The sequence below is a fragment of the Sturnus vulgaris genome, chromosome 6 (assembly GCF_052056855.1).
Source record: "Sturnus vulgaris isolate bStuVul1 chromosome 6, bStuVul1.hap1, whole genome shotgun sequence".
Lineage (NCBI taxonomy): Eukaryota > Metazoa > Chordata > Aves > Passeriformes > Sturnidae > Sturnus > Sturnus vulgaris.
In genome coordinates, this window is record NC_142248.1 from 45,193,781 (window position 1) to 45,313,200 (window position 119,420).

At 49.3% G+C, this 119,420-nt stretch overlaps 2 protein-coding genes across 6 annotated transcripts in view; one reads left to right on the top strand and one right to left on the bottom strand.

The window, feature by feature from the left end:
* Window positions 1–6,098, top strand: part of GCH1 (GTP cyclohydrolase 1) — a 20,309-nt gene extending 14,211 nt beyond the window's left edge. For both annotated transcript variants that reach the window (XM_014871443.2, XM_088166410.1), the window contains exons 4-6: window positions 1,977–2,008; window positions 2,927–3,011; window positions 3,828–6,098. In XM_014871443.2, coding sequence (XP_014726929.1) covers window positions 1,977–2,008; window positions 2,927–3,011; window positions 3,828–3,954 — 244 coding nt within the window. In that variant the 3' untranslated portion in view covers window positions 3,955–6,098. The remainder of the gene's footprint in view (window positions 1–1,976; window positions 2,009–2,926; window positions 3,012–3,827) is intronic.
* Window positions 6,099–11,857: 5,759 nt separating this feature from the next.
* Window positions 11,858–110,397, bottom strand: SAMD4A (sterile alpha motif domain containing 4A). 4 transcript variants are annotated; one of them, XR_015804290.1, is made up of 13 exons: window positions 110,251–110,397; window positions 109,370–109,968; window positions 49,169–49,693; window positions 32,280–32,543; window positions 27,586–27,695; window positions 26,858–26,944; window positions 24,274–24,571; window positions 22,722–22,807; window positions 21,167–21,285; window positions 19,609–19,810; window positions 18,894–19,020; window positions 16,293–17,390; window positions 11,858–15,271 (listed from the first exon to the last, which is right to left on the bottom strand). XR_015804290.1 is itself a non-coding variant. In XM_088166401.1 (13 exons), exons 2-13 carry the CDS (start codon window positions 109,563–109,565, stop codon window positions 15,243–15,245), a joined length of 2,127 nt encoding a protein of 708 aa, XP_088022527.1. In that variant the 5' UTR covers window positions 109,566–109,968; window positions 110,251–110,397; the 3' UTR covers window positions 11,858–15,242. The 4 variants fall into 4 exon arrangements, 3 of the variants coding, with proteins under 3 accessions (XP_088022527.1, XP_088022528.1, XP_088022526.1); XM_088166401.1 differs by having other exon boundaries at window positions 17,307–17,390; XM_088166402.1 differs by lacking the exon at window positions 32,280–32,543 and having other exon boundaries at window positions 17,307–17,390.
* Window positions 110,398–119,420: the final 9,023 nt, after the last annotated feature.

The following is a 119,420-nucleotide window of genomic DNA, read 5'->3' on the forward strand; positions in this document are numbered from 1 at the left end:
TGGAGGTCACATCTCTGCTGTGTGACCTCATACTGCAGGGAGGCATCTCCCTGTCCCCAGCAGTGCTTTTAGGAGTGGGCTTTGCTCTGATTAAAAGGCTGGAAAGAGATTGTTCAATGTGGAAATTTTCTCCTGCATGTGTTTTTTTTCCAGAGCTGCTGGAATTGCAGGCTGGGGTTCTGAGCTGTCAGAACTGATGGATTAAATACTTCACCTCCTGTTAGCTGCTCATCCTTGGGGGTGTGTGTGGCTTGTGCTGAGTTTTGGGTGGGTCTTTAAGTGGTGCAGGACAGGGCTGGGGGGTTTTTTTGTTGTTGTTGCGTTTTTGGAGTTGGATTTCTGAAGAGAACCCATCCTTCCCAAAGAGATTGTCCTTAATGTGGTTTAACTTCTGCAGGGCTTCAATGCAGGATTAAGGATCACATTTGAAATGTGCATCCACTGGTTTTTGCTTGCTCTGGTCTCTGTTTATCTCTTGATTGCAGTTGTAAAAAGGAGCTCAAAATGTTTTTTAGTGATTTTTTTTTTCAAATGCCAGTGGCAACATGGTGTTAGACATGTACAATTTTCCTATTATTTTTTCTCAGAATGGAAACCTGCACATCAATACGTGCAAGACTTCCTGCACTGTGCTCAAAGGTTAAATCTTGCCTCTTTTTAGAGTAAGAGTAAAACTCCCATATGCTGCAATAATGAAAAGATTAGATTCTTGTATAACAAAATGTTCTCACTTCTGAGTGCTTGCCATGAAGAGGTTGGGAGGGGGGCAAATCGTGCCTCCCTTTCGTGCCCTATATAATGCAACCAGTGTTCAAGCAGAGATTTGTGAAGCTCTTGGTGCTCTAGGCCTAATCTTTCATAATAGGATTAGTCTAATGTGGTGAGTTTCTGTAGTTGTGGATGACCTGTATTCAGTAAATAAACATCTTTCTCTGGGTTTTAAGCTCAGGCTTGAAAATAATGTTTCAAATAACTGTTTTTCTATAAACACCTTGTTAGGACTTCTATGCAATATCTGAGCATGTTTCCTATCCATATAGTCAATATAAATATTGTGTTGCTCTGTTTTATGCTGTAACACAACCATTTCACTGCTGGAGGGGAGTTTGTGCATTTAATTCTCTCTCCAAAACAGCAGGAGAGTCTCATTGTCAGGGATGATTCTTGTAAGTGATGCTTCAGGCTGCCAGCCAGTGTCTGGCTTTTGTCTGGTGTGACCAGACAGGTACCAAAGCCTGCTATAACAACTCCTTTGTTGTGGCCACTTGAAGTGTAATTAAGCATTTGAGGTTGGCATGAACAACCCCTGGAGTTACAGAGCAATTATATGGATTTTCTTAAATGTGTGGATTCTATAATTGTCATTAAGTGTCACTTCCATTGCCCACCAATGGCTAAAATTTGAAGTCATGTTGGAGGGGACCATTAAGGCTATCCCTGCACTGAAATGTGAAGGATGGGGTGAAATATGGGTGGAGAGATCCTGTTTTAAATAAGACCAATTCTGTCTCATTGTTCTCAGCTAAATTTGTGGCTAAATGCAAGAATCCAAAACATTTCTTGCCCAATCTCAGCATTCTGGGAATTCATCATCTGAACTTACCTTAAGGCAGCATTTGGTCTAGTGTGAAGCACAGGGAAATGTTCAGGAATTAGGGTTCAGGGAGTCTTTGGACATGAATTCCCCCACAACCATGAGGTGCAGGTGGGTGGGGATACAAGGAATTCCAAACCAACAGAAGGAGACCAGAAGTGCCTGGTTTATCCTAAAATATTCCCTGGTGCTGCAGGTGGGGGGAACTCAACACAATGATGTGCCAAGGAAGGAATACCTGGGCAGCAGCATGGCCATGGATTTCCAGGAAGGACACAGATCAGTACAGGTGTCCCTTTGGATAGCATCAAATTAACTGTGAAGATCAGTCCGTGGCTAGCTGGAAATAACTCTAATATCTTCTTTTTTGTTTCTCTTTTAGGATCGTGGAAATATACAGTAGAAGATTACAAGGTAAACATGAAATGTGGTGTTTGTTTTGTGCATTCCTCTCCTAATCAGTGCAGGGGGCTGGTAATTGGGGGAGAACTGTAGAAGTGGAGTTTAAGAGGGGAGAAAAACCCTTCTTGAAGAGGTTATGTTATTGTACTTAGCCCCTGCATTCCCAGTGAAGGGTAACTTCTGCCTGGGAAAGTAAATGGAGGCTGGAACTGATTCCCAGGATAAATGTGCTACCAGGTAGAGCTGCCAGGAACAACTAAACCAGTTGGATGCTGCTGGGGATGAACTCTCCTGCAGAGATTTGGAGAGATGCCTTCAGGAATTTTTGTCTGAGGCAATGAAGGAGGAGCTGCCTCTTACCCCTGAGAAGGAGAGGAAGCTGCAGGGTCCAAAGCCTTGGGCTGAGCTGAACCTGCTGCCTTTGTCCTGTGGCTAAATTTGGCCAAGTCTTGGCAAGAGAAGTCTCAGTGACCACCAGGCTGGTGAATGGACGGTGCTGCAGCTGGAGGAAGTAAAGCTTTGCAGGACAAAGCTCATTTTTTATCTCCGTTTCCTGTCCTTAAGAAGAGAAATTTGGGCATGTGGAATAAATGGTGCAGCAGTAATGTTGGGAACAAACACACTAAAAACTGAAAAGAAAACCAGAGAGGCAAGAAAATCTTACTGCAAAATAGGAAATGGAGGAGCTATTAGAACAATTTGTGGTTCGAGAGGTTGGAATGCAAAATGGTTCCAAATATAAACAAGAAAATAAAAGGTCTGTTGCAGGATACAAATGGAAAATAGGATGGATGGGGCTTGCAGCAACCTGGTCTAGTGGAAGGTGTCCTTGCCCATGGTGGGGGTTTGGAATAAGATGAGCTTTAATGTCCCTTCCAAGCCGAACCATTCTGGGATTCTGGGAGTCTGAATTGGCTGTTGTTCCCTCAGTCCAGGAACGCCTTACCAAACAGATTGCAATCGCCATCACAGAAGCCTTACAGCCCGCGGGGGTCGGCGTCGTCGTGGAAGCTACGTGAGTGATCCAGGGCTGGGATCCAGGTGTTCCAGGGGTGTGATCCAGGTGTTCCAGGGCTGGGATCCAGGTGTTCCAGGGATGGGATCCCATCTCTCTGTGATCCCAGGTGTTCCAGAGCTGGGATCCTAGCTCTGTTTGATCCCAGGTGTTCCATAGGTGTGATCCCAGGTGTTCCAGGGCTGGGATCCCAGGTTTTCCAGGGGTGTGGTCCCAGGTGTTCCAGGGATGGATTCCAGCTCTGTGCTGCAGGGCTGGTCCCTGTTGCCCCTTTGGCTGAGGTAGCTGCGTGCTATGCTTGGTTATCAGGCAGAGAGATTAGTAATAATAAATAAATAAATAAATAAACAATAAGCATTATAATAACAACAACCCTATTAATAATAAAATATTACTAGTAGTAATAAAAAAATTAATAATCCTGACGTGCTGGAGCCGTTTAAAGGGGGTGCTGGCTGATCCTGTGTGGAGATGTGGCAGTGAGGAGCTGTCCCAGCTGCTCCAGATCCATGCCCTGGGCTCCTTCTGCCTCCTCGAGCAGCGCAGAGCTTGGGACTAGCAGCAGGCATGTCCCTGTGATCAGAATGCACCTCGGGAAGGGGGATTTTCCTGGGATCAGAGGAGAGGAGGCAGCACCCAGTGGCTGAGAATGTGACCCTCCCACAGCTGAGGGGCTGCAGATTTGGTTTCTGGTTGTGGAGGTTTTGTTTCCTTCCCAGAGTTGAATGTGACCGTGTAAGAAACATCTGTCCCTGTGGGATTTCTGCTTCCCCAGGAGTGTTGCTGATGCACTGACTGCCCTCTCCTTTCTCCTAGGCACATGTGCATGGTAATGCGTGGGGTTCAGAAAATGAACAGTAAAACAGTAACCAGCACAATGCTGGGGGTGTTCCGGGAAGATCCAAAGACCCGTGAGGAATTCCTGACCCTCATCAGGAGCTGAAACCCTCTGGATGCACTCTGGATTGTTCTGTCCCGTGTCACTGTCTGTCCTTGTTCCCACATCCCAATCCTAACCTAAATTGTCGTGAATTGTTGTCATAGTCTTTGTGCAGTGAAAGGCTTCTGGTGGCAAATGGAAAAGGTAGGGATGAGGGAGGCTCCTCCTGGATTTCCATTCATGCTGATGTCACGGAGTTACAAGCCACAAATAGGAGTTTGGAAATGTTTTTCCATCCATAATGCAGAATATCCAACTATCAGGAGAGAAGTGGGGCTTGGGAGTGAAATGGATATTTATGAAATAGTTGTGTTTATTAGAATAAATGTGGAGCAGCGCAGGGAGCAGCTGGAAGCATGTGGATCTTTGTAGGATTGGGATTATCCCAAATGATTGGACTGTGTTTTATTGGAAGTCCTGCAGTGGCTGTTTCAGTACCTGGATATGTGTGTTTTACCTCTGAGTTGTTACCTCTGGTGTGTTTTATATTCTTGCTACTATTACCCTTCCTTTTTTGTGGTTTTTGTTTGTTTGTTTGAGAAATGTGTAAACTCCATTTTTCCTATCCTCTTAACAGACAGGGAATTAACTTCTGAATTATTTGGGGCACAGCCCTGTCTCAGTACAAAGGGGTTTTTGCACCTTTTTCTCTGTGCCTCAGAATGTCTGACCACTTGGACTGTCAGTTTCTTATTGTTTTTAAGGAAACTTTAACAGAGGAGAGGAAAAAGCCCTGCAGAGTCTGTCTGCAGAGTACTGAGGTATCCAAAGATATTTTTAATTATATTTATACCTTGAGCTTTTCTTCTTGAATTTCCACGGGTTCGACTGAGAAGCTAAAATCAGTCTGATAATGTGAAAATGAAGATTTGCAAGCATTCCAAGGTTCCCATTTCCAATGTTGGACCAAAGGTGAGCATGAAATCCTGAGCACAGCAACTCCCTGCCGACAGGTTGGGTTATTTCAGGGCAGAGCAACCTGGAATGACAACAGCTCATTTCATAACAGCAGCTGAGAAAAGCATTTCCAGGGCCACCAGAATGAATCAAACCACTTTTTTTTTTTTTTTTTTCCTGTGTATGTGGCAACCTCTGTAAGTGGCAGAATTGGTACAAAAAGTTTCAGTCCAGCTGGACTTGGCTGAATTTCTGCTTTGTTACCATTTTAATGGGTGTTTTGTAACTCTTAATTGGGAAAAGATGAGGCTCAAATGGAAACCATCCTCCTCACCCCGAGCTTGCAAAACAAATCTCAGCCGGGGGGGCTGGATGGCCACAGGTTCCCAGGGCTCCCTGTGCTTTGCTGGATATCAATCCAAGATGTCCTGGACACGAACCTCAAGGGCAGCTCCTTCTCACCAACATTCCTCCCTCTTGCTCCAGCCCCTGCTGGAAATAAAATTAAAATCGTGTCTGGTCAGACTGGGCCTAAAGAACTTTTTTCAAGGAGAACAAGCTCATGTGTTTGATTACACTAATTTAACTTTGAGGACCTTCACAGCATTAGTGGAAAAATCTTTTATAACATCCTGTGTCCTGGATTCTGTAGGATTAGGTGCTGTACCAGTGTTTGTCACTGGTGTAAACAAGCTGTGCTGCACATTGCTGAACCACACCACCTCCATGGCATTTGCTTTCCTGAAATTGCCAGTTTTCAGCAGTATTTTACAAATATCCAGATGAAAAGCCTTAAATCTTTCTTGCCTGGCACTAAACCTCTCTTTTTAGCTCAACTGGAAGGAGATTTTGAGGACCAAAGGGGCACACACCAGTACACTTATTTCTCTTTCCTTGCTTTATTTTGGAAATTAAGTCTCTGTAAAACACTGCCTTGCTCCTGAGGCAACAAAAAGTTGCGTTTTAACCACTTATCTCTATTCAGGATAAAGTTCACGTTGCACCACCACTGTTTTCTATTTCCATGTGACCTGTAGTCCTTAAAACATACCTCTCTCTACTCGTGGCCTTGGATTTTGTTCCCATTTTTGCTGTTGTAAGTCTCAGTGCGTTTTTTGGAGAGTTGGCATTGTTCAAATCCACGAGCTTTAACCACACCCCGTGTGTAAATATGTAAAGGATGTACAGCCCCTGTTGTACTGCTCAGTGCATTGTCTCTGGAACATTAAAGCACAGTGTTATCCTTTGGAGTGGGAGCATCCTTGGGGGGACCTGGAGGTGATGGAACTGCCCAGGGAAAGGGCAGGAGCTCCCTGCCCTCAGCTGGAGATGGTTCCTGCACTCAGGGGTGACTTGGGTTGCTCCTCTGGGATGGGTGGTGCTGTTATCCACAGATGAGTCCCCAGCTGGTGACTGGGGAGCCAAAGTCCACCAGGATTTGTTGGATTTGTTGTCACCTTCTTACTGCTCCTTGGAGCCAGAGGAATGAAGAGTACATTGGGGCAGGGGTGGTGGGTGGCATTGGGCCTGGGGGAGGTCTATCTCTTCTTGTGCCTTTCTTGAGCTGTCCTGGAGGCCTCACACTGGCCTGAGGAAATACCTGGTCCATGGCCAGATGCTCAAGTTACCCAAACAAATAAATCCCATCAGCAGTTGCAACAGGAGAACTGGAAGGTGAAGCCAGGGTTGGGTTGGGTTGGGTTTCCCCACTGGGTGCAGGGTGGGTAGACTGGTTTAAAGACATTCCTACTGTCCTCCAGCCTCCCAGGAAACAGAAATTGCTGGGATTCAGGGAAAAAAAAAATAAAAATGCATGAAACTCTGACTCCTGAGGAGCAGGGCAGCCCAGGAGCAGAGGGAAGGGGAACCACAGGGTCTGTGTCCACTGTGGTGGGCAGGAAAGGAGAAGGGATGGATGAAACCTCCTCCAGCCCTTGGTGTCTCTTTTATCCAAATGGTCTGAACTATTTGGAAATAATACTCCTGGGAAGCCCCAGGAGCATTGGCAAGACCAGTCCTTGTGGTGAGGCTGAGTTCTGTCTTTCTCACAGCTGTGCATTAAAGCTGGTGCTTGTGGTGGGAAATGGTCTGTTTGGGAAAACTGGCTCTTCTGCAAGAAATTATCTATTCCTCCTCTCTTTTTTCTTTTTTTTTCTTTTTTTTTCTTTTTTTTTTCTTTTTTTTTTAAGGTATGGGATTGGGAAGGAGCCTCATTAGTTTTGCAATCATGAGAAAATCTGTTTCACTGGGGTGAAAAAATATTCAGCTTCAAAGTGTTTATAGCTCAAAAAACCCCCAAAAAACCTGAAACAAAAAGCTGAAACAGGAAGACCAAAACTAATTAAATAAGGGGACATTCTCCCAGCTCTGAACTGCCCCATTTCCCAGGATTCCACCTGATTTATCATGTGCTCCATTCCTTTCCTGATGCTCTCCAGTGCTGTGTGTTGCTTGTCAATTTTATTTTCTCAGGGGTCCCACATCTGAGCAGCTTCTTTGAGTTTTTTCCTATCACTGTGATTATTTTGGGTGTCTCCCAAAATAGGGAGGTCTCCTGCCCCTGTGCTGTGGAGTGACCAGTCCATAAATCCCTGTGCTGTGGAGTGACCAGTCCATAAATCCCTGTGCCATATCCCTCAGGTCCTGGGCTCTTTGGTCCTCACCACCTGTGTTCCACCTCTAGGTGCAGGTTTTTACCATGGAATCATTAAATTTGGGAAAGCCCTCCCTGAGCCAAACAGCACTGCCAAACCCAGTTCAGGCTCTGGACCTCAAATTAGGCTCTTTCTAGACAAAAAAAAAAAAAAAAAAATCTGCCTTCCAGTGGCTGAGTGTGTGCAGGCAAGGGCTGGGATGATCCCAGAGCTTCGTGCAGCCTTCACAGCCTTCCACACTTGGAGAGTTTCTTAATGAGCTCCAGCAGCTCCTGTGCTGCCCCTGGTGCTGTTCTCTGGAGCTGTGTTGGGAAAGAGCCCAGCTGTGCCCTTGGAGCCTTGGCTGAGCCCTTCTGTCCAGCTCCTGGAAATAACTTCGAGGAAAAGCTTTGCCTCCCAATTGTTTTTAAAGTTGCACTCGTGATTTAGGAGTTGAGGGGACATGAAATATTAAAGCTGTTGTTAATAAGCCTTGGCCTGGGAGGGACAGAAAATAAATCACAGTATTCAAAGGAATATTGCTAAAATGCACAAAGAATATTCACAAGGAATTTGTTTGTTGTTTTTAACAACTTCATGTTGTGTTTTTGGTGTTGGGGTGGTTTTGGCAGGTGAACTGTACCACGTTCCCTCTGTTTGCTCTTCTCCACACCAGGATTGCAACAGTGAAGCAAAGGTGAAAAACCCACTGTAAGAGGGATCACTGCAAAAGGCCTGAAAATGATTTTAAAAAGTGCCAAGGCAAAACACAGTGGTGCTGTTTTGGATGTGTGGATGCCATGGAGGGAATAATTCCTGGCACCCCCTGCCCAGGTGCTGTGGAGAGGTGTCTGTGCTTCAGCTCCTTCTGTCCTGGCTGTGGGTGCCTGTGCACCCTCTCAGCATCCTCTGCTTCCACCAGGGAAGGTGTAGCTCATCCTACATCTGGCATTTCTTTAGCTCCCTTGTCCTGGAACAAGGCATGGAGCTGCTGGAGAGCTGCAGGAGTGCCTGGAGGAGGTGACAGTCACTGCTCCAGCCAGGACACGCTGTGGTGCATCCATGTGTAGGAAAAAGGCAAAATTTCAGGATCCGGTCACTGGAACAGGGAAGTGGTCACTGCACCAATCCTGCCAGAACTGCAGAAACATTTGGACAATTCTCTCAGGCACAGGGTGGGATTGTTGGGATGTCTGTGAAGGGACAGGAATTGGACTGGGTGACCTTTGTGGGTCCTTTCCAGTTCATTCTGCGATCTCTGTTGGTTTTTGATGCCAGCCCTTGGCTATGGGGACCCAAACTGGCACAGCCCCAGGTGCTGGACTCTGGGGGGCTGCACCCCAGCTCTGTGCTCACCTTCTCCAGCCTCTTTTCCATTGCTCCACTGCAGATCAGCTGGGAGGGAAATGGTCTTGGTGCTGGAGGGAGGAAGAGAAGGACAGGAAAGGATTTGTAGGGAAGCAGCAATGGGAAGGAGGGAGGGAGTGAGAGCTGGCAGGGGGGTTTGCAAAGGCCCTGCCCCAGCTGGGTGATGCCCGAGGTCAGGGATGCCCAGAGGCTCGGCTGGTCCCGGCTGTGCCACGCAGTCTGTGGCTCCCTCTGCTGAGCCCAGACCCGAGCTCTGCTCACCGCGGGAGGAGCAGGGGCTCCCACCGGGCTGGAAATGCATTTTTGGGAGGCCCAGGGATCACCCCGGTATCAGACTGGGGGGTGTGGGGGTGGGAGAGGGGCACCCAGCCCTCCCCTGCATCCCACTGCCGGGTGATGCTGCAAACACCCACCTGTGCTGCCTCTTGACAGGGGTGGGAATGGAGCTGGTTTGTCCAAAAGCTACATGCCAGGATGAGGTATTAAAAAAATTATTATTATTATTAAAATTAGCCCAAAAATCTATTTTCTTTGGAAAAGTGGGGATTTTGATTGAGCTGCACCACATCTCCTCAGGTTCTGTCGGTGGGATGTTTTTGTAGAGAAAAGAAGGAAAATCATAGAAACACAGAATGGCTGTGGTTGCAAAAAAGAAATTATCTTCTGTTCAGTCCCCTGCTGTGGGCAGGGACACTAACCACTACCCCAGGTTGTTCCAAGCCCTGTTTAACCTGTCTTCGAACACTTCCAGGGATGGGGCAGTCTCAGAATCTCGGGACAAGCTGTGCCATGGCCCCAGCACCTTCTGAGTAACGAATTTCTTCCTAATATCCCATTTAAATCTCTCCTCTTTTAGCTTAAAACTCCCCCTGCAGTTCTGCTCCTCCAGCCACAATCTCTGCCTGTGCTGGGCTTTGGGAGAAGCCATGGGGAGCTCTGTGGGTATCAGGTACCCAAACTGATCCCATCCAGCACCCTTTATCTGCAGGGACCGCCCATCCCTGCCCCAAGGTGCCCATTCCAGGTGTGCATTCCCGAGCCCTTTGCTGATCCCAGCTAAAGCAGCTCCCTGGTGGTGGCAGAGGCCACTCTGGGTGAAGTGGCCACGCTGCTGGCCTGGGCTGCCAGGAGCTGCTGGTTATTTGTACATCCTGGGAGCATTCCTGGCTGGCAGCCAGGCCAGCAGCATCTCTGGAGCAGCTGCAGCCAGTAAACGTGGGGAATTAATTATTCCTTGATCCCGAGGAGCTCTGCTGGAAAAGCCCTCTCCATCTTGCATAAAAACTTCCCTGGAGTGGGAACTCCCTGCCTGCTGCCACTGATAGGTTGTTCCCTGGGATATTCCCCTTGCTGTTAAATATGAGGAATTTGTCCCCACACTGAGAACCAAGGGTCAGGTAGAGGGACAGGAGCATCCCCTTGGAAGGGGCCTGGCTCCAGGGCTGGGGCTGCTTCTTCATCACCTTTTGGAATAGGTAGACATGGAATAAAATATCATGTTAACAAATGTGGGGTTATCCAGATCCTGCTGGGCTGATGACAGCCCAGAAGCTGCTGAAAGAGCAGCCACCAGCCCCTGGCTTTGCTCCCAGCTGGACACGGGCTGCAGCCTCTGCTGGGCAGAATGGGACTCGATTTCCCCAGGCTGGACAGGGCTCAGGTGTGGTGGAATCTGGGTGCACCAACAGGAATGTCCAGAATGGATTCATCCAACAGCTTCTGGAATCATGAAAATGATTTTTTTTCCTCCTGTTTTTCCCTTTTTAAGCCTCTTTCCTTTTGCCAGGCAGTTGGACCAACAGACTCTCCCTAAAACGTGGCTGCCATGGATTTTCCTTGGAGCCTTTTCAGCCATTCCAAATCCATTTTCCATCCCAGGTTTTTCTGCTTTTTCCTTTTTCTTTCCATTCGCTGCGCTGTGAGACCCCAACAGCAACACAGGGACCTGGAAAGGCAAACTGCTCATGGAAGGAAATGGCTTTTTTTGGGATTTAGGTTTGAGCTGTGTTGGGAGGCCAATTCCCCACAAGTGCAGGGAGCCACGGTCAGCTGTGCATGTGGATGCCCTCATGGACAGGGAAATTCAGGTGGGACTGAACTATGGTCAATATTTCCCTTCTGGGGTGGCCTGGCCCAAGACGCTTGGGAGCATCCTAAATAGAAGGAACTTGAGGACATGGTTTTGGGATTTGGGCACCATCAGCATTTGGAGAATTCACCAGGAGCCTCATCCGAGGAGAAGCAGCAGATAAAGTGTTCAAACCACCTGAATAAACTCCGTGTTTGCAAGTTCTGCTCCTCATGGGGGACCTGAGCCACCCCAGTGCCTGTGGAGGGACAGTGAGCAGGGTCCAGGACACCCAGGATATCTCTGGAGGGGATCCCTGGACCTGAGTGCAGGAATGGCCAGGCTGATGAGGCAGAGAACAGCCTGCAGAGCTGGCCTTGATCAGCCTGGACATGTGGAGGCTCAGCTTGAGAAAATAAGGAAAAAGCAGGGGCACAAGGTCCTGCCCTTGGCACTTTCCCCAGCAGAGTATCCAGAGCCCCAGCTCTGAGTGCCCTTCCCTGCCTGACCCAGCCCCAGGAGCGTCTGAAATGTCCAAGTTTTAAGCCCAGAAAGAGTCCAGCCTTAAAATCCCACCTCAAAAATCTCCACACACAGGCTGAGGCTCTGGGCCAAGCCTCTGCAGCCTCTGAGCTGCTCCAGCCCCAAACCCTGCAGATTTCAAAGGAAAATCCGGTACCTAAACAGCTCCAGGGGCATGGGCATCCCAAAGGGACAGCGAGGCAGCTGCGTGGGGAATGCCAGGGATTTGGAAGCTCTGCCACAGGCTTTAAATAAAGATCCCCAACCCCCTGGGGAACTGTGGAGGGCTCCTCCCCTCTCGCCCACGGGACGAATATCTATTGAATTCCGATTTTTCTTTTAGTGTGTGTGTGTGTGTGTTAAGGACTCCGAAGCCACCTGCCAAAAAGGGGATAAATAAGGAGGCGCCACACCCCAGTGTTACAAAACCTTGTATTAATCATCTCCCTTCACTTTCAATATAGCAGATATGAAATATAGCCATGGTTCCTAGTTACACGGGAGGAAATGAGTAATAAATACATCGGAGCAAGTGGAAATCACGAGGGTGTTTCACTGGGAACAACATTGGAAAACTGTACACTTGCAAAGACTGGCATCTCCAAACATTAGTATTTCTTTATATCGGGAAGCTTTTACATGTAACAAACATGCTATTGCCATATATGACCGAAAAAAAAAAAAAAAGGAAATTAAAATTTAAAAAATAGGCATTGCTCGGCAACATTAACTAGGCAAAAATAGTTCTTTTGTGCACTAACTTTGTACAGAAAAACCAGGACAAAAGGCATGCATGGACAAGGAGAGGCTGCCCGGGAACGGCATGCAACAGAAGAGAGGTCAAAGCTCTTTAAAGTCAGCTTACAATAGGCATAAATACATCAGGGTTATATATATTAATAAGGGAGGAAGTATTCTGTTTAACATTATTAACATTCCTGTTTTTTTAATGTATTTTTCTTTTTTTTTTTTTTTCTTCCTATTCCTCCCAGAGGAATACACATTCACCTTTAAGTAAAGATAAAGGAATACAAAAAATAAAACTCACTTTTGCAAACTCTGATGACTCGTATAAAATCAACTTTAGTGTTATCGTCGCTGTGTGCAAATTATAGACGTCTGCGGGACCCACTTTTCCATCAGGCACATTCCGAAAGCCAAACCCGAACAATGGAGAAAAGGTGACAACAGAAATCGCTTCCCTAAGTGCTGACCCAACTCGCGGGCTTTAATCACAGCTCGGGATTTTCCTGCTGGACGCTGCCCGACCCGCTCCTAAACCCCTCCGAGGGTTTTGCTGAGCCCAGCCCAGCCCAGCCGAGCTCGGGGCTTGTCCCTGGGGTGGGGGTGACACTGAAGGGACAAGGGCGGTGTCCCCGTGGGTGTCGCATCGCCCAAGGCCACTTTGTGTGTGCTGGGCTGGCCGGGCTCCCCGGGGCTCGGGGACAACAGCACCAGGAAAAAAATCCCCGACAGCGCTGGGGGAGCCCGGGGCTGGAGCTGGGCGAGCAGCGGGAGGGGGGGACTTGCCCACCCCACAGCCAGGACCCCGCGGCGGCGACATCTCCGACAGGACAGCGAGGGGACAAAATCTCCGACAGGACAGTGTCAGCGGGGCGAGCGGGGGATACAAAAAAGAAAGGCACTGCCGCTTTATTACTGAATATTTGACTTCACAGCCTCACTCATGCAACTGTTGGTTTTTGTTGGTTTTTTTTTTTTTTTTCATTTTTTCTTTTTTCTTTCTATAAATAACTTTTATTTCTTTTAGGATTCAAGCTTTTTTTTTTTTTTTTTCTTTCCCTTTTAAGTTTCTTTCCCTGGAGCTCTGCCGCCCGCACTTAGCACCGGCAGCCAGAGCCAGGCAGCACTTCCCGAACTGAAGCCACTTTTTTTGTTGTTTTTACTCAAAAGAACGAAACAAGAAACAGCAAACACAACTAAGTCGTTATTAACCTCTACACTGTCAATGGAAAATAAGCTTTTTGTTCCTTTTTCAAACATCAAAAGGATAAAACAATTGAATTATTTGGTGGTTGTTAATAACAGACATTATCATGGTTCCCAGCCATAGCAAGTTAATAGGTAAAATATCCAAAATAATCTCTCTGAACAATCAGAAAACCTCCGTGTCCATAGTCAGCGAAGGAATAAATAGAATTTCAGCTCTGTAAATACACTGGAGTCTCCCTGAGGGAGGCTCCTGCTACGGTGGTTCCACTCACACCTCACAAGCTGGGGGTGCTCGGGGGTGACCCAGGTCCCCAGCGCCGACCCCGCTTCACCTTCACCTCCTCACACCTCTTCCCAACCTCCCTGGCCTTCAGGTTTTCCCTTCTCCACCCTCCCCATCACCCCCCCCCACCCTCCTGTCTGCCGGGAAGCAGGACACCAAGGAACAGCAAACATAAAACAATGCATTTGGCACTTGGGTTTTGGTGTGTATATATATATATATGTATATATATATATATAATAATATATATAAGGTTTTTTTTTAGAAAAACAACTTAAAAACACTGCATGACAAAAGGATTCACACATCTCCCAGCCCTGCCCGTGCTCGGGCTCCCCCTGAGCCCTGCTCCCTCTGATCCTGGCACACAACGCTGCCCATGTCCTCACAGCCCAGTTTGGAAATATTGCTGCAACCCACCAGCTCAATTAACTCATTTCAGATTTGTTATTAGACCATCAAAGGACTCGGAGCAGCTTCAGGAACAGCGGGAGCATCACTGCAGGTCTGAGCAGTGCCGGGTCAGATTTACCAATTTAACACCAAATTCAGCTCCTGTTATAAAAAGCAGTGGCAGGTGAGGGGAGCCCCAGCCACAGCCACCCCCATCTCCTGCCTGGCACGTGCTTAATGCCAAGAAAACAAGGCCGTGAAGCTGCATCTTGGTGCCCTTTGTAGCTCGGGTTTTATTTGGGGGCTCCTTCATCCCTCGTTGGCCATGCTGTTAAAGGCCCTTACAGCTGGATTTTGGGCAGGCTGGGCCAGATGTGTGGAGCCAGGATGCAGCAGCTTCCCAGTACCTGCACAGACACTGCAACTCTCCCAGTGTCCCTGAATTTGCAGGCTCCCCCCGGGACCCTCCTCTGGGTGAGATGTCCCTGCTCCATCCTGCATCCTGGTCCTAGCAGGGCACAAGGGATGGCACTGACCCTCCACTGCCCTGAGCACAACGCTGCCTCCACACCACAGATCTCTTGGCTAAACTGAAAGGGAATTTTGGGGTTTATTATTTCTGTTTCAATCTGGGCTCGCCGGGTCAGTCCATACCCGAACGAGGTGAAACTCGAGAGATGGGACTGCCCCGGAGCCCTGGCAGGGCAGGCAAACCCTCCCCAAAGGGATTTTGGTCACACACCCCACGTGGTGTTCCGTGCTCCTTGGTATCCTCCTCCAGGAACAAGGTTTGCCCACGGTGCTCTGGTGAACCCTCCGTTGTCAGCACTCTCCTCCTCCTCCTCCATGTCCCCCCCAACCTCCCCATGCTGCTTCATCATCGTCGCTGAGATTTCTTCTTTTTGTTTTTTTTTTTTGCCATCTTTCCCACCCCCCCCCCCCCTTAGCATGGATGTAATAAATGACAACACAAATTCCAAGTCTAATGATATGTTCACAAGGACAATCTACACATTCACAAAATTAAAACAGGAGAGAGAGAGAGAGAGAGAGGAGAGGAGAGGAGAGAGGAGAAAGGATGCAAGCTATGCTGAGGCTCCCTCAAGCCCCGACCTCGCCGCTGGACCCGCAGCAGTTGTTGTTGTCCCGGCCAGCGTCCCCCTGGCGACGCCTTCTAGATCGTGGAGGTTCTGTCGACACCATCTGCAAGCAGGAGAGGAGGATTAGGAGCAGCCCCAGTGAGCACTGGTAGCCCCCAAGCTGGGGGTTTGGAGGATGGATCCCCCAGAGCAGCCCCAAGCCTCAGTCCCTACAGACGAGGGCCACCCTCGTCACCTCCCATCTCCCCAAGGGGTGCAGAGGGGTTTTGGGGTGTCAGTGCTCTGCTGGTCCCTCTGTGCCACCAACTGTCCCCACCCCACAGCAGCTTCCCCAAGTTGCTGTCCCAACAGTGGTCCAGGCCTTCTGCCACAACCCCACAACTGCTTTCCCAGGAGCACAGGGGGGTTCTGGGCAGCCTGGGCTCGTCACAAGGTAGGTGACAGTCTGGGACTCTCCTACAGTGGGACAAGTCCACGTGCCCCTGACCAGGAGTCAAGGGACAGGGACAGAGCTGGTCCCAGGGGCTGCCTTGCCCACAGTTCACCCAGCCCTGCAATGCCTGCATCGCAGAGAATGCAAGATTTCCCTCCATCTGAGGATCATGGAAGGACAAAAAGCCCCCAGGAGTCCTTTCTGTCTCCCCAGAGCCCCTGTTCCCAGCACCCTGTGACAGCAGGGCTGCATCCAGCCCCAGCCCAATCCCACGACTGAGGGGTTCATGACCCACCCCAAAGCCTCACAACTGACCCCGGTACCAGCAGCCCCCTGTCCCCACCCCCAGGGGCAGAAATCAGCACCCAGCAGCACTTCCAACCCTCCAGCCCTGATCCCACCCCTTGTCCCCCATCCCAAACCCCATCCCCGGGATGGAGAGTGGCAGGAGGCAGCTCCCAGAATGCTGTGGAACAGAGAATTCCCTGTTACCACTTGGGGCACCACAGCCACCTCCCTCCTTGACACTAAAAACAAACAGGTTTGTTACGCCTTTTTTTTTTTTTTTTTTTTTTTTTTTTTTTTTTTTCTCCCCCGAAAGGTTTATTTTGTTAAGAGCTATTTATAGCACGACCGGTTTGGAGAGGCTCGGGGAATGCGACCTGGAAAAAATAACTTGGAGGAACAGTACCCTGCAGAGGAACAAGACAGCTAAGCCTCGGCTGGGCACACGCTGGAGAAACGCTTCGGGTGACAGAAGTGTCCTTGTTTTCCCAGCCAGGGATGCTGCCAGGGCCCTGCTGCTTCCCACAGTCCTTGTTCTCCTGCTCCTCTCCCCGGGAAGGGCTGTTGCATCTGCAGGGAGCCTGGTGGCACTCGTCCTCCCCGAGGGCTCCTGGTGGCACTTGTCCTCTCCGAGGGCTCCCGTCCTCACCCATCCGTCACAGTCCAGGATTTCCGCAGCGAGAAATTCGGGAATCCGGGCGATGCTGGCGGCCGTGCTCATCCCATTGCTGGGGTCATCCCTCGTGCTTGGGGGTCCAGAGCGTCGGCAAGGGACACTGCGAGCTTCTGGTGCCGGTGCTTTGTGCTGCACCAGCCTCTCCATCACTCTGCTGCTGCCTTTTTTCCATCTTCCCTGCTTGTTTTCGCCACGGTCCTCCTCCCTCCCCGTGCCCCTTTATCCGCTGGCTGTGCTTGGACTGCCAGCCCCAGGGCACGGCGCCCAGCACAGCCCCTGGCACAGTGCCTGGCAGGGATTTAGCCCCCAGCCGTGGGGCACCCCCAGCCAAACGAGGGATCCAGTGGCAGAAGGGCACAACACTCCAAAGCCAGTGACCCATCCGAGCGCGCCGGCGGCAGGGGCTTTATCGAGAGCTAACGAGAGTAGCGAGCTAACACTAATTATCATTAGCAAGCTGACGAGTGGCTAATTAGCACAGACTCCACTAGTGCTGGTGCGATCCCTGCGTTCAGCTTTACCCCCTGCCCCCGGCCACCTCGCCGAGAGAAGCCAATATTCCCACCTGGACACGCCCGGGAGCATCCCCGGGAGCATCCCTGCATCCGGCCCCGCCGCCGTCCCGCGCTCACAGCCACAGCCTGTCCCAGCTTTTGGGGGGCACGGGGCAGGGGCAGGTGCTGGGGGGCTCAGCAGAGGCAGTGTGGACGTGCTGGAAGAGCCCCAGGAGGAGGGAATGCTCACCGCTGAGTGCGTGCTCCGTCATGCTCAGGCACAGGGACTCCAGCCTGTTGTTGATGTCAGGTTCAGTCACCGGCACCTGGAACTCTGCAGGGACAAAGGGAACAGGACATCCTGGTCAGGGAACCTGCAGGGACCCTGCCTGCCTGCTCTGTGTGGGAAAACCATCTGAAAAATGCCCCAGGACGGTCTGACAGGACTCCCAGTAAAATCATCTTCAGCAAGACACACTCACAAAAGCAGTCGTCACCCCCTGTTACCCATAAGGGACGAATCTGAGGGTGTTCAGGTGCCAATAAGAGCTGTAAGGGGCAGCTGGAGCAAGAGCAGAACCCCACCCAGGGAGGGGGCAGCCCTGGTCATCTTCTGGAGATGGATGCTGTCCATGCAGGCATGGGATGGCAGCACAGACCAGCAGAGACACTGTCTGGCTTCTCTAGGACCAGCTTGGCTCCCACATCATCACTGCCACATCCCTGGGGGGGGGTGAACACAAAAAAGGGGACACACACATGAAGTTTGGAGTGTTCCAACACCCTCGTCCTAATCTAAACAGCAGCAAACTTTCTCCACCCTGCAGCAAAACCTGCAAACACAGCTTGTGCTACTGTGCTGGACGGCATCTCCCTCTTTCCACTGGCTCACAGGAACATGGGATGAGATCCAGGAGGGTTGAGGTCCCCCCCACAGCTTGGCAAACAGTGGTTTGTGAGGCCAGAATCACATCATTGCTTATTTTCCTTGTGACTTAACCCACGTCTTTGGCTCCCCAATCCTCCTGCGCCCTCATCCACCACAGGCTGATGCGAGAAGAGAAACCCATTTATTCTCCTCCAAGGCCTGAGAAATGTGCCCTTGTCCCGGTGTTTAATCAATACCCAGGAACAGCTGCTGCTCCTGCTGCACGGAACATTTGCTGCCCAAATGCTGCAGTTTAACACCAGCAGTGTGTGAGGCCAGCCCAAACCTGCAGGAGTGTAGGGATGAGGGTGAGTTTTCTGGGGAATGGGTTCCCTGTCCCGAGGTGTAAATGGCTGTGGTGTGTTGGTGGGAAAAGGCAGGCTCAAAGGCTAAGGAAGGGATACACAAACAGGCTTCCTCAGGGCCAGGATGCTCCAGGTCCAGGGTCCAAGGTCAGCGGGATCCTCCCTGAATCAGAGGATGCTCCTCTACACAGGAGCACTTTGGCAGTGCTGGGGAAGGAAGCACTGACACGGCACCACTTCCCTTCACACGCACTGTGGAAAGAATTTCCCTTGAGTGCATGAAGGCAGTCCTTCCGCACCGGGGCTCCGTGTCCATCCGTGAGGAAAAAGTGATGGATGAGCTACCTTCCCTCCTGCCATGAGCCCCTCAGAAGTGAGCTAGGCAAGGCACCAGCACTGTAACAGAGTCAAGACGGCACAACACAGGGTCAAAAATCCCTCCAGTGATGTCTGTGGTTAACCCAGGAATTCAGAGATACCCCAGCAGTGGGAGCACGCTGTGCCAGCACGAGCCATGTGCCTGTGGGGAGGCTCACGCAGCTCCTCTCACCTCCCCTCACCTCACCTGGCTGTGGGTAAATGGAAAAGCACCTCTGCTGCCTACCTGGCTGCTGAAACATCAGCATGGTCTGCGGGGACGTGTGGACGGGCAGCGAGCGCGTCCTCTGCACCGAGCTGTGGCTCCGGCTGGGCATGCTGTTACTGCCCCCAGGGTTGGCAAACCACAGGTTCTGCGGGGAGCAAACACAGAGGGTGGGATGCAAAGCAAAGCCCTCTGTGCCATGGGTTTATAACCACTTCGGGCTTGTAGAATCACAGGATGGTTTGGGTTGGAAGGGACCTTAGAGGTAATCTTGTAACAACACCCTGCGATGGGCAGGGACACCTTCCACTGTCCCAGGCTGCTCCAAGCCTTGTCCAGCCTGGCTTTGGACACTTCCAGGGATCCAGGAACAGCCAGAGCTTCTGTGGGCACCCTGTGCCAGGGCCTCCCCACCCTCAGAAGAATTCCTTCCCAGTATCTCATCTAAGTCTCCCTTCTGCCAATTTTAAACCCTCCCCTTTCTCCTATCACTATCCGTTCTTGTCAAAATCCCCTCTCCCTATTTTATAAGCCACTTTAAGGACTGAGTTTTTCCCCCTCTGCTGCTTGGTTTATCCCCCTCCCACTTCTCCCATTTCCACATCCCACTGCACAGAGGGGAGAGCAACCCAAACTGCTCGAAGAGTGGGAAAAAACTGGGGATCTGGACAAGTTAGAGAAGGAAAATCGTGGGGAATGGATGGAAAAACTAGAAATGCTGCGAATGTCAACCAACCTGTCTGCCTTGCTTGAGGATGGCAGGGCTGGCAGCAGGGCTGCGCTGGGGGGTGCCCAGCAGCCCCGTGGGGCCCAGCAGCCCCAGCCTGGCCGTGGGGAGGTTTCGGGAGGGGATCTGGAACTGGCGGGGGTTCCTCCGGGCCAGCCCTGCCCCTGCGGATCCGGCTGTCGGGAGGGAGTTGGACTGGCCAAAACCTCGGCTGTGCAGAGAGAGAGCACCAGGGTGACACACCGACCCCTGGGAGGGGGTCCTGAGCCTCCCATCCCACCCAGGGTGACACACCGACCCCTGGGAGGGGGTCCTGAGCCTCCCATCCCACCCAGGGTGACACACTGACCCCTGGCAGGGATCCTGAGCCTCCCATCCCACCCAGGGTGACACACCGACCCCTGGGAGGGATCCTGAGCCTCCCATCCCACCCAGGGTGACACACCGACCCCTGGGAGGGGGTCCTGAGCCTCCCATCCCACCCAGGGTGACACACCGACCCCTGGGAGGGGGATCCTGAGCCTTCCATCCCACCCCTCCATCCTGCACAGGCAGTGGGAAGGAGGCAGTCTGTGTGTGCAGCATCCTCTCTTCTTCCCATCTGCCAGTGGCCTTCCTGCCCTTCTGCAGTTCTCACATCCACACTGGTTTTCATTAAAGCTTATTTTACTCCTGCAAAATGGGTCTGTTCTTAAATACAATCTAAAAGAATCCAGGTAATGCCCCAGGAACTTGATTTGTTTGAAATTTTTCAGGAGTGGATTCTCCAGTGTCTAATTTAAGTTCAGCTTATGCTGTTGGGTTTTCCTTCTCCCCTTCCAGGAGGTTCATTTTTACAAATATTATCACCTCTGAGACTTCTCAAGTTCTGTAAAATTTGGTTAGAATGACCTAAGAAATCCAAGTGTTATTAGGGAGAGTTGAGCTAAAGGTGCTTTCCTAAAATCTCATCCTTAAAGTTCCTATATTCCCAGTTATCTCCAAAATGCTGCCTTTTTTGGGAATAAAGAACTTGCAACAAACTGGGAATGAATGCAGAATTAAACAAAAGGTGATGTTGTTAAAAGAGATTTAAAAATCTCTTTTCTTGGCATAGCCCTTATGCTTTCTGGGATCACCTGAAATCCAGCATCACCTTGGAAGTGAGCAAATGTGGTGTTCCCAACACAGCCCTGCCTGGCTCTCTGGCTGCACCTCTGGCTCTGCACCCTCTGAAAGCTTCCAGCCTTTTTTTCTGCCACTTGACAGCTTTTTGAGGAAACTCCAGTGTTGATGCCACCGTCAAAAGGCAGCAGGGAAAGAGCCCAGTACTGGGGATAGGCTGCACAGCTGGGAAATGCTGGGTTTGGAGCCATGGAGACAGGGTGGGATCAGAGGGAAAGGCAGTGACCACACACACAAGGACACTGCCAGTGCCTGGGATTTCACTGCTGGAGCTTTTCCAACCCTCTCCCTTCCCTAAACACAGCTCTGAACCAGCAGAACCCATCCCTCCCTCTGGGAGGCATTGTTCCCACTTGTGCTCTGGCCACTGCATCCATCCCTCCCCTCCCAAAATCCCACACACCTCCTCTGCTGCCGGTATCCTGACAGCTCCAGGAGGGATTTCCGAGGGAAAGACCGAAAGAGTTTCTGCACCTGCTGTTTCCATGACAGCAGCCGCTTCTTCTGGATCTCTGTAAACGCCTGCCCAAAGAGAAAAAAAAAAAAAAAAAAAAAGAGAGAGAGAAAAATAGGAAATGTATGAATATTCTTCTGGACAAAGCGAGCAGGGATGTGCATGTGGGCGTGTGGGTAAAGAAAAGCAGCTGGAGCAGGTGATGGGGTGAGTTGAGCCCCATCAGAAAGTCCAGGGGGAAACACCAGTCTTCCTTCAGGATTTACTCATCTCAGGTGGAGAAAATGCTCTGGCAGCATTCCCTGTGTCCCAGAGTGACAGCCCAGCTCTGCCTCAAGGCTGCCAACTCCTTTTGGCAGAGCAGGGGTTTGATGGTGAGTCCTGACGGGTGGTGACACTTGTCACCTGGATGTGGCTCTAGAAATGCTGCCAGGGTGGGCAAAGCTGGGATTTGGAAAGCTGAGCTGCCCTGTGGCATCCTGCATCCTATTCCCCTTCCTGGGGCTGGGCAGAGCTTGGCTGTGATGGTGGCACCGACAGACTCTGCAGGAGGTCACCCAGGGTGGGCCTGTCACCCACCCAGGCTGCCTGCAAAGGTCACCCTGGCAGGGACAGACCTGCTCCCAGAGCCCCAGGCAGGAGGTGTGGGTGACAGGGACACCCACGTGCCACCACTGCTAACTTTAGACACCCGAGTTTCTGTTGGAGAGGAGCAGAAGTCTCCAGAGGACAATCTGGAGGCTAATTAGTGCCTGACTTGATTGCTCTGAACCACTCTGGAGGAGATGCTCTCTCCTGGCACTGATTGTGCTGGAGCCACTGCAGAGGGTGGTCCTGGGACATGGGCTGGCTCTGGTGGGAAATGTTCCATGTCCTCTTGGCTTTGCTCTCTGGATACAGGCTGTAGCTTCCACCACTTCTGCTCCCTGACCCCTGCCCCATGGGCAGGCGATGGAAGCAGCTTGTTCTTCCAGGTGCTGTCAGTGTAGGTAGGAGACACTGCAGGACACCAGGGACACTGGCCATCCCTCCCTGCCACCAGGCAGGAGCGTGCCAGAGCCCTGTGGCACAGCCTGGGCCATCCCAAGCCATCACTCTGCCAAGGCAGATCGGCTGGGAGCAGGAACAGATGTGAAATCCCTGCTGCAAAATCCCAAGACCACGTGGTGCAGAACAGGAGGAGGCAACACCAAGGGATGGCCGGGTCTGTCTGATGGAATCCCAGGATTCTTTCTCTCATCCAGCTGCTGATGGGGCTGTCACGAGCCAGATGAATTTCCCAGCTCCAGGCCTTGGCAATTAAACCAGCGTGGGGGGAAGCAACATTTCCATGCACCACGTTGGAGCTACTGCCTGCTCCAAGCCTGTTCTGTCAGAATTACTATTAATACCCCCCAAAAATATTTGTGTTAGAAACTGAAAGGTTTATATAAATAAACAGACACTTTGGAAACAGTTTCCAAGTGATGAGAACAACAGTTTTAGATGATCTGACACGACTCACCTCGTGGATTAGACATTTGTCTATGAGCTGTAAATAGGAACTTATATTCTCTTCATCAGGTCGGGAAACTAAAAGTTGTGTGCAGACTGGAAAAAAAAAAGAAGAGAAGGGAAATGGGGATGGGGACACCAAGATGGGGCCCAGGAGGGGTCCCACAAACACCTTGGACATCCTGTTTCCCTTGTAACCACGAGTAGGTTTTTCATCAGTGAGAAAAAATGCCCTTCCCTAATTCCCACCGTGCTGTCCTATATTTAGGATCAGACTTTGTTCTCTGTTATGATGGTGCAAATCCACAGTAACACCACTGGAGTCCCCAAAATTAGACCTAAGTAACTCAGGGGCACAGGACTAATCCCTATTCATAGGCAAGAGGGCTCCTCTCCCGTGGCCAAAAATCTGCCCCCACTGCAGAGTGGTAGATTCCCATGTTCCCTGATGAATTTTAACCTCTTTTGGAATGAGTGTCATTGAAGGAAGCAGGAATGAGCTCACAGAGGAATGAGTTTCTCCTATTCTAAACCCTTGGGCAGGGATGCCTGGGGGTCCAGGAGGACACCACGTCTTGGCAGGGCTTGTGCCACACTTTGGCATTTGTCACAGGAATAAAATGGGGCTGGAGCCCCACATGTGGCTGTTTCTGCAGGGATCAGCTGGGGACAAATTCTGCACCAGGTTTCTGTATCTCAGCTATTTTTTTGCAAAAAAAGATTGGAAATAGGGACAAGGCTGATATTTCTTTGTGGCATCCCAATGAGATTCTTTCTGTTCCCAGTCTCCTGTAGATGAGACTCCCCTTTACTCTTCCCCAGGGAGATCTCCCTCCATGCAGCCAGCACTGACACCTCAGGTGCCACCAGCAAGGGTGAGGGCACATCCAAACTCACACAGATCTGCTCCAAGAGCCCTGAATATTGCACAGGAGGTCAGGCCTCACCTCAGCTTGCTCCTGTAACCTCCCAGTGTGTTATCCCTAATGCAAAGCCATACATCCTGCACTGGACACGGAATGGCACCAGAGCCTTCTGGATGTCCTGCATCCAAACTGGGGCATAAAAAGGGGCTTGGACCCACTGATTTGCACTCAAAATGGCTCATGTCCAGCCCACACACCACTCTACCCTGCTCCAAGCAGAGTAAGTCCAAGGGATGCTGCTCAAAACACCTCTGGATCAGTTGGATGACCCCAGGGCTCTGGATGGGAACAGAGAGGAGACCTTCCACTCCTGACCTTGGGAAAAATTGTGATTTCTGCCTCCAACCTGGGGCAGGGAGAGGATGCCTTCCACCTTGGACCTGAGGCTTGGAATGAATGCTATCCACCTGGGACCTTGGACAGGCAGCTTGGGCCACTGACATTGACCCCACCTGCCTGGGTTCTCACCTCTAACCCCAGCACGACAGGACCTCCAAAACCCATCCCCCCTCCGACTGGGAGCTGCAGGAGCTCAGGGAAAGGCGGCGCTGCCACCACACCCCAACCCCAGCCCCAAAGCAACCCCTCCCTAGCGACGACTCCCCAGGACACCGAGGACAAGCGACAGCTGCTCACCTTTGCCCATGACTCGGGTGAACTGTCCGGGCAGGTCACCCTCGGGCAGAGGAGCTCCCCCGGACTCGCCCTCGCATCCCGGCAGGTGGTGCTGCTGCATCCCGGCTGCCGCGGAGTCCTTGCAGTCCGAGCCTTGGCTGTCCGAGCCCAGCAGCGACGAGGGGTGCTGAGAGTCCACGTCCCTCGGGCTCTGCTCCTCCGTGCTCGAGTTCTGGCAAGAGTAGGCTTTGATGGGGGTGAGGATCATTTGGTGTAGCTCCTGCAGCGGGACACGCAAGTTGCCACCTTCCAGGATGTCCTGAGGATCCAAGGGGAGAGAAGAGGGTTTGTCTTTGCAGGGAAATCAGCTGTAAACAGAGCCCTCCTGTGACCCTCCCCCCCGAGAATTCCCTGCTTTGCTCCTGCTTCCACAGTCAACAGCCACGTTCCATTCATCAGGTCTTTTCCTTCTATCAGGCAAGAGCTGCAGGGACTGTGATTATCCACGGATATGTTCAGACCTGGATCCCCAGAGATAAACGTGTCCCTGTCAACCACTGGGACCCAAACCCAACAACAATCCAGCTTCAATGTTTCCACACTGGGAAATGGCAAGTCCATGAAAGTGACTGAGCCTGGGCATTTTCAATGCCCAGAACAGCAAATACCTTGTTTGTTCCTCAGCAATCCTCCAATCCCAACATTTCAGCTCTATTTCATTGGAATGACATTAACATGGGCTCGTTTCCCATTTCCAGCACTGCCTTCAAGCCTGGCTCCCACTAACTGCTCTGCCCCAAAACTGCTTGCCATGGCATCCTCATGCTCTGGGATCATCTCAGAGCCCAGGACCATGCTGGGATGCAGGAGCTGTCCTGTGGCAGCAGTGGGGACATTTCTGTCCACTCTGGGACTGGATGCAGATGGGAGGGTTTCAAGGGGAGCAGGTGGTTTGTGGTCAGACACAGAAGGATGAACTGACACTGCCACAGCAAAACCATTCAGCTTGGAGATCCTGGGGCAGATCCAGCCAGGAGGGAGAGAATTTGGGTGCACCCCAGCCTTGCTCCTGGTGTGGATCAAGAACTGCATTTCTATGGTCAGATCCTTGTCCCGCTGATGGGAAATAACTGCATTTTGTTTTTAATGTAGCATGGACCATAACAGCTCACTGCAGGATCCTGCATGGTCTGGCTCATGGGACACTGCTTGGAAAGAGGCAACTTTTGGAGTGAATCCTGATGCACTGAAGGAAGGGACACTAAGTGGGCACATGGGATGTGTGCAAGCCCTGGAATGGCTGTTGATTCTAATTCCTGCTGCATTCCCAGCTCACTCTTGGACGTCTCAGCTCCATTTCTCTCAAAGATCTGGTGTCAGGCTGCTGGGCACTATATTTTTGGGAGAAAATCCTGCCCTGCTAACTAACAGAAAGGGGTGGAGCAGCTCTTTCCAAGAAAGCAGCAGTATTTAGCAGCGAGACACTGCCCAAAAACACCAAGTCCCACACATGCTCTTGTTTAGCAGAAATTGGATGGGAAGCCTGGAAAACCAAAGACGTGTCCTCCCAGGGAAAGCAGCTCACAGGCAGCTCTGAGCCCCAGCAAAGGGGACAGGGTCACAGTGCCACAGCCCAAAGCCTCCCCTGGAGGGCTCCAAACCAGTCCCTGCCACTTCCCTCCTGTATTTTACAGCGTGCCTGGCTGGCTGTGCCAGCTGAGCTGGGCTCCAGCTCCTGCACAGTGCCACTCAATCAACACCAGATTCCCAAATCCCAGTGGAGGAGTGGAGGAAGAGGCTGTGCAATCGCCTGGAAAACACAGAGCTGCAGCCAGCTCCATCCAGCTCCTTGGATTTAATAGTTATTATTAATAACAGAGGTAAATATGGCTTTATTAGCTCCTGCCATACTCTGAGCACAAGCCCATATTATAAATAAATAGTGAAGCAGTGAGCTAAGGAAAACACCAATAAATAGCAACACACCACAGAAGTATTTAAAAGCCCCTAGTGGGAGGCTCTGCAAGTTGCTGTTTGAAGATGGTGCAATTAAATATAATATAATACAGGGATAATAAATAGGGAGAGGTTGGGTGAGCTGCTCCCAGCTACGCTGTGGTGCTGCTACTTCCCCAAAAGCCCTTTCTGCAGGGTTTAAGCTTTTGTTGAAGTGATAAAGAAGTTTCTATTTATTCTCCTTGGGAATTCAAGATGTTGTTCAGGCACTGATGTGGGTGTCTGGTGTTTTATCTGGGGACAGAGTGCCCATAGGATGTTCCAGGAAAACTCAAATCTTTCTGAGCACCCTGGAGCTGGCCAGGGCTACAGAGTACATCCATCCAGCTGTGGGACATGCATTAGGACCCATTCTACAAAATACAGCTTTGAGCAATGTGGTCTAGTGGAAGTGTCTCTCCCACCATGGCAGAGGGCTGGAACTGGATGCTCTTTAAGGTCCCTGCCAGCCCAAACTGTTCTGGAATTCTGTAAAATAAAATCTGCATCAGATCCCCACAATATGTGTAAGCAAAGAGTGCTTCATCCCAGAATTAATTCCTGGCTTCTTAAAGACACAAGAAATACAGAAATGGTTGTGATGACTTACCCCTTCTAAAGATTTGAGCAGGTTTTGTCTTTCTTTTAGCTTTTGGATACTGATGACTATTTTGTGTCTCGCTCCTTTGGTAACATTCTGCAAAAACAGGACAAAACTTGATGTTAACACTTTCACAGGGCAGCTGGCTCAACCCAAACCCTTCCTCTCCTAAACAGATAGGGCTGCTAGGAATTAATTACATTTTTGAGTGCAGGGATTTGTGGGGGACATAGAAAATCCCCCAGAGACTTGCTGAAGATAGAGATTTCCAGCTAGTCTGTCCCTCCCTGCACCTCACACATGGAAAGCAATGGTGTTCCCGTTCCTCTTTATCCCATGGATAATGCAGAGGTGAACCTGAGAGCAGTGGGGGTTGGAACCAGATCATCTTTAAGGTCACTTCCAACCCCCAACCAGCAAAATTCTATGATTCTATGGCATTTTTCTATGGCATTTTCAAAGGCAGTCAGCCATCAAAGCCCCGCTGACTTTAAGGGAGTTGGCTACTGCAGGCTGCACCCCTGAAACTCCTGAATTTAATCCCAACTGGAAAAAAAAAACCCCAAGAGCAGCTCCCAGTGATGAGACTTCCATGCCAGGACTCTGAACACGGAAACAAAGTTTTTTTCAAGTGTAATGCAAGATTTTTTCTCACTCCCCAAGACCCAATTTCCCTTTTTTTTTTTTTTCTGCTTCCCAGACACACAGAGGGGCTTTGGAAGTGCCGTGGGACATACCTGTGCCTCGAGCTGGCATTCGGTGAGGGCCATCATCTCCTCGTACGTCATCTGGGAGAAGAGGGCGGCGTACTTGTGCAGCCGGAGGCTCTTCAGCCACGCTGGGACATCTGGAGCACAAAGGGAAGGACAGGAGAGCTCTGCTCAATTCATGGAATGGCACAGCCACGGGAAACAGCATCAACAGCAACGTGGGGGACACCTCACTGAGCTTCAGGGTGCATGGGACAAGGAACCAGCCCCTGGATGGGGACACAGGGCTATGGAACAAGGAACCAGTCCCTGGGTGAGGATAGAGTGATGTGGATGTGGACAGGACAAGGAACCAGCCCCTGGATGGGGAAACAGTGATGTGGATGTGGATGGGACAAGGGACCAGTCTCTGGGTGAGGACACAGGGCTATGGAACAAGGAATCAGCCCCTGGGTGAAGAAACAGTGATGTAGATGTGGACAGGACAAGGAACCAGCCCTTGGGTGAGGAACCAGGGCAGTGGATGTGGATGGGACAAGGAACCAGCCCCCGGATGAGGACACATCCTCAGAGGTTGGGTTTCTGTGGGAAAGCCACTGGGAATTAGCTCGTGACAAGCTGGCATTGTGCCACCACACACGAAGCTCCTCACTGCTGTTCTCCCAGGAATGTGGGAACTGCTGAAGCTCATGGAGTGGTGGAGCTTAGGACAAGCAAAGGGCTGTTTTGTGGATGGCAGACACTGATTTATGGCATGAGGGATGGTGGCATGTGCTGAAAATGGAACCAGCTGCTTAAATAGAACTAGAGGGATGGGTTTGGGATGTAAAAATGATGTGCCATCAAAGATGGCCCCATACCCTGCTTCAAAGGGTAATTTGGGACCTAAAATGCACTGACTGAAATGACTTCTTCCTTCCCAGTCATTACCTGCAGTGTAGCACCTCCATGCCCAGCTGGATGGGTACCAAAAATACATTTATCTTCCTGACAGCAACTTGGTTTCATAGCGAGCAACCTGGGAGGGGAATCCTTCCTCTGTGACAAAACCCCCCAGACTCCTTGATGGGGTATCCTCCAAGGAGAAGGCAATGTGACAACAAGCAGCTATGCAGGGCTTTGCAGGTTTGGGGTGACATCCCACAAAGGAGGGGGGCCCTGCAGGTGTCTGTGCTGCAGCACAAGCAGTGGGCCTGTGATGACACTTGTCCTTTGTAAAGCCTTGGAATGCTTTGCCAAATCGAGACTTGCTTTATTTAGCACCTACAACCCAACAGGAGCTCTGCCTCAGCCCTCCCAGCTGAGGTGCTCTGCTCCCAGCAACACCTTGTCCATAGTCCTTGTCCCCTTCCCTACCAGAGAGACACTCAGGAGCTCATTCCCATCTCATGGTGTGGGTCCAGAAAGTCCCACACTGCTGAGTACCACGTGCAAGCCAAGGATTGTCCATGACCTCTTCCTCAACCAAGACCTCACCACTGGAAGGGACAGGGCAGGACAGACCTTGGTTTGGTTCCCTGAGGAATCCACACATCTGCCAGAAGTCTCCTGCTGCCTGGGATGATCCCAAACCCACCCTGCATCCAATCCCAACATGCTGTGTCTTGCTCACATTCTCCAAATCCCAGACACACATCAGGATTCACGTGTCAATGAAATTCCTGAAGTGCTGCACAGGAGACCAACCCCACACCAAACATGGGGAAAAGCAATTACTGAGCACAGATGGGCTGAAATTCACAGTTTTCCAAAAGTTCTGACACGCAACAGTTCCAAACTCTGCTACCAGCACCCTCTTAAACTGATTTCTGTTTAAAATAAATAAAAACCTCTTAGCAAAAAGCCCCATTTCCAGCATAGGCTCAAACCTCAATATAATTTTAATACAAAACCACACCATTCTAGTGACAGCACATTAAAAGTCTCCCTGATCCCACGTCTGTGTCAATGGCAAAGCCCACAGGGATACATCCAGAAGAGAGATGCAACTTCATGTAGACATTGAACCCTGCAGGAAACCCCATCTCCAACCTTTCCAGAAGCAGCTCTTTGCCTTTGCATCAGCCTGTCAGGATCATGCCTTAATTTTGGGGAGAGTGATGGTCCCAGAGCCCCCCTGCCAGCAGAGATGGAAATCCTGGAAGCAGGCTGGGGAGAAGGAGCCCAGGACACAGAGGGTGTGCTGTGTGTGGTGGAGCTTTTCCCCTTCCCACAGGGAAGAGGCAGCCAAGAGGTGCAAGGACACCCAAGGTGGTTCCATGGTCCTTGGAAAGTCAAACTTCCCAATCCTCTCCACGGATGGGTGAACCACCTGCCTGCAGAGCTACTCTTTAATCAGCAATTACCAGGAGCTAATTGCAAAGTCATGGCACGGTTGTCAGGAAATTTAAAAGGAAAACAGCTCACCCTGCCATAATTACACACAGGACACCTTGGATATACTCCCAGCAGAAACCCCCAGCTCTACCCAGACTTTCCTCCTGGTGCTCCCCAAGCTGTGTCCCAGGAATCACAGAATCCTGGAATGGTGTGGGTTGGAAGGGGACCTTAAATATTATTTAATTCCAACCCCCTGCCATGGGCAGGGACATGGTAAGGGACAGACAGACAGACAAACAGACAGGCTCCATGGAGAACCAGGTGTCCATATCTTCCCCTGGAGAAATCAAGAGTTAGGATAAAGGCAAAGGCCATTTTCCCTTCAGCATGAAGAGATGGAAAGGAAATAAACGGGAGACATGAGAGCATAAAGATAAACAGAAAGGAAAGAAACAGGTGACACTAGGAGGGATAAACTGACAAAGCAGATGGGGATCTGTCACGGGCTCCTCACATTCCAGATCCCGTGGGTCTGGATCCTCCTGGATGCCCCGGAGGGTGTAAAAAGGAACCAGCTGACCAGAAGCAGGGGTGACACCCAGCCACAGGAGCCTGCAGGCACTCGGGGAGACGTGGCTGCAATTCAGAGAAGGGACTTGGCAGCCAGAGCAGCCGGCCTGGATGGGATACGAGGCAACCCAATTAAAATGCACCAAGTTGTGAGTTCTGCAGGAACAACAAACGGCACGATCCGAGTGCAGGGAACGGGCAGTCCTCCTCCTCCTTTTTTTTTTTTTTTTTTTTTTTTTTCAGGAAAGCTGTGGGGATACAATGGGTCATATGCAGCCCACTGTGCTTTGTTATTTGAGGACGATGAGCTACACAGCCACAGGAATGCTGTCTGAAGGCAAACAAGCCTCTGCTCTGCTTCCAAGGCCAGTTTTGGGCAACACACCTTCAATAAAATGCGGACTTCTCAAAAAAAATCTGGCGCAGAGAAGCAGGAACAACCCCAAGTTTAGAAAACATCATCTGGGAAGGCACTGGGATGGTTCAGCCTGAAGAAAACCCAGCTGAGAGGGGAGGACACGGCAGGCATAGACACCAGAGGTTGTGAACATCTGTTCTGCACGTCCCTGGACAGGGGGACCAAAACCATTTGGCTGAGTCAGCAATGGGGGAATCATGCTTGGAAGTGTGGGAAGTTACAGCCCGAGGAAGGGTGGACATATCCCAGCAAGGAGATGTGTTAATATGTGGGTATTTTTTAATTGATCAGCCTCTGGGTTTTGTGGATTTGGCCACACAGGTTTATTGCACAGCACTGGGAAGTTTCCATCCACGCAGATCCCAGAGCTGCAGCTGTGGATCACAGGGAGCCAGGCTCCCCATGGTCTCCTCCCCAAGCTCCTTTGGCAGAAACCTGGAGAAATGTAGTTTTAAACAGCCTTCCCCCAAGAAATCCTTGCTCCCAAAAAGTTCTCCCTGGCCAGACTGACTGCAGGATCCGACCTGCCTCTGTTACATTCCTTGGAACCATGAGGGGTTTTTCATGCATTTATTTCGTGCACATCAAAGCCATCCAGAGCCAAGCCAAATGCAGTCCCACATCACACAGATTTATCCATATCTCAATTTGTCTGTAATTAGACTAAAATCAGACCCTGTGACTGTTAAAAAATACAATTATTTCCCTATTCTGATACACCACTGGTTTGTAAACAATCGAGCTGCTTTGCATTAATGCAAATTGGAGTTGTTTCAATCAGTCTGAGAGCTGCAGGATCATTTTCAGTCCGTTCCCAGGAACACACAGCCCGTGTGTCTGCCCAGTTTTTACCTATTTATTCCTCCTCAGCCTGAAGTTTGCTCTCCATCTTTGACTGCAGCAAGCGAGGTTAATTTCTGCCTTGTTTACCACCAGAACCACCTATATTTATTGCCAAAATCTCCGTGAAATGTAGGTATCATGGCAAAACCAACCGAAACACACAGGTTAAATTCACTGCAAACAAGTATCCCAAGCCAAAACTTCCCCAAATACTTGGTGGGTACCAAACACTGCAATGGTAAATCACACGTGGCTTGCTAAACTTGCTCTGAGCTATTTTTCACCATCGTAAAAAAAGGAAAAAAAAAAAAAAAAAAGAAAGAGAAAAAAGAGCACCACTTGCAGCCAAAAGCCACAGGCTATGGAAAAAAATCCAGCTTTTTGGAAAGCTGGCAGCTCACAGGATTTTGGGGCAAAAACCAGCCCACTGGCACCCAAGTGCAAGACGTCAGATCGGGACCAGCTGCTACTTGAAAGAAAACCCAACACGTTCCCCTAAACCTCAGTTCCTAAGGCGGGAAGAAAAGGCTGGGAAGGCCCCGTTTGGGTCAGGGTCTGGTTTGTCACTCACCTTTCATCCCACTCCCTTCCTCCTGGAATGTGTTACGAGCAGAAGGCTGATCTTCTAAATGTTCACTCCCACCACTTCCCGAAGAGGCTACACTGCTTTGTGGAGACAGGGGGGCATGGTCAGAAGGGATGCACTGGGGTCCTCTAGCTCGTAAGTCCTCATGAGACATCCATCCATGTCCTAGAGGTTGGTTTGGCACATTCATGGGTGGGGTAAGGGACACAGAGCGTTTCAAAGGGCTGTGGTGTGTCTGGCCTGAGAGAACTGAAAAAAAAATAAAATCAAAGAGGTTATTCCCCCCTCGCGGCCCGGGATGCAGCAGAGTCCCCCAAAAAAAAGAAAAAATAAAATAATAATAAAAAAAAAATCAAATGAAATTATAAAATGTGTGGTGGTGGTGGGTTGGCCATGGTGCCTGGCTGATGGCTTTGCAGTGCCCCTGAGCCCTACCCTGAGCTCTCTGCTTTGCCTCCTGGGAAGCAAAAAGGGTGGGAGTACCTGCAAGGAGAGGGGTCACAGGAGCCACGCTGGGCTGCTCAAGGGAAGGTGGTGTGTGGGTTCCATCTCTAGGGAAAAAAAACATCAACTGAGCAGTTCTGGAGTGTAAAAATCCCCAGGATGGGGAGGTCCCCATAGGGATCCAAGGGAAACATCTCTGTCTCTCCCTTTGGGTTTCCAGGCATCAGGACCTGGCCTGTGCTCTGAAGCATTTACACTTCTCCCCAAAATCACTGCAAGGGTACTTCTCATCCATAGGAATGCACCAGCCTTGTTGAGTCCTGCTAAAATCACAGGATCATGGGATGGTTTGTGTTGGAAAGGATCCTACAGATCTCATTCCAACCCCCTGCCATGAGCAGGGACACCTACCACTAGAGCAGGTTGCTCCAAGCCCCGTCCAACCTGCCCTTAAACACTTCCAAGGACTATCCGTGTTTTAAGTACTGAAAAAAGTATTAAAGGATTGTTCTGTTTGCTTAACAAAATTCAAATTCCATCACTCAGAGTCACTAAACTACTGGTTTAACCATAAACACAGTGTATATAATTTAATGTACAGATTTAGGATGCAAACCAGGGAAAATTTCCCTGCTCCAGGAAAATCTGAGGGCAGAGGGGTTAGAATGACGTTTCAGCCTACGAGAAACAGAAGCAAAAACTTTTCAATTTTTATTTCCAAACCGAATTTTTAAACTGTACAAAACCTGGGGGAAATTCATTGTTCTCATGGCTTTTCCAGCTAAAGTACCAAAGCCCTAAAGCTCCTTAATCCCTTTTTTAGCATTTACAGCAGTTCACCAAAACCACTCAGACTCCTCTCCATGTTATTATTTAATATAAACGAATCTTGGTGGAAAACCCCCGGCCAGGTGCACTGTGCTGCAAAGGTTAAGCCAGGCTTAATTCCCAGCTCAAGCCTGGGGGAAAACCCACCATCAAAGCCCTTTTGCTGACCAGGAGAGGGATGAAAATGAGGCAGAAGTGGGGTTACAAAAGGAGGGGAGAGAGAAACACCAGAGCACATTTGCATTTATTCACCACCTGCAAAAAGCAGCTGGTACCACAGGCAGCTGCTGGATGAGGCCAAAAAAAAACCTGTGGATTTCTGTAATGTTTAAATAATTCCTGCTTCTGAAAGGGTTTTCTTGTGCCAACATGTAACACTGACACCACGCTCTGCAGGGAAGCACTGGGGTGGCTTTATGGGGAAGAATTTGTTCCCTTCCCATTTGAAAACTATACAAACATCTTCCAGAATTCCCTTGGCAGAAAAGGATGTCAATGAGATCCTGAGATTGCCTCCAGAGCAGTGTTATCCTTCCTGAAGCTGAGATGTGATGCATCTGGATGGGGAAATAGATGGATTTAAGAAGGTCTTGGCCAAGCTTTCTCAGCTCTTGGCTTTGCAACTGTACACCCTAAAACAGCATCTGTAGATGCCACATCGCCCTCCCAGGAGAAAAATATATTTAGGATTTTAAACCCCCCAAATATAGGGAGAATTATAGGGAAAAAAAATGGATAAATTGATTAAAATGCATCACCAGGGCTGAGCATTGGCTCAGCATCACCCAGAGCCCTTCTCTGCCACGGGGAGAGAATCCACCCTGAATTTGGTGTAGGAGAAACTCTGTTTTAGGAAGTGCTTGTGCCCCTTAGATGAAGGAGAGATGCAGGAGAAGGGGCAAGGAGGACTGGAGTTAATTGTGCCCTCTCAGGAGGCAAAGGCTGCTCTGCTATTCCTGCTCTTACAGGGTTTGGGCAGACACTGGGACCCAGCAGTGCTCACACCACCCTCTCCCCACCAAAACCCTGCACACAAGAGTATTTTTGGCATAAATCCAGCCCAGATTCCTTCCCCAGCAGCAATACCCCTGCAAACTGCTGCTCTTCCATCTTCATTTCATGTCCCCTAATTAGAAGGCAGTGTCGGCTGAAGGAGAAATAATGAACTCCAAAGGATGGCCAGGGACAATTAGAAACCATCCAATGCAAGAGATAAAAATCAGTTCCACTTCTTTCCCCGAGATAAGGCAGTGCTGGATCCAAGAGAACACGTTTTACTAAGCCAGACTTTTCCTGAACTGTGAGTCAGTTCACACAAGCCCCTGAGATGCAGCAGGGATAATCCCTCTGCAAAGGAGGCTGCAAATCCCCAGCTCTGAAACCACCCCAGCCACTCTGGGGGCCAGACTGAGATGGTTTAAGGGCTCTTAGCACTGGCCTAACTTTGTTGGGCCCTTTTTTAGGGTCTGCTTTCTGGCTGTAACACACATTGGTGATAATGTGGTTTCTTGCAAACCCTCTTATCCATTTCCATCATGCTGAGAACCCTGGGATGGCACCCCTCTTTTACACTGTAATCCCCCAGGAGGGTTAATAAATGCCCAATTTATTATATCTATTAATACTATTTATTAATGCTGCTGGTGGTAACGCCCTCAGTTTCTTGAAATAAGAGGGTGTAGCTAATTATTTCCCAAGCATCAGTTTATTGTAGGTGCTGACCTGAACCTGACCATCCTGTGTGCTTTTTGGATGGTCCAAGGTGAATCCAGGGCTGCTCCTGGCTAAAATAAATTGTTCAAGTGGGCTTTAACTTCAGCAGAAGGAAACCAAGTGTGAGTTTATCATCTTCCACTCAAGCCTCCTTTTCTTTTACTACAAAATTAATAAGGTTTAGTTTAAAAAGGAAATCTAAAATGTTATTCTGGGGCAAGATAAGCTCCCAGGACGTGGGTGGGCACGGCTGCTTCTCTGAGAGCTGTGAGCTGGGCAAATAAAGAGGGGAAAGCACCACTCCAAAGGGCATCCCACGCTGGCACACAGATCCCCTACAGCTTGTAAGCATGCCCCACTTCTGCTTTAAAAGTGTTTTCCTGCCCTTTAGGTGCTGCAAGACTCCACACAGGCACTGCCTGGTCCAGTGGGACAGGGCTAGGAGCAGGTCATGGCTTTCCCTGTAATGAGTGGGCTGCTGCTGCATCTTTGCTCAGCCACCAAGGCTCTGAGCAGCCAGGGTTGTGCTCAGCCCACACCAGACCAGGTTTCCTTGCAAGAAACCTCTCCATGACCTCCAGACTGGCATCAAGCTCAGGGTAATACTCCCAGATAAAATAATAAAAATAGAGGATGGAGAAGGAGTGATGGCAACAAAGCTCTCCATCACAGGAGGCAGCTGCTGATCATGCTGGGAGCATCCCTGTGGGACCACCCCCTCCCCAGGCAAATCCAGATTTATCTCAGAGCAAACCCTGGCTGGGCTGGCAGTCACCACAACACACTTATAGAAACTCCGAGACTGCAAGTGCTCTCAGCCCCTGAAGCCTTGGGTTTGGGATTTTTCCCCTTCCCTCTCTTCCCTTTTGAAGTGGTGCTGCCTATTTTGGGAGGCAAGGGCTGATTTCAAGAGGTTTTTTTTGTTCACTGAGGACCATGTGGAACAGCGTCAGACATTTGTGTTGTGGTTTCTCAGGGTTTTGGGCCAATTTTTTTTTCAGCCCGAGAAGGGAAAAGCCACCCATTCCTGTAATTAGAGCTGAGGAATTGGGATTTGCAAGCAGACCTTCCTCCACACAGCATGGGATGGCTGACAAGGTGCTCACTCTCTCTCTGCCCTTCATTAAATCTGCCTTAGAGTGCTGCAAAAGTCCTTGACAGCACACATGTGAGAGTTTCCAGTGAGAACCAAACCCTCCACTGGGAATATTCAGAATGTCTCCAGTCCCCACCATGACCGTGACACCCAAAGGACCAGCACTGTGAGGTGAATATTGAACTCCTTGGGAACTTATTTTGGTTTTTTTTAGTCTGGAAATGGCACCTCTTGGCTGCAAAGCTGTTTATGGTGCACCCTCAGGCAGCATCTGGTCACACACAGCTCCTTTCCTGGTCTGTTGGTACCTGGAACAGCAGCCTGACCCCAAAAAGTGGGGATGCCTTTAATCCACACAAGGTTTTTGTGCAGCCTGGAAGCTTTCCCATGGAGAGGGAACACTGAGCAACCCCCTCACAAAGCAAACCCCAAGTTCAGCTCAGTCCTCCCCTCTGCCTCCTCCTTGCTACCCCAGTCACGACACATCCTCTCCTCCAGGAAGGTTTCCCCGTGCTGGCACACCAATGCCCAGGGCTTTTCCAGCGTTTCTTTGCTGAGAACCCTTGGAAAGAGCTGCCAGTGGGTCACACTGCCCAGCTGGCACCCAGCCTCCTTCCTGGGCACCTCATTCACCCTCTCCCCAAGCTGCCCCAGGCAGCTCCAGCACAGCCAGAGCACAACCTGATGGAACATTTTTCAGCTCAACATCCCCTAACCCTTGGAGCTTCTTCTTTGTGCCTTTTTTCCTTTAATCTCCCTGTGCTCTATGGCTTTGACTTTAACTGTGTTTGTAGGAGCTGGATAATCCATATCCTGGCTGATGTAACCCACGAAGGGGTGAAATTCAGGGTCCTAAATGCAAGAAACCACTGGGTATGAGGAAAACAGTGGCATTAGGAAATTAGTGGTGTTAACCCCCTGCATCAGGAAAAAAAACCAATACAAGCAGAGTGCTGCCTCCAGCAGAGAAATGGGAAGAAGCACAGACTGCAGAAAAGACTGTCAAGCAAACCTTTTTTTTTTTTTCAGAAACGGTGTTTTTAAACACAGTTTCCTGTTGAAGAAATTGGACAGGGAAACAATAACCCGTTTGTTGCTGCTCTCTCCAAGCAGTGCATTCGAGGCTCCATCCAGGCTCAGCAGGGAAGGAAACCTCACAGGGGGTTTTGAAATTCCCTGCATGGCACAAACACACGTGGACCTGCTGTTTGGCTCCAGCAGGAGCTGCTGTGGCTGTTATTTACTCATTTGTGTGGCAGCAGGAGCGGGGCTGCATCTAAAGATGTGTGAGTTCAGACCTTGGTGGCTGCAGCAATCCGAAGGGATGAGTTTCTGGAAGGAAGCCCAGCTTGTCTCACCAAGCAGCAGGAGAGCTCAGGAGCTGCTTTCAAGCTTCTTCATAAAATCCTGGGATGGTTTGGGTTGGGAGGGACCTTAAAGAACATCCAGTTCCATCCCCTGCCATGGGCAGGTTCACCTTCCACTGTCCCAGGGTGCTCCAAGCCCTGTCCAAGCTGGCCTGGAACACTGCCAGGGATCCAGGGCAGCCACAGCTTCTCTGTGCCAGATCCTCACCATCCTCACAGCCAAGAATTTCTTCTTAAAATTTATCTAAACCTCCCCTCTTTTAATTTAAAACCTTTCCCTCTTGTCCTATCACTATCAGCCTATGTGAGAAGTCCCTTTCCCTCTTCTTTATGGCCCTTTCTCAGTACTGAAAAGTCCTTGATTCCCACTAGAGCATCCAGCAAGGTGGGAGCAAGGCAGAATAGATGTGAATCCAACCAGGATTTAACTCACAGATAAAAGAGTGCATGGAATGGTGGCTCAGGGAGGTGAGAATGGGTGGGGATGGAGGATTAAGGGTGTGTTGCAAGGAGGTGCTGCCCTAAACCACAAGTCTCTTGGAGTAAATACAATGCCCCAATGTCCAGGCCAATAAATGCATTTTTTTCTTCTAAATCTATACACAAACCACAGAAAATCAGTGTTTGTCCCTGGGGAATCCCAGTCCATTAATATCAAATGCTGCTGTGCTGAACCAAGCCTCCCTAATTATCCCAGAAAATAGCTTTTGCTATGGGCTCCTGGGAGGAATTCCTCCCCTGCTCACTGATGAAGCCAGATAAACAGCATTGGGATGCAGAAACTCTCCTTCCCAAAGTCCTTTTCCACCCAAAAGGGATGGCCAAGAACATTTTCTTTGCTCAAGCAGCAGCCAGGGCTCCCCAGTGCCTCAGCTCCTGGTCTGAGGAGCATCTCCCTGCTGAGACTTCCAACAGCATCAGCTTCCACCACACGTTACACTCCAGGTGGAGAAACCCCTCCACCACTTACAACCAACTCAGGAGGCCAACCTGGAGGATGTGCATCCTTTACACAGCAATGTGCAACCTGTGGAAAACCAGGAGTGAGAAATGAAGGGCCTTACACGAGTCAGGTGAAAGAGTTGAATGTGAAACCTCTGGAACTGCCCCAATAAACTGGGATCCAAGAATCCCTAGAGTCATTAAAAAGCTGTGGGGTGAAAGCAGGGAGGCAGAGTGTCTTCAGCAATGACAAAATACATGAGGACAATGAATTTCTTACGTGATGTACATCCCACAGTCATCACCCAGACTGAAACAGACCTGTAGCCTTTTCCATCCTTGCCAACTCGTTTTGGATTTTCTCCTCCCTTACCTCTTTTTACCCATTTTCACTCATTCAAAAAAGCCACCTAGTCCCCCTCTCTTGTAGGAACCATGGCACAAATTTTGCAAGACAAATTCCTCAGCATTTCAACTTTCCTCTGGCCTCCACCTCTTGGGAACTCACACATCCCATCCCGAGCACCTTCCCCTTCCACCTGGGCTGCTCATGTCTTATTTCTTCTTCTCCTCTTTCTCTTTCAAAAGCAGAAAATCTTACCAGCTCCAGGAGAAAAGAGAAGCCTGCTGGGTCTTTGAGCCCACCAAGGGGCAAATGTAGTTCCCCAAATGACAAGATGCAAAAGATGGTGCCCATCAGGGACACCCCATGACAGAGGGAATGGCTTTGCACTGCCAGAGGGCAGGGTTAGATGGGATATTGGGAAGAAATTGTGAGGGTGGGGAGCCCCTGGCACAGGGTGCCCAGAGAAGCTGTGGCTGCCCCTGGATCCCTGGAAGTGTTCCAGTCTAGGCTGGACAGGGCTTGGAGCAGCCTGGGATATTGGAAGGTGTCCCTGCCCATGGCAGGGGGTGGAATTAAATGTTCTTTAAGGTCTCTTCCACCACCAATCAGTCTAAATTCTAAAATTCTACGACTCCCAAATCCTGAGCCCTGCAATGCTCCCAGCAGCAGCGGGACAGCCACGGCTGGTATCACAAACCAAGTATTAATTCTTTCCCATTACTGCTCCAAATTAGCTCAGCCTCTACATACCAACAGCAGATGCATCCTAAAAATCTGCCTTCATCATCCTCCAAAACATTCCTGATTGCTCAGATATTGCCTCGCATCCCAGTTATGGCACAGATCCCTGTGCCTGCGAACACGAGAGCGCATTGCTCAGCAAACAGGGGCCACTATGGTTACAAGGAAACAGCAAATGCAGAACAACCAGCCCGAAATAAAATTGCATAACGGATGGGAACAGCAAAACTTGAGGGGAAAATAAAACAAAATTTACAAAGAAAAAAAAAACAAAACCAAAAAACAAACCGGCTTCAAGGCTGCCAAAACGGAGCCATTGATTACAGCGCATTTGATCCATTTGCATGCAGAGAGCTTTGCTTTGGAGCCGAGATGGAAACAGTCTTAATATAGCTGGAGAGAAAATATCCTCCTTGCACTCTCCTAACTGCACTTTGATAGGAAGCAGCCACAGAGCAGATGGTGCCTATATATAATCACCAGACCTATTATCCCAGCCTCTTTTAGTAATTTGAAGGATGTGATAACCACAAGGAGAGCAGCAAATATTCCCCCTCCCTTCCCCTGCTAATTAAAATATCCAAAAAAAAAAAAGAAAAAGAAAAAGAAAAAAAAAGGGAGAGGAAGCTATAATTATGGTAACGAATAAAAGAATTTCCAAATGAAGTAAATAACTATTTTGTGCACTGCTCCTTTAAACCAGAAGTCAAAAGTTAATTAAATAGCAGCGTGTTTCTGAATCAGGAGAACACAGCAAGTCCCAGTGCAGTGGGGAAGGAGACTGGAGACGCTCTGGATGAACCCAAACCACAGCACTCCCATCCCTCCTCTGTGCCCTCCTGCCACTTCTCTGCAGATGCTGTGATGCTGGGGGGAAGGAGAGCTCATCTCTTTCCATTCCTCTACTTGCCAAAGCCCGGGGCTGCACGGATTCAAAGGATGAGCAGCGGGAAGGGGATTCTCCCCAGGGGTTTCTTGCTGCATGAAGATGCTCAGGAAAACATCACAAATGTGATTTTAGTCATGCTTTGAGAGAGGGATGGGCAATGATGGTGTTGGGATGAGGTCACAGACAAGCAAGAAAGGTTTGAGGAGGGAATTACTCACAAGGCCCTTAACAGATGTAAGTTAATAGTGGAGGTGCTGAGGAACATCCCTGGCTCCCAGACACAGCCCTCAGCCCCTGCTGATGGCTCCAGGGCTGATACAAAGTGCAGACAGGAACCCACAGGTGCTCATGGGGTGATGGGAAAAGCAAAGCTTCCCTCAGGAGAGCACCAAGCTCCCATGCACTGAGTGACCAGAGCTTGCTGTGGTCTGTGCCTGTATCCAACAGTATCCTGTATCCAACAGGCACCAGGGAGGCTGGAAAAATACACCCAGGTCTAGGAGGGTCCATCCATCAACAAAACCTCCCAGAGAGAGGAGCCTGCCCAGGGGTCTGACAGAATTACTGGGGCTATCTGACTTTGCTCCACAACCCAGAGAGCATCAATCAGTTGCCCTGGTGGCTTCTGCACCACTTACAGGTCAGAAGCACCATTCAGGAATCCCAGGGACTGCAGGATACACACAAAACCATTGCTGCTGCTTCCTAACATCCATCCCTGAGCCACACAGACTGCTGTAAGGAAAGTGGAGGTGGCATCAGAGCCACAAGCTTCAATCTCCCCCCATCCCAACCTGCACACCGGGTCCTACCCTCTTATCAAGGGACAAGCAACACATCAACAGCAAAACCACGGCAGGCATTCCCTGCCCTGAGTGCCCACAGTCGGTGATTGCACTGGGATTTCACAAGCTGAGAGGGTGGGAACATCCCTGGGTGCTGCTGGAATAGAGATTTCCCAAATGAGGTGGCCTCATTCCAGCCAGGAAGCTGCAGAGCCATCGCTCTGTGAGTAGGGTAAGTGAATCTGGGAGCTGTGCTCTGTATGAGCACAGAATCACAGAAGATCCACAGTTGGAAGGGTGTGGTCACTGAGCTGAAAAGAGAGAGAAAGGACAGCAACACACACGGAGCTCTTTAGGGAAAAAAGGCCAATTTATTGTATGGACATCCCATATTTAAAGTGTGTTAGTGCAGCTAGGACAGGACAGGAGCTCATTGGACATCTGTGAAAATATCCATGGGACAGCACCTCAGGATGTGTCCCATGGGAAAGACACCAGGTGTTAATCTTTATTATGAATTCCACTTCCACCCTAACTGAAGCTGCAGTCAGCTTGTCAGCCTGGGAATGGAGCTGAGAGTCAGGAGAAATCCAGGCCTGAAAAAGAATTTCCAAGCTGTAATTCCTCAGCTCTCTAAATGTGTGTGTCCACAGAAGGGACCCATAAGGATCATTGAATCCAGGTCCTGGTCTTACATAGGACATCCCAGGAATCCCAACCTGTACCTGAGAGTGTTCAAACACTTCTTGACCTCTGTCAAGCATCACTTTCCTGGGAAGCCTATTGCAGTGCCCAGTTCTGGGGGAACAACCTTCTCCTGATATCCATCCTAAACCTTCCCTGGCACAGCTTCATTCTGTTTCCATGTCTGAGTACAGACCAAACCTTGCACAAAGAAGATCTGGAGGCAGGAACTGTGTGATCCCAGAGGACACATGTGTGACATGCCCACTTTGGGGACAGCCACATGTCTCTGGCTGGCACCCAGTGCTCCCTCTCCTCCTCCCCATCCATGCAGACCAACCACCACCTGCTCCATGGCTTACCAGCACAGGGCTGTTTGCTAAGGCAGCCCAGAGCACACGGATTGTTTAAGTGCCTGGAAGCATCATCTGGGGTCAGGAGGTTTAGGAACACTCACTATGTCTGTACCAACCACACATGGTTATGAGTCACCCATGGTGTCATCACCTGGTGCAAGTCACCACTGAGCCCAGCCTCGAGGTCTGCTCTCCTCTCTCCTTTTGGAGACCCTCCTGCCTTTTGGTGACATCTCTGCCTCCAAGCATTGTGGCTGATGAGGGGTCAAGCAGAGGCACAGCCACAAGATCTGTCCTGCCGCCCATGTGAAAATCCACTAGCCAGAGCACAGCCATGGGAAACGTGCTCCCTTTGCTGCTTACTCACTCTGCTTGGCAAGCAGGGATCCCTCCCTTGCTCCACACCCTGCTACAGCAGGATCAGCACATCCCAAAAGCTGTGGGCTGCCCATGTGCCCTGTGTTGTCACTTGTTCCCACGTAGGGGCAGAGCGGGCACGGCAGCAAGGACCCTGCTCTGTCTCTGAGCTGTCTGATGCCTCAGGTAACATCAGCTCTGCCTTGCTAACCCCATCCCCACAGAGCCATCTGCATCCCCCCAGAGCTATCCATACCCTCCCTGAGCCATCCACATTTCCCCAGAGCCATCCATATCCCCCAGGGCCACCTGCATGCCCTGAGAGCCAAGAGCTGCTGGTAAGAGACTTCTGCCCCATGGCTGCATGGATGGGCATCCCTATGAGCAAAGTTACCTGTGATCTGCGAGTTCCAAATGAACAAAACACGAGAATCACCCTGCCAGGTATCCTGAGCCGAGTGTTCTCCAATGGCCAATGGGTTACTCTAAGTCACCCTGTGAATCTGTATTTTCTTCCCTTCCAGTGCAGGTTATGATGTTTGGAAGACAACAAATAGACTGATGAGTTTGGGTGTCAGTCCAGAAACCCTGTGGAGATGACTGAAGGTGGGACCTCAGCATCACATGGACCTTTGTCACTCAGCCAAAGACCCAGTGACAAAAGAGATCCTCTCTAAGTACAGAAGTGAAGGGAATGTGCCAAACAGGTTCAAAGGAGGATCCAAATGAGCAGAGGCAGCTAACCTGAAGTTTCAAGGTTAGAACAGGAAGGGACACTGGCTATAAAACACACTCAAGAGCAGTAGCAGATCTTCCCCAGCATTGCTGACACCTCAAAAGGACATCACTCTTGTTCTCCACCACCACGTCCACCTGCAGGGCCTGATGGCCTCCAGGATGAGGTGGGTGAGCACTCACCTCACTGGCTGAGTGATGGTCTGCAGAGAGCACCTCCAGGGACAAAGAGCTTTGAATTTATAGAGGGGGCAGAAAATCTGTACCTGCTGTTCAGTGCTGGAGCAGGGGATTATGGATGGACTCGATGATTTCAAAGGTCTTTCCCAACCTAAGTGATCCCATGATTCTGTGCTGTTCTCACTCACAGTCCTGTTTGCTGCTATATTGATGTACATGGATTTCAGCAAATAACTCTGCTCACACCTGATCTTCTCATACAACCATTCTGATTTCAAGCTCGAGGATTAGCAAGATTTTGTAGCACCGGGAACCTGACAAAGTGTGAGACTTCTGGAAGTGTTCCCTGCCCGTTGTGTGTGACACTAGAGGGCATGAGCAAGACAACAAATTCCCTTGTCTGCCACCACTGAGAAGCTCAAGTGTAATAAAGGCCAACGAGCTTTTCTCAGTCTATCAGTAAAAGAGAAGAAAAGCAGACATGAGAGGTGTCCCCAGGTGGCAGGATGAGTGCCAGGGTGCCAAGTCTCAGCAAGGCCAACTGAGGAACAATTTTCTGAAGGCAATTCCAAAAGCTAATCCACCCCCAGCAAGAACAGGACATTTGTTTGCTTCACTGCTCTAACCTCACCAAGACTTTTTCACTTTCTCATGACGTGTTTTGCTAAGTCTGCATGGCAGGAAATGTGTTCCCATGTGAGGCAAACACAGGCTGAGGACACACAGTGCCCTCCCTTCAGGTATTGCTGAAATCTACACAACAACTTTCAAGCTGCCCATCAACCCAACACAGATCAGGATGGTCCTGTGAGTTAAAATATGCATTTATCCCATCACCCAGCTCAGTCTGGGCACCAGGTATGGCAACAGGGCTGTCTCCAGTGGTAGGCAGCATAGCAGGGTAGGGGAGGAAGAGTCAGGAAACCCACACTCTGTTCATGGCAAGTGCTTTCTTGTTGTTGTTTGCTCCATCTCAATTCCCTGATGACTCGGGGAGAGCTCCAGCACGTTCATCTGCCCTCTCACTGGGGATTCCATAACTGGAGCAAATGTTGGCAAAATCCTGCAGGCCATGTCACACACACATGCTCTGACACACAGTCCAGCAGCTGCAGATCTGCCTGCAGAGCAGGATCACAGAAACACAGAATGGTTTGGGTTGGAAGGGACCTTAGAGGTCATCTAGTACAATCCCTTGCCATGGGCAGGGACACTTTCCACTATCCCAGGTTGTTCCAAGTCCTGCCCAGTCTGGCCTTGGACACTTCCGGGGATCCAGGGGCAGCCACAGCTACTCTGAGCATCCTGTGCCTCACCATCCTCACAGGGAAGAATTTCCTCCTAATATCCCATCTAACCCTGCCTTGTGTCAGTTTGAACCTGGGCAGAGGTGTGTGGAAGAACCCTGATTCACTTCTCTTCAGCTCTAGGACAAACTGGAGATTTTTCTTTTTCAGGACAAGAAATTTGTACAGGTGAGTATTTCTCCTCCTTTGCTCTGCTTGCTCTCCTCCTTCTCCTTCTCCTTCTCCTTCTCCTTCTCCTTCTCCTTCTCCTTCTCCTTCTCCTTCTCCTTCTCCTTCTCCTTCTCCTTCTCCTTCTCCTTCTCCTTCTCCTTCTCCTTCTCCTTCTCCCTCTCCTGGTAGACAAACAGCACCAGTTTTCTGGCAGACATTCCCAAGGGAAGGGTGTAGCAGTCCTGAGCACCCGGCACCTTTCCCATTTGTGCAGGAGCGGAAGGGTGGCTCCAGACTGGCAAGAGTTTTGCTGGTCCAAGGACCTCTCTGCTCCCTCAGGGGAACCCAGGCAGTGCAGGGACACTGAAACACCAAAGAGTGCAACATCCCTCCAGGATGAACACAGTGCCAACGCCTGGGATCCCTGCCCTGCAGGATATTCCCTGGCAAGGTCTCTGACTGTATCTATCCCTCACTGACCTGTAACTTTATGGTCCAAATGAGACCAGTGCATCTGCAATCCTCCTCCTCAGCACAATTCCCTTCCAAGAAGGTGGAAAACACAGGGCTAAGCTGTGCTTCCATTTAACAAATCCTGTCATGCCATCACACCGTGCTCGGGTGGAGCCAGTTACAGGGGTAGGGAAGGAGCTGGAGCCCCCACGCAAGAAGCTGCTGGCAGCTTTGAAAACAAGCTGCTTCCCTCTGTCCTCTCAGAGTTTCCAGGCCATGTCTCCCTCACAAAGGCATTGTGCAACCCCAACATTTTGCAACTGCTGCCTGACCTGGCCACAGAGCCAGGACTCCGGGTTTCACCCCGTCCCCCACTCCGGAGCAGCTCCAGCCTCCTCCGAGCCCATGCCAAGGCTGCCTGCACTCCCAGCACGCTAAAGCTTGGTTTAAAGCTGCATCTCAAGCTTTGTAGGAATTGCTGATGCAGTGGATGGGAAGGAGCACATGAACATCACAGAATCCCAGGATGGTTTGGGTTTGGAAGGGACCTTAAATTCCATCTGGTTCCACTCCCCTGCCATGGGCCTGACACTTTCCATTAGCCCAGACTGAAGACTCATCCAGCCTGGCCTTGAACACTTCCAAGGATGAGACAGCCACAGCTTCTCTGGGCCAGCTTCCATTGTTTGGGGTGAGTCCATTCCTCTAATCACTCCAGACGCAAATTCATCACTTAGGACACTGCTCCCACTCCTGGAGCACCATTAATGTGGTAAATCCAGAGTGACTCCTTCAGAACATTCCAGACTTGCCTCCTGCAACATCTCCTCAAGTCTTGGCTAACCCCTGTCAGTGCAGTTATGGGAGAGCTGGACATGAACCAATCCTGAAGCAAATCTCAAAACTGGAGTCAAAGTCAAGGACAGCACAAAGCAAAACATCACATGAGCTTCAGCCACCCATATTTAAGCCCTGTGCCATGACAGCATTAAACCTCATTGTGCCACAGCAGCAGAGAATGTAGCCCAGGTAAGATCACCACATCACTGTTCTGGGAAAGACTTTGCCCCATCCTGGTGTCAGGAAAGACTTTGCCCCATTCTGGCAGTGCCTTTGCAGGGATGGGTCAGGGAAGGTTGTGCCCTTCCCTGGGTGTTGCTGGATTAAAGCCTCTGCACAGATAAACACCTCTGAGTAAGAGGGAGAACTTAAAACTAATAACAACACTAAAACCTAAACAAACACTAAGGAGTTGAGGACTTTGCTTTGGAATAAAAGATTAATAAACATATTGATTGAGTCAAGGGGCTGGGACAAAGGCTGACAGCCGTGTTTATTTTTTAGCATCTATCTGTGGACTCACCAGGCTTTTGCCCAAGCCAAATATTGTGTTAAGGAAGTTTATGAACTGACACATGAAGTGTGGTTGGGTCACCTCCAGCTCAGCCCACGGTTGTCTGAGCATGGTGCCACCAAAATATGTCTGCAGGAGTTAGAGCAGCTTAACACGTGGGCCTGAACTATCACTAGCAGAGGATGATGCAGCCAAGCAAGTGGCAGAGATTGAAGGAAGAATTCAGACAAAGGACTGGGTAAAGTGTAGGGCTGTGGGCAGACCCACAGGTGTTCCTGTCCCAGCTGCTGCTGAACACATCAAATTCTGGGAGAATTTAGGAAAAACCACAGCACTGCAGCAGCTCAGGCACTGCTGAGTAGTTCAGCTGTTGCCTCAGTTTTGGCATCTTGTCCCCCCACTTGGGGACCACAGTGGGCAAGGGGTGGGTCAGTGCTGCTGCTGAGAGCTAAGTCTGAGCACAGAAAGGCTCAAAAAACCACCAAGGGTGGTTCTTTGTGGAAAGAGTCCTTCAAGACCAAACACGTCTTGCCAAGTTCCAGTCACTGTCAGTGATTAACCTGCTGCACCCAGCACACCTCCCTGCTTCTAAACCCTGACATGAGGAACCAGAGCCCTTCTGCAGCCTCTCTTCCCACTTCTTCCACGGTGTGCAAAGCCTCTGAACCACCAGGCATGCAAAAAACACGTGGAAAACCCCCCAAAAATAATCCTTGGAGAAGTTTAACAGACCAACCGCAAGTAAATTCAGGGGTTTTTCTCACCCTGCCTTCTTGTTAGACCTTTCTCATGCAGCTCTGGAACAGCTTCACAGCACAGGGTCTGTCTCTCAGAGAAGCTGAACGTCACACAATCTCACAGCAGCAGGAGCTGGGGGCTTCACAGACAGGGGATTGGATGGGAATGATGGTTTAGAGTCTGTGGAGAAGCTGAGACCCTTCTGCTAAATCCCCACACGCCTGCAAGGGTGGACACAGGAGAGGCAGGACCAAGGTGCTACAGCAATAAACCCAGAGCTGTGTTTCGTTTTGCTGCTGACTTGAAACATCACTTTAAAAAAAAGCAATTCTTACAGGAGAGAGAAAAGCCCAGAAGTCTTAAGTGACCATTTTAAAGCTTTTAGCTATTTAATTGTGGCTTTCCACACTCTGATAAAGAAACCAGGGCTGCTGCCACAAGAAGCCTCTCCTCCCCAAAGTGCTCTCTGCATCCCTGATTTCTAGGAGATGCTGAAAAAGCATCTTGGAGAGACTTCTGAATATCCCAGAGTGAAGGAGGACAGGCAGCCCTGCAGGTGACATGGTGGCAGTCACCCAAAGGTGTGACAGAGCAAGTGGGTGGGCAGGGGAGCTTCTGAATCCCACTGAGAAGATGCTTTGTTCCTGTTCTCCCAAAGAAGGCTCACAGGTATCAATGGCTGCTTTGAACACCAGTTGTAGCTGCACTACAGCTTCACACAAAGACATTAGACAGATCTCCACGTGTCCAAGCCTTGGGCTGGGCTCTGCACCATCCATCAAAGCCTGGCAAGGTCTCCATGGGGGAAGAACCACCCAGCTCTCCTGGAAAACACTGAGGACTGTCCATCTAAACTCCTCAATCACCACCAGCTTCCCACCTCTGCACTGCAAATACAAGTGAACATTTCAGATACCCTGAAGCTGATGGATTCCAGCTCTGCTTCCAAAACTTATGCCTGCATTAAGGGTCCCAATCCCATTTCTTCTCAGGGAGTCCTCAGCACACTTTTGGATTTGCCTCAAGGCCCCCAGCTCACTTTCGGACATGAAGCATCAGCTTCCTGCTTGTTATAGGCACTCTTGAAACATGAAATGTAAATCTACACAAAGCTACATGAAATACATGGGGTTCCCTTCAGAAACATTTTTGGTCTTTTTCTCACTCTTTGCTGTTTTTCCCTCTCTCCAGCTCCCAGGTCTTTAAAACCCCACAGCATCAGAGGAAAAAAAACCCCAACAAGGCAAGCAGGAAATTAAAAAAGCAGGTGAGGAAAGGAAAAAGGAGGAAAAAAAAAATAACAAAGGAGCTTCCTATGGCCCAGATGAGTTCATCCCCTCTGCTAACCACGCCAACACAGCTGGGATGGGGTGGGGGGACTGTCCCCAGAGCCTCCCGTGGGTACTCACTGGTGCTTGTGCTAGTGCCGATGGTGTTGATGGTGGTGGGGACAGAGGAGGAGGAGTAGAGGGGCAGGTGGCCATTCTCACAGGCCAGGCTTTTGTCCTGCCAGCTGGAGGCGCTGACGCTGATGCCGGAGTCCCGGGAGGAGTTCTGCCACCCGTTGAGTTTGTCATCCGAGTTCTGTCTTTGGTGATAGTAGTGAGCCTGCTGCCCGTAGTCCAGCGAGTCGGAGCGGCCGCGGCCCTGGCCACCGAAGCCGCCCGACGTGCGGTCCTCCAGGTGGTTGAGCCACATGGCCAGGGCGCTCCTGTCCTCCAGGGAGGTGGCAGGGTGGATCAAGGCGTAGGACAGCAGCTGCCTGCTCTCCTCGATGTGCTGGTTGTGCTCGATGGAGTGCGCCAGGATTTTGGGCAAGAGTTTCATGTACTCGACTTTCGCCTCGATGTTGCCGGGCTTCAGTAAAGGCAGGTGGGTTAGCAAGAGGGAGATCACTTTATCCTTGGATTCCTGTTGCCACTGGTTAATGATTCCTGTTGGAGGGATGGGGGGGGGGAGGGGAAACAAGAAGATTAATGAGAAATTGGAAAACAGAGATAATAAAGAAATAACCAGGTCATGGCAGGGTAAATACAGCACGCCAAAGGGATTTATTTCCACATGTGTGGTACCACAGCGTGAGCATCTCCCTTGCAAGCTCCCTCCAAAACCATTGGCACAGCAAAGTGTGCCAAACTGGATACCAGAAGTTACCAAATGCTCCTGAAAATCTCTAAAAAAGCCGAACTACACCCAGCTCTACTCCACTGCTGTTGTGTTTATTTTAATCAAAATCACGATTTGGCCCAAATTTTCTGCATTGTTGCAGATTACAAAAGGACTCGGTGGACAAAGCTAACCTTTGAAAAGAACTTGGTTGGAAAATTGAAAAGGTCAAGATTCAAAGGAGGTAACACAGGTGAGAGCCACAGAGGGAAGAAGCTTTCCAGCAGGAACACGCTCATCCAACCAGGGTGCTGGTGCATCCACCAGCCCCAAAGGTAAGGAGGGAAAGGCTCAGCTGAAACAGCCCCAGAGCTCCTGCTCCTCTGTTAGATCACAGCAAATAGGAGAGGTTTCAGAAGACCAGGAAAAAAAAAAAAGGAAACCTAGGGGTTAGATTTAAATATGCAGAAGGAAAAGTCAGGGAATTACAAACTGGTCACTTAACTCAAACTCCTGGAAAACTGATGGAACAAATAAGGAAACAACCTATTTGTAAGCACTTAGAAGATAACAAGATGATAAGTGACTGCCGACACCCATTTGTCAAGAGCAATTTGATTTCCTTCTGTGACAGAGCACCTGGCCTGTGAATAGCTGGAGGAACAGGCAGTGCTGTAGATCTTGATATTCATTAGGTGCTGCTGCACATGGCTCCCTCAGCAGCACAGCAGAGAGAAACTGCTCTAATGGGGGCACACAACTCATCTGAAAAACATATGGAGGGAGCTGGTGGTGCTGATTCATTGTCAGACTGGGAGGATGTGCTGGGCAAGGAGACCTGTGCTGGCCCTGACACCACCCAGCCTGTCACTGGTGATAAGGGTGATGTGATAAACGTGATCAGCACGCAGGTATTGTGCTAAGAGAAAGGAAAACACTCCAGGAAACTGGACTAGAGGTCAAACCATGTTGAGGACTCGAAGGGGTGGCCTGGAGCTGTGTCAGGGGAGGTTTAGGCTGGAGATCAGGAAAAGGTTCTTCCCCCAAAGGGTGGTGGGCACTGACCAGGCTCCCCAGGGATTGGGCACAGCACCAGCCTGCCAGAGTTCCAAGAGAATTTGGATGCTCTCAGGCACAGGGTGGGATTATTGGAGTGCCCTGTGCAGGGCCAGGAGTTGGACTTGATGATCCTTTTGGGTCCCCTTCCAGCTCAGGATATTCTGTGATCCCATGAGACTTGGAGAGATGTGAAAGAACATCTGCATTAAGCAGGTGCAAACATCTGCATTAAGCAGGTGGGAACAAATGAGGTGGGAAGAGCCTGGCTTGGAAGAGTCAGTCAGATACTGTGCTGCACAGAGAAGCTGCAGCAGCCAGCCTGACACCTGGCTGAGAGGTGAACACTGGCTGCTCTCCACTTCTGCTGCTGCCCAGGGAAATGGTGGAGTCCCCATCCCTGGAGGGGTTTACAGCCATGAGGATGTGGCCCTTGGGGACATGGCTCAGTGGTGGCCTCAGCAGTGCTGGGGGAATGGTTGAACTCAATGATCTTGGAGAGCTTTCCCAACCTAAACAATTCTACGAATCTGTGACTTGAACTGCAGCAAAGATGAATGAGGTTGGAAATGATGAAAGTGCCTTCTGTAGGGCAGGATGGCCTAGGACATTGGGAGATCTCCATCACCAGAGGTTTCTCTGAAGGGCTGATACAAACTCCAAAATCTACCAAATCTACCCAGACCAGCCAACTGACACTGCCCAGCCCTGGGGCAGTCTCTCCTCCAGCGCTGGCCAAACCCCTCTGTAAAGCCTTCAAACTTTCAGCCCCTGTGCTACAGGAGCCACAGCTGAACCTGGGCTGGAGAGCACTCCCTCCTGTGCTTGCTTTCAACACACTGCCCAAAACTTCATCAGGTGAAATGCTGAAAAAATCCCCCCAAACTTTACGTTCTCTGTCCCTGTCTGCTGTCTTCAATCCATTCTGCACAGGAAGCTGCTCTAAATCATTGATTGTCCCCACAGCCCCTGTGTGTTTCTGAGCTAGGGTAACTGAACCCACACCACTGAAATGCAGATCCAGATCTCCAGCTGTAGGATCATTCATCAGGTTTGCTCTTGGGAAGGCACAAGAGCAAATCCATATCCAGCTCAGGATATTCTGTGACCCAGGAACTGGACTCTACAATCCTCACGGGTCCCCTCCACCTCAGGATATTCCATGATTTCATATGACCCATGCTGCTGGCCAGCAGCCCTCCCACCACCCCTGACCCAGAAGAGAGCTGTTAAAGCAGCACCTTCTCCCAGTTAGGACCAAACTCTGGACATCAGTTTCCTGACAGCACTCACCCCTCCAGATTCACCTTCCCAGCTCCAAGGCATGCAACTGCTTTAATAGGAAGCCACTAGATGGCTTGCTGGAAACGCTGGCTACTCTCCCTGGAACTTTCTGCACTGGTATTTACTTCTCCACAGACCTCCCCCTCCTCCAGAGCCACTTCCTGAGCCAGCCACAGCGTGCCCTGTGCTGAAAGGAGCAAGGGGCACGACGTGGCACAGCTTTGGTGGAGAAGGAACAGCTGTATGGCAGCAGAGGGGACTTTGGGTAGTCTGGGTGTGCCCCTCTGCCCGTGGGAATGCTGTGAGGTTGTTTTGGTGCTAAAAAGATGGGATTTGGGAGAGCAACACTCAGCATGATGCTGTAAAGAGTACACAAGCATAGCAGGACTCAAGGCCCATCAGAGCATATCCATATTTTCCAAATGCAGGTGTCCCTGCTCCAGGCAAGGCTTCCTGTTGGGATGAATCTGATTTATCTGTCCCCTCTCTCTTAGTCAGCTGCCTGGTGAGTTGAAAACATGTCTTATTTTCTCCCATCCTCCTGCAGAGAGGGAAGTCACACCCCGATATTTTATCATCACTCTCGTGGTGGTTCAGCAGCACTTCCAGGCTGGCACAGCCAAAACCCAGCCTGGCACCAGCTGGGATTCTGTAGCAGCTCAGATAAACTGAGAAATCAAAGATCATTTAAAAAAAAAAAAAAAAAAAGGTCTGCAATGCACTGCTCAAAGAAGTGGATGCCACTTAAACACAGGAGCAAAATACAGGCAGAAAAAGCAGAGCCTGGGTGCAGGAGAGGAGGAGGAGGAGGAAGAGGAGGAAGAGGAGGAGGAAGGCAGGTGGCCATGGCTGGACTCCTCCTCCTCCTCCTCACATGGGGGAGAGCTCAGCATGAAGGTCCCCACTGGAGAAACACAGGATGGCGCCAGAGCTGCTTCTTGGGAGCTTTGCCTTGGACCTCCAAGAGATTTGGGGGTTTAAAGAACAACCCCAAAAGCTGGAGCACTGACCCAAAAGCCTGTGGCCGATGAAGGGCTGGGTGCCCTTCCCTGCCCTGGCCCAGGCAGGAGCTGGTCTCCTTCTCAGCCAGCAGCAGGATGTGCACAATTAAACAAAAATGGAAAATAATTAGATCTGAAAGAGGTTTGGCTCTCTCTGAGATGGGGCAGAAGGTCAGGCTTAATCCTGTCTGCCAGAAAACAGAGGGATCTGGAGAGGGCAGTGCAGGAGAGGGGAAGCTGGAGCTGCCTGTGGGCAGGGGGAGAGGGGCTGGCAATGCCCCAAAGCCCCTCTGCACCCTCTCCCTGAACACAGGAGCCCCCAGCTCAGCCCCTCACCTGCTGCCATGCACTCCTGGCCATCTGGGATATCTCATCCTTTATGGTCAGAACAAGCACTCTGGGGCAGCTGAGATTAGGATGTGTTTTGGGATCCCACATCCCGGGGTCCTGACATGATACCTGTGGTGGGTCACAGGCACCAATCACCTGACAGCCTCATCTGTTCCGCCTGGTGCTTCCCATCACGAGGATTTCACTGCTCTGTGGAATGTCACAGCTACTGCCAAATCTGAGCACAGAGAGAGCCCCAAAGTTAGAATCCCCTCCTTGCTGCCTTGAAACCCCCTAAAATCCCTGTCCTGCCACTGAACTGCCATCTCCTTTTGGAGATGAGGTCAGATAACAGCTGACCAGCCCTGAACAGGGATGGGAGCTGCTGGTAACCCCCAAGCAGAAAATCCCATTTTTTATTATGGAATATTTTCTTGGATGAAAAGCTGAATGAAGGTGGGATGTGAAACTACCTTCTACTGAAGGATTACTTAACTGACAGGATTTTGCTGCTAGACAGCCCAGCTGATGCATGTGCAGCATGCCTGTGGATAAATCCAGCTCCAAATATAGCCAGGTCCTGCTTCCAAGACTGGAACCTGTGCTTGTGCTATGAATAGGACCAACACCATCCCCAAAACCGGGGCTTTCTGGCTGGAAAAAAGAGGTGAAGTTTGTCAATTTATTAAGTTATTAAGGGATTTCTCTGTCACAAATCTGCTTAATCACTGCTGGATCTCTGCAATCTGTTAATTGCCACCATGTGCAGTGGTAATGGATCCACCTCTAACGTGTCCACACACAAGGGACCTTCCTGCCTTTTCTCTGAACCTGCCTCCTGAGGGATGAAGGGGTTATTTCACCCACCAGCAAGGCTCATGGTTATGATGTCCTGGGAACAGTCACAGTTTTCCAAATGTAAAGGCAGACCAGATGGACAAAGGCAGGGATAGACACAGACCCTGCAAAAAACAGCATGAGCAGCAGCACACTGGTGCCTGCATTTACAAAACCTGAAGGACCAAACTGCAGGGGTTTTAATTCTAGTTTTGATTTTTGCAAACGGATTTTTGGCTAGAAGATTCCAGTTTAAAAACCCCACCCCTGCTGAGAGGGATGGCCAAGAGCAGCTGTCAGCACAGGAAAAGAACGTGTGGGTCTCACCAGGTGACATGTCTTCAAGGAACGATGATAATGCCAAGTAACACTCAAGCACTTGAAGGAACCCAAAAAAACAACCAAACTCATCCAAGATAAACCATTTCATTTTGAAAGCAGAAATTGGGTTCTCCTCCCATTACTGTACACAACTTATTTCACAGTGAAGCACAACCCAATGGAAGTGTCCAGAGGAGGCCACAGAGATGCTCCAAGGGCTGGAGCCCCTCTGCTCTGGAGCCAGGCTGGGAGAGCTGGGAATGTTCACCTGGAGAGGAGAAGGATCCAGGGAGAGCTCAGAGCCCCTTGCAGAGCCTCAAGGGGCTCCAGGAGAGCTGGAGAGGGACTGGGGACAAGGGATGGAGGGACAGGACACAGGGAATGGCTTCCACTGCCAGAGGACAGGGATGGATGGGATATTGGGAATTGGGAATTCCTGGCTTTGAGGGTAGGGAGGCCCTGGCATAGGGTGCCCAGAGAAGCTGAGCCTGCCCCAAATCCCTGGAAGTGTCCAAGGCCAGGTTGGACAGGGCTTGGAGCACCCTGGAATAGTGGAAGGGGTCCCTTCCCAAGGCAAGGGGTTGGAATGGGTCTTCAATGTCCCTTTCAAACCAAACCATTCCAGGATTCCATGAATTTGCTGATTGTGATTTTGGTGAAGTGAGTGAGATGAGTGATGTGTAACTTATGAAATAGAAAACAGCTTATCCTGAGCAACAAGGACACCAATTTAAAACTAGAAGTGTTTTAAAAACTGCCCAAAGATCCTCTAAGTGACAAAGAGGACATTCACACAGGAGGCTTGGTATCAGTGCCCCTCAATGCTAAGTCAGTGCACTTAAGGGCTCCAGTTGTCAGCAAATTACTCTTAAATTACTTTTTTATTATGCCCTTGTTTTCAGTTTTCCATAAAAAGTTCTCAAAAGCCCATTCAGATAATTTGCCCAAGCAAGAAATGACTAAGAGAGGGAATCATGGGATCATTAAGGTTGGAAAAGACCTCTAAGATCATTGAGTCCAACCATTAACCAGATGTTCAAATCTGAAGGGCACCCTCCAAGCACCTTCCCAGAAGGGCTGAAATGAACTGCACTCTCAGATGTATTTGGGAGAAAAAACCAGGAATTTGTACTGAAAGTTTAGGTTGGGATCCTTGATCTCGTAAAGTGACACACTGCAGCATTAGGGACTGGAGAGAGGAACTGGGTGCTCCTGGATGGCAATCAAGCATTTCTAGGGATGGACAACACTGAGGTTTTCATGTCTTGGATGGCCAATAGCAAAAGAGAAATCCAATCCATGCTTAGGCAGCTGGCAACTGCTTCCAGTGAGCCTGGAACCAGTGGCCAGAGCAGGAGATGGCTATTTCTGGGTTTGCAGGAAGGGTTTTCAAGAGGCTTCCTCAGCAGCTCCCAGAAGAGGTTCCCATTGTTCACAGTTTCCTGGATTATGAATGCAAAACTGAATCTGGGTGATGGGCAGAGCTATGTGGAGGGCACCCACTTTTTATTGTCAGAGGCAGAAAAATCAGCACTTGGATTCCTCCTGCTGTGCCAAGACCCAGCAGCACATCACTGCCCACCAGCTGCTCCACACATCCATGGGAGATGCTGCACTTCCACCAAAATCCCCCAAAACTGCAGCAACCAAGGTCATCTCCAGCCAGCCCTGGGATCTCACACCTATTCCAGCTGCCTGGATGCCTTCACCAGGGAAAAAGGGGCCAAGAAACCTGGCCCTGCACATGAACACAGCCCAACAACCTCTGCTTGGCCACAGCACCATCTCCCAGTGAGGGACCATCATCACACAAACCTGAACTCTAGCTCTACTTGTTCCAGCTGCTCCCAAGCCCTTCTGTTTACCTTCATTTCCATTTGGATTTATCTGGTTTTATGCTTCAGTTCACCTGACTTCAGATTCTGAACTAGGTGATCTTTAAGGCTCCTCCCAACCCAAACCACTCAATGATTCTGTGAGAGGGGTGGAGAAACCACACCCCACCTCACACAGGGCAGTTTGCTGCAAAGATAAAGCAGAAGAGAAAAAAAAAAAAATCAAGAGATTTCACCCACAAGTCTGAATTTAAACCAAGTGTATCAACCAAGGGCAGGCTGCTGCCAGTCCCAGCCTTCCCACAACTGGGTTTACTGGGCTGTGAGATGGTCCAGCTCCCTGTCACAGAAATCCACTCTCCAACAGTACTGCAAACACAAACCTCTGCCCTGGCTCCTGCTGCAGCAGCTCGACTGAAGGTGAAGCACAGAGTGTTTCCAGCTAAAGGGATTTAAATTATTATTTGCAGTAATTAGCACCTGAACGTTGGCCCAGTCACAATACTTTGTTTGGGCGAATTTACATCATTCCATTCGTAAATCAGCCTCACTCCAAAGGCCAGCATTAAGGAAAACAAAGCAAGAAGCCCATTGGAAACACTTTGTACCCCATCCAGAGCACATCAATACCCTCGCTGTTAAACCTGGCAGCCTTTTCCCTCCACCAGAGGCGAAATAATCAGAATTTCAGCGTGTTCCTCCTCGTTATTGCAACCAACGCTAATTAAAAGGAAAAACATCTCAACAATAAAGGTCATTGCAGACCTGCCAACTGCACCAGGCAGAGAGGCTGTCACTGAAAACCTGAATCCTGCTCCTCATGTCCCAAGATTGATGCAGAATCAGAGCCAACACAGGGGAGAAGACACTGACGATGCTTCCAAGCACCTCCACACCCACGAGGCTGGGGTGAATGTGGAGGCTGTGGAAATCCCACCAGCCTTCCTGCTGCAGGTCTGAATTCATGCCTGTGCTAGCACTGACCTCAGCAGGGCAGGACGATCTAATCCCACACTGTCTGAAGGCAGCAGGAGCTGTGCCAAGCTGGATCCACGGCTGCCTGGCACCTCCTGCAGCTCCCAGCTCTGCATCCTGGGAAAGAGCTTCCTCAAAGGTCACCAAAACTGCTCACCCCACTGGATAATGTGGGATCTGACAGAGGAAAAAGCCAATAAATCCCCGTGGCTGGCTTTTTGCTGTCACTCCCTTCCATTCAGGTCTAACAGCCCAGCTTGGGGAGGAACTGGTGAAGCTCTTGCCCTGGAACTTTGCTAGGAGCTGGGAGCAGTCTGCAAAAAAGCCCTGGACACCAGGAGGGCTTGGGGACTGCTATGTGTGGGATTAAGGGCTCTGCAATTCCTCTCCTGGAGCATCCACAGCTTTGAGCCTCCAGGTCCAACACACTGAGTGCTACCCCAGCATCTTTGGTCTATAACGAGATATAAAAAGGCAACCACAGAATTCCCCTTTCCCTGACCGGCCACTTTCCTTTCCTGGGCAGATTCAAGGCTGGACAACCTCTCTGAAGGACAGACAGACCTTTTGCCCACCAGCACCCAGGAGGAGAGGACAGACAGACATCCCACAAGGCACATGGCACCATCTCCCTTCTCCTGCAGCCACATCCCACCTCACACCCTGGCTCTGTCACGGTGCCAGTGAGCAGCACAGCACGACGGAAAATCTGCCAGTGATGCACAGCAACCTCTGGGTTCACATGGTGCTGGCTCCCCTCCGTGTTTCCAGCAGCTACATCACACTCTAAGAGGCTAAAAATACATGAGGAAAGTACTTAATGTTTCTTTTCCACCCGAGCGGCTGCTGCAGAGAAGCTCCAAGTGGGAGGGGAGGTGAACAGACCAGAGTGGATGCAGGGAAGAGAAGCAAAAAAACGGAGCAGTAAGCACAGCACATCCTGCAAAAGGTGGTGGCTGGGGAAATCCCTGCTGCAGGCAACACTGGTTCCTTGGAAAAACAAAAGCAAGAGCCACATAACCATGGAAAGCAAAGTGTTTCTCACTACAGAGCAGGACTTAAGCCAGGTTGGACAGGACTTGGTCTAGTGGAAGGTGTCCCTGTCCATGGCAAGGGGTTAGAATGAGCTGATCTTTAAGGTTCCAACTCAAACCAGTCTGTCATTCTGTGGTTCAGCACAGACAAGAGCACAGAGGAACTCAGGAAGGAGCATTTCCTCCATTCCTAATTACCAAGATTAAGAAGCTCCATGTGAATTAACTACACAATATTCCTCCTTAAATGCAGCAGTGAATATTTAACCACCAAAACCAATTCTGTTCCAAAGATGCAACCTTCCTGCAATGGCTCCCTGGGTGCAACAGGTGAGTCCTTCATCACCCAGGGCCCAGGCAGGAGGAATGGGCTTGTCACCACACCTGGGTGGCAGGAGGCACCTGGGCTGCTGCACTTCATTTTGGAAGAACATCTGGTTTCATGGAATTCTGAAATGGTTTGTTTTGGGCAGGGACACCTTCCACTATCCCAGGTGGCTCCAAACCCCATCCAACCTGGCCTTAAACACTTCAGGGATGGGGCAGCCACAGCTTCACTGGGCAACTCTTTCAACAATTTCTCCCAATTCTTCTTGGGATGCCAGGCAAGGGGCAGGTGACTGTATTACATGTAAGTTCTGGGGAAATAAAAAGCAAACAACCCCCTACTCCCATCTCCAAACCCCCTGTGTGGGATAAGACACGAGTCCTACTCGACTTGCTGCCCTTTCAAAGGCAGCTCTCCTTGGGCAGTGAGCTCTATCACTCCATGATGTTGTCCAAAGCAACAGCAGCCCCATCAAATTTTAGCAGGAGTTGGGAATTTCAGCACTGAAGCCAGGCTCAAAGACAATCCTCCATCAGATCTTCCCATCCTGTCACCCCAAACATGCTGAGGAAACCCCACCAGCAGACACAGCAGCTCAGCACCCTCCACCCAACTTGTAAACCCCAAGTGGGAGCAGAATGCCCATTATTTTGGTCAGATGCAGAGCAAACTGGAATATATCTCACCAAAACATCCCTTAACTCCCACTGAGATCCACAAGAACAGAAAAGCCCAGCTCCACTGTGAGTAGAAATGAGTAAGATTTTCATTTTTTTGCCACTATTTTCCCCCTCTGCCTCCTGAGCTTGCCAGAGCTCCAGTCATTAGGAGGCTGTTTGTACAAACCCAGAAGTGATGTATTTTTAGCACTGGAGAATTGCATGGCACGATCATTAAGGAGCTTCTGCAGACAGCAACAAGAGCAGGGATTTTTCCTTCTCTAAATTGGCTCCAGCCACTACAGTTTTCAGCCCAAAGCAGACTTTCAGGAAATTCAGGAGGAGAGGGAGCCTTTTTCCATGACATATTTAATGCTGAGCTGAAGTACATTCGATTTTCACACTGTGCATCCAACAGGAGGTTTTATGGATTTGTTTTCTAGGCTGTACTGTTGCACACTTTTGCTACAGAGCATAATACCCTGTATTATCACAACACTCCCTAGCAACAGGACTTTAATTTAGTGCAGAGATTTCCAATGCTGAGAGCATTTCACTGACTCAGAGCAAAGATGACACGCTGGGAAACCTTATCAAAAGCCCCACGGGTGCCAAGGGAATCTACACCACATGAATGATGGCATTCAAGCTTCTCAACACAACGTGGCCAGTGCTGGCACAGAGAACACCTTGAGAAAGAGGAATTTGCTTCACTGATTTCACAAGCCACAGTCCAGCCAGCGTGGAGTGATGTCTACTTTGATGGGAGCAGCGCCAATGGGTGGGAAATAAGAGTGAAAACTCAACCCAGAGAAATGTGGGGAATGGTTCAGTGTCAGAAATGAGAGCTCAGAGCTCAGAGCCAGAGGGAACATCAGCAAGGATGAGGTGCCACCTCCTGCATCTCACCCCAAGGTCAGGACGAGGACAGATGCTTGGTAGACAAACCAACCAAGCTCCCACAAAAGCTGTCCTGAAGAGTGAAGCCAACCTGACAACAATGCCCAGTGCCAGTTTCCCTTTACTCACTGGAGCACCCGAGCCCCTGGGCATCACGGGCATCCTGTTCCCAAACCTCACATGGGGAGGATGGACTTTGGGAAGCCCAGAAAAATAATGTCAGGGTCCTACCTGACCACAGAGAGCATGCAAAGGTGCAAAAGCCCCATCAGCACTGTGGGCACTGTCAGGTGCTGCTCCACCTCTGCCCAGTGGGGCAGAAGAGCAGGAGAAAGCAGGAGCACCATCCATTAGTTTATTCTTCCCCCTCACATTGTCATTTTTGGCCTGAAGGAGGGCAGTGACCTGGCTCATGGCACAGCCCCACAGGAGGGCTGTGTTGAAGGGGTGGGATGCAGATCCTGGTGCTCATCCTGGCACAAGGGGAACCCCTGGCACCCCATTCATTCCCTGCGGGTCACTCCAAGTGCAGGGTGGGTTGAGAAGTCTCTCATGGGCAGAAATGACACCAAAAGCATGTCCCTTGTGGAGAGCAGAGGGGAATCCATCAGCCCTTGTGCATGCAAAGAGGAGACAGGGATATGAGAGCAGCCGTGCCAGCTCTGATGGACAAAGATATCCCGACGAGATCCTGGGTCAAGTGGCTTTTGTTGGCTGCTGTGCAAAGCCAGCTGAGCCCAGCCAGCCCACAGCCACGGGATGGGTCAGCAAGGATTAAAAACAGAATGAAACAGGGGCTGCAGATGGCTTCCAGAAGCCCCATCACTCCCTGGAGCCCGTGAGCTCAGCCATGGGCTGCTGGTTTTGCTGCTCCTGGGACCTGGGGTACAGGTGGGAAATGAGTTCACTGCCTGCTTTCACTTACACCAGGGTTATATTGCTCACATGCCTCCACACACCCTCAAATCCAGATTTCCAGTGGAATTTCCTAGGATGCAGGAAGCCAAAGAAATAAAACATGCAATTTCTGTATCTCTTCTTTGAGCCTAATCCACAAAAACACCCAAATCTTCCTGACTTTCAGTGAGGAGACTACAGGCACAACCACAGGCATGGAGGAAATACTCCTCTGACTTCTTATTTCAATTGCAAAAAGTCTTTTACCAAAAGCTTAATTGAAATGCAGATAAGTTGCTTCAAAGGCTAAAATAAATATATAAAAAATTATCTGAATGTCATAACGGTGTTGCCTAAAATGGATAAAGGATTTAGAAGGGGGAAAAATAATACTAAAAATAAGTTATGAAGAGTATGCAAGGTATTGATATACAGCACATGGTTTAAACTGTTAATCATTGAACAGATTCCAGTATAAAAATAAAGAGACTGAAGCTGCACATAATGGAGGAGTTGCTCTATTTATAAATTCTCTGTGCAAAGGGCAGTGAGGGCCAGGATGAGCCAGCAGTGGAGGCAGAGGGACGCTGCTACGGAGCCGATATTTGAGGGAAAATAAACAAGGTTATTTATTATTTTTTTTTTAAAAAAAAACGTTGTCAACAAAATCAAACCGAGTTGCCCAGGAGCCTGTGTGCCCCAGCCATGTGAGCAGCATTTCCAGCCCTGGCATGTGACAGCTCTCCCAATTTAGCCAGTAACTGACTCCCTCTGACCTGTAATAACACCGCTCCCAAATTAGAGCCCTCAATTTGACTTGGCTCTGGTCCTTCCCTCCCAGCTACATAAAGCATCCTTTTTCCCCCCCTCTCCCCGAACATTCCTAATCCCGTCCTTTTGCACTGCCAACTCAAACTCCCATTTAGTCTTTTCCTATTTTTTTCTGGGAGTGGGGGGAGTTGTGGAGGGACGAGGGGGGTGCAGGCAGCAAAGGGCAGGGGGGAAAAAAGACCGGTGGAAAAACACCAAGAGACAAAAACAACAACAAAATCAGACAAAAATTCCAAGTTGGTGACATTCAGCTGGAAAAGCTCAATGACTCACATGCAAATAAAATCTGCCTAAATTCACTGTTGCATGACGCAGGCCACTGGCTTCAGCATGAAAAAAAAAGGCCGGGATGAAATCATCCACAATTAAATGGGAGCTTGGAAAGCTGCAAAAAGCAGCATCAGCGTGGCTCCCTCGGCTTAATAGGAAACACAAAGGAAGGAAGTTCAGAGGAGTGAGAACATCCCCCTTTTCCCCTCCTTCCCACCAACACCTCACACCATCCCCATCAGTCATCCCCAACCCTTGGTGTGGCTCCTCCAGCAAGCAGCTCCCCAGCAGCCTGCTGCCAGATTTTAATGGGCTTTCCTGGAATACCAGCTCAAAAGTAAAATAAAAAGAAATGTGGCTACGTAGCAAGGCAAACCTCGCCCAAGCAGCCAGCAGCTTCTTCCAGAGATTTCTGTCCTGATCTTTTGCAGAATGGTCGGAGATGTTGGAGAGTTAATGGTGAGAAACTCTGGAGTAAATCCAGCCCCTCCCCAAATCGTCTGTACAGGCAGGGAGGGATTTAAATCTCAGTCCTCAGGTTTGCTCTTACATTGGATCAGTGCTTTAATATTCTCCAATGCTGTCTGAAGTCACATTATAGGAATGCACTTGGAGTGACCCACAGGGAATGAATGGGGTGCCAGGGGTTCCCCTTGTGCCAGGATGAGCACCAGGATCTGCATCCCACCCCTTCAACACAGCCCTCCTGTGGGGCTGTGCCATGAGCCAGGTCACTGCCCTCCTTCAGGCCAAAAATGACAATGTGAGGGGGAAGAATAAACGAAAAAAGGTCATTTTAACCTGGATTGGGAGTCACAGCATGGTTTTCAAAAGGCTTTTGGTGCAAACAAACCTGAAAACAAGAGCTGGCACCTCTGCACACTCTGGGGATCACCTGGTGAGTGCCATCCCTCAGATCTGCTCTGGTGAGATCCCACCTGGAGTCTGGCATCCAGCTCTGGGATCCCAAACACAGGAAGGACATGGAGATGCTGGAGAGAGTCCAGAAAAGGCCATGGAGATGCTGCAAGGGCTGGGAGAGCTGGGGGTGTTCACCTGGAGAAGACTCCAAGGAGAGCTCAGAGCCTCTTCCAGTACCCAAAGGGGCTCCAAGAGAGCTGGAGAGGGACTCTGGTCAAAACGTGGAGTGACAAGACAGTGGGGAACAACTTCCCACTGTCAGGAGCAGGGCATTGGGAAGACAGGATATTGGGAAGAAATTCTTCCCTGTGAGGGTGGTGAGGCCCTGGCACAGGGTGCAGTGGCTGTGTGGCAGCTGTGGCTGCCTCTGGATCCCTGGAAGTGTCAAGGTCAGGTTGGACAGGGCTTGGAGCATCCTGGTGGTTCCATGATCCATCTGGGATGCAGGAGGACACAACCTCGAGCATCCAAGAGTGGCCACAACGAGCTGTGAGACCACTGCACCTCACTTCAGCTACCAAGTGAATCCTCCCTCACAAGGAGAAATGAGGTGACCAGCTTCACATTCATTTGGCCACTGGGTGCTTCAACCTTTCTGGGCTTCCCTTCAGGCTGGATGTGCCTGTCCCTGGGATTTTGGAAGATTCCAGCTGAGCTGAGGACTTCTCAGCACTCTCTCCCTGTGGCCTGCAGTGGCTGCAGGAGCAGGGTGTGAGCAGGTCCATAAAAGGGAACTGGGAGACTCCAGCCTCCTGCCAGTAAGCCTACATTTGCTCTGGAGGAATCTGCACCTCCCCGGGAAAAAAAAAAACAAAAAAACCCAACAACAACAAAAAAAACCCATAAAAAAAATATATTGAGGTCTGTAAGTGGGGAAAGGCTGCAACTGCCTGCAGGAGGACATCAGACTGTGCAGGGGCCATCTGGTCACCCACCCTCAGTGACACTGCCCTCCCTTTGCCACCAGATGCTAATTCCTTTCATCCTGCCTGGCCCTCCGCTGGTGTAATTTTAGGTCTGTGAATAGGACCATCTGCCTTTGAGATGCTCGTTTATTTTTGGCTGAGCCCTCCCTTTCACCACTCCCTCCTTAAAGGAAGTCCAAACCAGGCACTGCTGGGAGCAGCGTTCCTTGTCTGGTCCTCTAATCACCAGCCATTAACGAGCTATCTAGAGGATGTTCTGAGCCGCTGTCACTCGTCAAATTGGGGGGTGTCATTATCTTCAAAGCACTTTGCAAACACTTTTTTCCTTCCTCCCAGTGTTGCCACCACGAAGTAGTAATTATTCACTTCTCTCTGAATATGGTGGGCTTGGTCCAGCATCCTGGAGCTCGGCCAAGACGTGCTCAGCAAAATTCAACGTGGCCAAAGTAAAGCTAAAACAAAGTGGTTCCTATCTTTGGATGCTGAGGACTGCTACCGTTGCTTCCTTTCCCACAGCAGACATGGAAATGGTAAAAATAAAAATAAATGCTGGAACCACAGCAGCCAATAGTGTAATTTCCACGTATTAAGCAATGCCTGGAGAAAAAAAAAGGGAGTTTTGAGGAAAGTTTTGCTTTTATACACATCTAAGTGCTATGAATGAAAGTCACTGTCACAATTATGGAAAACAGTAATTAGCAAAATACTGCATAAAAATGCTGAAAGAAATGCTTCTGGCTGGGGTGGCCATATGGGTGCTGCCAGCCAAAGCTGCACATGGATAAGCCCTGAGATCACAGCAAGGCCATGGGCAACCCCACCATGCCAGGGGCTCACTCATCCCTTGGGATGGATGTTGGACCCATCTCCTGGGATAAATGTGTGTCCTTCTACATGTCCCAGCCAAAGGCATCCCAGACTGCCTGGGAGGATGCAGGCAGGGTGAGCTAACAGGCTGAATCTGGGCATCTACCAGCCACAAAAATCACTGGTTTTTCTTCTTTTTTAAAATGTTCACAAGTGTCTGAGACACGTGGGAAGAATGGTTTCGGGTAACCCATTCCAGAACCAATTGGCTTCTCTGTACAAATCCAGGTTGTGCAAAGCTTGTGCTGCTCTACCAAATTATTTCTTTTTTTCAAAGATGAGGAAAGTTGTGGTTCAGTTTAAGGTCTGAGCCAGTTCTCAGCTCTGTTATGAACCTCCAGGAGCTACAGGACATGGAGCATACTGCTGGAAATCAGTGTTAGACACCAAAGAACACGTGTAAAGGGGAGCCCCTCTCACTGCATGCACCCCACAGGCTGAAGAGCAAGAGCCTGTTATGCTGCCAAGCCCCTCACAGGGAAAACAAACCCAGGACTTCAAAGAAGAAAATTTCTGTGCAATGCTGGAGGTGTTAAAATCAAGCCCTGGCTTTGGCTGGCCACAACTCCCTGCCCTGCAGGAGTCTGGGGAAACACCTGGTTGTTCATTGCTTCAAATTCTCTGCAGTAAATGAAAGAAAAAGGAACTTTATGGATCTGATCAGATCTCAGATTTGACAGGATTTTCTGCCTGGGGAAAAACGGACATTTTACTTTGGCTTAAAGGTACAATGAACAGAAAATTACACTGGCTGGGCTGTGAAGTGAGGACACCCCCACGCTGGGGTGAATTCCCAGGAGGAATTCGGGGATGCAGACATCCCTCCTCTCCCTTTTCTGCTGCTCACATCACCCAGAGCAGAGCACTTGACCAAAGGCAGTGGTGAGTCACTGCGAGGAGGAGACTTCCTAATTTCACCCTCTTTGATCCTGCCCTGAAGTGCCAACGTCAAAGAGGAGGGAGGGGAGAGCCGGGGCTGAGTCAGGGAGGACGGGAAAATCTGAGCATCTACAACAGAGACGTTCAAAGCAGAGTGAAACTCCTCTTTTTTTTTTTTTTTTTTTTTTAGGAAAGCCCCACAAAAAAAAAGTGACACAAAGAGCTGACTCTCCCCAGCCTGTACCAGAGCAGCAGCACTCAGCAGACTCCCTGTGTCTTTCCCAGCTGTACAAGCACTCATAAGGCAGAAACATCCTGTTAAAATCTACCTTTCCCTGGGTAATTCACCTTTCCCTGTGGAATTCACTGTGCTGCAGTGCTGCCCACAGCAGCTGGCTTGTCTTTCCTTTATTACCAGTCTCACATTTTGTTTCTCATATACCCACGAAGCGCTGCAGGACCTCAAAACAAAGAGCAACGTTGTTCCTTCAGAATAAAACCCCTGTTTGCCCAGTTTTTATTGATATTTCACAAAAACGTCCTAGGAGCTGTAAAGATTCGTTTGGGGGGGGCTAAAATGATGTGTCCCAGTCACAGTTTTTCACTGGGGAGGTTTCCATGGTCATTTTCTACTGAGAATACATGAAATGGGTAAACGTGGACACTGAACTTAAAGGACAATTACACATTCCCACTGCCTGGCTGGGTGGCTTGGCCATGCCTGGTTCCTCTCCCATAATTGCTGATTTTCATCAAAGGCACCAAAATGATGCTGAGGAACCCAGCTCTGAGCAATGATGAGTTTGACACTTTTTAGTGCTTGAAACACAAAAAGCTTTCCCAACTAATTCAAGTTTTCATTAAACCAAAATCATCCTCCCTGCCTTGTCTGGCTAAAATGTCTGTTTTCAGCTGTCAAAACAAGTCACAAGGAGAATTTGAGATTTCATTTTCTTGACCAAATTCTGTAATATTTGGGAAGAATCTTCCAACAAAATGAAAAACTTATTTTTTTTTGTGGAGGGAGGGGGAGGAACAGACCTCCCTGCAGAAGAAAATTCCCTTCCTTGCATCCTGTTTTCCTCTGAAGAGCAGCAACACATTCCAGTTACTCACAGGGAAGGATTCAACCTCCACAACTCAGAGGAGATGAAGAGGAGGAGTGACAGGATTTCTGGAAGCTGACGACCCCTCTCTCACCCTCCAGGCTACTGATTCCAGCTAATTGGAGCCTCAAGTGGCTCCAAGCCAGTCAACAGCAACACAGCAATAAATGTGCAGAAATCCAGTAAATTCAGAGAGATACACAACACCGGCTGGGGTACAACAGCCTGATCCATTCAGGGATGATAAAAATTAAAAGAATGTTGTTAAGGGCATTGTCCAGCTGCATTTTCAACACTGACATGTTTGGGGCATCAGTCAGCTCTCTGGGAAGCCTGTCCCAGTGTTTGACCACTGACTTGGTGAAGAAATCACAGACTCACAGACTGGTTTGGGTTGGAAGGGACATTAAAGACCAGCCAGTTCCACCCCTGCCATGGGCAGGGACACCTTCCACTGTCCCAGGCTGCTCCAAGCCCTGTCCAACCTGGCTTTGGACGCTTCCAGGGATCCAGGGGCAGCCACAGCTTCTGTGGGCACCCTGTGCCACGGCCTCCCCACCCTCATTACAAACAAATTCTTCCTATTATCTAATCCAAACCTCCTTTACTTTAAAGCCATTACTCGTGTCTTTCCAACTATTCTATTCTATTCTATTCTATTCTATTCTATTCTATTCTATTCTATTCTATTCTATTCTATTCTATTCTATTCTATTCTATTCTATTCTATTCTATTCTATTCTATTCTATTCTCATTCCTTTCCATCCTCATGCAATTCCCTGCAGCTGGGCTCTGCTGCAGGTAAATCCTGCAGAAATCACCTGATAGCTGAATACCTCCAGCAATTCACACCCTGTCTGGAGAGGTGCAAACTGCACCCATCCAACACAGAAGAGCTTGGGCAAGGCTTTACTATGTCATGATACAGCAACAGCACATCCCACTCAACACTACATCTACCAAAGGTTTACATCCCAGCTCCCCACAGGAAAAGTGAAGCCCTCAGCCCAAAAGGATTCCTGCAACTGCTCAGACACTCTGAGTTTCCAACTCACTCTGTTTGGTGCGAAGGAAAAATTCAGGATTTTGGGTTTTACACAACTCTGAGTTATCCTCTGCCTCCTCTGCTTTCCCACTGTGTCTCCTCCTGGTATTAGGAAGGGAAATGTCTTAAGCAGAGGGGAATGGGAGGCTGCAGCTCTCTGGCAATCCTTAAAGACAGGCACTCACACGGGTGGGTGATGCTTGCAAAGCCTCTGCTCATCCTCTGGGCCACTTTACAATCAACAACACAGCGAGAAACTTGTTAAAGGCAGAAAATCGGGCACCAGGAACAAATGCCCTGCCCTGCCACTTTCCACAGCCCCTCTGTCGCTGTGGAATATGCGAATACAGACACCAGACAACAAACTGCCACTCTCAATGTGACCAGTGTGACAAGGAAAGCTGCAAAGTAAACACTGGGGGTTTTATATGGAAACACAGCAGGAAGGAGGGTTATTCCCACAGATGCTTCTCCATCAGACGCTGACAATTGGCTCAGAGGATGAAAGTGCCCCAGCTTCAGCAGGACCAGCTCACAGCAGCACAGGGAGGAGCTGGTGAAGGTGGTGAGAAGCCTTGGCTTCCCACTCACACCACATACCCCTGGGAAAAACCTGGAAAACGGTTTTTGGGGGAGAGATCAGAGATGCAGTAAATTCCTGGCTTGATAAAGCAACCAATGTGAGGCCATGCTCAGCTTTCAGGCCTTATAACAGCCACCACTGTTTGCAGAAGGAAATTTTTTCGGGGTGAAACCTGATCAGCTCCCAGGGCAGCAGCACAAAGGCCAGGAGAAGCATCTCACTGCTCTCCCTGGGATGGAGCTGCCAGGGAGCTGCCTGAACCACAGTGCTGGCACTACCTGCTGTCCCTCTCCTGCCCCTCTGTGTCACACAGTGCCTGCCTGTGTCACTGACACCAACCTGGATGGGATCAGGATGATGAATAGGATAGGAGAGGGGAGGATAGGATAGGATTAGGACAGAACAGAACAGAATAGAGTAGAATAGAGTAGAGTAGAGTAGAATAGAATAGAATAGAATAGAATAGAATAGAATAGAATAGAATAGAATAGAATAGAATAGAATAGAAGCAGAATTTGTTTTCTCCCAGTATCCCACAGGACTTTCACTCCCTGCATGTCTTTTCTCCTCCACCCCACCAAGAGCTCAGCACAAGCAGTGAGGATTCCTCCTTGCAGGAGCCTGACAGAGATGGACAGATGCTTCTAAAAAAGCCATGGAGCAGCAAGGCTGGATTTTGTGAGCATTCCCTTTATCCTCAGCCTGGCCTTTCCTCTATTTCAAAGTAATTCTGACAAGAGTTGAAAGCTTCCTGCACCTTTAGGGGGTGTGGCAGGACACTTTGTTAGTGGAAGATGAGTGGCTGAGTCAGAGCTCTTCCATCCCTGCTGTCCTCCTTGACATCCAGGTTGGCATCCCCCACTGCTCTGTATCCCAATGATTTTTCTACTACACCAAACTAATTAGAATTGGCTTTAAAAAGCCATCCCCTCACCCCAACCAGCCCAACTAACACTAGTGCAAGGAAGGAGGCAGTGGGGAATCACCTTCCTGTCACTCAGATCTGTCTCCAGCTGGGTGACATCCAGGAGCTCCCCTGGATTGCTGGCCATGGTGTCACCCACCACTGGTGTTCCACTGGGATTCACTGCTAATGGGATTGGGAAGCAGCCTCCCCGCCCAGGTTAACATAGGTGCTCATCAGCCAACATTGCTCCTGCAACTCATCCCTTCCAGCCATGGACCAAAAACCACCTACCCAAGGAGAAGAATGCAAAAGTAGCAAAGGGTTTGGGATTTGAGAGACGGAAACAACATTTAAATGTTGGATGAAAACAAAGCAACCTCTGAAAACATTGCTACTTTTATTTTGCTGGAGGCATTTTCTGGGTAAATCCATTGAATCAGAAGTACCCAAAGCCCCAGCAGCTGCTGTGTCTTGTGCAAAGTTTGCATTCAAGGAGGTTTTTCTTCTCCCTCAGCTCTTAAAATAAAAAGTCTGCTTCTCCAGCCTGGCCAAAGCACTTCAGCACACTGCAGTGCAAACCCAGTCCCAGCTCTGCCAGTGCTGGGGATGACTGGGTTACAGATCCATGGCCTTACCATACAAACCCAGTTTCCTGGATACTTGCACCACAGCCTCTAAATTCTGTTGTGGTCTGGACTTCACAGGCTGCTGGCTTTAATATTTTTGGATGCTGGAAGCAAGGCAAGTTCCCTGCAAGTCCCAGCCATTTTCTTAACTTTTTTTTTTTTGTTTTATTTTCCTTTTCCATGAAGCTGTGGAAGAGACACAATCCATGGTGTGGCAGGACACAAAGGTGGCTCTGGACACAGCTGGGTCCTTCCATCCCTGACTCTCAGCAGTTTCTAATAGACCACAGGGCTGCCTGAAACCACAGTTGCCTCCAACCTCTCTTCATGTAAAGACCAAGTGAAGGTACTTTTCATTACACAGATATGTCTATTACCAATATAATTTATGGCTTGGCATTATTCAGGGAGATTAATGAAGCGTCCTTGCTTCTAAAGATAAAACATCTTTCCAAATCCTTCTGATGCATGTACTGCTTGCTCAGCATTCCTGCATTATTCATTGGTAACATCAGAGCATTTCTGCAGTGCCTTTCCCATAGCAGTGCCCTCCAAAGTGGGCTGCTCCAGGTGGGATGAGGAGACCCAGACCCACCTCCTTTTCCTGAACAGGAATTATTGGATTCTGGGATTATTCAGGTGGATGGGGCTGTGACTTCTCTACGCTGTTTCTCCCCAGAAGCCTCACACTGGGGTTTAACTTCCAGCCTCCTCCTAAAGGATCATTTAGGTTTGAAAAGATCCTCAAGATTCATTAACCCAGCACTGACAAGGCCACCTGCCCTCAAGTGCCACATCCACACATCTTTTAAATCCCTCCAGGGATGGGGACTCCACTGCTTCCCTGGGCAGCCTGTTCAATGCCTGACCTTTGCTGATGCTGGGGACTCTCTGGGTATCTTGCCAGGCAAATTTCCCCAAAGTTCTGTGAGAAGCCAAGGCTGCTGACACGAGCAATAGCATCTGATCAGCCAACGTGTGATGCTGAGTAAGGACGTGTTTGTCATTTCTTCCTGGCCTGTTTCACAACTTTTGTGGCTACTGTCATGCCCTGGGCACCCTCACAGCACATGGGGTGAGGTCTTAAAGGGAAAGCAAAAACCCCAAGCTCTGGGGAGGTGATTGCAGCTGGCTACAGGGATCAAAGCTGTGGGCACCAACTCCCATGAAACTTCAACACTGACAGGCACAGGCACCAAGACCTCACCCAACAGCCAACAACAGGAAAGTCAACCTTACTGCACATTTGAATCAGAGCCTCAATTCTGTACACCCTAAAAAACATTTATTGTTTTATAGTGCTGTAGCCTATGAGCTGATATGGGGGGACAGGACCCATCTGACTGACCACTGTTTTAGGAATGGCCAAGCCAAGCTCACCAGGTCAGTGCTCCCCTGTCAGTGCAGAACACACAGACCCCACTCTGATCACAGAGCTCTGGAGAGCTGGAGCCCAAAACAGAGAAACTCACCACCAACCCCACTCCATCTCAGGAAATCCCATCACCTGCACATTCAGAACTCAAGAAAACCCTCAGTGCTGGCACAGGACAGGCAGGGAAGAAGGCAGCAAATGCCTCTGTCACTGTATGGAAACACAGATCCTCAGCAACCAGCATTCAGGAACTTGCTTTTGATCTCGGGTTTTGCCTGTAGCATCTCCTTGATGAAACCTGCATTCCATCAACAAATCCTAGCCCGGGGGATAAACTGGATAATCAAACATCTCAGCTTGTTGCTGAATTTCCCAAAATAAACAGCGTGCTCACAGTATCAACCCAAACTCTGCTAATCCTCCCCAGCCATCACCATCTCAGCAAAGTGTGTCACAGACCTTCACCATCCTCACTGCAACACTGCAGCAAACCAAACCTGTGCCTCAACCCAGACCTCCCTGATGCCAAGTGTGTTGCCACACAGGAGAGCAAGACAACTGTTTCACTTTGGGAGTGAAATTCAGAGCTCCCAGAGAATTATTTCCAGTTCAGGCAGAGAAATGCAGCCCCCTCACTCTCCCACCCACAGCCCCAGGTGTCCTGCAGAAACCACAGCTCCCAGGGAATTTCCCTGCTCTTGCAATGGCAGGTTGGCTTCCAGAAAATGAGGGCTCGGGGCAAAGTGGTGGAAGGAGCATTAGTTTTATACATCAGAGGAAATTTGTTTGGAATATGGGCACCCAAGCACTGGACCAAGGAGGCAGGACAATCTTTTTTACAGGAGGAGTTTAAGAGCAGAGAAGACAAATGTGTTCAAAGAGGCCCAACACCACCAGTGCAGGACAGAGAGATCACCTTGATGCTCTTCCAGGGGTCTAGATAGGAGATATTTTCAGTCACTTTATAAACAGTATAAAGATAAAAACACCCATTCAGAAAATTCAAAGTTAACCCGTTCAAGGGGCATCTCCATTGCTTGTTCTTCTTGAAGGTCCTGCACACATCAGCTGATGCTGCCCCTACAAGGGAGGGCTGTACCACGGAATCACAGAAGGGTTTGGACTGAGGGGACCTTAAAGATCATTTCATTTCAACCCCTGCCATGGCAGGGACATCTCCCCATATCCCCTGTCCAGCCTGGCCTTGGACACTGCCAGGGATCCAGGGGCAGCCACAGCTTCTCTGGGCACCCTGTGCCAGAATCCCACCATCCTCCCAGCCAGGAATTCCTTCCCAATATCCCATCCATCCCTGCCCTCTGGCACTGGGAGCCATTCCCTGTGTCCTGTCCCTCCATCCCTTGTCCCCAGTCCCTCTCCAGCTCTCCTGGAGCCCCTTTAGGCTCTGGAAGGGGCTCCAAGGTCTCCCTGGAATCTTCTCCAAGCCTGAACATCTTCCCATGGATCTTCTTTAAAGGTGAAGCCAAGCTCCACTCCACACAGAGGTGCAGAAATCCTCCTTGGCTAAGCTGGACTGTGACTCCAGCTCTGGCTCCAGCTCCCTGCTGTTCAACAAAACCAGGATAATTCACACCTGCTGGGACAATTTCTCACCTCTGGCAGCTGAAGCCTTTTGGAAGTTTACAGTCAACAGGTTTCTCCCCCTCCTTTGCAGTTCAGTGAAATTGTTTTAAAGATCCCTTGTCTAGAACAACACAGACAGCAATGTTTACTTAAAAACAAACGAGTAGGACAAAAAGTGCTTTTCCTGAGCTTCTCAAGGCACGAGGGGTTGACTGGAAAGTGCAGGGCTGGCGGGGAGGGGAGTCTTGCTCAACAGCTACAGTAGGTGATGAGTGCTCACCTAGCACCTGAAAGGCTGGAAAAATAGCTTTAGAAAGCATTAGCTCCCACACTTTCATGTAATCAGATACAATGCTAGCCAACAAAATCCTGGCTTTAATAGCCAATCCAAGTTTTCCTTGGCTGGCAGACAAAATTTGCTTTCTGTTTTTTAACTCCAGCATAAGTCACTCTTGAGAAACAGATTTTGCCTGCATCGTATTTTAAGCAAGTCAATATGAATGTGATTTAGAGGAGTTAGAACTCAAAGGCTGGGGTGCTGTCTTTCCATTTCTTATTCCTGAGCAAATGTCCTACTCCTGTCTATCTGTCTGGCATGTAGGAAGCCTGTCTAGGGCAGCAATGTGTGACCTCCCCCCAGTGATTTGTGAATGATTTTCCATCACTCTGAGCAGATTTATTCTGGTTTATAGCCATTGTATCGACATGCTCATTGTATCTCACTGCCCTGGCCCTAAAGGTCTCCATGTGTGCACAGGTAAGAGAGCAGCTGCAGGTAAGGCTCTACATGGAAAAAAAAAAAAAGGGTGTCCATCCCAGTGATTCCATGTATTCAATAAAAGAAGAATCAGGGCATACATATATACACACACACATACATATATAATATTTTAGAATGTTACCCTTTTTGATAATTGGCCTACTCAAACTTGGGTGCCAAAATTCTTTCTGAACTGGGAAGGTTACACGGTTTAGACTCCTCTCAATAGCTGAAGGACCTGTTTTCCAGTTTTCTAAATCCCCATATGCACAGGAAATAGCTGACAGTTTGTGACCTGAAGGTGAGTATTTTACAGTGTGTTGGTTGCCTAAGGCAGCAGTTGGACTCGATGATCTTAAAGGTCTTTTCCAACCTAAACTATGAATCTGCAGGTATGTGTTTGAATAAATACACTGGTTTTGCAAGGAAAGATTGTTCTGAAATCAAGAGTGCAGATATTGTACTGTATGGTCGTCCTACATTACTGCAGAATGCATTATCATAAATGGGGTTTTTCTATCTTCACAGGCCAATTAAAAAGGCTAAAAAGGCCTTTAAGGTTTTATTTTTTAACTTTCTTTAGCCCAGCCATCCATGACGAGGGACAGGAAGCTGTCAGTGAAGCCCAGAGCCCTGTGCCCAGTCGGGCAGGAGGCACAGCAGCACATCAGATCCAGCAAACACATGAGCACAGCTCTAAAAATACACCCTGGTATCACTGCAGGCCAGGAATAGCCCAGGAAGGGGGGATGGATGGAGCCTTCCTGACAGGATTTTCTTTGTTTTATCTTTTTACACCTCCCAAAGGCTGTGACTTCCAAAGATTAACCCAGTGAGAGGAGTCTGTGCTTGGCTCCAACCATCACCCACACACAGCAATCCCATGGGAATGGCAATCCCATGGGAATGACCATGGTGCCAGCAGCACCAGGTGAGCCTGCTGCTTCCAGGACCAGCACTGGGACAGGCTCCTTGGGCATCACTGCCATGTGCAGGTGGCACCTGGGGACAAGATTTGGTGCTGACCTTGGCAGTGCTGAGGGAACAGTTGGACTTGATGATCTTGGGAGGGTTTTTCCAACCTAAATAATTCTGTTTATGATCATTCTAATTTATGATTCCTGTGGCACATTTTACTCTGAGTGTCTTCCCTGGCTGAAAGGATCAAAACCCCTATTGAAGGGATCAAAATCCCTTTTGAAAGCCCAGTTATTGATCTGCTTGGGAAAAGAGTGTGACCTGTCTGGAGCAAACACAGCTGAGTTCAGAGTGCCAAGAAAGGCTCCTCCAGGCACTGCAAAAAGGGAACTTCACAGGGAGGAAGAGAAGAGAGATCACAGCCACTGCCAGGTAACCTAAGGGCCTGCCACGAGGTTGGAACATCCTGTCTTCTCCCTGAAAATGGATTGGTATTTTCAGAATGTGCATGCTGAGACAAGGCTGGAGCCCAGGGAAGAAACACAGCAGGTCTGGGGAGAGACAGAAATACAAATATTAAATCCACCAAAAACCCCACTATGAGACTATTCACAGGTTCATCAGGGCAAGGCTCAGGAGGGGCTGGACTGTGGTCATTTACTCTGACTGACTGAATTAGAAGAGGAAAGAGAATTTTAAATTTGGGGAGCTCTGTACCCTGGCCTGCAGCATCTCCACCAGGGACCCTGGGGGAAGTTGACATTCCCAAATTAAACCTCATGCAGAGTCCACCAGAGTCCCTCAGAAGCTGCTGCAAGGGTTAATCACACTACAAGCTAAAAACCCAAACCCCACCTCCAGCCTGATTATCTCCAGCATCCATTTCCAACCCTCTGAGTTTCTAAAACCAGCTACCACCCTCCACTGAGAGCACCCACGTGGGTATTTATATATGGAAGGATCAATTCCTTGTGTCCTCCTGGATAAACTAAATGACTGAGTTTCCTTAATCATTCCCCTGAACACAGGCTGCCACAAGTATTTCTCCCAGAGCAGTGCCTGCTGACAGGGACTAACACAGATTTATCCCCCAGGCAGCACATCTTTTATTTACTGTGTTATCCCTGTCCAAAGAGACCTGGACTTCCCACGTCTTTGGTAAAGGCCACATCTCAACATCTTCCTCCAAGGAGCTGCAGCTTAATATGCAAACCAGACCAATCAACTTTCCATCAAATTCATCAGTATTTAAATGAGGGTGAGTCCCTGCTGTGCACAGCAGGGCTCGGACTCACAGGTCTAAGGGTAAGGGGAGGAATTACCATAAACAACACCCATGGTATTGATCACAAAGCCAGCAGATCTGCCACTCCCCACATTACTGTCCCCAGCAGATGGTCCTCTCCTAACCTGCAGCCACATCTTTCCTAAGCCTGGGTTTGCTGCAGGGGGATTTATTACAAGATGTGCAAGAAAGAGCACTCCCATCCTTCCCTGCTGAGGGCACGATGATTAACTGAATTATTTAGGCTGGAAAAGCCCCCTAAGATTGAGGGTAACCATTCCCCCAGAATTGCCAAGCTCACCACTAACCCATGTCCCCAAGTGCCACATCCACAGGGCTTTTAAACCCCTCCAGGGATGGGAACTCCCCGACTGCCCTGGGCAGCCCATTCAAACGCTTGCCAAAAAGAGATGCCTGCAGAGAAATTCACAAAGAGAGCTGAAAACCTCGCTCCCACCTCCACACCCAGGTGGCAAAATCAGTTTATCTCCTCTCCTTGGATGGTTTTGCAGAGCCCCTCAGGACCTCCACAAGCATTCCCACATCTCCTCCCCATCCTGGGCTCCCTGATTTTTCCTGCCCAGTGGATGAAGGAGCTGCATCCTTCTGCTCCTGGCTCCTAGAGAGCCAAGGGCACAGTTGTGCTAGCAAGAGGTGGATGCAGCACAGCACCAGAACAGTTCAGGGCATGTCCTGTCAGCACAGGAAATTAGGGAATTAGGGAGAAACCCAAAGCAGCAGCTCCGACCAGGCTGTGCAGGGATTGCTTTGTGTCTGTGCTTCCAGGTGAAAAACTGAACGGAGATGGGGATAAAACAGGGCTGGGCTCCTTATCCCCCCACTCCTTCTTCTTCAAGGGCTGAGAAGTGCCTGAAAATAGAACATTTTGTAATGGCAAAAAGAAAAAAAAAAAAAAAAAAGTACAAGAAGCAGAACTGGGTCAATCAGCAAACGGGCTGATTTAAGAGAGAAATCGCAGCGTTCGTAATGGGCTAAAAACGGCGCTGCTGCGTTGCCGAGAAAGAATATAATTAAGAGGCTTTTTAAAGCGGCGCTTCCCCACCCCAGCCGCAGAAATCACAGCTCACACCACCAGTATTGCTTCCACCTCATGGAGCAGGAATGCGCTGGCGTGCCGCAAGCTGGCCCAAGAATGCGGAGTTTCCGTGGGCCGGGAGAAGATCCCGAACGGCAGCGGTCCCCGGCATTCCTTCGTGGGTACATCACTGCTATCCACTTATAGAGCACAGGAAATCGGCGTGGGGGTGGATGGGGGGGGGATCTGACTTCTTAAATTCTTTTGGTGTTTAAGGCTGGGAGAGCCGGGGTAGCCCGGTGGGTGAGAGAATGGAAATAAAGATTAAATAACTGGATGGGTGATGGGGTGTCTCTTGTCGGAATGGCCTGGGAGGACCTACAATGAGTGCTTCTATAAGGAACACACTTTTCAACAGCGTTCATTCAAGAACGAGCTCTTTGGAAGAATACCCTGCCCTAATTAGGTACAGATGGACCAATTCGAAGAGGCAGCAGGCATGGAACTGCCCAGGGGAGATCTGTGGCCCTGCACTACCCAAAGGGTCACGACAGCAAACTCTGCGTCCCTTTGGACACCAAACCCAGACCGATGCCTCAAAGCAGAACGGGACTTTCCTGGATTCTCCCAGGGCTGTGTAACAGAGTCAGAGAATTATTCAGGTTGGAAAAGACCTTTAAAATCAACAATTCCAACCACAAACACGGCCCAGCATAAGTGCTGTGCCCCTCAAATCTGCTGGAGCCAAAGAGCCATGAGCCTGGCTACAGATGCTGTAGCTCTGGAAACCCAAACAGCTGGGGTGAAGCCACTGCTCCATGTCCAAGGACACCATCACGCTCTGGGAGCATCTCTGGGGACATCCCCACCCACTCTGGCCTGCCAGAGAGGAGCAAAGTGGATGAGTCAGTCCTAGAAAGTTCATTCCTTCGACTTCTGCTCCTTGCTCTAATTAATCTTTGGGGCAGTGAGATAAGCAGCCCTTCCTTTAATCTTGTCCAAGCCAAACTGCATGTGGTACCATCCAGAGCTGGTCACCCAGAGCTCTCCTTCCCTGCAGGAACCTCCTTCCCCATCCCACAGTGACAGCCCTTTCCCTCACCATCTGTCCCAAACACTTTTGGGATCAAGGAAAGCTCCACATTGGCTGGAGGTGATGGGGAGAGAGAGAGGGTCAGAGGAAACGCCACAAAAAAAGCAGCAGAGAGAGCTGCTCCTGCTGAGAAATCCCAATTACCCCAGTTTGAGCTATTCCACCTCCCTCTAAATAACCAACAAGGAGCCGGCACATCGGGGCGTGCCAAGCCCCAGCAGCTCCCTGCTGGAAAATTTTGGCTGGTGCCTCCCCCTCCCTCCACACAAACCCTTGCTCTCCCTCTCTTGCAGGCACGCACAGGGAAAGGGAGGGACAGCAGAGCAAAAACCACAAGCAAATGTTCTGGTGCAGTATTTCCCCTCGCACTCGAGATTCAAATCGTGTTTAAGGAATTTCCAAAAAAAAAAAAAAAAGAAAAAAAAAAGAAAAAAGCCCTTCCCCAAAAAAAGCTGCCCTGCTAGAGGCAGCTCCAGTGGGACATGCTGCTCTGGCTCAGCAGTGCAAACACAGAGCTCTCCACAAGAGCTTAAACAAACTGGAAAATAATTAATCATTACTGAGAAATTTCGTATTTTTTTTTTTAAGATGGAAAAAATAATCGCGGTAGACGATATACACTGGGAAACCTCCAAGAGTTTGACCTTTAACTGAGCAGCTAGGACAGTCAGACAAGTATGCCTGAGGATTGCATATACATGCAAAGGAGCTCCAGAGGGTTTTCCAAACCCTCCACAAACAAACCACACATCTTTTATAAAAAAACATACAAAAAAAAGAAATGTTTTGTTCTCCATTTGCCTGTTAAGGGATGCTTAAATCCGTGTTACACATGACATTACCCAACCCCACGCTGCACTCTGGGAGATTTTATTTCACGTGGACTCTCAGCTGAATAGGAGGAATGAGCCCTCTCTCCTGATTTTTAAAGGAATAAAGAAAAGGAAAACGAAGGTTTAGATTCCTCATTACTCCAAGGAGTCTTTACGTTGCTCTGACAATGAAAAAGAGTGCAGGGAAGTGTGCAGAAGGAACCCATTCATCTTCTGAGGGTCCTTCAGTCAGCCAAAATAAGATGTTTCAGATTAAACACAAAAATCCTTATGGCAAAGAGACAACCAAACCTGTTTTGATGCAGAATAACGCAGGGGACTCAAACCTTATCTCTGGAAAACCGGGATCAGAGGTAACCAGCCCGATGTGACTGTTTCCATCCTGCCTCCCCTACAGTGGCTGGAGCTGCACAGTGTTTCCAGCGCTTTGGAAAAATAGTTTCAGGTTCTGCTGCCTCTATCTTGGCACCAAAACCAAGTTTCCATTAGTGAAAGGCTGAGGGATGATTTCACTTCAGAGCTGAAATGGGGAAACCAGCAAAATGAGTAAGATGTGGCTAAACATATGCTGGGGTCTTTGTCGTAAGCCTGTGCTGAAAAACGGGGGTTTATCCACTTTTTTAGGGTCCCAAAATACCCAAAAACACAAATGGGAGATGCTTTTAAAGAGGATTTCTGAGCTGTGTGCCAGCTAATGCACCACCATCGGGGATCATCAGGGATGGTGTGGGACTGCCAGAACAGAGGAGACACCCCCAGGACAGGGCAGGGGTGCCCCAGGATGGGCAGAGGGATGGGGAGAGAGGGATCCAGCCCAGGAAAACCCCCTGGGATCCAAGAGGGTCTCCCCAGGCAGCAAAGGTGCAGGAATGCAGCAGACAGGGAAGCTGACCTCCAGCTTGCTGCCAACGAACGCCGAGGTTATTCACGTCCAAACAAATAATTCTTCTATAAATAACGCGGCCGCTCCGACTTCCTGAGCAAAACCCTTCTCCTCTGGAGCTCCCGGAGGTGGAAGGAAATGGCATCAGCTTGGGAGCTCATGGCAGGAGGAGGAACTCCACAAAATTCATGTGAGGGGATCACAGACCGGCTCCTCCACACCCTGTTCCCGTCCCTCTGTGTGTCACACACAGCCCGGGCACGTGTGACACGGCAGCTGCCAGGCAGAGCACCACACCGACAAAAAAAAACTTGTCCTCCTTCTTTCCTGACCCCTTCCTTCCTTTGATGCCACAAGAAGAAGGTTTGCAGCTCAAGCCATCAAGTGACAGCTCCTCAGGTACACTAAAGATGCATCTTTTAGGCACCACTTCTCTGGGCCAGCACAGCAAAGGCACCTTGGAGTCAAAAAGCATCAAGACACATCCTCGGCGAGCAGCCAGGACACGCTGCCAGCATTCCCAAGCAGGAAGGATGCAACAGGGACTCGGGCCAGGCATGCAACAGAGGGTGGGAAAGGGGCAGGTCCTTTTTTCCTGGGTCTTGTTTTTGGAGCATCTCTGTCCATCTTGCTGCTGGGCTGCCTGAAGGAGCCACAAACCTCTGGCTGGGTGCACCTGAGCCCTGCCCCTGCTGGGGCTGTTCCCAAAAACCTCCTGCCCCCTGAGCCAGAGCCATCTGTCTAGACTGAGGACATTCCTCACCTCTCCATCAGCCCCAGTGCCTGCTATGAGCTGTGTCCTCACTTGTCAAGGGCAGGATCCACAGTGGAATCCCCCAGGGCAGAATCCTAATCCTCCCAGGAAAGTCAACAACACCTCAAGAGTTGTTTTGGCACCTGGACCAAGAAGGACTCGGTAGAATGCTCAGGCATCTCCTCCAGCCTCAGGAGCTCTTCACGAAGAGGCAGCACCTGGCAAGACACCTTGGACACCTGGGAGAGCCAAAGCCTGTCCAGGTGTCCAAGAGGACCCTTGCTAGGGTGGAAGCATCCCTGGAAGTGCTCAAGGCTTGGCTGGATGGGGCTTTGAGTGACTTGGTCTAGTGGATATTGTCCCTGCCCATGGCAGGGGGTGGGATGAGAGGGTCTTTAGGGTCCCTTCCCAAACCGGTCTGTGATTCCATTAAACCAAGCCCTCAAGAGCAAAGGATGGATCCTGCACCACTGCCCAGCCTTGAGGCACTATCACAGCTGGAGATCTCAGGAAAAGTGAGACATGGCATCTCCAGCCACCCAGAGCTCCAGAGAAAAACACACAGCATCTTCTCTAAGAGGTCTGAACCCACACCCTTTTCTCTGCAGCCAGGAGAAAACCAGTCCAGGTGATATTTCAGAGCAGAACGGGTTCTTTTTCCTTCTGCTTTTAAGGAAAAGCAGAGATCTCAGACGCACAAAGGCCTGAGTGCTTCCTCCCCCTTGCAGCTATTCTGTAACTACAACTGCCTGCTGCTTCCCAAACCTTTCAGCACTTGAGTCTCACTGACTTGCAATAGGTTGCAGACATGAAGTTATTTAAAGCACTTTTAAAATATTAATTGACATTTGCCTTACAGAGGGGAAAAAAAAGGGAAGAGACAGAGATAGGAACCCCAGGGATCCAGATGATCCAATTTCAGGCAACTAATTAAAATTAAATTTCAATTAATTTCCAATTAATTTAGTTTAAACTTATTTTGTATTTATACTTTTTTTTTTCCTAGTTGCCTAAAAACGAATCTGTCTCTTTGGTTGCTTTTCAATTAAGTATCATCTTGACACTCAAATTAATGCTTTTATTTGGTAACTCTGAGGTTATTCGAAAATCCCTACACATTTGATTCAAGGACTTCAGGAGAACTTGACAGACATTCCCCACCTCCCTTTTTCACTACAGTAGGAATGATGAATCATTATATTTACTACAGGCTCATTCTCTGCAGCAACGTGTTAAACTTTGCTCAAGTGGAAACCAAAAAGTGGAATGAAAAGGTGGCTTCAGCACTGCAGAATATTTATGGAGAAAACAACAGGATCACAGCTTATTTTGCTTGTATTGTGCTTTTTTTTTTTTTTTTTTTGGTTGGTCTCAAGAGTTTAGAAGCAACAGATTTTTCCTCAGCCTGGGGTCCTTGTCCTTTTCTCAGCCCCGATGACTTTCTCTGCTTTTAAGGGACCAGCCATGGAACAGAACTGGTCAGTTCAACCCAAAAAGAGGAAAAGTTAGCACTTCAATAACCTCTTTACAGATACTTTCCTATAAACTCCCAACCTCCCCCCAAGAGCGTGACTTGAAAATTCTGGCAGCAAACAAGCAGCACTTGAATATTTAATATGAAGCACAGCAACTCATCAGGGTATGTTTTTATCCTAACACAGGTTGACATCATGTGAAGTCTCATTTTTATTATTTTCTTATTTAAAAAAAAAAAAAAAAAAAAAAAAAGAGCTTTAAGCAATATGGATTTCTTAATTTTATTTATTTCATCTGCCCTGTATTTACATCCTACACTTTGCCTGAGTTTCCCAGCATTATACAAAAGCTGGGAGCTGCCGCAGAGAAAGTGGATGGCTGATGCTGTGATAAATACCTGTAGGCTCTCTGTCACCACTAATGAGACAAAACATGTATAGAAGTAGGAAGAAAAAAAGCTCTCCAAAAGTTGGAGTTACAGTGCTCATCTCTGGAAGGATTCCCACTCATTTTTGGAAGCAGGCATGCCAGGGGGGAAAAAAAAGAATCCAACAAAACCTGTGGGCGTCTGAAGCCACCTCAGCTTTGAGAGACTGAAGATCTGGTTTAAAATTGGCAAAAACATCCTTCTGCAGAAAGACAAATTGCAGACAGGCACAATTCAGTGCTGCCTGGGAGAAAACCTGGACAAGGAATATTTGCAGGGAAACTAAGAGAGAGAGAGAGAGAGGGGGCAATAAACACTCCAGAATGCTCTGCACCAGATTCCTTCCACTTTGCAATTGGAAATTTTTTTTTTTCCATTAAGACATCAGTGACACATCATGTATTTCTTCTCTGCCTCTTTTTCCCCCCCCACTAAAAAAAAAAAACCCAACAGAGCAGTGGTTTACATGAGAGCTGCTTCTGTTGAGAACAGGGAGTTCCTGGTCACTTCAAGATCTGACGTTCATCCCTGCACTGACTGCTTGAGTGGAGCCACTCTGGGGTCACGGTGACAGATGCAGTTGTAGGGGAAAAAAAAATAAAAAAAAAATCAGAATATCCAATAAACAACGCAGCAAAGTGACTCCTTCGTGCCAGTCCATTCCATATTGCCCCAGGCTGAGCTCTGTGCTGCTGCACCAGGGTCCTGCTGGAGCTGAGCCAGGCTGGCAGGGAGCTGCAGGAGCCCTGGCACAGCATCACTGACTTACCCAGGTATCAGTGGTTAACTTTTCTTTTCCCTCTCTGCCTTCAGTCAGAGTTAGGATTGAAGCATGAGAGGATTTTGATGTTCAGACTCAGTTGTTTATTAATTCTTATTTCTAGTGTAGTGAGTTTTACAAGCTAAAAATGACAACATGGAGGTGTATATCACTCGTTATGAGGTCTTTTAAGGCATAACTATCCAATTAAAAACTAATATTTATATTATTCATACTTTTGACCCAATGACCAAACACCCATGACCCACAGTGTGGTATCCTCTATCCAACCAAAAACTACTGAACTAAAACTAAGAAGAAGAAAGAATAAGAAGAAAGAAAAATAAAAGAAAAAGCCAATTCCCCAGAACATCCATCTTGTCCCATACTTATTACTACATTCTAAACCCCCAAATTCCAAACTCTTTACCATGTGATATTACACACTACTATTCAAAATAAACACCAGTGATTCCAACTCCATCACTCAAATTTTGGAAGCCTTCTCCAGTGCCCCAAGTCAAAAGCAATGTTCTTCCGAGGGTCAGTGCCCAGCAAAGCACAGAAAGTTCAGAACTCCCAGGCTTTGGGGTTCCAACACCCAGGAGCACACAGGGACTGGAGGATGCTGACAGCCAACAAAACACCCACACTGGGCCCAAAACAGGCACACCAGGAGCAGCAACCTCAGGGAATGGTGTCTCCACACCCTCTGTGTCACAGCTGAGTGACACTATCAGCTCCAAAATCACTCATTGCTTGTACCTTCAGTGCAAGAAGATGAAAGATTCCTGGCACCAGCACACGCCACAAAGCTCTGAAATCCTACATTTCTTGCCCCCAAGGACTTTTCAACCCCTGAGACACCTTGACAGCTCCGTGGCAGCCAAAACCAGGCTCCTGGTCCCCCTCCCTTAGGGCACAGCCAGTTCCCTCCATCAGCACAGCAACCACTCTGCTGTAAATGAGAGAAGGGGAAAAAAAAACCCCATCCCATGAAGCAAAAATGGGTCTAAAAACCAATGGAATAGCCAAGAAGTTACCACTCCCTTCAGATCATTAATGCACAGCCTGAGAAAGAATGTCAGCAAAACTGCAAAGAAAATGCAGGTTTTTGTTTTTAAGCTGTGCAAGCAGCAGTTCTAAAAAAAAAAAAAAAAAAATCAGCTTTTCTCCAGTTTTGTTTTCCTCTTGAAATCTGTCAGTTTGAATCATTTCTCCAGATCAGGAAAGTGCTTTATGATCCTCCATCCCTAAATCCAACAGCTTTGCTCGTAACGCCTTTAGAAAGGAAGGAAAAAAAAAAAAAATCTTTCTGTTCTCTTTCTCCATCCTCAAAGAGGCTGGTTGGATTCCTGATGCTCCAGCATATTTCTGTCTTTTACCACACTTCAAGGCTATTTTTTCCCTGCCAAAATATGCAAGGAAAAGCAACACAAGCCCTGCAGCTTTGGGGGAAGGGCCAGCCCTGCAGCTCTTATTATCTTTGGATGGGAAAAGGGAGACAGACAGAGACACTGTTGATGCCTTGGATATTTCTAGATCCTACCACTGTCCTACCAAGAAGTCTGAAACATAAAATGCCATTGGAAATATCACATTGGCCATTAAAAAAAAAACACTCTAGGAGTCTAATTTGCTTATTATCATCATCTGGAGGATCTTGGATGTAACCAGCTTGAAGACTGTGCTGGTTACACAGCTCACGTGCTGCTCTACACAATTTAAAGCAGCACCAAACCTTCATCTGGGTGTTCACATCTTCCCAAACACATCCCTGGTGTTCAGCATTTAATGGACTTCAACATTTCCTTGTGCTTGGGATGTGACCTGACATCCAGCTGTGCATCCAGCCAGGGTAAGATTTGAGTTTTATGTTCTCCTCTCATGGTTCACAATTTGTCCCACGATTTTGTGACCGAGCAGATAAAAGTTTGGCATTGACCAGTTCACAGCTGTGTGATGGTTTGACAGCACAAAGCTCAGAACTCGTTATTTTGTGGGATCAGTCCCATCCCCACCCTGCTTCAGCCCTGATCAACAAAGGCAGAATTGCCAGTGCATCAACCCAAACCACCATGGCTGTGATGATCCATCATCCCAAAATCATACATTTAAAATGGGGGGTGATATTAATTGCTCTGCTGAAAAGTCAGTCAGAGAGCAAGCACAGCTTCAAAGATTTATTTAATTCCCCCAGAACAAGACACAAAGTCCTTAAGTCTGTTTCCCATTAGAAAAGAAGTAGCTCAAAGAGACTCCCATTGTTCTCCTGCTTCTGGGGTCAGTTTCCCAAACTTACATCTCAGCACAGTGGGTCTGGATGGAACCCAAGGAAGTCCCCAAAAATGCTGGGCTTTTGGAAAATGAGAGTTTATAAAGCATCACTTCTAGGCCTTGTTACTGAGAGGATTTCCCACATGTTCCCTTGCAGTGATCCCAGCACAAATTCCCTCTCAGGCTGAGCATGTGGCATTTTGTAGGCTGCAGGTTAAGGGATACAGCAACCACATGGGAATGGCAGGAGTTTGACCAGGAACACACAGACAACCTTTAGCTCCCCAATTTCAGCACCCAGTGTCTCAGAGACTCGGGAGACAGAGCAGGTAAACAGAATCAGAGAATCCCAGGATGGTTTGAATTGGAAGGGACCTGATGCTTTCCCATTCTCCCTTCTGCCATGGCAGGGGCACTTTCCACTATCCCAGGTTGCTCCAAGCCCTGTCCAGCCTGGCCTTGGGCACTTCCAGGGATCCAGGGGCAGCCACAGCTTCTCTGGGCACCCTGTGCCAGGGCCTCACCACCCTCACAGCCAGGAATTCCTCCCCAATATCCCATCCATCCCTGCCCTCTGGCAGTGGGAGCCATTCCCTGTGTCCCATCCCTCCATCCCTTGTCCCCAGTCCCTTTCCAGCTTTTCTGGAGCCCCTAGAGGCACTGGAGGGTGCTCTGAGCTCTCCCTGGAGTCTCCTCTTCTCCAGGCTGAGCAGTCCTAATTCTCTGTCTTTCCTAACATGAGATGTGCTCCAGCCCTTTTATCATCCTCACAGCCCTAAAATAACACCAGCTCCACGCTGCTCCCACCCCTGGGGCATCACCAGCCTTCAGCCCCATCCACTACAACCCAAGGAAAGCTGTCAGGTTTTCATAAAACAACGGGCATCTGTTCACCGACTGCACCGTGACACAAGCCCAGACTTTACAGAGTTTATCCAAAGCAATTCTTTCCAGCTCAGGAAAACCGAGGCTCCCTGGCTGAGGGACAGGTCCTGCTGTTCCTGTGCACGTCTGCTGTCCTGCAAACTGCCCCGAGCAGCCGTGCAGATGGCAAAAATGCTCGTTTAAAAAAAAAAAATAAAAAATAAAATAAATTAAAAAAAAAAAAAAATCCTTTAGAGCAGCATCTCGCTGAGATGGTCCCAGGGAGGAGTCTGGCTCAGCTCTGGAGCCCACTCATGGGTCTGACAGGAACAGGACTTGCTGTGCTGATGGTCTGGGAAATCCCTCCCAGCCCTTCACAGATGTTGCTGCAAACGCTTGTGCTGATTGAAACGACACCTCCGTGCTCAGATGAACATATGGCTGCGTTTGTACCAGCACTGCTTCAATTGTTCCTGCAAGGTGCTTTAAGGACAGGCTGGACCACAAAAGGATCATTACAAACGTTTTCATGAAAAAAAATAGGCTTTAGGGTTTATTTTTCCCCCTGCAGTGTCTGGGTGTGAGCCTTGGAGCCGTGGTCCAGGTGCCTGGCTTGAGGACACAAGCTGTCCCCTGCTTCCCTGGGTATATCCAGCTGGAAAAGGTCCAGAGAGCTCTAATTAACCAAACTGCTCGTTTACCTTTACAGGGCTGCTTTTCCCAAGGGCTGCACTGGAGATGAGGGAGGGATGCTGTGCCCTGTGAGGACAGATGGATGCAGAGCTGTCAGCTCACACAGGTGCCAGTGTAAACCAGCCCCTCCAATGGTTTTATGGCCAGGAGGACAAAAAGGAGAGTTGAGAACACAGAGGTTCACTGAGACAAGAGCAGTTTACCAAAACCACAACCACACCAGGAAAGGGTTTGCTAAAGGATGCTCCAGCACCCCAGGTTCACCACAGATCACTTCTTTCCTCAAGGGCACCCAGGTCTCATTATACATAATCCCAGCTCTTCTCAAAATAAGGTTTTACCATATGAAAGTAAAAAACAACCACTAGAAAAAGGACCCTCCAGGTAAAAAAGGAGCAGGGAGCCCAAGCAAGACTCTCTTCCAGAGGGAAACAATCCAGCTACAGAGCCACAAACAGTTTAAGGCAACAGGAAAAAACCTGGATAACAGGGAACACGTGAGAAAAGGGAGTCTATGGTTAAAAATAAATTTAAAAAAGGAAAAGGCAGGAGAGCAGGACCAAGAAAGAAACCCCACCAAGAGTGATGCACAGCTGCCTTTCAGTGCTCCAGCCCTTGTGTTTTCTGGCCTTATTTGTGAAACACAAATAATCCAGCCTTCTCTGTAAGCAGCCAGATCCGGTGGAATTACATGTCTGAAAACCCTCGGTAAACAGAGGGAAAGCTGTGGAAACACAGCTTAAGGCAATGTGCACTAACAAGGGAGCCTTTATCACCCAACCTGGCACAGGGAAGCTGCTGGCCCTGGCTGGAGTCCGTGCCACTGGTGTGCTCTGCAGGCTCCATGGGATCCCCCCAGCTCCATCCATTGATTCTCCCTCCTCCTGATGCAGATGGGACCCACTGGAAACAGGCATGGAGAAGGGATGCTGCTACCCATCACTGTCCCTTACCCATCTCTGTCCCTTCATGGGGCAGGAGAGGGGATGCTGAGGGCAAAACATGTAGGAACCACCCTCCCCCTCAGCAATGAGCATCTGCCTTCACTTCTGGATAAAATCCCTGCAGTGCTGCTGACATGTACCAGGTTAGGCACGGGAGAAAGGATTTCCAGCCACATCACCCACTGGAAAGAGCAGCAGGCAAGAGCTGACCCCATTTCAGGGAGTTGATGGAAAATGCTGAAATCAAATCCAGCTCACCCAGAAAGCAGGAGCTCAGCTACAGGAATGAGGGAGAGCAATTGTCTGGCCAGACCAGAGGATCAGCATGCTCCCTTCTGGCTGGAGGATCTAAGGATATGAAAGTATTTTCCAGACCAAAAACATACGCATTTATTTTCAAAGATCTCCTGTTAAGGAGAGCCCTGTTCTTACAGGAACAAATTTCCACCTCTGCTGAAAAGCTGTTCCAAGCCTTTTGCAAGGAAACCTCAGGGCAGAGGGGTCTGCAGAGCATTTCCCCCTTTATCCCTATCTGCATGGGTGAGGCAAATGCTCCTTGCATGGGGGGCTCACGTTTTTTTTCACTCCCATTTCTCCCTCCTTTACTCACATGAAGGGTGGTAAAGCCACTGCAGCCTCCTGCTTCCACAGTGTGCTCAAAATAAATTATTATACTCAGTCCAAATAAATTACTGTACTCAGTTCAGACACCTCAGCTCTTGTTTCCAGGCTATTCTTGACCAAAAAGAAAATAACTCAGAAAAATTCAAGTGGAGCTTTATTTCTTTTTTCCTAACCAAAGAAACTTTCCTTCTATTTAAACCTGCCTGATGACAAGAGGGGAATCAGGGCTCCTGATGAAGAGCTGCAATCCTGACAGTCAGATAAGGAAAAATAAAGAGTCTTCCAAATGCATTTTCTGAACAGGGATCTGTAATGCATGACTACAGAATCTCAGGATGGTTTGGGTTGGAAGGGACCTTAAAGCTCATCTCATTCCACCCCCTGCCATGGCAGGGACACCTTCCACTGTCCCAGGCTGCTCCAAGCCCTGTCCAGCCTGGCCTTGGACACTTCCAGGGATTCAGGGGCAGCCACAGCTGCTCTGGGCATCCTGTGCCAGGGCATCACCACTCTCTGAGCAAAGAATTTCTTTTTAACATCTCATCAAAACTTGCCCTGTCATTTTAAAACAACTGGATGGTTGATGAGGACTCTGGTACAGAAGGATGGGAAAGACAAGGCTTTGTTCTGAAAGCTGGAGACTGGATATTCTTCCTACATTTACACTTCCAGCTGTACAGGTGCCTTTTAAAGCCACACTGAAAGACATCAGCACATTTCTGTATCAGGTTAAGAGGCACCATCCGAGTGCTGCACAGCACTGTGCCCACACCACACTTTGTGCTCACTGCAGCATTTTCTGTCCAAACACCTCAGTGTGAATCCATTCATCTTCCCAGCTCCTCTTACAGAAGGAGGAGAGGACCAAGAAACAAACCCGAGCTGAAGATTAAACCATCCCACCGGGACTGCCTTCAGCACAGACCCTATGTGCTTTTTAATTTCTTTCCCCCAGCCCTGCAGAGAAGTGTGTTTGCAATAGGGAGCACACAAAATGTCAAGCATCAAGTCAGATGCTGATGCTCTGACTTCTACCTGTGCCTGCCCAGGTGGGAGCTGTGTGCTCGTGTGCTGTCCAAGTCCATGCCAATGTGATTTCTTGAGCCCAGAAGATCAGGTTTTACCACCTGAATGCAAGTACAGGACAAGGTCAGATATCTGGGATGTGGGTGACAGATCCTAAGACCCTGCAAGAGCTGCTCTCAGCACTTTTCCTCTTCCCCCAATATCAGAATACCTCCCCCCAGGTCCTGCAGTTCCTGATGCCTTGACTGGAGAGCAGGAGCAGGGATGTCACAGGTGAGGTGGAAATGCACAGGGCAGTGGATTTGGCACGAGGAGCAGCTCCAGTCACTGCAGATGCTCTGTCCCATTCCTGCCCCACAGCACAGCCACTTATCCTGTACCTGCAGGAGCCAGCTCCTAAATTTAAAACATCCAGAGAGCAGCTTTGAAACAACAGCCAGGCCTCTGGGATATGTGTGTGCCAGAGGAGGAAGGGAACACATCCCCACTCTTTCCTTCAGCTTCTCTCACAGTCCTGGATGTGGGGAGCAGCTCTGGCACCCACCAGACTGCGCCCACATTCCCATTTGCCTGCTGAGAACAGCAGGGCAGCAGCTCTAAGAGGTGTGGATTAGGGGCACAGTTCCTAGACTGGGATATGAGGGATCCCACAGTGAGCAAAGGGTCCCTTGGAGCCATCTCACAGCAAGCCTGGGTAGGCAGGCACCTTCTCACCTAACACACCCAGAATTCCCCATCCATCCCTCTTCCAGACTGGAACTGTGCACCAGTTTAGGCTGGAGAAGACTTGGGACCCAACACTGGCACGGCCACCACTAAAGTGTGTCCCCACGTGTGACATCTACACATCCCTGGAATGCTTCCAGAGATGGAAGCTGGAATTCATCCACCCTCCCCTGTCTGCACAAGGTGTCTCCAGCTGATGCTCTCCTGAAAGGTCTCCAAAAGACTCCAGGTCAGAGCCAGAGGGGATCCCTCTCCTGAGGTGGGGTCCACCTGGGAATCCCTTGACTTAGGCTGATGCTCCCTGGTCCTCTCAGGATGTCAATGGAGAACCTTCCACAGGAATCTTGGCTTGCCCATGTGCTAGAAGAAAGAAATAAATGCACAGAGTGGGGGGAAAAAAAGAAAAATGAAGCCAAGAATCCCAGACTGGTGTGAGTTGGAAGGGGCCATAAAGATCATCTCCATTCCAATTCCCCTGCCTTGGGCAGGGACACTTTTCTCTACACCAGGTTGCTCCAAGTGTGAGCTCCAGCTGTTATTTCAGACAGAAATGCTTCCTCTCTCATGGCAACACAATAAAATGAGATATTTCTGTGGCTTCTACGCTGATGGGAAAATGGCCAGAGCTGAGAAATGTGTGGCCACAATGAATCCTGAGTGAGTGCCTGGCTCTGGCACTAGGGAACAACACTGTCCTTTAGTCCTAAGTAGGATTTCCCCTCCTTTTTTCACCTCATTACAAGACATTACCAGCCACAGAGATGTCTGAGAGGAAGAATGAACAGAACTGTAAGAAAAGCTGTTTTTCCAAAAACAGTTGGAATATTGCACAACCCAATTCATCCTCTATTTGATAGTTAAAATCCTTTGGACAGAGGGAGGAGAATTGCAGCAGCTCCAGCCCCAGCTGTCCAGTTCCATCCCACAACCCTGGTGGTTTTTCCTAAAACTACAAACCCTTTTTGCCCAGCAGTAAAGATGCACAGCCCATGCCACCATAGCCCTCATTTCCCCAAACATATCCCTAATGTGAATTAGTGTTTCCACCCTGCCAAAAGCACCTAAAACCTGAGAGAAGAGGGGCTGCAGCATCCCTGCTCCCTCCCTGGCACACAGGACACAGCAAGCCACTTGCCCTCTAGTCCCTGTGCAGGCTGATAGGGAGGAAAGGAAAACGCAGAGTTATAAAATCTCCATCCTAAACAAAGCAGAGAGATGTAGGATGGGAGAGGGAAGCTGTGCCCAGGCTGGGTGCACAAGAACCCCACAAAATGCAAAGATGATTATTTGGGACCCACCCACAAGTCGGCCTCAGGAGAACTCAGCAATGCTAAGAAAGGAGGGAAAACCACTGCACACATTCCCCGGTTTTACAAGCTTTTTCCAACTGCAAAAATAAAAAAAAACCTTAGCAAATTTAGCAAAACATGTCAACAAGTTCTATGTTATAGCCCAGACACACGTGTTCTCCTCAATAAGATGCATTTTTAGAAACCTTCTTTTGCAAAACCTGTTGGTGTTGGTGGGTCTTTTGTTTTCTTTTCTAGCTCCAAGTACTCACAATCATCCTGGAGACTTAAAAACAAAAAAAAAGCCCATTTTTAGACTTGCATGGCAGAGAGGACTAAGAGAGTGTCACCACGTATCTGAGATGTTAAATCCTCCAAAACCATATGCTGATGATTGCTCTAACAAAAGAGACTGCAATGATAAAAGGAAGCCTTATGTTCAAGTACCTGTTAGTTGTGCAAGATTAGAAATTACCTCACAATCCAATCTTTATAGAAGGGCTTTAAAAGCACAGGATTTCTCCTTAATATGAAAGCAATGAACTGATAGCTACTCATTATTGAATTACTTATTCAGATTTATCAGCAGCACAAGTGCAAAGCTTCTCATCTTCTGCGTCCTCTTGACAAACAACAGGGGGGAGGACAAGAGGCAAATATATCCCACGGGATTCACATGTAAACCCCACTCCCAGAATCACAGAATGGTTGGAAAAGTCCTCTGAGATCACTGGGCCCCACCCTTGACTGTCACCACCTCCTCAACCAGACCAGAGCACTGAGAGCCACATCCAGTCACGATGGGAATGAACACTGGAACACTTTTCCAAGGATGGTGAGCACCTCCAGGGATGTTGAAACCCCCCAGGGATGGGTCCCACAGGAACCTGGGCTGCCCTGCTGAATGGGAGGTTAAGGATTTGCTGGCTGGCCAGCACATCCCCAGGGCAGGAGAAGTTTAATTACAGAAAAAATGGGCCACACATTAAACAGCTTGTGCCAAAACTAGTGCTGATCAAACACAAAGGAGTGGGTGGACACCTCCATGCCCAAGACCAACGTGGCCAGACAAACCATTCCCTGAAATAGCTCCTTCCCAGCCTCCTCCTCCCAAACCTGGCTTCGGTTTCAGCTCCAGCTGTTCCCTCACAAATTGCTCCTCCTTAAATAGTCTCCCATTCTCCTTCCTAGGGGAGGATTTGCCCCTCAGGATGACAGCAGGCTGCACTATCAGGAGAAAGCTAAAATAGACTTTCACCAAGATTAACATCCCACTAGCAGCTGTATTACAGTGAAATGCAACCACCTGGAGGGTTAATAAATATACAGATGGATTAATACAGAGACTGAAATTTATAAATAGACTGAACACTTCATTTCTGCAGTGAATTCCCCGGGAAGGAGGAAGGTGGGAGCACCCACAAAATAAGGAATACACCACCCAGGCAGAACAGCTGTGCACAGCATGAAGCATCAGGAAGGAATTCTTCCCTGTGAGGGTGGGGAGGCCCTGGCACAGAGAAGCTGTGGCTGCCCCATCCCTCGAAGTGTCCAAGCCACGGGGCTTGGAGCAATCTGGGATAATGGAAGGTGTCCCTGCCCATGGCAGGGGGTGGGAATGGGATGATTTCTCAGGTCCCTTCCAACCCGACCACTCCTGTAATTCTCCATCTGCAGCACCAACGCTGGAGGAGCATGAGAATACAGAAAGAGGAAGGAGCTAGCCATGTTCTTGTTATTTACCACCCAATGCACAAAATTAGAGATAATAAAGCAAAGCAAATCTGAGATGCATTTTTGGGGCAGAAGAGACCAGAAGGGACGTGCTTCAATACCCTAAATGATTGTCACTGCACACATCCCGAGTCTTTCCAAGCAATTTCTGGAGAGGTGGCTGCTGCAGTCTGGCTGTCTGCAAGCAAGTGATGCAAATCAAGCACTCAGCAACACTGCAAAACCAGCCAGAAACACATCTGCCATCTGAACCTGGTAAATGGGAAAGAAAACCAACCTGGATATTGGGATTACCCTTGGAAAGACCAACTATCCCTTCCCATCCACCAGAAGCAACAGCAATGTGCTGCAGGGCAAGCAAGGATTTGTATCTATAAAGCCAAGATAAAAGAATCAGTTTGTGCTCAAGTTGTGGTTCACCACCAGAAAGATCCATCTCAGGAGAAGCAGAGGATCAGATACAGTTATCTCCAGAAGCTGCACTGTTATCTGGCTGCAACACACAGCTCCTCCATAGGACAGATGTGATAAATGGTAAAGCCACCCTTAGGAATGTGAAGGCATCACATCAATAAAACACCCACCTCGTGCAACAGAGCAAACACACAGTGGGAAAAGCAGCTGGTGATATGAGGGAAAAAAAAAAAAAAAAGAGGGGGGAAAAAAGCCCACTTCCTCGACAGGATTTATTTTTAAATGATGGTTGCTCAAGCCTGCTCAGGGATTCAGTCAGGAGCAGCTCCCCATGAGGACTCAGCAGGTAAAAGCTGTCAAAAACACATCCAAAATTGAAATGATTTAAAAAAAAAAAAAAAAATCAGGAGGAAAAGCTGTAAGTACCTCGAGCAGTTTTGCTTTGTGCACTGTTTGGATGCCAGTGGCTGCAGATGATGCTCTGCAAAGCAAGCAGGGGAACCTCATTTGTGGGGGTTCCCTCCTCCAAGGGCAGGAGCCACAGATGGCAGTGGGATCCCCGAGCCCAGGAACCCCTTTGGGATCCGTGTCTGCCCCAAAAAACAAAAAAACACAGGATGCCATGGGATCCCAGCACCACTGAACTGCACAGGGGATGCTAAAGACAGCCTGGAACCCAAGGCACATCCTGGCCCAGCCCTCACTGCACATTGCTGCACAGAGGACAGGAGTGAGACTTTGTAATGCACATTCAGATAAAAATACTTCTTTTTTTTTTTTAACACTGCCTCTTTTTTTTTAAAGTTTTAAATAAAAGTCAAAAAGCCCAGCCAACATGAAAGGCTGGATAAACACTCCTCCTTTCCCCAGCAGAAATTACAAAAATGCCTTTGAATTTGTTTTGGCAAGAAACAATGTTTTTTATGAAAGAGCTTCATTGAAAAGTCACAATTTGGAATGTATTCATCTATTCTACATTTTTAAAAAAGTTTTAATTACCACTTTAGGAGTATTTTGACATAGTTTAGGGTTTGTTAGATTGTGCTGTGTGTTACAAATGCCAAACACACCTTTTGGAAGTGCCTTATTATTGTATTAATGCAAAATGCGGGGTTTGTGCTGCCGAGACTCGTGTCGGCAAATGAAAAATAATAAATTAATTCCATTTGGAGAAAACGCTGCCATTTATAACCCAGCAATTAAGAACAGATTTAATTTTAGATATTGCTGCATTCTTCAGCTTATCAAGTTATTCAGTACCAACACTGGTACTATCAGTGTATGCTCAGTTCTTTAAAAAACAGACCCAGGCCAATTTCTCACCCCTTAAATTAGCAACGCTAGACATGAAAAGTTAATGCTGCTTTCCTCCCTCCTCAAAGCTCCAACATATGGATTCTGCTGGGGGGAAAAAAAAAAAAAAAGGCAGCACATGCTGGGATTTCTACTATAACAGGCCAAATTTTATCAGCCACGGGCACGTAAGGAGTTAACAAAAAACCCAAACCTCAAGGCAGTGGGGCAGTGTTTGCAAACCAAGGGCTGTAGACATTTTGAGGGAGAGGAAATCAGCCCAAATCCTGGCTCTGGAGAGACACCCACAGCCCCAGGGCCAGGCAGTGCTGCAGCAGGTAGGACAGGGAGGGAGGACAAGGTTTTTGGTTTGGCTGTGGCTCTGGCAGCAGGAAGGTGATGCCCAGGGAGGTGCCAAGGGCAGGGCTCCAGCTGGCTGCATCCCACAAAGGCCAGAGTCAGAGCAGTCCAGGGACCGGCACCTGCATCCCTGGCAGTGATGGGGCAGCCCCAGGAATGGCTGAGAGCCAGAAGGGAGCTGGGTGTGCTCAGTGTCCCCCCCGGGGCACTCACTGTCACCACCAGCAACCTCAGCACCACCCAGACAGACTCTGCGGCCAGGGAAAGGGAAACAGGAGCAAGGATATGGGAATTCCCTTTCCCCCAGGCATCCTCGCAGTGTCACCAGGCTCCCGCAGCAGGGGTACAGAAAGAAGGGACACACAGGGGCCGTGGCAGCAATCCAGAGCTTGGAAAGCAAAACCAACACGTGTGGCAAGGGACAAGGAGGGAAAGAGCTTCCTAATGGTGGGAATGGAGGGCCCAGGGCATCCCCTGCAGCACCGAGGTGACACAGTGACACCTCTGCCACGACACCTGGGGATCCCCGGGGGTGGCCTGACCAAAGCCAGGTGTGTTTTTGTCACACGAATGCTGTGGGCTCGCTGCAGGAAAAGCAGGATAATGCTTTGGGCTTCTTGTTAACACAGAACAGGCAGCACACCCAGAGCTGTGTGAAAATAGCCAAGTTTGGGGTTTTTTGACATCAAGATGATGAAGATAACACTCACCACAGTAAGTCTTAATAGTGCAACAAAAAGATTTTGTGAAGCATTAAGGGGATCCCCCCCAAAATCCCAGCAGCACACAGGGACAGAGCAGCAGGGTTCACACAGACCAATGCAGATCCTGGGAGAAAAATCTCTCCTCATCCTTGGGATCCTGCCATGGGTAAACCCAGATAAGCCAAGTGATAAGGAAACCCCCAGAGAGCTTTGCCAGCCCCCAAAAGATCCAAGGGCACCTTCACCCACACCTTGATGTGCCACAAGCCCTCTTGGGGAACACATGAAAGCAAGCAAAACTAAATTAAACCTCAGCTTTTATAGGGCTCCCCCTTCTCCTTGGGGAAAAAAAAAAAAGTAAAAAAAAAATCCCCAAGCACATATTTTTATTTATCAAGATTCCAGCAGTCTCTTTTCCTGCTACATCCCTCTCTCTCAAAGGCTGTGTTGAGGAGGATTGCTGCACTAATTGTAAGTCTATGGAGAAACAGCCTTTCCTCTGCTTTCACACTGGAATTAGTTACGCTCAGCCTGACCTTGCATTATTTTTAAGCTCTGCAACATTAAAAGAAAATTAGAGAGACTTGTTAAATCCCTTAAAAGGTAAAATAACCCTATTGCTCCAGGTTTACACACACAAAAACCCCAAACCTAAACCAAAAACGAGCTCTTAAATCACAGCTACTGCTTTAATGTGGTAGGATTTAGTTTTATATTTTAAATTCATTCATTTCTCGTTCACTCAAACAATCACCCCAGCTTTAATGAGCTCTCCCTATGAAAACTCCAACTACAAAGGATCACATTTGCTCTTGTTCCAGAGCTCCACACACCTCGAAAGGAAATCCTAAAGCATCGTGTGCTTCTTAGCAGCCAGATTACCAGCTTTTAATCCTCTCTGCCAGATGTATTTTTAATCTTTCTGTGTGTAATAAAGCAAATTAGTGTAATTGTACGGGTAAACTGAATCAAAATAGGCACATAAGATTAAAAAACCTCTGAATTTGGTTATGTTTTGCAGATCTGGCAACTAACAGAGCTGAGGGCTGAATCAGCCCTGCAGGCACAGGCAGAAGAAGCTGCTGCAGGGTGAGTGAGGAGCTTCATCATCCCTTGGACACAATCACGGGCTCGTTTCTCCTGCTGGTCCCCTGCAAGGGACCACAGCAGCTCTTGGATGAGCAACCACAGCATGGTTTGGGTTGGAAGGGACCCTAAAGCCCATCCAGATCCACCCTGCCATGGGCAGGGACACCTTCCACTATCCCAGGTTGCTCCAAGCCCCATCCAGGTTGCTCACCCCTCTGAACTGACACAGGTCTGGCTGTCTCAAGCCACCCCTATAAATCACTACATCAGCAGGTTGGATGGGATATTGGGAATAAATTCCTGCCTGTGAGGGTGGTGAGGCCCAGAGAAGCTGTGGATGTCCCTTCAGGTTTCTTCTCACAGAAGCCACCCTTGCTATCAAAACTTTGCCAGACAAACCCAACAAAGGGAAATGGACCCTGCAGCCAGTGAGGATTCTGCAGTAGTTCAGCAGGGTGTGGGCTGGACCCCCAGCTATCCCACACCAATATTACTGACAGCTCAGGGCAGAGAGAGAAGACACCAACTATTTCTGCTTTAAAAACAGAATCCAGCTGAGCATCAATGCTGACATCCAGTTTGGCTTCAGGATTTAAAGAAATTTGGCTTCTTCATTCCCCAGTCCCACACCGTGCTTCCCCACTACCAACCAGGATCGATTTCTAACAATGCAAAAGCATCTGCCCACATTTCTGCAATTATTTCAGACCCAGCAGAGAGCACCCTCCCCTTTCTGTAGGGTTAATCTAAAGAACAGTTGCCAAAATGCTGAGAACACAGTGGAACAATAGCTCCTCTGATGAAATTCCTTCACTCCATAGAGAAACCAGTATCCTCCAGCTGCTGTGGCTTGTCCAGAGAGATCTCCGAGTGTTTACCCGCTCCCATAAATAAAAGGAAAAAAAAAAAAAAAAAAAAAAGGGATGACAAACTCAAAGATTTGAGTTCAGCTTGCAAAAAAAAATGACTGCAGAGCCCTGCCATCTAACCACAACACAAGTTTTATTAATGCAACATTTGCCTAGCGTGAAATATAAACCCAGGACATCAGTGGAGGGAGGGCAACACCAGCCACCTGTCCTGGGGATAGAGACTCACTAAACTTATCAGCACAGAGACCACTTCCAGCAGCTCCATCCCTTTAAATCCTCATTCTCAGTGGAATCTCTGATCAGTCATTTATAAAAGCTGGGAAGGCAGGCTGGACAGCTGAATTACAGCAGCTATTATCCACATATGCCTGAATACCAGCAGACACCTTTATTTATAAAGGCTCTCCGGCTGACCGAGATTTGACATCGGCTACAAAAAAAGCACTCAGCATCCAACTGGCTGCTCCAGAAGAATGTGAGGAGAGGTTGGCAAGCAGGGGCTAAGCAGACACCTTTGCACAGCTTCCCTGCTGCTGCCATGACTCCTAACCCAGCAGGTTTAAGTAATTGATTTCCTGAGCAGACACACAAAGTTGCAAACCTTTGCCATCTCTGCTATGGATTCAAATGCATTGTTTTCCCCTCATGTCTAATTCTAAAATATTTGGAGTATTTTATCAGGCCTAACCTCTATCTTTTTGATGTCTCCACACTTATCCAAGATGCTGTTTGTCGTTTGTTCACCCTTAGACTCATCCCTACCTGTCAGCTTGGAGCTCATTTTCCATGAAAATTGGGAACCCACAGCATACAGGTAACACAAGTGCAAGGGGATGGGGAGGGAGAAGGTGGTAAAAAAACCCCAGTTGCTCTTGGTGGATTTTCTTTAGCTCTAATGGTCTCAGTGACAATTCCTGAAAGTGACCAAAGTGTGAATTCTGCTTTAAACCGACAGAATTCCCAGGAGCAGCACATGGAAACACAGCCCACAGGGCTCAGCTGGGCCAAGGAAGGCTCTAAGTACCTGTGTGCTCCATCACACTCCTGATCCACTGCAATAACCTGAAACAGGAGCTGGCACCTCTGCCAGGACACAGAGATTGGATCCAGCTCCCAACAGGGCTCCAGGGCTGCCCTGATCCTGCCAGCACAGCCACTGTAAAGAAGGAATTTCCTTGCCTTATTCCTCATTTTTTGAGCAAGGACCATTGAAAGCATCCTCCTTTGACCTCCAAAAGCATCCCTGTTCAGCCTGGAGCAGAGGAGGCTCCAGGGAGAGCTCAGAGCCCCTTCCAGAGCCTAAAGGGGCTCCAGGAGAGCTGGAGAGGGACTGGGGACAAGGGATGGAGGGACAGGACACAGGGAATGGCTTCCACTGCCAGAGGGCAGGGATGGATGGGATATTGGGAAGGAATTCTTGGCTGTGAGGATGGTGAGGCCCTGGCACAGGGTGCCCAGAGAAGCTGTGGCTGCCTCTGGATCCCTGGAAGTGTCCAAGGCCAGGCTGGATGGGATTGGAGTACTCTGGGATAATGGAAGGTGTCCCTGCCCATGGCAGGGGCTGGAACAAGGTGAGCTTTAAGGTCCCTTCCATCCCAAACCATTCTGGAAGTCTGTGATCCTTCCTGCTCCCAGCACCTTTGCATCCATCCATCCCTCCCTCCCACTGCAGCCAAACCCCCAGCACCAGACTGAGCCTCAGCACAACTCTGCAGCTAAAATTCCCTACAGATGAGGAAAATCAGAGAGCTGACAGCAGCAGGAGCAGCCAAGTGACCTTGGGCATCCCTCCCTGGATGGGACCCCTGTGGTGCCACCCTCAAGGCCCCAGCAGCAGTGTCAGAAAGGAGCTGTGTGCTGTCCCTGCCCTGCAGAGTAAGTTGTTATGGTTACTGAAGGGTTTGTTGGGCTTTTTCCCCTCCTCTTCTAAAAAGGATTCTTATCAGTTTAACATAATACTAGCAGTCAATAACAATTCTTATCTTAAAAGGTCACTCAGGTAGTTATAACTCAACATTTCATCTATGTTTGCATTATCTGGAGGGAAACAGCCAGGAGACTTTGTATTTTTTTTTAATAATCCACTTCTTTGCAACTGTAAGATTTTTAAAAAACCCTACCCATACCAAGCTGACCCTGTGGCAGCTTGAGCACACTGGGGAACAGTCAGAAAAAAAGGTAGAAAAATCACACTGATGTTTGCTGCATAAAAAACAAGAGGAACATCCCAACAGGAAAACTGAAAAACAGGAAAAAGCACGGACACAGACTGCAGCTGCTGTACAAACACCACGTTCATCTGTCAGATCAGCCAAGTTTCCCCACAACAAAAGTCGTGGGTTTTTCCCTCCACATTTCTCCCTTCTGCAATTCCCATTGCTGATGGGGGACAGAAAAAAGGGGACAACACAACGAATTCAATGACAAGAAGAACTGATCTGTGATGTTCAGGGTTAAAAACACACACCAAAAAAAAAGCAGCAGCATGGAAAGTGGGTTTTAAGATACTCCCAGCTAAACCTGGTTAAACCCTGTTTTATCCACCCACTCAATTTCTTCTTGTAATAACAACTAAAACTCCAAACACAACACATGCCCATTCCCCACCAGGCAACAGCACAGCCAAGGAACAGGAGAACTAACTGGTTAAAAGAAAGGCAGGTTTGTGGCTTGCCTGAAACAAGTTGTATTAAAAAAAAAAAGGCAATCTGGAATTAATTATTTGTGAGGATCAGTAACAGAAGAGAAGCTTTTTGAAGCATCCCATGCTTCTAAAGCAGGGCAGCCTTGCTTGAGAGCCAAGAGTGGAGCAGAGCTGCTGAACCCTGCAGACGACAGTCACAATATTAACATTATTTTAAGTCAAATAACATCTCCAGGCATAATGGCTCAACAAGCTGGGCCACATCCAGCTCCTGCAAGTAATAGGGAAGGCTTGCAGGGGTTGTGGCAGGAGCTGGCTCAGCCCTTGGTGCAACAGAGCCATCAGTATCATCCATCTGTTGTTTTCTATCTCGGATAGTCCCTTGTCCACAACATTAAATGACCCTGAATTTGTGGTAGCACTGTGGATTATTCTGACAGAATACAAGAAAGTGTTTGCACTGCAGCTCAAGCACAGCAAATGCCCTGAGAAGCCTGCCAAGGACAGCAGGCAGGATTAATAGTAGAGAAATACATGGTTTACACCCTGGTTCAACTCAGGGAGCAGAAATCTACAGGCATCATCAGCAAGCTCCAACAGGAGCACTGAGCCCAGGGAGCCTCAGCTGAGCTGCTGCACCCCACACCTGCACAGAGCCCATCAGAGAAACCAGGACGAAATTCAGGCACCTGCACCAGAAGCCCTGATGCAGCCACACCATGGAGTCACTGCATGTAAATCCATCAACAAAAGCCCAAACTGTGAACGGGGCATCTGATGGGTGAGCCCGTGCTGGTAAATCCTTCACTCAGCTCCTCTTGCTTTAGCCAGGTGTGTTTGTGTCCTGCACGGAGAGCCAGGAGAAGCCTCACACAGGTACAAAACACACTGGGTTTGTGTCTCTGGAGCTGGCTCACTCACCCTGACCTGGCTCATTTGCTGCTCAGCACCCAGAACTAGAGCAAACCAAGCTGCAGGGCTGTGGATCACACCAGCCCATGCTCTGCTCCATCACAGAAAACCCAGCTTGCAATCCCCCTGGGCCAGAAACACAACTCCCTCTGCCCACAGAACCCCTTCCAAAGAACACCTTCTCCAGCAGAGAATCCCAGCCTTGTTTTGATGAGATCCTGCCCTTCCACTTAATGCATCTGCTGCGGAAGAGGAAGCTGGGAACGGATCTGCTCACTCCAACCTCGACTTTATTTGTGATTACTGGGCCAAGATGGAAAGCCACTGGCTTGGCTGTTTGCCATTGCCAAACTCGCACTCAGCAATGACCTCTGCAACTCTCTGTGTCTCTTCTTAGGACCAGAGCACTGCAAAGATAAATACACCATTTTTTAAGGGAAAAGGGATGAACATGCAAGCCTGGGGATCCCTTGCATCAGACCTGAAGCCTCTCTTAGATCCCTCAGCAGCTCTTTCGTAACCACGAGTTAGTAAAATAGTAATTTTCTTGTTTATTCGGTGAAAACTGGAAATACAAAGGGCACATGCACACTCAGATGTAGATGTGCACAAACACACAATTCATGTGAGGGCTCATCCCACCACCCCTGGGGCACTTCTGCAGACAGAAAAGGCTTCAAACACAACGCCCTGTGCTTTGTGTGGGCTCCTGCACTCGGCTGGCACCGTGCAAGAAGTGAGGAGCAAACTGGGGTGATCAGGTGGGAGCCCCAAAACACAGCACTGCAGCACAGCAGCTCCTCCCCTCTCTGATGACTCCAGCCCTGGGGCTGGGGTGCAGTGGCAGTGCCAGGGGTGTCCTTTCTCCCAGCACTTATCTGTGGTAACACTAGACACGAGCTCGACGCTGGAGTGCTGAAGCACTGACAGATAAATCCTAAAATAAAGCCGGCGTTCACACTAATGACTATTTCAGTTATGCTGATTGCAAACATAACTCCCAGCTCGGTAAGAAGTGGCTTTCATGGCCCACAAACGAAACCAAGGTGTTTTTTTTTTGATGGAACACGAGAAAAAGAAAGGGCAAAGCTTGAGAAATTGTAGGGAGATGGGAATTTGCACCGTGATCCACCACCTTCATCTGCTTCAGGGAAACTCTGCAGGAAAATTCAGCTGACCAGAGCATCAACTACTTTAAAAGCAACTGGCTTAATTGCAAATATATAATTGGTGAAGTGGACATGCAGCTTTGCTCAGATTTTGAGGTCTAACATACCAGAGGATGCAACTGTGCAGAGGATGATCCACCGGCAACAGCCCAAGCTCCGAGCAGAGAGCTTTCCCCACTCATCCATTTAATCTCGTTTGCAGATAAGTGTATTCACAAACTAGATTATTTTAATTGATGGCTCTACAGCTGGTTCCTATTCAGCTCTTGATCTAAAGCTGTCCTCGACCTCTCCCATCAATCTATATCCTGACAGTGATGCTCTGTGTGCTTCCTCTCCTTCACCAGCATCCTCCCTGCACCCACTCTGGTGGGAGAGAACTTCAGCTCTGCTGCTTTTCCAAGCACGAATACAAAATACCTGCACACAAGGAAGCAAGGAACAAGCTGGTCCAGGCAGAGAATTCCAGCTCAGGCCTGTGATGATGCATGAAATGCTTCCCTGCATCTTTCACATGCAGATCAACAGTGGGATTTTTCCCAACTGAAGTCAGTGGTGAAATGAACCCTGGCATCAGGCCCCTCATTGAGCTATGAGAGACCCGAGAAAATGGTTAAAAGGACACTGCAAAGTATGGAAAGGTGTCTGGGAGAAAGCAGCCCACCCATGAGCAACCCTCTTGCACCACACTGTGCTCCAGGCAGCAAAACAGGCTGTTACCATTACTTAACTTTTTTCTTCCCATTTTAAGCATTACTACCTAAAAATTACTACCCTGGCAAGCTCTGCCACCACCCATCCAAAAGACCTGGCCCTCATTAGCTCTGCTCGTGGAGGAGACCTCGTCATTCATGCTGCCAGAACTTTGGGAGCAAGCACAGGAGTATCTCCTTACTCCTCTTACTGCAAGGGACACATGCCAGGAACTGCAAGGGAAGGAGTTTTTAAGCAAATAGGAGAAAATAAAGAAGAGCAAAATGCAAGCCCAGAAGAGTCTCCTGTAGGTCCCAGCACTGGGGTGAGGGGGACAGCAAAGGGGAAAACCTCTGTAATGCCACCCCATAGATCTTCCTCCAGCCTGCAGTGCTTCCCACAGCCACTCTGGAAAGCATCCCTAAAAATAAAAATAGCTTTGAATCACAAGAGAACATTGGGTGTGTAGCCTGGCTCAAAGCCCCTGGCTAACACCACTCTGTACTTCTGTATACCCCTCCCCTTGGTATTTTCCAAAAATCCCAGCACTGACAGCTTTTAGCCCTCAAGTTTGCAAACAAAACCTGGGAGAGATGTGTGGCAGCAGGTCAAGCACCAACAGGCAGGTTTAAAGCAAGTGTCTAACAGCTCAGCAGATCTGAGGTTTGCCCAGGTCACCCAGAGAGGCTGGGGCTGTCCCATCCCTGGAAGTGTTCAAGGCCAGGTTGGATGGAACTCTGAGCAGCCTGGTCTGCTGGCAGCTGTCCCTTGAGAGGGACAAAGCTGAGAGGTTTGAACAAGATGATTTTTCAGGTCCCTTCCAAACCTTCAATAGCCCCTTCTGTGATTCTGTGATCTCTCCATTTAGGAGTCCCAGCTCCTAAATTTTAATGAGCAGAGCTGGCAGGGCTGCTCACATCCCTCTCCAGGCAGAGGCAAGCGTGTAGAATGACCACACAATGCCAATGTCCAGCCCTGCACTTAGAATTCCCTATCACTTCCAGTAAGCACAGGCTAAGCTCCTCACCCCATCCTCTTCCTGAGCTCCTCCAGTCCCACTGTGTGACAGCCTAGCAATGCTCTCACACAGACCAAGGACACTTAAACCAGAGCTCAGCATTACAATGCAACTGTAAGCCAAGAAAAAAATTTTAAAATTGAGAAGCACCTTCAAATTGGGCACTGGGATGATTTGGCATCAGTGGGGGGCACTGAGGATGAATTAAGAGTGCAGGAGTAGCAGTCTCTTGATAGGAGACTGTCTGTGGCTAGGGTGGCAGCAATAGATGCAGGGCTGGAGCCACAGGGAGCTAAGGATATAAGCAGCAAGGTCTGCAGGAATATGTAATGCCTTTTAATAGACCAGCTGGTACAGTTGGGAAAAAACCCCCACAACCACACAAGCCCTCCTTTGCACCCTCATGCCTGGCCATTTTTTCCAGCTGCATCACTTGGTCTATTAAAAGACACTATGGCTCCCTGCAACCCTTGTCTCTTCCTTTGGCCAGTCCTGCCCAGGATGAGGAATCTAGGTCACCCTGATGCTCCCCTTGTGATACCTGACAGCCTGCTGAAATGAAATAAAGATTTTGGCCCTAACATATGGAGCAGTTAATGCCCTGTGCACCGGCCAGAGAAAGCTTGCTGTCCTTTAAGGCCAGGAGCTTAAAGCTGTCACTGCTTCCATCAGTGCACGTGGGTGTTGGGACACCTGGAGGATCTACAGGAGTCTTTGGGCACTTCTGTCAACCTTGCAGGAAGGAGGAAGCCAGGGCTGGTGGGGTGGAAAGTGGGACTGCTTTGGGGAAAGACCTCAGAGGGATGCTGGAGTAGATGAAAGCAGAAGAACATTCAGTGCTCAAAGCCTATGGACCATGTTTCATGGATACAGCCCCCACATCTCCTCAGTGGGTGTGCAGCCCACAGAGCAGCCACAGCCAGCACCCCTGGGTGCCCCAGGAGGAGCACAGGTCCCATTCCCACCACAAGGCTCACCCCACTCCTGCCTGACCTTTACTGGCAGCTTAGAGGAGGTCACCACGTCCTGACGGCTCCGAGCAGCTGGGACTGAAGCTGCCCAGCAAGGCCAGGCTGGAAGGAAGGAAGGAAGTTATAGCAGGCTTTTAAATAGTGCTATGCAATACCTGAAACTTCTATTTCTGTGCAGGGATAATATGGTTTCCATATTCTGCTCCTTCTCAGCAGACCAAGCCATTCACGCTCAAATTGAATTAGCAGCAACCCACACTCTTCACCAGTTTAAACCATTAAAGCTCAGTGAAGCCCCTGTGTAGGACAATCCCAAGCTGTACATTTCACCTAATGAAGAATGTATAGATGTCCTTCCACGTTTGCTTCCCACCCCTGTTTCTGAGGGTCACACACAGCTGTACACAGCAAAGCCACATTGGTTTCCAGTACTGATGAGGATGTCATTATGAAAATACCCTCACACTTGGGAAAAAAAAAACAAGATAGGACTCCTTCAAACTAAATATACTTATTTCTTTGTGGCAATGAACTAGTTAAGAAAAGAGTTATTTTTCTTCCTTGAGTTTTCCCACCACATCTGCCATTCATCAGACCTCTCATCTGCAGTCTACCAGGCAAGAAACAACCGGGACACCTTTGCTGAAATGGGTTTTCCTCCACACCTGAAGGATCTGAGCACAGCACCACCAGTCAGAGAGGATCTCTGAGCCCTGGTCTCCCTTTGTGACCCCTCCTGATCTCTGTAGCTGGTGATAAAATTTCCAAGGATGGTGCCTATCTACCACAGACCACAGCAGGGCTGCCACCTCCTCCTAAGCATCATCACCCCGGGGTAACATTCCATTTTCCCACCTCTCCAGGTCCTGCACGTACAAAACAACTCCATTCTCACAAGGACCCAGTGCAATTCCAACACCTGCTCCAGTGCATTAGCTCAGCATGTTACATTCAGCTGGTGACACCCTTTCCCAGACAGCAGATTTCATGGAAAGGGAACACCCCCTGCCTTAACAGCCCCCACCAGGGACACACTTATAGGGGCACCTATAAGCAGAGAGCCACTGTTTCCAAGTCGGCAAACACCAGGAAAATGTACCAGGAGACACCTCAGGCCCCAGCCCAGGAAGGAATCGAGCCCAAATTAGTAATGCAAACACCAGGATTCAAAGAGTAACGAAGTAACACAAGGTTCGATGACAACGCTGCTGTTCAGGACTTGGTGCGATTCCATTGCCAGGCAAGTGACAAGTGCCAGACTGCCAAACAGGCGTGGAATAGGAGAGATTTAAGGATTACAGGTGGCTTTAGGAAGGCAGCACTAACACAGGAGACTAAAAGGTATTTTCTAATTGAGCCTGGTTACAAATCTCAGCTAACCTTCCCTGCACTGCAACAGGATTGCCTGGCAAAGTGCACATCCTGCTCTGCAGGATGCATGGATATGTCCACCCCATGGGAAAGCCACACGGAGAGGTGCTTGGTGAGAAAGAGGAACTCAGTGGATCCAGGTTTTGGCATCAGAGTTACAAATGCCCTGGAGGAAGAGATCCTTTTTGGAAGGCACGCCAGGGAGAGCTCAGGCAGCTCCACCAAGGCAGCCAGGGCCAGGCAGGAGGCTGGATGCCAAGCTCTGCACACAGGAGAAATCCTCACGCCAAGCAAGGTCAATGGGATTACAGGGGCAAGCAGGGATTGCTCGCACGAGTGGAGATGGGAAGGGCCCAACCCCTGGTCTGCACTCAGGCTTACACCGAGAAAATGCCACCAGACAGACAGCCCTACGTGACTCTGTGTCCAAAACCACTTCAGAGCCCTTTTTTCCTTCACAATTCGCCTTTCCTGATGGCAGGAGGCAAATCAACCCCTCCAATTCCCTGGCCAGCCGAGGGGACACGGCTGCCAGCAAACCCACAGCCAGAATGAAAAGCTGAGATGGTCATTAAAAAAAAAAAAAAAAATTAAAAATATATCGCTCACACCGACTCACAGAGGGAATCACAGCAAACCTGTGCTGAAGCTGGCAGGGGAAACTGCAGATTAATCCAGGAGCAGCCAAGTTTGGAGAATGTGTTCCCTCCCGGCCTCCCCCCGGGGCCTCCCCACCCAAAGGGATGGATGAGGTTCATCCCTTCAGCTGTTTATAAAAGCAGCAGTATTGCGCCCAGACGCACTCGGCAGCATTCCTCCCTCTCATTCCTGCGAGCTATATAAGGGAACGGCCAATTCCAGCCTGGCTCCCCTGTAGCCAGCCCCGATCCCTTTGCGCCGGAGCAGCTCCAGCCTTGGTTTCCTGCAGAAGGACTTAAATCCGTCCTCGGTGGAACACGGCGCTGCGCTGGACCTTGTCATCAAATGGCAGCACAGGCAGCTGCCAAATCCTGCCGGCTCGGTGCTCTAATAGGGAACAGCTGGAGAAGGACCCTGCATTCCTCCCGCCCCGTCCACACCGGGGGCTCTGTTCGGGATCCGGCCGCAAATTTCCACCCATCACGGAACGCAGGCGGCCGCTCCCCGGCACTGCTCTGCCACGCACAGCCCAAACCCAGAGAGCTTCCAGCCCCGGGGAATTTGGTGCTTAGGAATGGGGTGTTGCTTTGATTTTTATGGGTTGCAAGATTTTTTTTTTTTTTTTTTTTTTTTGAGAGGTGTTGGAGGAACATAACTGTGCAGCTAAATGACGTTTTGCCTTCCCTACTGACCCTCCCTCTGTGTTACAGAAACTCAACTTTAAGCAACTTGCATCCCTGTGTACATCCACACTTAGGAACACACGCATCTGTAACACACCCCCCCATAAATAAACGGGAACACACGGTGCAATTCGCACGGCGCTTGTGCCATTTCCATCCTGCTCCAACTCACATTTACTTTAGAGGAGTTGAGCAACTTGTAATGGCGAATAAATAAAATACACTTTCGGTAGCCACGCACATTTTCTGTCCTGCACCCTGCACGCTCAGTAACATGAAACAGTCCACTCATATTTTCTTAAAGCTCTGCTGAAACACAAGGGGGTATTCAGAGCCGCAGGAAAAAAATGCGTCCAAACAGGATCTGAATGATGAAATAGGAATTGCCACATTTAACAGGAAAAAAAAAAAAAATAGGATAACCCAGTTGCCCAGACCTTTATACAATAACAGTTCGTCTGAGGTAGCGATGGGCTGCTTCTGCATGTTGCAGAGAGCAAAGCAAGCCACGTTGCCCAAAAGAAGCCTAGAAAATCCAGACTCTACGTGACCTGACTTACTTATTTCACAGGAAACTGCATGGAAGGAGGAAGGGGGGGCGCGGGGGGGAAAGGGAAAAAAAAAAAAAAAAGCCACCAATCATTCATGCTACCGTAGTTACACCACGCCATGGAGCGGAGTAGTTTGCTGTGAAAAACCAAACTGAAATAAACCAAACTGAAATAAACCAAACGCCGTTTGGAAAATAAAACGTGAGCAGAGAAGAACCGAGCTGTGTGTGGCGTGGGGGGAGCCCCCGGCTCCCAAACCGCACCCAATTCATTTAACTGGGTTTATTTATTTCAAAATTTCGACGGCATTTAGAAGGGTCGCAGCAAACGCCAGCACTCACCGGGGTTGTTGGCCTCCCCTTCGAGGATGTGGAGCTCGGTGCAGTCTGCCAGGGAATGCTCGAGGCAGAGCTGGAGGAAGCGAGCCTGGGTCCGGCTGACGCGTTTGAGCAGGGAGAGCAGCGCAACAGTCTGCTCGCACTCGTTCCAGCCCTTGAACCACCCGGCCAGCACGCCAACCTGGTCTCGGAACATCATGGTGAGCCGGAGGGACAGCTCTGCGGGGAGAGAATAAATAACCGGGACAGCCTCCCTGCCCCGGCGCCGCTGCCGCCACCGTGCTCGGGTCAGGGGTATTAAAAATAAAAATAATAATAATAATAATGGTTAAAAAAAAAAATCTCCTCTGCGACGCGAAGGGCGGGTTTGGTTTCTGGACGCAGCTCTCGGCCTGGGCTGGGTTTTGCTCCCTCTCTTCTGGCTTCGGTGCAGCGCTGGATTCCTGGAGGGAGGGAGCGAGGGAGGGAGGGAGGGAGGTGGTGGGGCCGAAAAAAAAAAAAAAAAGAAAAAAAAAAAGAAAAAAAGCCAAAAAAAGGAAAATCCCAGCGTCAGGGCTGTAGCCAGCGAGGGGAATGACCTCCTCCCGGCGGGGGCTTCACACCTGGAACAGAGAGAGGAGGGGGCGTCAGGGGGGGGCTGCAGGAGGACGAGGGGGAGGAGGATGGAGAGGAAGGCTCGCACTCAGCCCGCTGCCTTCCTCCCACTCCTCATCCAACGCGCATTCCCACACCGTCACCGCGATCCCCCCACGTCCAGCACCGCCATTTGGGATGGGGGGGGGGGGGAAAGCACCCAGCACCCCCCCTCTACTGCAGCACACTCCCCCCCCCCCCAAAAAAAAAAGTTCTCCCCCGCACTCACACCCGTACAAAAACACACTCACCTGACTCATACCGGCCCCGGCGATCGGGGGAGGAGGGGGCGGCGCGGCGTTTTTAAGGTGGCCGTGCCATGTCCATGGGATGAAGGGGGGGGAAACGAGGGAAGGAGGCGGGAAAAGGGAAAAGGGAAAGAAGGGGGGAAAAGGGGAGGGGGGGGGCGCGCGCGCGCTCCGCGGCGCGAGACTGAGCCCGGCCGCGCGCCGGGCCCCCGCTCCCCCATGGCGCTCATTTGCATACGGGTGACGTCATCGGAGGGGGTGGGCGGGGCCGAGCCGCGCGCCGGAGGTGGGGGGGGGGGAGCCCGATGGGGGGGACGCGCGTCCCCCGTGTGTCCCCTCTGTGTCCCCCCCCCACACTCCTCCTCCTCCTCCTCCCTCCTTTCTGCCACTCCTCCCGGGAATTTTGGGCGCTCCTCCTGCACAGGGAATGCTGGCAAACACACTCCGGATCCCCTCCCTCCCCGCGCCGCAACGCAGCTCCCGCTGGAGGAAGCCACCCTCTAGTGGGCTGCGGGGTAATGGCAGCGGGGGAAATTTTATTGGGGGAAAAAGCGCCGCTTTGGCGTCTGGTAAATGTGGCTTCGTCCCCAAATGGTAATTTTTAAAACTTTTTCTTTTTTTTTTTCAGAGTTTTGCATAATAGATATATGTGTTAAATATACACGGATTTAACCCCGTCAAACCGCAAGTGTGCAGAGACAGGATTTGTGTTTGGGTTGTCATTTCCTGTGCAGGTTTTATTTCCCTTTCCCATTTATCATTTATTTCTCTTCTTTTTTCCTTTTTATTTTTAAATTTAATTTATTTCCATTCATACAGGTATATATAAGAAGGGAAATGGGGGACAAAAAACCCTAAGCACAAGTGTTCGCAAGAAGGAATCAAATGCTAAGCATAATCAAATATTTTATAAAGCAAAAATAAAACGTGTAAAGTGCTTTTATCTGTGGGCTTTTTATTTGTGGGAGTATCTGTCAGTTTTAAGCCATTTCTTCTTGTCTTGTCACTCCAGGCTGTTGTCCAAAGTGCCTTTCCAGCTCTCTCAGAGCCCCTTTAGGAATCCCTTCCCCAAAATACCTGATCCATGCTCAGGAACAAGTGACACTGGTACCTCTGCTCAGGGTGGAGTCCCCATTCCTAGAGGATTTAAAAGTTGTGTGGATGTGGCACCTGGGGACATGGGTCAGTGTTGGCTTGGCTGTGCTGGGGGAATGGTTGGACTCAAATTTTAGAGGGCTTTTCTGACCTTAACAATTCTATGATTTCATTATTCTACCTTTGCAGCATCTCCCAGTCCTCATTAGTTTGAGGACAGGGAAGCTCAGAATTGGGAGACGTGCCCAGGTGTCAGGACATGATCTGGGAGGGAGACACGATGGGATCATGGTAAAGGGGGGGTGAACCCCTCCACCAGTGAATCACAGAATCACTGATCTTAAAGCTCATTTCATTCCAAACCCCTGCCATGGGCAGGGACACCTTCCACCGTCCCAGGCTGCTCCAAGCCCTGTCCAACCTGACCTTGGACACCTCCAGGGATCCAGGGGCAGCCACAGGGTGCCCTCATAGCCAGGAATTTCTTCCCAATATCCCATCCATCCCTTCCCTCTGGCAGTGGAAACCATTCCCTGTGTCCTGTCACTCCAGGCCCTGGTCCAAAGTCCCTCTCCAGCTCTTTTGGAGCTGCTTTAGAAATCCATCCCCTACAAATGTGTGCTCTGGTGGTGGCTGGAGAAAGGAAAATTCCATGTTTGTGCATCCTTTGGTCGCTTTTTAAAGCAACACGTGTCTGAATCTGCCCCTTTTGAAAGAAAAATAGTAGTGGGGAAACAAAGGCCACCCAAAATGACAGGGAACACCTGGTCCCGTGTGCTGGAGCTTCAATCCCACTGCAGGATGACGAGATGAGGATCACCAGGTAGACGTCAAGTGCAAACGATCCATCTCACCACACTGGGAGTTTGCTTTTAGCTCTCAGTCTGTCTGGTGACTAATTAAACAAACAGGAGTTCCCTGCCAACAAATCCGGGCCATCTGCCTGGTCCTCCGGCTCCATCCCAATAAATGCTCCACCAAGGAGGCCCTTTCCCCTCACCTGAGCGCTGGCAGCCCCCGCTGCTGTCGGGGTGTGCTTTGGGGTGGCCTGTGGAGATGTGAGGATGCTCCATCTGCGCGTCTCGCGCGGGAACGCGGAGCGAGGCTCCAGCCCCACGAGGAGCTCCGGCTGGGAACGCTCACACCCCGCTAATTTAAGTGTTGCCAAGCTGGCTGTGCCAAGAACGCCTCCCAGGTTCTGCATTTTGCATGTCTAAAGTGGGAACGGTAGCGATGGGAAGGATATTTAGGGCTGAAGCAGTAAATGCATCTCTCTGTGAGGTTGGGCAGGGCGGTGGGAAATGGTGTCCCCCCCAACACCAGCACACCGTGGATGAAAAAAGGACCAAAGCAGAAGTTTCTGTCCTGTGCTCCGGGAGACACCAAGACCATGCTTACTAATTAATCAAAAAATAATCATCCATCACTCAGGACCCCACAGTTTCTGTTCCCCAGAGTGTCCCAAGGAGGCAGCTGTGGAGGAGTGAGACCCTGACGTAACAGCACACGCCTGATGTTTGGAGGTTTCTATGGTAATTAAAAAACAGATCTGTGACCCGTGGAAGAAATTCCTTGCTGCATTCCGTGCTCTGCAGGGCGGGTGCCCGTACAGATCCGTGTGATGGAAGGATCCTCAAGCTGTCTGGGAGCAAATCTTCCCTGGCTGCAGTGGGGGATTCACCAACACCCCCATACCAACTCTCTTCCCTGCGGATGGAGAATCCAAAGTGCAGACCACGTGTCCTGGGAGCAAAAACACCCCATGCAAAACAGAAGGAAGACTGAGTGCAGAAGCAGGATAATTCTCTTTTATATGGTAATTCCTATGAGACCTTGGGATCTTTGCAGATCCAGTTGGAGCTGGGCTGCAAGTCCCTGGGTAGGAAGCAGAGGCTGTTAGTGGGGCTGTGCATTGTCCGTGTTGTGGGCTGGGGCAGAGCAGATGCTGGGCTGGGGTGGGTCATGGAATCGTGATTGTTTCAGGAGGGTCTTGGCCAGCCCTGCTCCTTCCACCTGGTTATCAAAGCAAAACTTCACATATTTCATTCAGTAGCAAGTGGCTATCATGGCAAAGCGCACACAAATTTGCATTAACACTATAACTAACAATACAAATACAATCCCACCCTGTGCCTGAGGCCATTGTCCAAACTCTCCTGGAGCTGTGGCAGCCTCGGGGCTGTGCCCATTCCCTGGGGAGCCTGGGCAGTGCCCAGCACCCTCTGGGAGAAGAACCTTTCCTGATATCCAACCTAAATCTCCGCTGGCACAGCTCCAGCCATTCCCTGTCACTGTCACAGAGAGCAGAGATAAGAGATCGGAGCTGCCCATCCAATGCCCCTCATGAGGAAGCTGCACCCTCCATGAGGTCTCCCCTCAGCCTCCTCTTCTCCAGGGTCAGTACAGCAACATTTAGATTTCTGTTTACCATCTCAGACAGAAAATAAGAGGCCTGTGGTAATATTACCCAAGCAGGTGGTCTAAGCAAATTAGTGAATCCTGATGATTCTCAAGTTCAAAGGAAGCAGTTGCTCATCTCTGTGGAAGCTATGTGATAACATACTTAGCTGAAGAAAGGATGAGTGTATCCACCAGCACACAATGGCCCAGATTTCCCAGCTCATTAAACCCAAATATTTGTGAAAATACCGTGGTAAGCAGGCTGAGATAATTAAACACATCACTTCCATTTGTTCCTAAACACAGTGTGGGAATTGGCCACTGGGATGGTAGCATCTCCCTTACCTTGAGTTGTGAAGTGGAGGTGTAAAAAAAAATTTACACCCTTCAAAACTCAAACTCAAACAAAAATGAAATACAATAAAATTAAAAATAAAAAGTAAACAATAAAACCTATGTGGGTCTGTATTTCCAAACTGGATGAGGCAGACATTAAAAAAAAAATCACAGAATCCTTGAAGGATTTGGGTTGGAAGGGACCTTAAAGACCATCTTCCAGCCTTAGCATGACTGTCCACATGGATCAGCTCTCAGTGTGGATGTACAACCACTGCTCTTTAAGCCCTGTTAGTAGAAAATGAAGTGTTGCACAGCCCAAATCCTGGTGAAAGCAGCACGGGCTGACTCCTCTGGTGCTGAAGGCAGCGATCACTGGGTGATGGAGGATGAGGGCTGGTGGGAAAAGCACATTTAACCCTCTGGCTTGACCGCAGATCTGAAAGAGAAAGAGGAGTGGCAGCATCTGGGTGCAAATACCTAGAGAAAGGAGCACTGGGAAACACTGGTTTGCATGGAAGGGCTGCTCACATTGTGTTTGCTCAGCCATTGTCAAGGGGCTGCTGTGAGAAGATCCCATGTCCTGTCTGAAATGCTGGGAGAGCAGGGACATCGCCTCTCCAGCAGTGTCAGCTCTGCCCTGCACACTTGATGAGTTGGCTCACAGGGACCCCGGGGACACAGAGCCAACAAAATAAATCAGCTTAACTAATGGGCCTCTAAAAGCCACCCCTGGCAAATGTATCACAGGCTGCTCTCATGCCTGGAGATGCCAACAGAATTGGTGATGAAGAGCTGAGGCAGAAGGGGATGCAGAAAGGGATGTGAAGGATTTCCTGTAAGTTTCACTGGGCTCTGCCAGTTTCAAACAACCCCTTGAATATAAATATTGCAACACCTGATCGTCCCATCAACGGCAAGTGAGTATTTGCAGAATGTGCTTTTGCAGGACTCAGATCTCTGTGCGTGCTGGCCTTCAGGGCAGCCTGGTTGTTGGTGCTGGATTGACATGTCCCATTCCATCCTTTCCAGCCATTGGCATGGGCACAGAGAACAGCTCCACTCCTGCTATAGGTCTGCACCCCTGAGAGCTCTGGGCCCCTCTTCATGCACACCAACACCCCATAAATGCCTGCCAGCCCAGTAACTCCCTGCATGGCTGTATCCCATAGCCAGCCTCATGTTTACCTACAACACTCGGATTTTTCCAACCATTTCCAGCCGGCACTGAGAGCAGCTTGTTCTAGGACTTGGAGCTGACTGAGGCTGTGTTGCAAGCAGATGGCCCTGATGAAACGAGACACTGATCCCCAAGGAGGCACAGTGCAACGGAGCTGCTCGACTGCCCGGCTCCAGCAGCTCCAAGGCAGCCTTGGATATGTGCATTAGCACGCACCATCGAGGAAATTGCTTCCCTAACCACCCCTCTCTCAAGCAACTCTCTTTGGAAGCCTGGTTCCAGCTCAAGACACGTGTCAGAAGCACTGATAGTGTGGCAGTTTTCCTAGTTAGTTATTAATAATGGAGCAGCTGAAAAAATTAGGGTAATTTAAGAATATCGTTAAAGGAGAGAGGAGGAGTTTCCAGGCTGGGTGAGGGTTTAGATGTAGCCAGGATACTGGGATGGAGGAAAACCTCAATGCTCACATTCGGTGAAATGGAAGGGGATTGAAAAGTGGAAGATAAACACGGAGGAAAACAGCCCTCATTGATCCTCCTGGCTCCAAACAACTTCAGCAAAATCAGGGAAGTGACATTAGGGCTGCATGGACTAGTAAGCATGTGTGGGCACAGCTGGAATAGATGTAAATGGAGATGATCCACTGAGACCTCTGAGGGCTGTTCTGCATCTTGCCCAAGCCCTCCTAATGACAGAGTGTTGAGTGCTGTGAAATTTGATGGAGACTTTTTCATTAAGAAGTTGGTGCCGAAAGGGAAAACTGGAGCTGTCAGACTCATTCACACATTTTTGTGTCTCTGGGAAGACACTTCGAGATTGAAAGACTGGGAAAGTTGTAGTCATTCTTTAATGGGAATCCACCAGCTCTTGGCAAACACTCCTTTTTGGTCCTATAGCAAAATGTAAAGGTAAATTCTTGTGTCACTCAAGCTGTCTCAGCAGAGGAGGGTTTGGATAATACTGCAGCCACTCCAGCCAGCGTTTGGTACTGAGCACCTGGGAGGAGACTGGCTTTCAAAGGAAAGGCAGAAGCTGGATTACCAACCTTGTGTCATGCATGGCAGCATTTGGTGAATGAAAATCATTGCTTTTCAAGCTGTGCTGTGCCATAAATCACTGCCCTGGTTCTTACTTTGATCAATGGAATGTGCTGCCCCACAGGGCTCTGCTCACCCTGGCAAGGAGAGACAATGCCATGTCCAACTCTCTCAGGGCTCCTCACTTGCCATAATCATCCTCAGCCTTGCTGCCAGCAATATTCCACCCCAGGCTCCCTCCAAGCTGGTGCTTTTTGAGCTTGCAGTTTTTCTTTACAGGGAAAATCCTCGAAATTGAGGACCCTCAGGAACTGGAGTGAACAAACCAAATGTGTCTGTGCTGCACATGAGCAGGGAAGACACAACATCTGTATCTCACAGCTCTGCTGGCAGGAGACTGATGCCTGATAACCCCTGGTAGAGCTCTGTTCTGCCTCCAAACTCAACAGCATCTGCAAAGTTACAGGGAAAAAAAGAAGAGGGTAATTATCAAAATAATTCACAAGTTAGCAGTCCTCCAGCCTCTTTGTCAAAGTATTGTTCATGAGGAGCTGATAGACACAGGAATAAATAGCACAAGGAGAGAGAGAAGTGATGCATTAGACCTCTCACCAGTCCCCTGACTGCAGCTACTACTGAGAAATCTGCCAGGAAATATTAGATGTGAAGTGGCTATGCAATGGGAGAGGAAAAATTATTAGGAACTGCCAACATCCCTCAGCTGATTAAGACAAAAAGCTGGAGGAGGCATTTAAAACCTAAAAAAGCTTTTTAAGTACAAATCTTCTGCTGATAAAAGGTCGCTGCAGACTGAGGATAGAAAACACAGGTAGCAACTAATTGTCCTGATAATTATTGCTGGCCCCACAGAAGCAGTTCTGGGATTTAGTGCAGGTGTTTTCTAAAGAATGGAAATCAGAGAATCCCAGAATGGTTTAGGTTGGAAGACACCTTAAAAATCACCTTATTCCAACCCCCTGCCATGGGCAGGGACACCTTCCACGTGACCAGGTTGCTCCAAGTTCCACCCAGTCTGGCCTTGAACACTTCCAGAGGTGTGACAGAAATGCAAATCCTCATGTCACAACTGTGACAAACATCCCAGTGTTGCCCTTTCTATGCCTGAGGACTGCATGTGCAAGGAGAAAGAACAAAAGGAGTTTTTTGGGTTTCCCAAGCCTGGTGAAGGCTCAGTAACCTCAGCATGAATTTATAATGTCATTGATTTCCAAAATTCTGTGGGAGAAACACAAAGACTCCTCACTTTGGACATCAGGCTCTGCTGATGGATTAATTTAGTCTAAAGACTATGTCTACATAAAGTATTTTTACTCTTTTAAATCATTCCCATTATGAGACAGGGTGATTAAGGCAGGACCTCTCCTAGCTCAGCTGCAGCAGCATCCACACAATGGTGCCTTTATGCTGGTGTTGCACATTTCCATGAATTTATGGAACCCAACCAGTGGCAGCCCCTTCTTACAGGTATATCCACACTGCACTACAAGCTCTTGTCTCTCTACTTACATTGCTCACGGACACGAGTGAGTAAAAGCAACATGGGAGCAATTTGCTGAGCTGCCCAAGTGACTCTGAAGTGTTCAGCAGAGACTTTCTGGCCCCCTCTGTGGTTTTAGGGGCTGTTTTGGCAGATCCTGCAAAGCCTGGGACTCTCTAGTGCTCAGCTGTGGCCTCATAGCTGCACTCAGGTTTGCACCTGCATCCTTGTGTGCCATAAGAAATGGTAGTAATACCAAAGTTATGCAAAAATAAACCCCTAATCCTGATTTTCTCTTTTTTCCTGCCCAGCATATTCCAGCAAGGCAACACCAAGCCTTTCTAACAGCTCAGTTCAGAGGACTTCTGCTGTAGGAGATGAAATTCAGCTGTCCCTGACATTAATTACATCAGCTACACAACACAGGACACCAGGGACAGCCTCTGCAGGGGCTGCACGTCTGCTGCAGTGACAGAGACCAGTCCTTGTTTACTCTGGATGTGAGGATAGCTGAGCAAGTGGTGACTGGTGGCTGCAGAGACCTCCAGTGACAGACGACAGCCCCAGACCTCCCTCACCTGGCAGACGTCACCTGCAGACCTGGCAGAGTTTCCTCAGGGCACTGGGAGCCCCAGCAACGTGCAAATCAGCAGGAGAAACTCACCCAATTCCTGTCTGCTTTTACCATATTTGATGTTAGCATGTAAATGAGGCATTTAAATCAGATTCACACAGAAGCTCATCTTAAAGCTGAACAAAACATGTACCTGGGCAGCCTGTGGACAGCATCACCACCATTTCAGTGGAGAAATTTTCCCTGCAATCCAATCTAAACCTCCCCTGCTGCAACTTGAAGCTGTTTCCTCTTGTCCTATTCCTTGTTTCTTGGGAGAAGAACCAACCCTCACCTGGCTGCTCCCTCCTGGCAGGGAGTTGTACAGCAGCTACCTGAGCTCACCTGGATTTTTCCTACGACCATTTTCCCCTCTACTTAGGTGGCAGATAAGGAGGAAGGAAGATCCTAACACAGCAACTTTCCCTACAGAAGGAAGATGCCCATGTCACAGTCCACTGGCACTTGGAAAGACATCTTGGGACATCCCCAAATAGCACCACTTTGTCTGATCAACCTATTTGGAAACCTCTGCTCTGATTAGAGTTGGTGAATCAAATCAAACCAACCTCTCCTGCAGCAAAAAACATCACAAATCTGAAACACCCCAGTACTGCTTAGAAGAGCCGAGTCTTGTTGCCAGAAGTCTTGCCATGTTCCTTGATGTCACCAAATCCGTAAACATCATCGATAATGAGCAGAAAAGGAATGTTATATCACCTCTATTACAACAGGGTGACAGAGCAGAACAGCCTCTGTCAATACACTGTGTTTTTGTGGGTCACAGGAAGGTTTTATTTCTCTCTTAGAGCCTTGAATCCCTGCTTTAAGACAACCAAGGGGAGCTTCAAAGCTGTTCCTTTCCCTTCTCACCTGATCTGTATTTTGGCATGACTTCTTAGAAGAAGGGCAAACGTAATGAGGCAGCTACTGTACTTTTTATAACTCTCATCAGGTCTTTCATTTGGGCCAGCAAGGAGGCTTGTTAGAGCAGAGAAAGCAACTAAGCATCTC

Bases quoted from the DNA above. Each gene is read 5' to 3' on its own strand.
- SAMD4A (XM_088166400.1), bottom strand. From the start codon at position 109,565: ATGATGTTCCGAGACCAGGTTGGCGTGCTGGCCGGGTGGTTCAAGGGC. The intron at 24,572-26,857 runs GTAAGTCATCAC...TTGGATCCTCAG, and splicing joins TGCTCAAATCTTTAGAAGGG to GACATCCTGGAAGGTGGCAA. The intron at 21,286-22,721 runs GTGAGTCGTGTC...CTCTTTGGGCAG, and splicing joins ACAAATGTCTAATCCACGAG to GCGTTTACAGAGATCCAGAA.